Source organism: Lissotriton helveticus, chromosome 11 (assembly GCF_964261635.1).
Source record: "Lissotriton helveticus chromosome 11, aLisHel1.1, whole genome shotgun sequence".
Classification (NCBI taxonomy): Eukaryota; Metazoa; Chordata; class Amphibia; order Caudata; family Salamandridae; genus Lissotriton; species Lissotriton helveticus.
Window position 1 is genome coordinate 527,515,774 of NC_136072.1, and position 144,179 is coordinate 527,659,952.

The 144,179-nt window shown below is 43.1% G+C and overlaps 1 protein-coding gene across 1 annotated transcript; it reads left to right on the forward strand.

Annotated features, from left to right (window-relative positions):
• The first annotated feature begins 53,517 nt into the window (after positions 1 to 53,517).
• Positions 53,518 to 115,535, forward strand: TTI2 (TELO2 interacting protein 2). Its single transcript, XM_078666180.1, has 7 exons — positions 53,518 to 54,578; positions 70,088 to 70,274; positions 89,218 to 89,310; positions 90,530 to 90,717; positions 103,837 to 103,980; positions 113,847 to 114,009; positions 115,392 to 115,535. The coding sequence occupies exons 1-7, from the start codon at positions 53,773 to 53,775 to the stop codon at positions 115,470 to 115,472; spliced, it is 1,662 nt and encodes a 553-aa protein (XP_078522306.1). The 5' UTR covers positions 53,518 to 53,772; the 3' UTR covers positions 115,473 to 115,535.
• The last annotated feature ends 28,644 nt before the right edge of the window (positions 115,536 to 144,179 follow it).

Below are 144,179 nucleotides of genomic sequence, written 5' to 3' on the forward strand. Positions count from 1 at the left end.
AATCGTATCGTACCTGGATGACACCTGCAAAACAAATATGGATTCTAATGGAGACAGGATAGACAGCTGCCTTACAAAAGTGTTCTCCTGGTTCCAGTGCAACCAGCTTAAGTGCAACCCCAGGAAGTCGGAGATTATTTTCTTTGGCCACCACCCCGGTAATATCTGGCGTAGCTGGTGGCCCGCCGACATGTCCCCTCCTTTGACATCCGTAAAATTAGTGAAAAACCTGGGGTGAAGCTGGATGAGGACCTTTTCATGCAGTCTCAGATACAGTCAGTGGTCGGCACTTGCTTCTGCATGCTTAGGATGCTGAAGCAGTTCCTACCTCTTCTGCCTATCCCCCACAGAAAAACGGTAGTCCAAACCTTAATATTTCTAGACTGGACTACGTGAATGCACTTTACCTAGGGCTACCAGAGTATCTACTGCCCAGAATGCAGCTGCCAGGGCAATATTGTTGCTTGGCCCTAGAGTTCGCATGAGGACACAATTGAGTTCCTTGCATTGGCTCCCTGTCCGCAAGGGATTCAATTTAAGTCCTTGGTTCTCACCTTCAAGGCTCTCCATGTCAGTGGCGCTGGGTACATCGCGAAGAGAGTGCAATTCTACCATCCTCCTCGCACTCTCAGGTCTTCAGCACTTCAATTGGCTCGTATTCCTGGACATCTGCAAGGCCGCATCGGGGGACGTTCCTTCCAGGTGCAGGCCACAAAACTGTGGAATGAGATGCCGCTGGAACTAAGGTTGATGCCGGATCTCCTGGCATTCAGGAAATCACTGAAAACTTGGTTGTTTCAGCTCCAACTGCCCGGATCAGCGGCTACTGTGGCTTAGCGACATTAATCATCTTGCTTAGCGCTGGGACACTCAACTGAGTAGCTGTGAGCTTAACAAAACCCATTTAACATAACATCGTCCCCCTGGACCTCCTGGACCATGGGCTTTGTCTTTTCCCAACTTAGTAACCCACTACCTTCTGAATGCTGCCAATTTTACCGTCCTGGGGGATCTGAATCTCCATTTTGACGACCCAGCATGTGTAAAAAAGTGGTGCATTTATTGCCAATCTCGCAGCAATGAATATCCAACTCTGCAACTCAGATCCAACTCACATGGCTGGTCATTAATTAGACCCCATCTTTGTTAACTTGTCCGATATTTGCTGTCCCCCGGTCCTCCCACTGTGCTGGTCGGATCATTTTGCTGTTAACTTTCGGATAAAAGTTGCTTATGGCCCTCCGGTAGCCTCAATGGGAACGAAGCTCAAAACTAGAAAATGGAAAAAGCTTGATATTGGAGCTCTAAATAATCTTCTATCCAACAGCACACCTTTTACTAAACAAATGGCAATTGTGGATTTTGGGACTATTCAAAGTTGGATTCTTAAATCAATTGATATTTGTCTTCCCCTCTCCAACAAGCGGATTATTAATCACTGTCCCCCGGCCCCCTGGATATGGATAATGAAACAGCAAAATGTAAAACCTTAGAAAGACAATGGATGAAGAACTACGTGCTGGACACCAAATTGGCCTAGAAATAGGCCATAAGGAACTATCACTCTCTGTGTTGAGCAGCCCGAGCTGAATATGTTTCCTCTACAATTTCTAAAGCTCAGAACTGCTCTAAGACCCTGTTGAAGGTGGTCAAAGAACTCTCCGGATCAGAAAGTCAGACTACCCCTCTTATCCTCAATGAAACGCAATGTGATGATCTTGCCAACTTTTTTGTGAGCAAAGTTGAAAAAATATATATTCTGCACTGGCCGGTGACAATCTGACTAACATCTTACAGCCAGCCAATACCTCTCCCAATGCAGCCAGCGACATATGCCCAGTGAACTTTAAGAATATTAAATCCACCAATAAATTGGAAACTTGGTCTCTCCTGAACACAAACTCTTTTAATCAGCTTTTAGCCAGCTTTAAATCCGGCTCTCCTTGCGATTTACTCCCCAACTCTGTGCTGAAGCAACTTGAGTTTCCTTCACTTATGCTAATCATGAAGCTCCTCAATGCCTCCTTACAGGAGGGAATAGTCCCGCCTGAATGGAAACATGCTATGGTTCTCCAGCTCTTAAAGAAGGCTAATGCTGATCCTTCGCAGCCTTCTAACTTTCGACCAATCTCACTGCTTCTGGCCTTTTCCAAGAATTTGGAAAAACATATAAACTCCCAACTATCCTCCTTTGTTGAGTCCTAGACCTTCCTACAACCTTCACAATCAGGTTTTAGAGCAGGGTTTTCAACTGGAACAATTTTATTAGGAGTCACCAAAATGCTTCGTCACTGTCTGGACATTGGTGACACGGTCGTCCTTATTTTACTTGACCTGAGTGCTGCATTTGACACGGTGTCACACACCGTGTTGCTGAAAACTTTGCAATCCCTGGGCATTGAGGGCCTTGCACTTCAATGGCTGGACTCTTTCCTTACCAACCGTACGTTTCAGGTTTTCCCCTCCACGGCCAGCTCTAAAACTCACTTATCTCCTTATGCAACTCAGATCCAACTCACATGGCTGGTCATTAATTAGACCCCATCTTTGTTAACTTGTCCGATATTTGCTGTCCCCCGGTCCTCCCACTGTGCTGGTCGGATCATTTTGCTGTTAACTTTCGGATAAAAGTTGCTTATGGCCCTCCGGTAGCCTCAATGGGAACGAAGCTCAAAACTAGAAAATGGAAAAAGCTTGATATTGGAGCTCTAAATAATCTTCTATCCAACAGCACACCTTTTACTATACAAATGGCAATTGTGGATTTTGGGACTATTCAAAGTTGGATTCTTAAATCAATTGATATTTGTCTTCCCCTCTCCAACAAGCGGATTATTAATCACTGTCCCCCGGCCCCCTGGATATGGATAATGAAACAGCAAAATGTAAAACCTTAGAAAGACAATGGATGAAGAACTACGTGCTGGACACCAAATTGGCCTAGAAATAGGCCATAAGGAACTATCACTCTCTGTGTTGAGCAGCCCGAGCTGAATATGTTTCCTCTACAATTTCTAAAGCTCAGTACTGCTCTAAGACCCTGTTGAAGGTGGTCAAAGAACTCTCCGGATCAGAAAGTCAGACTACCCCTCTTATCCTCAATGAAACGCAACGTGATGATCTTGCCAACTTTTTTGTGAGCAAAGTTGAAAAAATATATATTCTGCACTGGCCGGTGACAATCTGACTAACATCTTACAGCCAGCCAATACCTCTCCCAATGCAGCCAGCGACATATGCCCAGTGAACTTTAAGAATATTAAATCCACCAATAAATTGGAAACTTGGTCTCTCCTGAACACAAACTCTTTTAATCAGCTTTTAGCCAGCTTTAAATCCGGCTCTCCTTGCGATTTACTCCCTAACTCTGTGCTGAAGCAACTTGAGTTTCCTTCACTTATGCTAATCATGAAGCTCCTTAATGCCTCCTTACAGGAGGGAATAGTCCCGCCTGAATGGAAACATGCTATGGTTCTCCAGCTCTTAAAGAAGGCTAATGCTGATCCTTCGCAGCCTTCCAACTTTCGACCAATCTCACTGCTTCCGGCCTTTTCCAAGAATTTGGAAAAACATATAAACTCCCAACTATCCTCCTTTGTTGAGTCCTAGAACTTCCTACAACCTCCACAATCAGGTTTTAGAGCAGGGTTTTCAACTGGAACAATTTTATTAGGAGTCACCAAAATGCTTCGTCACTGTCTGGACATTGGTGACACGGTCGTCCTTATTTTACTTGACCTGAGTGCTGCATTTGACACGGTGTCACACACCGTGTTGCTGAAAACTTTGCAATCCCTGGGCATTGAGGGCCTTGCACTTCAATGGCTGGACTCTTTCCTTACCAACCGTACGTTTCAGGTTTTCCCCTCCACGGCCAGCTCTAAAACTCACTTATCTCCTTATGGAATGTCCCAGCGCTCTGTACTGAGCCCTATGTTGTTAAATGTCTATGTTGTCAAAGACGCAGAGCTGTCCCTATTACCCAATCCCTGCAGGTAAGGAATCTGAATCATCAACTCTCAGATCTGGTTTGAGGAGAGTTGCGTCCTGGATGCAAGATATTTTACTCAAACTAAACGGAGAAAAAACAGAAGTTCTGATTTTTGGGAAAAAACTAGTTTTCTGGGGTCCCCAGCACTGGTCCTTGGAAATTAGTGTTTTACTCCAGCCTCCTCATCAAGTTCGTAACCTAGGCTTCATCATTGACCATCAGTTATCAATTAAACATCAAGTTGGGATGGTGGCTTCAATGTGCTTTACCGTTCTTAAAAAGCTAAAGAAGATTCTTTGGATGTTGCCCTTCTCTACTCAGAGAACCGTAGTCCAGGCCCTTGTTACTTCTAGCCTGGACTACAGCAACGTCTTATATCTGAGCTCAGTATTAGAGAATGAGAGGTACCCCTTAATCTTATCAAGGGAAATGGGGTTCAAATACCTAAAAACAAAACGATCCCCTTGATCTAATTTGAAGTGTGACTAAAATTCGAACACTTTTAAAAAACAATTGCTATGTAACCAAATGTAAGTACTTTATACTTTTATTCTGCGATAATGAATTTAAATTCTTGTTGAACACACATCCCATTATCCCTGCGATATACGACCTTCCTAAAATCCACAAAAACGTATCTGATCCACCCATGAGGCCCATCATAAGCAGTATAGGGTCCATGTTAGAACCTCTCAGTCGCTATGTTGACTTCTTTCTAAAACCTATGGTGAAAAAACAAAGATCATATTTAAAAGATACATCTCATGCCATATCCACCTTTGAGGGGCAGAGCTTCAACAGGGTGACCCAAATCTTGGTCACCCTGGACATTGAAGCGCTGTACACCAACATCCCTCAAGATAGCACCATCGATGTGATTTCCCCAATTTTAGAGACAGAAGACTTAGCAGGGGGTAATAAGGACTTCATCATGTCATGTATTCAATTGATTTTGAAAATAAATATTTTCCTTTTCAAAGACGAATTGTACTTACAAACCAAGGGGACCAGTATGAGGGCCACTTGTGCCACCAGTCTGGCTTTCCCCTACGTGGGCAATTTTGAACAACAGCACATTTTTAATGAGGTGGCTCCATTTTTGGAGAACTAGCTGGCACCGTTACATAGACGACATAATATTTATTTGGAGCGGTGCCAGCAGTGAATTAGATACCTTTCTTGAATGGTTGAATTTAGGAGACCCTAATCTCAAGTTCACTGGCCACTATAGTAATGAGAAAGTGGAGTTCTTAGACATTATTATTAAAAATGAGGATGAAGTGTTAAAAGTGGAGCTTTACACAAAGCCCACTGATAAAAATTCCCTGTTACTATATACAAGTAATCACCCACAAGCAAAAAAAAATAATATCCCATTTGGTGAATTTTTAAGGTTGAGGAGATATTGTACAAACTTGAAAGACTTTTACCATCTTGCAGAAAATACTAAAATAAAGCTAAGAGCAAGAGGTTACCCCAATAAATTAATCAAACACTCACTAAAAAGAGTGCAATTCTATGACGGGGATAGTCTTTTGGATCAAAATAAAGAAAAGAATAACAACTCCTTGGATAGAGTAGTTTTTGTCACTCAATATTCACATATAAGCAAACAAATAAAGAACATAGTTAATAGGAATTGGAAGATTTTAAATTACAATACAGAGGCTCAACTTCAGAAACCTCTTTTTTCCTTCAGAAGGAATAAAACTATTAGAAACTCTTTAGTTAAAACGTATAAAACCCCTAGGGAAATACAAACCACCATAGGAGGCATTGCAGCGATAGGGAACCACAAATGTGGGACCTGCTCTATTTGCCCCATTGCATAGAAAGGAAAGATTTGACTTTTGCTGACAAACATCTCATTGCTAGGACCCTCAACAACTGTCGTAGTAAAAACGTGGTCTACCTCCTAATATGTCCATGTGATCTAGGATATGTGGGGGAGGCCAGTAGAGAACTACGCACACGAGTATTGGAACACAAGTCAGCCATTCGAACCAATAAAACTAATGCCCCTCTCACAGAACACTACAGAAGTAAAAACCACGACTGTAATGACCTCAAATGGTTCATTTTAGAAAAAATTAGGGTCAACAGACGAGGAGGAGATTCAGAAACTCTTAGAAAAACTAGAGAACAGTGGTTTATGTGCCATCTTAATACGGTTAATAAGGGACTCAACTCTAGAGAAAATGTATTTAAGCTGCTGCAATGAGAAAGCGTTCCTATGTAAAAACTAATCGTTATGACCGGTAGTGAATGTTACCAGTAACACGCTGTTTTGGAAAGTTAATAGCTGTATTCCAATACAGGGACCCTTACATAACCACCGATTTGTACAAGCATGTGTTTGTTGACCGCATGCAATATATAATTGTTATGACCGATTTTTGACGGTCACAATGGACACTCTGTGTTGATAAGTCAATGGTTGTATTTTACTCCAGGGACTCATTATCAACTGCCTAAAAGTTGTTTTACCACAAGTATTTTTCCTCGTTTAACAGGCTCTATGGAGATTGCCACATGAGTGCAATTTTGTGCTCTCGATTTCCCCATGCATATTGCGGTAACGATAGTTGTCCCAGAGTTTGGATCCAGACCATTGGTCTAGTACCTGGCGAGCCTCGTAACTATTGAGGCAATATAACCAATAATATCTGACAGTGAATTCTCTCTCAATGCTACGTAAGTGACGTAGTAGAATGAGGGCACCGGGTAGCCGGTGCTAATAACATTGCCCGGACCGAAGAGGAAACCAACATTTGGCATTTCCGCTTTCCGGTTTGTAAGCGGCCAATGAGATACCCCTAGCCCTATCATGGGTTTTTGCATGTAAGCTTAATCATCCTGCTTTGCCATTGGTTGGTTAGATTTAACAACGTACCAATGGGATATTAGTTTGCAAGAGTTAAAAGCCAATCGTCCGCCGTATTGCTGTGTGACGGGGAACCCCAAGAGGGGAACCACGCTGAGGCACTATCAAGGTGAGAGATAGAGAACCTCCACACTCTGAAGGACTCTGGGGTTTTTCTGGTAATAAGCAACCGCATACTTAGGATGTCCGATTAATAGCCTGTGTGCTTCTATTTTTCTGCAGTAGCCTTCCCAAATTTTTTCGAGAATACCTGACTGCATTGAATTTCAACCAAGAGATTAGCGGAATCACGGAAATGCTCTTTTAGAGGTATGAGAGGAATCTATAGACATACCCAATAACGTATAGGGACATTAATCTAAAAAGTGTAGAATTACACATTGTGATCAATTTCTTCCCACAGTATCATATAAAGATCGATCCATAAAAGGTACAAAACATATAGTGGGAACCAACCCAGCATTTCGAATTGACCGCTGTGGTCCTAACTAAACCCATCCTCACTCAGGTAACTATATATATATATATACTTAACCCCTAGGCACTCAGATATTAAAAATAAGGGGTATTCTTAAACCTTTTTATTATGACCCTCTAGCACATAAAGCTGGCTTGCCAAAGAGCCTCGATAAACCAACCCTTTATGAAAGTCGAATAAGGTAGATCCTCTGAGGAACAGTCAGAAATAACTCCCAGAGCAACTAGTAGCAACGGTAAGAAGTGTAAATGTTTCTCCGTGAGCTTGAGCTAGCGTTTAAATAAGAATATTAGGATTGCGCACTTTCTTCTAAGATACTGATTTTGTATTACCCGCATAATAGATGGGGAAAGTCTGGAAGCAAGTGATAGCATGGCCTTTAGAAATTTTATAGTATGAATAACTACTCATATATATAGTTACCTCCAACAACTGTTTAATGCACATGAAAATGAGTAGAGCAGGAATGAGCAAGATAGAATAAAGTGATTATGTACTAGAGCGGTGAATAGCCTAAGAGATAATAGAGTGATATTGCTTTCGTGATAGATGAATTATCACAGAGGGTGACTATAGAGACTCATGTTTTTATCTATTGAATCGGTATTGTATTTGCACTAATTTTATCTATATATATTGTAGGGAGAAAATTGCTGACCCCTCACACATGACAGAAAAATATTGAAAAGTATTGATAAAGATGGTGTAACAAGCTGTATCCATCGAAACGCGTTGGCGCAATTTTTTTAGTACAATCTGGGAATCCAACACTGTTGTTGAAATATAGATTGTATCTATGTATAAAACAAAGTGGTAATACAGGAAATCGGATGTACAACTGTATTGAACAAGTCTCATGTCTTACATGTTTCTGTCTATCTTTAATTATGCGGGTCATAATTAGGGTGTAATAGTTTGATTTTACGTATATACTTTTGTATTTTGCAAAAAAAAAAAAAAAATTTATTGTATGATGCATATGATATTGTGTTTTTAATGTACCAGAATACCCAATTCTTGGAATAAAAGTATAATGTACTTACATTTGGTTACATAGCAATTGTTTTTTAAAAGTGTTCGAATTTTAGTCAGACTTCAAATTAGATCAAGGGGATCATTTTGTTTTTAGGTATTTGAACCCCATTTCCCTTGATAAGATTAAGGGGTACCTCTCATTCTCTAATACTTTGTATGTACAACCTGCTGGTTGGAGAGGCGTTTTGTCTCATTTTCTGGATACTGAACTGATCTATTTTCTCAGTACAGGGACGTCAGTCATACCATAATGGACAAATTAAAAACCTTTGGTTTTTCTGATGACCAATATAATAAATTAATGAATTTGAACCCACGTAATGGTGGTTCAAAAGGACTCAATAACACAAGCCATGAACAACTAGTGAAGATTCTCAATTTAAAAAAGAAACAAATACGAACAGAGCTTCACGCGGAATTCCTGATTGACTATTTAAAAGCAGGGGTGATACCGATTGGTCTTCAGGTGCGTAATGAGCCAGGCCTTTTTGTTGAACACCCAAAATGTATTGAAACCTGGACTCTTCTCGCCAACCGCTGCAGTTGTGATTGGCTGATTTTAATAATAGAGACCGCCCAGGAACTAATTGAGATAGAGAAACGAGAAATAGAGAGTTTAGGAACCCTATTAAAACAAAACCCAGCACTGGATGATGCTAAGAAAAAGCTAGAAGAGATGGACGCTGATGTAGACGGCTATAGAGAATATTTAACAAACAAGAAATTGAAAAAATGTAAGAAAGATATAGAAAGATACACTGAGGCAGGAGTCTTCTGAGGTTCTTTGAAATCTGAACCTGTGTTTAAAATATCATTATTCTGCTATGATTTTGATATCAGAGAAACGAAAATGGCAAGTTTTCTATGTGTGTGTATTTTCATCACGATACAATGATGAATGCAGAAGTTATTGACAAATTCATTCTGAGCCCACAGGTCTCCAGGTTGTGAGCAGCGTCCATTTTAGTTGTTGCCCTTTACATAGGCATATACATGAGCCAATGATTCTTAAAGGACACGTATTCCTTAGCTTGAGTTCTTCCTGACTCCCATTTGACCTGAACAGGCTTAATCTGCCTACGTGATGTTGGCCTCACCAAACCAGTCCATGCCCTCTAGTCAATCTATATTAAAGATCTGAGCAACTTGTTGTGTACATTGGCCTGAGCAAGATTAGAAGGCCGAATACAGTAGCCATGCCTGTTTATGACCCACAAGCACCCCTTATCCTACATTTCTATCTTCCACACCTGGCTCTGTTTCTCTGCTTCTGGGCTTTTACAATGGGGAGGTGACTGTTTATATGATGGGGAGGAAACCAGTTCTATTGTGAGCTTCTCCGGCCTGCACAGGAAAATATGTGAAGTTTGACATATGTTCATGATGGAAGATGGGTTGGTCAGTTTGGGCAAGTAGAATGGAATTCATAATTATAGCCTGCTTTGTTATGGTACCATGGGAGCGACCTACAATGATGTGTGTCACAGCAAGAATGTGAGCCTAGGGGCAAACTTTTTGTATAAAAAGCCTGCCTGAGAAAGCTCAGGCAGGCTCCCTCTTTCAATTGTAAAACTACGGTTGGACGACGAAGCCTCATAATTAATTATAATAAAGATGTCTTTTAATTTTACAGATTGGCTGTCAATTCCTTTGCTGCTTTATTATGCAAACTTCTGGATAGATCCCTGGTGGGGAGAGTGAGTCATTTTCTACTTTTCCTCAAATGGCGCATCCAACTGTGGGCCTTATAATGGAGTGGTTATCTTCAGTAGTGTTTTGTCAAAGGATGGAAAAACTGCTGGGGAAGACAAGACAGAATTCTACCAAAAAGAGGTACTCTGGGCACAGGGTTTTCTGGGGGATTATCTGTCTCTGTGGCCCAGTATGTTTTTTTTGATTTTTCTGACTTAAAACTCTCCTGAAGTTGCCACTCCTGACTAAGGAACCCATTCTTTTTTTTTGCTGTAAGTATTTTTTAACAGACTGTTAGTGCAGTGGGGAATTGACAGTTATAATTTGGACAAATATTTGTGTATATGCAAATTGCAATTTGTATAGGCAGTTAATGAAGAGATATTTTCTCCATCTGCTTTAATTGAAGAATAAGTGGGTCGCTCCCACTCCTTTTTGGTTCTGAGTCCTCAGTTATTTATTGGTCGCGGAAATGTGACGCAGTCCTCAGTTATTTATTGGTCGCAGAAATGTGACGCAGTCCTTCGTAAGATTCTCGGTTCAGTTCGGTTTTGTAAGATTATCTGGTTACGATAATCATTCGGTTCAGTTCAGTTCAGTTCGGGTATCGATACATTTGGTTCGTTTGGTAGGCCTTTGGTTGCTGTGGTTCAGATTATCGCAGGTTGCTTTAGTTGGATAATCTTCCTCAGTATTGGTTCCTTAGTATTATTTGAACACTGCAGTATTCAAAAACCGTGGGTCACGTACATTTGCGTGTATATCGTTGGAGATAGCCCCATGAAGTCTGAAACCCGACCAGTGAGCGCAGATGCCTGGTCGCGGTATTTTGTTTTGTATTAGTATTGACTAAGTTGCAACAAAGGATTCCCGGTTGGAGGATTCGCGTCTGATACCTCCGGTTGGAACTCCAATTTATGAGCTCTCTTTAAAGATCTGTAAGGCTGTCCCTTTTGCAGCCTTCTGGAAATCTGTTGAAGAATTTAAAAAAAAAAAAAAACGAAAAAAATAGGAACAAAAACGTTTTTGTTGTAAATATGGTTTACAACTAATATTGGCAGGTTATTTTTGAGCACAGTCTGTAGGCTGTTCCTTGTTTCTGTCCTAAGTGTTGACCTATGGGTTAAAATGTGTGTTTAAATGTCTATGTTGTTTGTGGGTTTTGTTGTAAATTGCGACGGCGCTATTTCCAAGAAATGGTTAGAGCACGCTGTTTTGTGTGGCCTGAGTGTTTGACCCCCCTTCTGTCTTGTGTCTGGAATGAGCTCAATGTATGTATGTGTATGGGTCAGGTCCAATAGATGTAAATAAGGCTCCAAAGAAAAAAAATGAAAAAACGAAATTGCCTGTTCTTTAGATGCACGGAGTTAGATGTTCACAGCCAAGTCTTTTCAGCTGCAGTATATCTAATAAGAATGTTCATTCAGCCAGCACCTCTTTAGTTAAACACGGGTGGTGGAATTTTGCAAACAGTCCTTTTTAAATAAATATGGCGCAGTAATCTCACGCATTCCCAGTTAGGCAGCTGCGCCTAGGTTTGTGTGTTAATATGTATCTAAATAATAGGCTAGGGATATAGTGAGCGTTTTACATGTAGAACAGTCACAAATAGCAATAATTAGGCTTCATTAGGAGGAAAAAATTATTAATTATGAAAAATAATAATTAAAAACAAGTGCTACAAAAATCGTTTTTTAATATTTGTGAAGCTTAACACTCATACTATGACCCCCTAGCATTAAAATGTTTGATTTAAGTTATGTTGTACCACGAAAATGACCAAACACTTCTGTGCGCAATTTCCCTTACCCTAGGCGCAAACAAGCTCATTTCTATAAGGTATAAAAAATTATTTTCAAATGTATGACTCCTAAATTTGATATTAGACATTCTAGTAATACCCATTATGCAAAAAAAATTGTAGGATATTCATTTCTTAGTATCCAGAATGCAAAAGTCGATTTTCAGATAAATAGACTGTTTTGAATGGTTTCAGGGCCCCTTTTTAAAGCGTCACTTCAGTAAAATGCATACATTTAGGTCATAATATATGTTTGCAGGTTGTGCCTTCTTATGATTCAGCGAGTCAATGTGTCATAGAAATTGTTTTAAATATAGTGAAATATTGCAGGTTATGTGGAAGTGGTTAAACCTACTGGCTTTGTCAGCTTCAGTTACCACGAGCAGGGGACTGGCAGAACCTGTATAACGTGTTCCAGCAGTAGCGGCTGAGATGTTATCTTGCAAGGCTGTCTTGTTGACATTTGTGACCTTTTAATTAGGGCCTCGCCTGTGGAATGCAGCATGACATGGTTAAACATGCATTTGATGCTAACTTCAGCTGCCTCTTTGTATTTAAATCACTGCCCCTGCCACGGTCCTGACCTGAGGTCACTTGAATAGCCTAACTTGCTCCGATAAATTTAATTCCTGCTCATGTCCATAATTTAAAAGTGTCTTCTTAAAGCGTTACAAATTTGACATTAGCTGGGATGGGGTTTTTGTTTTTAAACTAAAATGAGCAGAGGATGCAGGGCACATGTACAGCAAATGATCATTGCATTTTAGCCAAAGAATAAATAATAGCTCCAGCATGTTCCCACAAAACGCTGGTTGTTCGGTAAATTATGTCATCAACACATTTATCTCAAATTAGAAATACGGCAGGGCTGACACAGCATTGCATCCCGCTAATAATAATAAAAGGAACACTATTTAATTTGAAAAACTGCAGCCTCATTTGTCAGTACCCTGAAGGATTCTAGAGCCCACACGTGGTTTGCATAGCTCCCAGTTGCTTTCAAAATGCTGCACACAAGCGCTTTATATGAGATGTAGTTGATTGTATATGATTTAAATCTGTAACCTTCATTCATTGCAGGCTGGCTTGTTCTCATTTGCCGCATTCACATTACATCTGCGTTAAAAGCGCACATCTGAGATAATAAACAAATAGGAAAGGTATTCCTCATGCAAAATTGTAGCACCTGCACTTCATGTCTTACAAATTAAGCACTGTGTAAAATGAGGAAACATGATTTAAAAAGGGCAAATGCAAAAGTGATTTCTTTGAAAAAAATATATCAAACATTCTGCTAAATGATCTGTAGAACTGGTATATGTGTGTCTCCATGCTAGGAACTAATTTTTCTTAGTTAAGTTTATTTGACAAAAAGAAAAACGAAGTGTTACATTAAGTTTTAGATAGGCAATAAGTAGAAGCCCTTCCCCAAAATTCTGCAACTTAAAGGCCTTAGGCCTGAGTGAGAATGGGCGTTTTTGCAAGGTACATGGACAAAAAGTTACAGGTAAATAATGAAAAGTTTTTGTATGTCACATTGTGTCATGTTTTATAAAAAGGGTTATAATTGATGTTGTATTATGAGAAATGTGTGTGTTGTGTATCTTTTCTGCTTCTTCCTACAGATAATTCATGGATTAATTCACAAGACACGTGAGTTGGCTGGTTGAAGAGAAATGTTGTTTTTTTTTGCGTAATTTCTTTAAGAAAAAAAATGTGTGTTTATGTTTCATTTATACATTTGGTCCACTGAAACGCGTTATTTGACACAGCGACATTATATTTTTACAGCAGAGTATCAATTACCTGATGCCCTGCTGTCAAAAGTAGGGTATAGGATTTTAGACTTGACAATTGAGATTGGGCTGCAGGTTTATAGTATACAGTACATGTGCCATGGTATTATGCATGACCGTTTATTCATATATGCTGTTTGTTTGTCTGGGCTGTTTTTTTTGTTTGTCTGGGCTGTTTTTTTTTTCCTTGTGCTTGATATACAGCAAGTATATCTTATGGCTTGAGATGGCTTGATATGTGTATTTTTTTCTATCCCCTGTGCTGTGAAGGAACACATATGACGATATGTGTTATTTCACAATAAATTGGATGAATATTGTATTAAGATAAATTTCACAGATATGGACCTCATACTGTGAGCGAGTAAGGCAGCAGTTTTTCTAGTGCATGCCTAAATTTGGCTGTAATGATATTTAAGAAAACTAAAATGATATACTGGATCAAAGTGTGCCATCCGTTGTTAGTCACTTAACTGCCCTTTTTCCTTAAGGACAGGCAGCTCTGCATTTATGTATCCTTGATTGGGCCTAAGGATGGAATTATAGATCCGTGACTAAAGGTGGCCTAATTTCGATATCGCATTTTTTGATCGCATTTTTTTGATTAGCCTATGGATTCATTTTTTTCTTTCCCTGAAGAGACAACTGAACATTAGTTGGAATTACCGTGTAGGGTATAGATTGTCAGCGGTAGAGTTAAATTTCTGTAACATTGGTCTTTCATGTATCCCCGTGCTCTTGGTGCTGCGTCACACGCCTTAGGCCACCCAAGCCCTCTTGTCCTTCCTATAGATTTTTTTTTTGCTTCTTACCTGACCAATGTTGCATCATGTTTAGTTATTGAAGATTTTAGTTGTGTTCTACGTCCATTTTCCCTTCTCCATCTTCCTTTCACCAGTCAGCCCATTTATTATTATGGGTGTATTGTTCATGTTCACACTTCTAGACTACAGTGATGTAATAGGAACCCCCCTTATGCCACATACATTCCCTTTTGCATTCTCAGACTAGTTTTCAAGAATTTTCTTTAGGCCCACTTCAAATGTCTTTTCAGACTGACTGTCAGGATAGTGTTAGCCTGGTTAATTGACCCAATACAAGTTTTCCATCTCAATAGGAGATATCTCAAGTTTACATTCTTTTTAGTACGACATATTTTTAATGTCTATTTTTAATTTTTCAGTTCTCTTCTGTTTCTGCTGTTTCAATTTTTTTAATTAGATGTGTTCTAATCATGCAAATACCAGGACTTTCTAGTGTTTGTTCTTTGTCTTCACATTTGATCATTAGCCTTTGTGTTGCATAGTGCACTTAATGCACATTTTTAAGGGACTTTTCTTCATGTCCTTGATAATCTGAATCATGTTATTTTTCTATTCGAGATGTTCTAGATAAGGAATTTAGGAACACCTAGGCTTAGTCATTGAGGGAACACATGTATTTACCCCATTAGACAATGCCACTGTGTGAGGAAATTCATTTGGATAGAATTCCTGTGTAGCTATAGATGACAGAGAATAATGAAAAGAACATAACTGAAGATTCTAAAGATACTGTTTTGCCCTTTTGCCTTTGCTCTTGTATTTTATGCCAATGGCACATTGTCACTCCCTTGCAGAATTACAGGCCACATGCTTACCAGTCCCCTTGTTAAAACACATGAACTGCTTCTTGTGCTTGATTTGGAGGAAACTAACAATTGTGTTACATTCCCTGCATCACTAGGCTCTGCTAGACCTTCCAGAGTTAAAGGAAGACTGATTCCCTGTAGACCTGTGATCAACACTAAGCTCACTCCCCGTCAGTGACCGCTCTGAGATGAATAGATTTCCTGGCTCTACAATTCGTGCAACAAGAAAGTCGCGAAGCTTAACAGCGATCATCAGCGCGACATCAGTGGTACCTCCAAAGCAAGGCATTTGATTTGCGAAAGGCGTTGCAGAAGAAAGGAGGAGCTGGTTCTTTTATTTGTTGTTTGGGCTCTGTACCTGTTATGTGCTGGAAACCTCTGTCAGTGTACATTCCCTTGAGCCCTTGGCCCGAGTTTTGGCCACATTCACACCTCTTTTGCTTTGCACCAGTGGAACGGCAGTACACCCAAGCATCCACGTTTGGAAAAAGGCACTACATTTTGGTGCCCATGAGAGAGCAGCTTGAGCGTCCTCTGACACTAAATGATGAGTGTTGGAGTCTGAAGATGCTGCTGATCTTGCTAAGTAGTGCTTGGATCTGCACGAGATGCTTTGTGCCCTTGATCAATGAACAGCACATCATTTGTAGCGTCTGCCACAAAGAACAGACACTGGTGCATTGTTTTGAGACATTGAGACTTTCGAGTGAGCTGTGAGTGTTTTGCCCGGAGAGCACTCCAACTAAACAGTATTGTTTTCTCATGAAAAGCCTGACTTGAAGAGGCCCAACGCGAAGAAAACACTGGAAGCGGATTTGATGGATAATAGAAGCCTGCCAGGAGAGCCTTTGACGGACTTTGGGTATTTTCTGTGAGCTTGTATAGACTTGAAGTTTGGAAACTAATTTTTGCTGCTTTTCTGGCATTGTTTTAAAGTACTATTCTGTTTAGTAGAAGCAGAATAAAGTCCACTCTCTGTGGAACAGTATCCCTTTTCATCTGAGAGCATTGATCAGGAACACCGTTGTTTCACTTAAACATATAATGAATTACTGAAATGCATAGGAAGCTATATAAAATGTTATTAGATAATTCTAGGATTTGCTTTCTGTTTAGGATTGTGCAAGTATTTTGCATTTGACTTTTGTTTTTATTTTTCTCTTGCTTTTTCTGAAATTGTATTATGTTTTTTGTTTTTTTTGTTAAATTTTTGATTGGTTACCATTTGCCAGTTGCAGGGTCACGTAGGAGTACAAACGGTTCAGTTTGTGACCTGAGTAGTGGCAGTAGGCCTGCAGGACTTGCAGTGTCCCTATGACCTGCTAATAATCACAGCTGAAGTACTCTACCAAGATTGCGTGAGCGACATTAGAAAATGGAGATTGTATTGAGGAATGACGATAAAAAGCAAGAGATGAAAAACAGACATTATAGAATATTGTTCTCTAAGTGCGGTATAGCTCTATCTATTTTAATACTTTTATGTATTTTATTGGCTACTATATTTTGGTTTGTTTCTTCTACACAATTGACGTCTGCACCCACCTCCCACACCTATGTCTTTCTTCTACTTCTTTGCATCTTTCCAGATGTTACCCGAACACGGATAGTTAGGAGATCAGAGTTTACTGATAATTCCTTTTGTATCGTTTTCATCAACACCAGTTAGTAGTTGGACATCACTTATTGTTGGGTATGTGGCCTTGTACCACATACTACAGATAGAGGCACTCCCTATTTTTGTCCTGCCATATATGGCCTTTGTTCTATCGCGTGTGTAGGGAGACCTGTCCCGAGAGAGAGACGCTAGGTAATAGGATTATGCTTCAGTAACATCTTGAGGATTTTTATAAAATATAGATCTGGACCCAGACTAGCGTGAGTATAGGTTATTGCCTATGTAAGGGCAAAAGGGGCGTCTGAGGTTCTTTGAAATCTGAACCTGTGTTTAAAATATCATTATTCTGCTATGATTTTGATATCAGAGAAACGAAAATGGCAAGTTTTCTATGTGTGTGTATTTTCATCACGATACAATGATGAATGCAGAAGTTATTGACAAATTCATTCTGAGCCCACAGGTCTCCAGGTTGTGAGCAGCGTCCATTTTAGTTGTTGCCCTTTACATAGGCATATACATGAGCCAATGATTCTTAAAGGACACGTATTCCTTAGCTTGAGTTCTTCCTGACTCCCATTTGACCTGAACAGGCTTAATCTGCCTACGTGATGTTGGCCTCACCAAACCAGTCCATGCCCTCTAGTCAATCTATATTAAAGATCTGAGCAACTTGTTGTGTACATTGGCCTGAGCAAGATTAGAAGGCCGAATACAGTAGCCATGCCTGTTTATGACCCACAAGCACCCCTTATCCTACATTTCTATCTTCCACACCTGGCTCTGTTTCTCTGCTTCTGGGCTTTTACAATGGGGAGGTGACTGTTTATATGATGGGGAGGAAACCAGTTCTATTGTGAGCTTCTCCGGCCTGCACAGGAAAATATGTGAAGTTTGACATATGTTCATGATGGAAGATGGGTTGGTCAGTTTGGGCAAGTAGAATGGAATTCATAATTATAGCCTGCTTTGTTATGGTACCATGGGAGCGACCTACAATGATGTGTGTCACAGCAAGAATGTGAGCCTAGGGGCAAACTTTTTGTATAAAAAGCCTGCCTGAGAAAGCTCAGGCAGGCTCCCTCTTTCAATTGTAAAACTACGGTTGGACGACGAAGCCTCATAATTAATTATAATAAAGATGTCTTTTAATTTTACAGATTGGCTGTCAATTCCTTTGCTGCTTTATTATGCAAACTTCTGGATAGATCCCTGGTGGGGAGAGTGAGTCATTTTCTACTTTTCCTCACTACCCGTATACCCAGAAAGATTATTTTGATAATAAGAAGGAACAAAGATGGGAAAAACCCTTATTCCAGAGACCCCTTTACTCTAGAGGTGGTAATAAGTGAATAACCTTCTCTGAAACATCAGGCTCTAGTAGTGAAGAAGAACAGGAAAGACCAAAGGATACTAGAGGTGGACTATCCTATGAACGTGAGCCTTTTTTAGGGAGGCGCCAAAACCGGGGCCAGAGGAGTTTCACGGGATACAATCGACCCGAGACACCCCGAAACATCCACCTCGTGAATGGCTCCCAAGATTATTTGGCGACGAGGAGCAAGCAATACTGGAGATGAGGGAATTCCCCATCATCAATCTTTCACAAAGAACTCTTAGTAAAGAGGAACAGGAAGTTCTCCAAAAAGGTTTTAGCTTTGCCCCCACCAATAAACATAGTTCATTTGATTTAGAAACTGATTTGAGAAATTTCTTTAGGAAAATACGCCTCAACAGATTTTTTGAAGATAAAACGTATACTCCAGCTCCCAATGTGACTTGATTTAAAGCTAAATCAACATTTCTTCCTAATTTACATCAATTAGATAAGAACGTAGAAATATTTGAGAGAGTGGTGGAAGTAGAAATTAAAACCCTTAACACTGATATAAGTAAAAACAGATACAACAACAATCTTTTGAGGGAACAAAGAATAGCCTTGACCACCCTACAAAATTGTGACGAGCTAACCATCAAACCGGCCAACAAGGGGGGGGGGGAGTGGTCGTTTTCGACACCCCCAAATATGAAGAAAAACTAAGAGACCTTCTCAATGTTAAAGAACACTACCAACGTTCACAATTTATAGAAATCAGCAAATTAAAAACAGAAGTTAGTGCCCTCCTGAAACTAGGGAAAGACGAAGGCTGGATCTGCGATAATGAATTTAAATTCTTGTTGATCACACATCCCATTATCCCTGCGATATACGGCCTTCCTAAAATCCACAAAAATGCATCTGATCCACCCATGAGGCCCATCATAAGCAGTATAGGGTCAATGTTAGAACCTCTCAGTCGCTATGTTGACTTCTTTCTAAAACCTATAGTGAAAAAACAAAGATCATATTTAAAAGATACATCTCATGCCATATCCACCTTTGAGGGGCAGAGCTTCAACAGGGTGACCCAACTCTTGGTCACCCTGGACAATGAAGCTCTGTACACCAACATCCCTCAAGATAGCACCATTGATGTGATTTCCCCAATTTTAGAGACAGAAGACTTAGCAGGGGGTAATAAGGACTTCATCATGTCATGTATTCAATTGATTTTGAAAAGAAATCTTTTCCTTTTCAAAGACGAATTGTACTTACAAACCAAGGAGACCAGTATGGGGGCCACTTGTGCCCCCAGTCTGGCTTGCCTCTACGTGGGCAATTTTGAACAACAGCACATTTTTAATGAGGAGGCCCCATTTTTCGAGAACATCACTAGCAGGCACCGTTACATAGACGACATAATATTCATTTGGAGCGGTGCCAGCAGTGAATTAGATACCTTTCTGAAATGGTTGAATTTAGGAGACCCTAATCTCAAGTTCACTGGCCACTATAGTAATGAGAAAGTAGAGTTCTTAGACATTATTATTAAAAATGAGGATGAAGTGTTAAAAGTGGAGCTTTACACAAAGCCCACTGATAAAAATTCCCTGTTACTATATACGAGTAATCACCCACAAACACAAAAAAATTATATCCCATTTGGTGAATTTTTGAGGTTGAGGAGAAATTGTACAAACTTGAAAGACTTTTACCATCATGCAGAAAATACTAAAATAAAGCTAAGAGCAAGAGGTTACCCCAATAAATTAATCAAACACTCACTAAAAAGAACGCGATTCTATGACAGGGATAGTCTATTGGATCAAAATAAAGAAAAGAATAACAACTCCTTGGATAGAGTAGTTTTTGTCACTCAATATTCACATATAAGCAACCAAATAAAGAACATAGTTAATAGGAATTGGAAGATTTTAAATTACAATACAGAGACTCAACTTCAGAAACCTCTTTTTTCCTTCAGAAGGAATAAAACTATTAGAAACTCTTTAGTTAAAACGTATAAAACCCCTAGGGAAATACAAACCACCATAGGAGGCATTGCAGCGATAGGGAACCACAAATGTGGGACCTGCTCTATTTGCCCCATTGCATAGAAAGGAAAGATTTGACTTTTGCTGACAAACATCTCATTGCTAGGACCCTCAACAACTGTCGTAGTAAAAACGTGGTCTACCTCCTAATATGTCCATGTGATCTAGGATATGTGGGGGAGACCAGTAGGGAACTACGCACACGAGTATTGGAACATAAGTCAGCCATTCGAACCAATAAAACTAATGCCCCACTCACAGAACACTACAGAAGTAAAAACCATGACTGTAATGACCTCAAATGGTTCATTTTTAGAAAAAATGAGGGTCAACAGACGAGGAGGAGATATAGATACTCTTAGAAAAACTAGAGAACAGTGGTTTATGTGCCATCTTAATACGGTTAATAAGGGACTCAACGCTAGATTAGACTGGTCAAAATGTATTAAGCTGCTGCAATGAGAAAGCGTTCCTATGTAAAAACTAATCGTTATGACCGGTAGTGAATGTTACCAGTAACACGCTGTTTTGAAAAGTTAATAGCTGTATTTCAATACAGGGACCCTTATATAACCACCGATTAGTACAAGCATGTGTTTGTTGACCGCATGCAATATATAATTGTTATGACCGATTTTTGACGGTCACAATGGACACTCTGTGTTGATAAGTCAATAGTTGTATTTTACTCCAGGGACTGATTAACAACTGCCTAAAAGTTGTTTTACCGCAAGTATTTTTCCTCGTTTAACAGGCTCTATGGAGATTGCCACATGAGTGCAATTTTGTGCTCTCGATTTCCCCACGCATATTGCGGTAACGATAGTTGTCCCAGAGTTTGGAACTAGACCATTGGTCCAGTACCTGGCGAGCCTCGTAACTATTGGAGGCGATATAACCAATAATATCTGACAGTGAATTCTCTCTCAATGCTACGTAGGTGACGTAGTAGAATGAGGGCACCGGGTAGCCGGTGTTAATAACATTGCCCGGACCGAAGAGAAAACCAACATTAGGTATTTCCGCTTTCCGGTTTGTAAGCGGCCAATGAGATACCCCTAGCCCTATCATGGGTTTTTGCATGTAAGCTTAATCATCCTGCTTTGCCATTGGTTGGTTAGATTCAACAACGAACCAATGGGATATTAGTTTGCAAGAGTTAAAAGCCAATCGTCCGACGTATTGCTGTGTGACAGTACGCGGAACCCCACGAGAGGCGCCACGCTGAGGCACTATCAAGGTGAGAGATAGAGAACCTCCGCACTCTGAAGGACTCTGGGTTTTTTCTGGTAATAAGCAACCGCATACTTAGGATGTCAATTAATAGCCTGTGTGCTTCTATTTTTCTGCAGCAGCCTTCCCGAATTTTTTCGAGAATACCTGACTGCATTGAATTTCAACCAAGAGATTAGCGGAATCACCGAAATGCTCTTTTAGAGGTATGAGAGGAATCCATAGACATACCCAATAACGTATAGGGACATTAATCTAAAAAGTGTAGAATTACACATTGTGATCAATTTCTTCCCACAGTATCATATAAAGATCGATCCATAAAAGGTACAAAACATATAGTGGGAACCAACCCAGCATTTCGAATTGACCGCTGTGGTCCCAACTAAACCCATTCTCACTCAGGTAACTATATATATATATATATACTTAACCCCTAGGCACTCAGATATTAAAAATAAGGGGTATTCTTAAACCTTTTTAATATGACCCTCTAGCACATAAAGCTGTCTTGCCAAAGAGCCTCGATAAACCAACCCTTTATGAAAGTCGAATAAGGTAGATCCTCTGAGGAACAGTCAGAAATAACTCCCAGAGCAACTAGTAGCAACGGTAAGAAGTGTAAATGTTTCTCCGTGAGCTTGAGCTAGCGTTTAAATAAGAATATTAGGATTGCGCACTTTCTTCTAAGATACTGATTTTGTATTACCCGCATAATAGATGGGGAAAGTCTGGAAGCAAGTGATAGCATGGCCTTTAGCAAATTTATAATAGGAATAACTACTCATATATAGAGTTACCTCCAACAACTGTTTAATGCACATGACAATGAGTAGAGCAGGAATGAGCAAGATAGAATAAAGTGATTATGTACTAGAGCCGGTGAATAGCCTAAGAGATAATAGAGTGATATTGCTTTCGTGATAGATGAATTATCACAGAGGGTGACTATAGAGACTCATGTTTTTATCTATTGAATCGGTATTGTATTTGCACTAATTTTATGTATATCTATTGTAGGGAGAAAATTGTTGACCCCTCACACATGACAGAAAAATATTGAAAAGTCTTGATAAAGATGGTGTAACAAGCTGAATCCATCAAAACGCGTCGGCGCAATTATTTTAGTACAATCTGGGAATCCAACTCTGTTGTTGAAATATAGATTGTATTTATGTATAAAACAAAGTGGTAATACAGGAAATCGGATGTACAACTGTATTGAACAAGTCTCATGTCTTACATGTTTCTGTCTATCTTTAATTATGCGGGTCATAATTAGGATGTAATAGTTTGATTTTATGTATATACTTTTGTATTTTGTAAAAATAAAAATAAAAATTATTGTATTATGCATATGATATTGTGTTTTTAATGTACCAGAATAACCAATTCTTGGAATAAAAGTATAATGTACTTACATTTGGTTACATAGCAATTGTTTTTTAAAAGTGTTCGAATTTTAGTCAGACTTCAAATTAGATCAAGGGGATCGTTTTGTTTTTAGGTATTTTTACCCCATTTCCCTTGATAAGATTAAGGGGTACCTCTCATTCTCTAATACTTTGTATGTACAACCTGGTGGTTGGAGAGGCGTTTTGTATAATTTTCTGGATACTAAACTGATCTATTTTCTCAGTACAGGGAAGTCAGTCATACCATTGTGGACAAATTAAAAACCTTTGGTTTTTCTGACGACCAATATAATAAATTAATGAATTGGAACCAACGTAATGGTGGTTCAAAAGGGCTCAATAGCACAAGCCATGAACAACTAGTGAAGATTCTCAATTTAAATAAGAAACAAATACGAACAGAGCTTCACGCGGAATTCCTGATTGACTATTTAAAAGCAGGGGTGATACCGATTGGTCTTCAGGTGCGTAATGAGCCAGGCCTTCTTGTTGAACACCTGAAATTATTGAAACCTGGACTCTTATCGCCAACCGCTGCAGTCGTGATTGGCTGATTTTAATAATAGAGACCGCCCAGGAACTAATTGAGATAGAGAAACGAGAAATATAAAGTTTAGAAACCCTATTAAAACAAAACCCAGCACTGGATCATGCTAAGAAAAAGCTAGACGAGATGGACGATGATGTAGACGGCTATAGAGAATATTCAACAAACAAGAAATTGAAAAAATGTAAGAAAGATATAGAAAGATACACTGAGGAAGGAGTCTACCCGTATACCCAGAAAGATTATTTTGATAATAAGAAGGAACAAAGATGGGAAAAACCCTTATTCCAGAGGCCCCTTTACTCTAGAGGTGGTAATAAGCGAATAACCTTCTCTGAAACATCAAGCTCTAGTAGTGAGGAAGAACAGGAAAGACCAAAGGATACTAGAGGTGGACTATCCTATGAATGTGAGCCTTTTTTAGGGAGGCGCCAAAACCAGGGCCAGAGGAGTTTCAGGGGATACAATCGACCCGAGACACCCCAAAACCATCCACCTCGTGAATGGCGCCCAAGATTATTTGGCGACGAGGAGCAAGCAATACTGGAGATGAGGGAATTCCCCATCATCAATCTTTCACAAAGAACTCTTAGTAAAGAGGAACAGGAAGTTCTCCAAAAAGGTTTTAGCCTTACCCCCACCAATAAACATAGTTCATTTGATTTAGAAAGTGATTTGAGAAATATCTTTAGGAAAATACGCCTCAACAGATTTTTTTGAAGATAAAACGTATACTCCAGCTCCCAATGTGACTTGATTTAAAGCTAAATCGACATTTCTTCCTAATTTGCATCAATTAGATAAGAACGTAGAAATATTTGAGAGAGTGGTGGAAGTAGAAATTAAAACCCTTATCACTGATATAAGTAAAAACAGATACAACAACAATCTGTCGAGGGAACAAAGAATTGCCTTGACCACCCAACAAAAGTGTGACGAGCTAACCATAAAACCGGCCAACAAGGGGGGGGGGGGGGGGGGAGTGGTCGTTCTCGACACCCCCAAATATGAAGAAAAACTAAGAGACCTTCTCAATGTTAAAGAACACTACCAACGTTCAAAATTTATAGAAATCAGCAAATTAAAAACAGAAGTTAGTTCCCTCCTGAAACTAGGGAAAGACGAAGGCTGGATCTGTGATAATGAATTTAAATTCTTGTTGAACACACATCCCATTATCCCTGCGATATACGGCCTTCCTAAAATCCACAAAAATGTATCTGATCCACCCATGAGGCCCATCATAAGCAGTATAGGGTCAATGTTAGAACCTCTCAGTCGCTATGTTGACTTCTTTCTAAAACCTATAGTGAAAAAACAAAGATCATATTTAAAAGATACATCTCATGCCATATCCACCTTTGAGGGGCAGAGCTTCAACAGGGTGACCCAACTCTTGGTCACCCTGGACATTGAAGCTCTGTACACCAACATCCCTCAAGATAGCACCATCGATCGTTACATAGCAATTGTTTTTTAAAAGTGTTCAAATTTTAGTCAGACTTCAAACTAGATCAAGGGGATCGTTTCGTTTTTATATCTGAGCTCAAACAAGTAACGATAGTTGTCCCAGAGTTTGGATCTAGACCATTGGTCCAGTACCTGGCGAGCCTCGTAACTATTGGAGGCGATATAACCAATAATATCTGACAGTGAATTCTCTCTCAATGCTACGTAAGTGACGTAGTAGAATGAGGGCACCGGGTAGCCGGTGTTAATAACATTGCCCGGACCGAAGAGAAAACCAACATTAGGCATTTCCGCTTTCCGGTTTGTAAGCGGCCAATGAGATACCCCTAGCCCTATCATGGGTTTTTGCATGTAAGCTTAATCATCCTGCTTTGCCATTGGTTGGTTAGATTCAACAACGAACCAATGGGATATTAGTTTGCAAGAGTTAAAAGCCAATCGTCCGACTTATTGCTGTGTGACAGTACGTGGAACCCCACGAAAGGCGCCACGCTGAGGCACTATCAAGGTGAGAGATAGAGAACCTCCGCACTCTGAAGGACTCTGGGTTTTTTCTGGTAATAAGCAACCGCATACTTAGTATGTCCGATTAATAGCCTGTGTGCTTCTATTATTCTGCAGCAGCCTTCCCGAATTTTTTCGAGAATACCTGACTGCATTGAATTTCAACCAAGAGATTAGCGGAATCACCGAAATGCTCTTTTAGAGGTATGAGAGGAATCTATAGACATACCCAATAACGTATAGGGACATTAATCTAAAAAGTGTAGAATTACACATTGTGATCAATTTCTTCCCACAGTATCATATAAAGATCGATCCATAAAAGGTACAAAACATATAGTGGGAACCAACCCAGCATTTCGAATTGACCGCTGTGGTCCCAACTAAACCCATCCTCACTCAGGTAACTATATATATATACTTAACCCCTAGGCACTCAGATATTAAAAATAAGGGGTATTCTTAAACCTTTTTATTATGACCCTCTAGCACATAAAGCTGTCTTGCCAAAGAGCCTCGATAAACCAACCCTTTATGAAAGTCGAATAAGGTAGATCCTCTGAGGAACAGTCAGAAATAACTCCCAGAGCAACTAGTAGCAACGGTAAGAAGTGTAAATGTTTCTCCGTGAGCTTGAGCTAGCGTTTAAATAAGAATATTAGGATTGCGTACTTTCTTCTAAGATATTGATTTTGTATTACCCGCATAATAGATGGGGAAAGTCTGGAAGCAAGTGATAGCATGGCCTTTAGCAAATTTATAATATGAATACCTACTCATATATATAGTTACCTCCAACAACTGTTTAATGCACATGACAATGAGTAGAGCAGGAATGAGCAAGATAGAATAAAGTGATTATGTACTAGAGCCGGTGAATAGCCTAAGAGATAATAGAGTGATATTGCTTTCGTGATAGATGAATTATCACAGAGGATGACTACAGAGACTCGTGTTTTTATCTATTGAATCGGTATTGTATTTGCACTAATTTTATGTATATCTATTGTAGGTAGAAAATTGTTGACCCCTCACACATGACAGAAAAATATTGAAAAGTCTTGATAAAGATGGTGTAACAAGCTGAATCCATCAAAACGCGTCGGCGCAATTTTTTTAGTACAATCTGGGAATCCAACTCTGTTGTTGAAATATAGATTGTATTTATGTATAAAACAAAGTGGTAATACAGGAAATCGGATGTACAACTGTATTGAACAAGTCTCATGTCTTACATGTTTCTGTCTATCTTTAATTATGCGGGTCATATTTAGGATGTAATAGTTTGATTTTATGTATATACTTTTGTATTTTGTAAAAATAAAAATTATTGTATGATGCATATGATATTGTGTTTTTAATGTACCAGAATAACCAATTCTTGGAATAAAAGTATAATGTACTTACATTTGGTTACATAGCAATTGTTTTTTAAAAGTGTTCGAATTTTAGTCAGACTTCAAATTAGATCAAGGGGATCGTTTTGTTTTTAGGTATTTTTACCCCATTTCCCTTGATAAGATTAAGGGGTACCTCTCATTCTCTAATACTTTGTATGTACAACCTGTTGGTTGGAGAGGCGTTTTGTCTAATTTTCTGGATACTAAACTGATCTATTTTCTCAGTACAGGGAAGTCAGTCATACCATTGTGGACAAATTAAAAACCTTTGGTTTTTCTGACGACCAATATAATAAATAATGAATTGGAACCCACGTAATGGTGGTTCAAAAGGGCTCAATAGCACAAGCCATGAACAACTAGTGAAGATTCTCAATTTAAAAAAGAAACAAATACGAACAGAGCTTCACGCGGAATTCCTGATTGACTATTTAAAAGCAGGGGTGATACCGATTGGTCTTCAGGTGTGTAATGAGCCAGGCCTTTTTGTTGAACACCCGAAATTTATTGAAACCTGGACTCTTATCGCCAACCGCTGCAGTCGTGATTGGCTGATTTTAATAATAGAGACCACCCAGGAACTAATTGAAATAGAGAAACGAGAAATAGAGAGTTTAGAAACCCTATTAAAACAAAACCCAGCACTGGATCATGCTAAGAAAAAGCTAGAAGAGATGGACGCTGATGTAGACGGCTATAGAGAATATTCAACAAACAAGAAATTGAAAAAATGTAAGAACGATATAGAAAGATACACTGAGGAAGGAGTCTACCCGTATACCCAGAAAGATTATTTTGATAATAAGAAGGAACAAAGATGGGAAAACCCCTTATTCCAGAGACCCCTTTACTCTAGAGGTGGTAATAAGCGAATAACCTTCTCTGAAACATCAGGCTCTAGTAGTGAGGAAGAACAGGAAAGACCAAAGGATACTAGAGGTGGACTATCCTATGAATGTGAGCCTTTTTTAGGGAGGCGCCAAAACCAGGGCCAGAGGAGTTTCAGGGGATACAATCGACCCGAGACACCCCAAAACCATCCACCTCGTGAATGGCGCCCAAGATTATTTGGCGACGAGGAGCAAGCAATACTGGAGATGAGGGAATTCCCCATCATCAATCTTTCACAAAGAACTCTTAGTAAAGAGGAACAGGAAGTTCTCCAAAAAGGTTTTAGCTTTGCCCCCACCAATAAACATAGTTCATTTGATTTAGAAAGTGATTTGAGAAATTTCTTTAGGAAAATACGCCTCAACAGATTTTTTGAAGATAAAACGTATACTCCAGCTCCCAATGTGACTTGATTTAAAGCTAAATCGACATTTCTTCCTAATTTGCATCAATTAGATAAGAACGTAGAAATATTTGAGAGAGTGGTGGAAGTAGAAATTAAAACCCTTAACACTGATATAAGTAAAAACAGATACAACAATCTGTCGAGGGAACAAAGAATTGCCTTGACCACCCTACAAAAGTGTGACGAGCTAACCATAAAACCGGCCAACAAGGGGGGGGGGGGGGGAGTGGTCGTTTTCGACACCCCCAAATATGAAGAAAAACTAAGAGACCTTCTCAATGTTAAAGAACACTACCAACGTTCAAAATTTATAGAAATCAGCAAATTAAAAACAGAAGTTAGTGCCCTCCTGAAACTAGGGAAAGACGAAGGCTGGATCTGCGATAATGAATTTAAATTCTTGTTGAACACACATCCCATTATCCCTGCGATATACGGCCTTCCTAAAATCCACAAAAATATATCTGATCCACCCATGAGGCCCATCATAAGCAGTATAGGGTCAATGTTAGAACCTCTCAGTCGCTATGTTGACTTATTTCTAAAACCTATAGTGAAAAAACAAAGATCATATTTAAAAGATACATCTCATGCCATATCCACCTTTGAGGGGCAGAGCTTCAACAGGGTGACCCAACTCTTGGTCACCCTGGACATTGAAGCTCTGTACACTAACATCCCTCAAGATAGCACCATCGATCGTTACATAGCAATTGTTTTTTAAAAGTGTTCGAATTTTAGTCAGACTTCAAATTAGATCAAGGGGATCGTTTCGTTTTTATATCTGAGCTCAAACAAGTAACGATAGTTGTCCCAGAGTTTGGATCTAGACCATTGGTCCAGTACCTGGCGAGCCTCGTAACTATTGGAGGCGATATAACCAATAATATCTGACAGTGAATTCTCTCTCAATGCTACGTAAGTGACGTAGTAGAATGAGGGCACCGGGTAGCCGGTGTTAATAACATTGCCCGGACCGAAGAGAAAACCAACATTAGGAATTTCTGCTTTCCGGTTTGTAAGCGGCCAATGAGATACCCCTAGCCCTATCATGGGTTTTTGCATGTAAGCTTAATCATCCTGCTTTGCCATTGGTTGGTTAGATTCAACAACGAACCAATGGGATATTAGTTTGCAAGAGTTAAAAGCCAATCGTCCGACGTATTGCTGTGTGACAGTACGTGGAACCCCACGAGAGGCGCCACGCTGAGGCACTATCAAGGTGAGAGATAGAGAACCTCCGCACTCTGAAGGACTCTGGGTTTTTTCTGGTAATAAGCAACCGCATACGTAGGATGTCGATTAATAGCCTGTGTGCTTCTATTTTTCTGCAGCAGCCTTCCCGAATTTTTTCGAGAATACCTGACTGCATTGAATTTCAACCAAGAGATTAGCGGAATCACCGAAATGCTCTTTTAGAGGTATGAGAGGAATCTATAGACATACCCAATAACGTATAGGGACATTAATCTAAAAAGTGTAGAATTACACATTGTGATCAATTTCTTCCCACAGTATCATATAAAGATCGATCCATAAAAGGTACAAAACATATAGTGGGAACCAACCCAGCATTTCGAATTGACCGCTGTGGTCCCAACTAAACCCATCCTCACTCAGGTAACTATATATATATATATATATATATATATACTTAACCCCTAGGCACTCAGATATTAAAAATAAGGGGTATTCTTAAACCTTTTTAATATGACCCTCTAGCACATAAAGCTGTCTTGCCAAAGAGCCTCGATAAACCAACCCTTTATGAAAGTCGAATAAGGTAGATCCTCTGAGGAACAGTCAGAAATAACTCCCAGAGCAACTAGTAGCAACGGTAAGAAGTGTAAATGTTTCTCCGTGAGCTTGAGCTAGCGTTTAAATAAGAATATTAAGATTGCGTACTTTCTTCTAAGATACTGATTTTGTATTACCCGCATAATAGATGGGGAAAGTCTGGAAGCAAGTGATAGCATGGCCTTTAGCAAATTTATAATATGAATAACTACTCATATATATAGGTACCTCCAACAACTGTTTAATGCACATGATAATGAGTAGAGCAGGAATGAGCAAGATAGAATAAAGTGATTATGTACTAGAGCCGGTGAATAGCCTAAGAGATAATAGAGTGATATTGCTTTCGTGATAGATGAATTATCACAGAGGGTGACTACAGAGACTCATGTTTTTATCTATTGAATCGGTATTGTATTTGCACTAATTTTATGTATATCTATTCTAGGGAGAAAATTGTTCACCCCTCACACATGACAGAAAAATATTGAAAAGTCTTGATAAAGATGGTGTAACAAGCTGAATCCATCGAAACGCGCCGGCGCAATTTTTTTAGTACAATCTGGGAATCCAACTCTGTTGTTGAAATATAGATTGTATTTATGTATAAAACAAAGTGGTAATACAGGAAATCGGATGTACAACTGTATTGAACAAGTCTCATGTCTTACATGTTTCTGTCTATCTTTAATTATGCGGGTCATAATTACGATGTAATAGTTTGATTGTATGTATATACTTTTGTATTTTGTAAAAATAAAAATAAAAATTATTGTATGATGCATATGATATTGTGTTTTTAATGTACCAGAATAACCAATTCTTGGAATAAAAGTATAATGTACTTACATTTGGTTAGACTTCAAATTAGATCAAGGGTTTCGTTTAGTTTTTATATCTGAGCTCAAACAAAGATGTGATACAAAGATTGCAGGTGGTGCAGAATGCGACCGTCAGACTGCTTTGCCAGATTCGTAAGGCTGCCTCTATTTCAGGCTCACTTTGCAACCTTCTCTGGTTTAACAAGAGAGAAACAAATACTCTTCACAACACACCAGAGAGAAAGACACAACTACTGTATTTTAGAGACAAAATCTTATTTATATTCTTTTATTTTACATTTGTAGATAAAACATATAAATGTTAAAGATATATCAATAGACGGTTGCTCTAAGGAGTGCAAAGGAAAAGTGCTCCTACGCAAGGTGAGTGAAAGGGACATTCAAAGAAAAATGATTAAGGAACATAGTATCATAGTTTTGCACAGTGAACATTGGCTGCAGTAATGCTGGGAAAAGTAAGCCAGTGTGCATGGTCCTGTCATCAAGATAGTTTTATTTTATTCATCCACATCCGTTTCTTAAAAGATGAGGGTCTACTCAGAATGCATCATCCAAATTCAGAGAGGACTAATATAACGTAATATAACGCTGTTACCCTGTATAGCACTCCACTGTACGCTAGTCCACTGTACCCCACTCCACTGTATGCTATGTCACTCTACCCTACGCAACTGTAGGCCAATCCAGTCTAGGACACTTCACTACATACCACTCCACTGTACGCTACCCCACTCTACTATTCCACTGCATGTTACTCCGCTCTACGCTCTTCCACTATATGCCATTCCACTCAACGCCACTTCACCACTATACTGTTCTCCACTCTACGCTACTCCACTTTGCACTATTCCACTGTATGCCACTCAACTCAACGGCCCTATATGCTATTAGACTCTACAACACTCTATGTCACTTCGCTGTATCACACTGAACCACTCTAGTCTACTCTACTTCACTCCACTGTACAACACTCTACGACAGTTGCCCACATACTACGACACAGCATACCACTCCACTGTATGACGTCCACCACAGTCAATAACACTTTACTCCACTCTATGCTAAACCACTACACTGTGCTCTACTCCACGGCACTGTACGATATGAGACGCTGCTCCACTATATGACGCGTTAGACCACTCTACGCTATGCAACTCCACTTGACTCCACTGTACGACAGTTTAGCCCATGCTACGCCACTGTATGGCACGCAAATGTACGCCACTCCACTGTACAACACTCTACTGTACTTTATAAAAGTGCACCATACAATACTCGACTGCACTGTATGCCACCGTACAACACCGTACTACACTCAACTCTATTCCATTGTAAAAGGCTCCACTGTACTCTATGCCACTCTGAGACACTCCACTCCATGACACTGCAGTCTACGATATTCTACTGTACAACATTCAACTGTATTGTACGATACTCCATTCTATGATACTCCACTCTATAACACTTTACTCCACTATATGCAATGCCACTCCACTCCACTCCACTCTATTCCACTCTAACTCACTCAACTCTAGGACTGATTCACAAAGGTTAACTTACACTTTTGTATAGGCTTATGATTATTTACTATTAAATGCATTTTACGAGTAGTATCTTTACGAGTGGAGTTTCTGCACGTAAAAAGACAAAACTGTCCTATTTGTTTATCTTTAAACAGCAAACAATTGTAAACTTACACAAAAGTGTAAATTTACCTTTGTGAACCAGGCCCTATGATATTAGTCTGTATGACGCTGTCCTTCACTATTTTGCACAACACTGTACTTAACAACACTCAGTTAACTGGGGAAACATCCTTTACAACGCAAGTTTTACCACGCAGTGCCTTTACGACTCAACTTTCACAACGCAAACCATTACAACGCATTGCGCTGTGGGGCGCTCTAGGATAGGGAATAAGTTTAATTTACTGTCCAACACCTTCCCTAGTGTCCACGGGGACTGGAGTTGGAATAGTAAATTAAACTATTCACTATCCAGCACCCCAAAGCGCTATGCATTGTAAAGGTTTGCGATGTAAAAACCGCGTTGTAAAGGCATGCGATGTAAAAGCATGCGTTGTAATGTCATACATCCAGTTAACTGACACTCAACACTACGATTTGAAAAACACAATTTTATTAAAAAATAAACATCATTTCAATTTAATGAGAAATCTAAAGTTAAAGCTCATCTATAGTTAGGTTAACTTTATTTATTCTTTCCATTCAAACCTAACTATAGAAACGTGAGAAATTTCAAAGGTTTTGTTATACCTTAAATTTAAAATTTACGCACCACTAGTTAGAACTTCAGTTTTTAATCTACACACCACCTTCAATTTACTACAAATTGCGCACCTCCGTACACAGTCTTGTCACCTCTCTCGCCACACTGAATTAACTATAACTAGCCACTCTTTTATGTACTGAGCTCTCTGAAATTATGTCATTTCGGATGTCATAAGTGTTTTTATAAATACTATAATTCCACATGCTATAAATCATGTAATATAAAAGGGAATAACAAATGCATGGAAAAAGGGCAAATTATAGTTAATGTAGTGTGGCGAGGGAGGTGACAAGAATGTTTATGAAGGTGCCCTACATTGCCTTGCGTGATGCAAGGGCAGCAGAAAAGGCTTAGTAAATCTTCGCCTTTGGTTCTAAATGTATGCCTAACAGTTTCCATGCAGCTCCTTGATGCAGATTCATAAGTCATTAAGCTATATCACAAAGTCTGCAGCTTGTGACCTGCAAGTAACAGAGGGATCTCGGCAACAAAGTAAAAAGGATTTGAACTGTTTGCATCAAGTACAAATCTGTAATACAAAAATATAAAGTTGCATGTTACACAATGTGCTTTGCAGCATGCACTTTAACCCTCTATGCTATTTGATGATGCGTTCGGCCTACTACTAGACTGCCACACATCTCTCCAGCAAGAGCATTAACTACAAATTATCTTAGCATTATGATACACTGAAACTTGCTGTTTACACAAAGATCTGTGCAGGTGTTTTAACCCCATAATGTTTTTTTTGTTTAATAACATAACATACCATAACACAACATGTGTATTTGTAAAGCATGCATTCACCCGGAGATATCTAGGCACTGAATAACATATGTTTATTGTTACCCAACTCAATGGTACTCATTTTATCAACCTCAGATGGATGAAAGGCTGAGTGACATGCCAGGATTTGAACCTGTGACCATGAAGTCGAACACAGGCTCCTGTAGTGGATGCATTGGTACACTGACCCAACTGACGCGGCCCATATGTCCCTATTTAGGTGGGATACATTTACCATCAATTTTGTAATCTTGCAATTTCATTATGAAAGTTTTTTTAAGTGCATAAGTTGACTGTCAGAGCTGACTCCTTGGGACTCTGCCCCTCGTTACTGCTCATTTTTAGATGGCACAACTCATATATTAACAGGAAAGTGAGAGATTTCGGAATAAAAACTGGAGAAGGCATTTTACCCATTGATTTGCATTAAAGCAGATGCATCTACAAACAGGAGACAGTTAAAACAAAGCCAGTTTTAGCTTCCAAAATAGGGAATCTCCTGTCTGAATCGGGTCAATTGGCATTTATGCACAACTTGACCATCACTTTATGGGATTCTGAAGTTTATTGTTTACATGTCCAGCGCTGTTTAAAAGGAAAAACTACGAATACCACTGGGCAAGATGTGTATGACAACACAGCACATGTCGCACCCATTGAGTGCTTAATAGAAGCCATGAGAACATTTCATTAATGAAAAGCCAAATGTTTTGTTTGTTTTCGTCCAGCATACATGCCAAAAGACCCAATTCAGGCGGGAGACTCGTGATTTTAGAATGTAAATATTGATTTTTTGTAGCTGTCTTCCGCCTCTGCTACAATATGAATCGATGCGAAAAATGCATTTTCCCAATTTTGTTTTCAAAATCTTCCACTTTCCTGTTGTAAAATGTTGCCATGCATGCTCTTGACCGTTTTTTCCCATTTTCTTCTTATTCCTACACCATTCCCTCATGGTATTCTCTTCGCTTTTAATATTTTCTTCTAGTCTTCCTTTGTTTGCCTTCCCTTCGGGCTCATGTCTATTTCATAATTCAAAAAAATTATTTGGTTTTAAGGTCTTGTTATATTTTCCTTGTTCCCTGTTTATTGAACATTTTAGTATCTATATTTTTAGGTCTCGCCTAGGCAGCGTTTACGCTGTTTCTTCGAGACATGCTTATTATGGATATGGGCATTAAGCTACGCCTATGCATTATATTGGATCCTTTCAGTGTCTTTTGGGATTGTTTATTTCATTGGTTTATTTGTTTGGTAGTACCTCTTTAGTACCCCCTTCTCTTCACTTGTAACTTCCCATAAGGACAGCCACTCTTACATGTGTCCTTACTCTTCAAGTTTCATTAACTGTTACTGAGCACTATTAATTTATGCTTTATTTGTAGTTGTTGTAGGAGGCAAGACATGCTGTCCTGCTTCGGCAACACGCCCTGGTGTCTCATTGCATTGTGACTTCCCCCTTAGCGCGCTGCTCAGTAGCAGTGCCTGGATTAAAACATTTTATTTTTTGCAGTGCTGCACACCATGCTTATTTTTAACATGGAGGCTGCACCAAACAAGGCTGTCCCTTCTCCTCGATTTTATTTGCTCTATTTATAGAGCCATTAGCATTAGCAGGAATGATGAATATAAAGCTTTACGCCGATGACATTGTTCTTTTTCTGGATTCAAAAATAGACACCCAGGCGGAAGTTATCAGGGTTTTTGCAGACTTCCAAAAGATAGGTGGCTATAAAATCAATAAGACCAAAACGGAAATTATATTATGCAATTGTGGTGTTAATTCTTTATTACCAGAATTTAGACAGATATACAACACTCGCCCAATGAGATATTTAGGGATTTATGTAACGGAGAGAGTAGGAAGACCTTTTTTCCTTAAATTATATTCCATTGCTGAAAAAGATGAAATCTCAGTTAGCACAATGGAACCCGCTCCCGTTATCAATAATAGGACGAGTTGCGTTAATTCGAATATCCACTCTTTCACTATTTAATTTCCTTTTTAGCGCAGCTCCGTGTGCAATACAGACCTCTTTCTTTAAAGAGATAGACAGTATGTTCTCCTCTTTTTTATGGGCAAATAAGGTACCAAGATTGGTACTCAGCACTTTAAATTATCCTGTTGCAGAAGGAGGATTATCCCTTCTGAATATTACAAATTACTATTATGCGACATTTACACATCACAGTTTTAGATATTTCTTTTTACATCCTTAAGAGGCAGATAATTTCTTTATGAAAAAGATCCTACGAGAATATAAAATCATTGATCCTACAAGAGTTACTAAGTACCCTAAGAAAGTGCGTTACAAGACCCTTCAATGGCCACTTGAACAAAAAACCCAGCGTTTAGCATACTACTGAGGTTCCGTGACGATTTGAACCCGTGTTTTCATCATTGTCGCAAATACATAATTTTGGTATCAGTGAACCGCAAATGATCCATTTAGTATATCCTGGTGTTTTCGCTATGCTACGAGCAAGAGCACTCCTGTTATGAACACATTTCTGATCTACCCGTGGCATCCATTTTAGAACACGGAAGCCATTTTGTATTCCTTGCCCTCACATAGTCAATGGACACGCAATGACCTCTTTTCATTTAAGGACACGTAGGCTTTAGCCGGCGATTCACCTTGCGAGTGACACGTGCACCTTAGGCCAGCAACGCTGTGGCAGCATGACTCGGCAAGAGCTGCCTCCCCAGCCTGAGGCCAGCCCTGCTATACTGGTTCTCGTGTCCGTTAGCCTGATCATGATTAGGCGGCCGAAGCTGGTAGCCTTGCCCATTTACGACCCACAAACATCTCTTATCCTGTCTTTCTATCTTCTGCACCTGGCTCTGCTCCTTTCCTTCTGGGCCTTTATTAGGGGGAGGTAACGAAATTTACGATGAGGCGGTCCGGGTCTTGAATGAGAAATTGACATGGGATTATGATGGAATAGTGGGAACCCCTCACTCGTAATGTTTTGACATCAGATACTGTTGACGATTCCTGTGCAACGCCAAATATTTATTGTTTAAGACACGAATGTTTAGAACTGTGGTAACATGTAAAGAATTTGCCCCGAGCAGAATATTTAGTATTTAAGGAGTAACCCTCTTTGTACAAATTGAACAGGCTCCTAGACACTGCCCGTGTGCAGTTTCTGTGACTTCTGTGTCCCTGCAGTAATAAACCTTTGGTCTTTGACGCCACCATCGAGAAGCCCGTGTTTCTGTTTGTTTGTGCACCGAGACAGGTAGAACTCCGGGGTCTTCGGGTGTTATCCCTGACACCTCTGGACAGAACCAAAAAGTCCAGAACTCCAATTGGCGCCCAACGTGGGGCGACGTCATTCGGTACCGGTCCAAAAGCCTGAAGAGTTCGAGGAGCTTCGTGTGAAGATTTCAGAGGGAGGCGCCCCACTTCATCGATCCCGGCATATCGCAAAAGTGGCCCGACGTTCTCTTCCACGAGGGTTCCCGTTCGGATGGCTGCAGTGGTCCGTTGCCTTGACCGTCGCCCTGTCTTGGACCCGAGGTGCAGTCCTTAGTACGGCGAGACGTGACGGGTTTCTCCTTGGTGACGTCTTCAGTGCCTCAGTTAAGTATTCAGTGGTTGCTAGTTGGTTATTTTGTAAGGGTTGCTCCTGTTTGGATAATCCTTTTAGTTCCCAGTTCAGTTCGGTTTTGTCCTTTTAGTTCTCAGTTCAGTTCAGTTCTGTAAGATTATCACTGGTTATTCTGGTTACGATAATCATTCTGTTCAGTTCAGGTATCAGTTCTGGTAGGCCTAAGTTCTTGGTTCGAGTGCACATTTTTTTTTGTTTGTGTTTTGTCTGTTTTGTGTTCCGGATTATAAAATGGTAAGTCGGAAAAATTGTATGTTGTCTTGTTTTAGTTGCAACAGTGATTCCCAGTTGGAGGACTCGTGTTTGGTTCCTCCGATTGGAACTCCTCTTTATGATCTATATTGCAAGTTTGGTGTGGGCCCTATCTCTTATAACGAGGTATGGATCCACTATACAGAGAAAGATGGTGTCCTTAGTTGGCCACTACATGGTAGTTTTGAACCTGAAGTTCTCGATAATCTAGAAAGAAGGTTGTTTAAGAAGAAAGCCCGGCCGGCAATGTTTGATTCTTTCCGTTATTGGCGAAAAGAATCTAAACAGAGAGAAATTAAAAAGTTGAAGAAAGAACAGAAAGAGCAAGAGTTGACTTTAGAACAGTCTGCTAAGCAGCTGCAACTCAACGAGTCTGAGAAGGCAATGGAGGTGGCCAATAGAGAGCGTAATTTAGCGATAGACAAGTGCTATCCTGCTTTGCCATCGAATACAGCTAAGATAGTAGAGGACCCTGAAAAGGATCCCCTGTTGTCTTACCTGTTACGATCACCCCCACCGTATGCACAGGGTGCTACGGCTCCACCTATACCGAATGTTCAAGTACCGGTTGCTGGACAACCTGGTGTCCCTGTTCCCGCTCCCCTGAATCAAGTTCCTGTACCTCCTGTGGTCAATATTCATGTTCCTTTGACAGCCCCTCTTCCAGGGTTGCCGGCTTCTTTACCTATGCCTGTGTCGCTCAAACCTGCTAGTTCACAAGCTATTTTGCCTGCTACTCCTACTGTTCCTGATCTATCTGTTCCAACTGCTACTCTATTTACTGCTTCTGCCAATATTATGACTCCACTTTCTGTTCGTCGGAGAATCACTGATTCTGTCTCTAATATTCTATCTCCCTTCTATAAAACTCTGATTAAGACTCCTACCTCTGACTCTGTGCAGAGACGTAGTCAGCTTCCCAGTACTGAAGAAAGAGGAATACTAGATTCCACTGCTCTTAGATGGGTTTCGAAAGTTGGAAGATATAATGTACAAGATGTATTAGATACGTTTATGCAATGGAACGAACCGACACAACGATATGTGTTCGATGAAATGTGTTTCCTTCTACGTGAGGAATTGGAAGAGGATGACCCTGAATCAAATCTAGGAGAATTAATTAATGTGCAGAAAGAGTTTGCTGCAGGTATGATAGTTGGTCAAAATATAAAAGAAGCGATGGAACTGATTTTAAGTTATAGGAATGACCCATCCCTTCGTTCACCAAGAGAGTTAGAGAAACATAGTACGAAACAAAATCGTCAATACCCAATGAGAGAAGTTCCACCAATTTGGCGTGAAGCTGTGCAAGCTAATGTAAACCTTGGTATTGCAGCCGCTCCGGCCCAATTCCAGAGAGTATGGATACATATTCCATGGAAGCGAGCTGAAGTATTAGCAGTGAAACAGGCCTTGCCAGATCCGCGTAAAAATCCTGCAGGGTACTACAAAGAGTTGGCTCAAACAGTTGACGCTTGTGTATTGAATCTAGCTGACATAGATCTGCTATTTGGTAATGTAGTACCGCAACCAATTTGGGCTAAAATTCGTAAAGAGAATCATCCAGTTGCACTAGGTGGTGACTGGGCAGCTATAATTGCAGCGGATGGTCAACAAATAGGTGGTTCCAAACCTGAGCCCTTAATTGCTAATTTGCCTGGTAGAATAATCGATTTAATGAAAACCTTGATGCCAGCATTGCGCGTTAACTGGGACAAATTGTCCGCGTGCAAACAGAAGAAAGACGAAAGCGTCTCCGACTTTTTCACAAGATTCGAAGAGACTTTCGTGGATCATAGTGGTCAGGATATGAGCACAGAAGGAGGCCAGAGATTATTTGTTGATAAATTTGTGCACAATCTGTTGCCAGAACTTGGTAGTAAATTAAAGAATTCTGAAAGTGCGTGGGCTGTCTCTACGACTGCGCAAATACTTGCGACTGCTCAGTACTATGAAAATAGGGATAAAGAAGAGAAAGAAAAATTAGATAAAAAGACGAAAGATTTAAAAACTAAAGTACTTTTACAGCAAGCTTATCCGCCTCGCACGAATCAGACTAATATACAGCAAGGGTCATATCAAAGAACGGATTATAATTTTCAAAGGCCACAATACCAATGGAATCAGTGTGCTTATTGCAAAATGGAAGGCCATTATAAGACTGAGTGTCCGGTACGGGCACAAAATAATGCTGCGGCAGCTCAGAGAGGTCGTGGTAGTTCTATGCAAAATTCTAGAGGTCGAGGACGAGGTGCTATGCCTCCGCAGACGAGTAATCGCCCCTCTAATTATTTCGACCAGCGAATTGGACAATCTGCCCAACAGAATAGGTCTCCACAGTATCATGTTGAAGACTATTATGAAGCTAGTGAGGAAGTTCAGCAAAGTGAATACTAGGACAGCCATGGACGAAGAGAGGGAGTAGTATCAGTTCCAGTAGATCAGAGTGGGCCTTATGTCGCGGTAGCAACATCAGGTATAGTCGAACCGTTTCTGTTAGATACTGGTGCAGCAAAAAGTTCTATCATACATGCGAAACTCCCTGGGGCACCTTTGTCTGGCTTAACAAACGTTTCAGTAGGTTTTTCGGGCGCCCCTGTTCACAATCCGGTTTCTGGTCCTTTGTCTATTTCTGTTGGACCCTGCCACTTGAAAGCACCCCTGATTTTGACGACAGGTTGTAACGAAAATCTGCTTGGTTTAGACTTATTAAAACGCCTGTACGCGACATTGTACTGTTCTCCAGCAGGAGTACAGCTTACGTTGGGTAAAAGAATCATCTCTCCGATGTACTTGTCGATGGATGCGCTCCCACCAGAGCTGCGTTCACTCCCTGATACTCTGTGGGCGACTGGTCCTAATGATGTAGGTCTATTGGAAATTCCACCCTATGTAGTAACTTTGAAAGCAAATGTCAAACTTCCACGAATTCCACAATACAGAATCTCTAGTGAAGGTGAGCGTGCGCTCCTACTGATAGTACAAGATCTGATCAAGAAAGACGTTATAGAAGAAACTAGAGGTAATGTCTGTAATAGTCCTGTACTGCCTATTTTGAAACGAACTGACCCAACAAAACCTCCAGTATATAGGTTTGTAATTGATCTTAGAGAGGTTAATAAAATTGTGATTCCACAGTTTCCTGTGGTTCCAGACATTACTGCATTGTTAACGTTAATTCCTGCTACAGCAGCATGGTTTTCGGTTATCGACTTGAAGAATGCCTTTTTCAGCATTCCGATAGCCGAGGAAAGCAGAGATATCTTCGGTTTCTCTCTAGGAGGACGAAGCTTCAGGTTTAAACGCGCTCCACAAGGTTATTGTGAAAGCCCATCCATTTACAGTCAAGCATTAAAAAGCCAGTTAGACTCATTTGTACTTCCTCCTGGTTCTGCTTTAGTACAATATGTCGATGATCTTCTAGTGGCTGCTGATGACAAGGAAACTTGCAAAGCAGTTACAACTTCTTTATTGCATCACTTGTCAGATTTGAATCACAAGGTGTCACCTTCAAAAATGCAATACTGCTGCCAAGAAGTGACCTACCTAGGTCATCTCTTGTCAAAGGAGGGAAGGAAGTTGACCCCAGAGAGAATAAAAGCAATTACACAAATGAATGTTCCTAGCACACAGAGAGAAGTACGTGCCTTTTTAGGTATTACCTCATATTGTAGGCAATGGATCCCAAATTTTTCTCTTTTAGCAAAACCATTGGTAGCCTTGACTGGGAAAGGTGTTCCGAGTCCGGTACCATGGTCTGCTGAATGTCAGCGGAGTTTTTCTGAGTTGCGAAATGCACTGTGTTCAGCACCTGTATTGGGTACACCCGATTACAGTAAGCCATTCACGCTCTATGTCCACGAGAGAGAAGGTTGTGCATTGAGTGTTTTGACGCAGAAATTTGGTGATAAACAACGCCCTTGTGCGTATTTTTCATCAACATTAGATCCAGTAGCTAGAGCGTTGCCTAGTTGCTTGAGAGCTACAGCCGCAGCTGCAGCCTCCATTCGACAATCTGCTGGTTTAGTAATGAACAACATGCTAGTGGTTATGGTTCCTCATGCTGTGGATACACTCATGAACCGAACCAAGACGCAGCACCTTACCAGTGCTAGATTATCAGGTTATGAACTGACACTGTTAGCTAGTCATATTCAGATCAAAAGATGCAATGTATTGAATCCAGCAACATTGTTGCCGACTAGTCAAGAGTCGAGTGATTCCGAACCACACGACTGTTGTTTCAAAACTGAGGAAGAAACAAAAGGACGAATTGATCTAAAAGACACTCCGTTGTCAGATCCAGATGGCATGCTGTATGTTGATGGGTCTTGCTTCAAATTGGAGAATGGTGACGTGACTGCTGCCTATGCAGTAACGACTTTGAGTACGATTGTGGAGACTGCAAGAGTGAGTCAGAATTCTGCCCAGGCTGCAGAATTGATCGCGCTAACAAGAGCGTGCGTTTTAGCTAAGGGAAAGAGAGTGAATGTGTTCACAGATAGTCAGTACGCGTTCGGCGTGGCCCATAGTTTTGGCCGTTTGTGGAAAGAGAGAGGTTTCATTACGTCCCATGGGACTAAAATCCAACATGGTCAGCTAGTTAATGACTTGTTGGAATCTCTAACCTTGCCGACTGAAGTTGCGATTGTGAAATGCAGTGCTCATAAAGCAATCACGGATGATGTTGGTCGTGGGAATGCTTTTGCCGATGAAACTGCAAAACAGACAGCTAGAAATATGATGAGTAGAATGTATGTTGCAACGTCTGCAAGATGGATTTCTGAGTCTGGAATGTGTGAAGACACAGTGGAAAGCGTGAAAGAAATTCAGAAAGAGGCGACTGAGGAGGAAAAACTTGCATGGAAAGAGAGCACGGGTAAAATGGACTCGAGTGGGTGTTGGATTGATTTGTCGGAACAACAGCGTTGGATGTTGCCTGATGCGTATGTGCTTGCAGTAGTAACGATGGCACATGGAGCAGCACACATCAGTTCAAAAGGGATTTGTAAGATGTTGGCTCCGGTCTGGAAGAATGATGGGATTAGTAAGTGTGCAGAGAGAGTGGTGAGAAATTGTATGGTATGCTTGATGCATAATCCTGGCAAGGGAATCCCCACACCTGCAGGTCACTTCGCTCCTCCTTCCTGCCCCTTTGAAGTGATCCAGCTAGACGTCATTCACATGGATCGTTGTAATAATCTGAAATACGTCCTAGTGGTAGTTTGTGCTTTCTCCAGATGGATCGAAGCATACCCACTGAAGGACAATACTGCCTTATCCACTGCCAAAATTCTTCTTAAAGAATACTTCCCCAGATACGGAATGCCACGGATTGTATGGTCAGACAACGGAAGTGAGTTCGTAGGGAAAGTTATGCAGAGTGTGTGTACCGGCCTAGGGATTAGACAGAAGTTTCATAGTGCGAATCATCCCCAGTCCGCGGGTTTAGTCGAGGGTTACAATGGCACCCTTAAACTGAAACTTGCTAAGATACAAGCGTCCACGGGTTTGTCCTGGCCAGACGCATTGCCTTTGGCTTTGCTATCAACAAGAGCAAATGTACATTCTAGAGTAGGGCTTAGTCCATATGAAATAGTTTTTGGTCGTCCTGCAAATGTTTGGGGGGTACCTAGACCAAAAGAATTCAAGCAGCTGGAATACCCAATGTTAATTGATTACCTTTTCGACTTGACTGCTAAATTGAGTCTTATTCACCAACAGGTTTTCGATGCATTGCCAAAGCCACCGGAGAGTCCAGGCCATCAGCTGAAACCGGGTGACCAGGTGGTCATTAGAAATTTTGCAAGAACGAAAAATCTTCAGCCCAGATTCATTGGCCCTTTCCAAGTCTTACTAGCAACGAGAACTGCTATTCTTGTGGCCGGAAGGAAGAACTGGATCCATACGACACATGTCAAACGTGTGCCTCTGCCACTTCCTTACGACAACTGGGTAAAGAAAGGAATCGGTACCTCTGAAACGGAACAAGTCCCCAGGTTCATACCTTTCAGCGATGCAGAACTGATCACTGATTCACCAAATTCTGACTCTCCTCCTGAAACTGCTCTTTTGAACCCTGAACATTTGTCATCCGCACCCAACGAACATTTGCCATCTGCACCAAAAGAACATTTGTCATCTGAAAACGTGAACCTTGCAACGTCGGCTGAAAATACACTGTTTCCAGATCAGACAGCTCCTGCAAAACTGAGATACAACTTACGTTCTCGCAATATGGACAAATAAAGCAGGAAACTGCCCATTTTTACATGTTTGATTTTTGGTACCTTGCCTCCAGCCAGGAAGTTTGCTATTATTTTGTTGTTTTAAATTTTGCCTTGCCGTCTGGGTAGCCATAGGGTCGTGGCTGTGTGCCTAGTTGAATCTGCGGGGGTCAGACACAAGGTCGATCTTTCTGTTAGTTCTGGGAACTCCCAGGGCTGATAGAGGCATTTTCATCTACGTACACATCATCAGTGGTCACGAGCGGGTTGTAGAAGATGGAGCTTCCTGAGCTGCAAAGAAAGAATGTAATTTATGTTCGCAGAAATAGACTGTACAGAATACTTCACAGCAAATGCTTTCTAATGCAATGTGCAGTTACATTTATAATTGTTTTGATAACGTTGGTGGGTGGAATCATCTTTGGCATACATTTGATTTTCATGCCAGTAACTACAGTACCTCCCCTTGATCCTACTACTTCTACGGTTTCTTCTATGCATTCTTTTCACTCATTTCCTGAACACGAACAAGCTCGACGCTCAGAATTTATTAACAATACATTTGTACAGCTCTTGCATCAACACCAACTGGTAGTTAATACTACAGATTGCTGGGTGTGTGGCTTGATACCTCACACTATGGATAAAGGCATTCCCTATCTAGTCTTGCCTTTTAGCTATAATGGATCATTTCAGGCCTTTCAGACCATTTTTTCATATGCCCTTGAGACCTATCCTCCGCGTCCACCACGGTCCACTAAATACAACTCAGCCAACAAAGCTTTAGTCCAGGGAATTATTGACATGATTAAAGACGTCAATAATACTCCATCATACCCTAGAGATGAATTACGGGTGTATTTGAGTTGGAACTCTACAGAGTATCGCCTTAGTTTGGGAGAAAGCAAGCGTAAAAGCTTCACTTCAGTTTGGGTCGTGCCTCACCGAGGTCAAGTCTGTTTGCAAGGAAATGGGAGAAATCCGAGAGCTCAGCTAGGGAGGAGTGAGTGCGTTGAGACTTACGTATTTCCGTCTAACTCCTCCCCTGCCTTTCTGACTGCTAGGGGTACCTACTTCATCTGTCAGGACAGAGCATATACATGGCTGCCTGCTGACTTTTCAGGTTCATGTTATATTGCTCGATTGTTACCTCCGACATACACTGCTTCCTCAGATTATCACAAGACCAGAGTAGCAAGAGGTGTCTTCAGCAAGGAAGATACCGCTGGTCAGGAAGCCGGAGACTTCTTCAAAGGTTTCCTTCCGTTTTGGGGGCCTATGGCCAATAGTAGAAATCTACGTCAACTAACACGGGTAGTTGAATCTACTATTACAGAAACTGCAGGTGCCCTTAGTAACTTAACAGCTGAGCTTCAGGCGGATCGTCTCATGACGTTGCAGAACCGAATGGTTCTAGACGTAATACTTGCAGATCGAGGTGGGGTATGCAGAATGATCCAATCGAGCTGCTGTGTTTTTATTCCCAATAATGCTCCAACTGTCTATGAAGCGATCTCTAAGCTACACAAGATTTCCGACTCTATACACGTGGACAAGGGAAACTGGTCCTTTATGGAGTGGTTTTGGACTCTGGTATCAGCGTGGGGATGGAAGGTTCTGATGGTCATTGGTGTCATCCTAGTATTTCTGTTCTCGTGCTGCCTTATTATCCAATGTGGTCCCGCTTTGTGTAGTCTCTGTGCTGCTACCTGTTTCAGAAAACCACCTGCATTTGGAGAAAAGGTACGAGACAGGATGATGGTGCAACAACATGTCACTGACCTAATGAGCATAGAGTTAGACTCTGACATAGACTGAGTAATTGCCTATGTAAGGGCAAAAGGAGGGTCTGAGGTTCCGTGACGATTTGAACCCGTGTTTTCATCATTGTCGCAAATACATAATTTTGGTATCAGTGAACCGCAAATGATCCATTTAGTATATCCTGGTGTTTTCGCTATGCTACGAGCAAGAGCACTCCTGTTATGAACACATTTCTGATCTACCCGTGGCATCCATTTTAGAACACGGAAGCCATTTTGTATTCCTTGCCCTCACATAGTCAATGGACACGCAATGACCTCTTTTCATTTAAGGACACGTAGGCTTTAGCCGGCGATTCACCTTGCGAGTGACACGTGCACCTTAGGCCAGCAACGCTGTGGCAGCATGACTCGGCAAGAGCTGCCTCCCCAGCCTGAGGCCAGCCCTGCTATACTGGTTCTCGTGTCCGTTAGCCTGATCATGATTAGGCGGCCGAAGCTGGTAGCCTTGCCCATTTACGACCCACAAACATCTCTTATCCTGTCTTTCTATCTTCTGCACCTGGCTCTGCTCCTTTCCTTCTGGGCCTTTATTAGGGGGAGGTAACGAAATTTACGATGAGGCGGTCCGGGTCTTGAATGAGAAATTGACATGGGATTATGATGGAATAGTGGGAACCCCTCACTCGTAATGTTTTGACATCAGATACTGTTGACGATTCCTGTGCAACGCCAAATATTTATTGTTTAAGACACGAATGTTTAGAACTGTGGTAACATGTAAAGAATTTGCCCCGAGCAGAATATTTAGTATTTAAGGAGTAACCCTCTTTGTACAAATTGAACAGGCTCCTAGACACTGCCCGTGTGCAGTTTCTGTGACTTCTGTGTCCCTGCAGTAATAAACCTTTGGTCTTTGACGCCACCATCGAGAAGCCCGTGTTTCTGTTTGTTTGTGCACCGAGACAGGTAGAACTCCGGGGTCTTCGGGTGTTATCCCTGACACCTCTGGACAGAACCAAAAAGTCCAGAACTCCACTACGATATTTTAAGAATGAATAATTCAACTAGGCATTCGAATATATATACGGGGGAAAGAGGTATTTTAAAGAACAATATCCTAAGGCTGTGGGAAGAAAACAGGTATGTCCAGATCCAGGATTTCATCAGGGGGAACTGTTGGAAAACTTCGGCGGAAATTGAAAGGGGCTTCAACATTCTAACACAATTTTAAAGTGGTAATTTATTAGATTAAAACCTATGTTAGAAACATTAGATATGGAAAATCTGCTCTACAAAACTAGTATCAGCAAAGCTCTGAACTGCCCAATACAACGGAAGATTAGCAACTGGATTAAGATTTTCGATAAGAACAAATCTCTCTCATTATATGAAAAAGTTAGGGATAGATGGTAGAAAAGGGAAGATCTACAGATTTTAAATCAACCTGGAATAGGATTAAAAAATTTAATGCAGTTATATTCAGAAGGGCGAATTTTAAATGCATGCAATATTGTTCGAAATGGTTGATATATAGAACACCCTCTTTTCTTCATAAGATATACCCGCAAATAGAAGATAAATGTTTCCACTGTGCAGAGAAAGGCACTTGGGCGCATATCATTTGGGAGTGCCCCAAAATTCGGATTTTGTGGTAGGAAATCCAGAAATATCTCAGATTTACAATAGATCCCCTTATTTCAATCGATGAATCCATTGCAGTTTTGGGTTGCTCACCTGCTATCTCTACGCACGAGGAATGCCTGTTTATTGCAACATTAATAGCAAGATCCTTAATCCTACAACTCTGGAGAACAGAGAAGGTACCTACCTTCAATGTATGGAGAGCAAAATTGTGTAAGGTACAATAATTGGAAAAGAAATATGCAATAAGATCAGGAGCAATAAGAAAGTATGAGAAATACTGAAGTGTGTTAGTATGTTGTATTTGGTATACAAGGATAGAACATATGTGTGTTAGTATGTTGTATTTGGTATACAAGGATAGAACATATATGTGCATACTTATCCTTTACTGAAGTTGTAGGGTCCAGCGCTGTGTCTAAGAAAAATGGAGTAGTGATTCTGCTAGCCAAGAAGTCGAATGTGGAGGTGATTTCCTCCTCTGTAGACAACAAGGGGAGATGGGCCTCTGTGAAATTAGTTAAAGATGACACTGAGTTCTACGTTACAACGATATACGCCCCTAATACACACGAGCCTTCCTTTTGGTCAGGACTCACAAAACAGTTAGACACTATCCCAGATTCATCGGTCCATATACTAGCAGGGGACTTCAACCTACCGTTTGACCCAGCCCTGGATAGGGACTCTAGGTGTACCTTCAGACCTGGCAAAGCACATAAGGAATTCACTAGACTATGCAACAAGTTCCACATGATAGACACATGGCGTATTCAACACCCCGATGGTAGAGACTACTCTTTCTACTCCCCACCCCATGACTCGTTTTCAAGAATTGATTACATTTTCATAACCAGGAATGCAGTACCCAGAATAGATGACACAGACATTGCACCACGGCTCGTCTCTGACCACTCTTGCATTTCACTTACTTTGACAAATGTTAAACCAACAATTCGCCAATCAATGTGGCGCCTTAATGATGCCATTTTGAGTAACGAGAAACACAGGGAAACTATAGAGGACGCCCTAAAAGACTACTTAATAAATAATAAAAAAGGTGACACCTCTGACTTAACTAGATGGGAAGCTCTGAAAGCTGCAATAAGAGGGCTGATTATAAAGATATCATCAGCAATGAACAAAGATCATAATGCCGCCCTCTTAACCCTGGAAAAAGATATCTCTGTGTTACAACGCGAATACCTGCACAACAGAGACCCAAAATCACTGTCTGAATTATCCAATCGAAAATATACCTATAACAAACTAGTGAGTGAAAGAGCGGGAGTCTGGCTAGACAAGAGGAAACGCTTTAAAATGTGTGATTCTAATAAGGCGGGGAAAGGTTTAGCTGCCTACCTTAAATTTAAAATCCAAAAGAACGCGATAGACTCACTAATGGATGACCAAGGCAACCCTACTTCGGACCCCAATAAAATTGCAAACTTATTCAAAGACTTCTATGAGAAGCTGTATGCCAAAAACACGAAGGTGCATAAAGAGAAGGTTGTGGACTTCCTCGACAAGTGCGCACTTCCAAAACTTACCTCCGCGGAACAGGAGTCCATAAATGAACCGATATCTGAAGCTGAGGTTGCAAGCGCGATCAAGTCCCTCAAGAGTGGGAAGGCCCCTGGCCCCGATGGGTTTACGGCAAAATTTTATAAATGCTTTTCACACACACTTACAGAACCACTTCTGAACGCATTTAGTGAGATTAGTGAGACTGGTGAGGTAAAAGGAACGATGGCTGAGGCGGTGATAGCCGTGATACCCAAAGAGGGGAAAGATTCCAAACTCGCAAAGAACTACAGACCCATTTCACTAATAAACCTGGATTGTAAGCTTCTTGCATCAATCCTTGCTAAACGCATTCAGAGGGTCTTGCCCTCCCTAATCCATCCATCACAAGCCGGTTTTCTGAAAAATAGGTTGTCCAGTGACAACACCAGAATCCTAAGCCATGTCATAGAAAAGGCTAAGCTCCTTTCCACACCAACTGTTGCGATAACACTCGACGCAGAGAAGGGGTTTGACAAGGTGGACTGGTCATACCTGGAAGCGGTACTGCAGAAATTCGAGTTAGGCCCGCTTTTTACTAAAATGGTAATGTCACTCTATACCTGTCCCACTGCTAGAGTGAGGGCTGGTGGAGCCTTCTCATCACCTTTCAAACTAGAGCAGGGGACCAGACAAGGTTGCCCCCTGTCCCCATCCCTATTCCTCCTGGCAATCGAACCCTTTCTGTATCGTATCCGGGAGAATCATGACATACAGGGAATCCCATTCAATGAATGTGTTGTAAAACTCACGGCATACGCTGATGATGTTTTAGTACTTAGTGAACAGGCTGACAAAGCTGTACCTGCGTTACTTTCTACGATTGAGGAATTCTCCGGTGTCTCCGGGTACTCCCTAAATAAAGACAAGACTGAGGTGAAATTGCTAAATAATGTGGGTAATAGAAACATCTTGGGTGACTCTGGGCTCACTTGGCAGCCGAAAAGCTTCAAATACCTTGGCCTGGAATTTGAAAAGGACCTGATCATGACGCTGAAAATCAATGAAGATATACTCTTCAAAAAACTAAGCAAACTCCTAGAAGGCTGGTCCCCGAAATTCCTCTCGTGGTGGGGTAGAGCGGAAACATTAAAGATGATGATCACCCCCTTGATCAATTATATGGCAAGCATGCTCCCAATGACTTTCACGGAGGACTTCCTACAGAGAGTTAATAAATTAATTAGTAATTTCCTATGGAAAGACAAAAAGCCGAGAATCTCTATGAAAAAACTGCAACTCCCCAAACAAAAAGGTGGACTAGGATTACCCAACTTCAGGAATTACCAAACGGCCTTTTTATGTAAACAAGGAATTTCCTGGTTCCATGAAACACCTGGCTACACGCCGCTATGGGTAAACATAGAGAAAGCTATCATAGGTAAAGCCCCTCTGGCAGCAATATTAACCATGGACCTGTCCCACCTCATGCACTCCAAATACATCATGCTTAATACCAAAAGGGCGCTTCTCAGACTAGACCAAACACATAAACCCGGCCTACAGATAGGGAAGTCGGCTTCCTCATCTCTATGGTGTAACCCACTCATAAAGGTTAATGGCTCGTCCCCTTTTTGGAAACACTGGTGGGACAAAGGACTCAATGTTGTCTCAGATCTCTACGACAAGCATGCACCGCTGCCCTTCTCTTCGATTCAATCTAAACACTCCCTCGAACCGATCAACTTCTACGCTTTCCTACAGCTAAAATCAGCTATGTCTAAGTGCACATTCATACACTCGACACCGTGGTTAGTAAAGATACTCCCTCTTCTACAATCTTCAGGTCATTTTGTATCTAAAGTTTACAAGCTGCTCACACCAACCTTGAGTAAAACACTAAGACGCAACGAAATTAAATGGGAATCAGAACCTAATGGCACCGGCATAATTGTGGATTGGGATAGGATACACGCTTCAGCCCTCACACACAAAGTATCGCCAATCCTCTCACAGACCAAATACATGATCCTCAATAGGGTGTTCTGGACCCCCCAGAAGCTATTTAAGCTAAAGCTAAGAGACACCCCCACCTGTTGGAACTGCTCCCTGGCTGATGGGGATCTACCGCATATGCTATTCCACTGTACCTTGTTGGAGAAATACTGGTCCGACATATTTGACTATATTGAACGCATATTTAACATCACACCAACGAGGGAATTCATTTACATAATTCTGGGGGCCATTGACCCATTGATAGAAAAAGACCACGACCGCCAACTCCTGGACCTGTTCCTCACCTTGGCGTGCAAGGTCGTTCTTTGCCACTGGAAGACAGCTTCCGAGGTCTCTTTCAATGCTTGGAGAGAGTGGTTGGCTTGTATTAGAGGGGTGGACAATCCGGCCCTGGACTCTTCCCCATGGCACACTACAAGCAAGAGACTATGGTCTTCACTGGACGCAGCCTCCCTCTATTTCAAGCCACCATAAGGGGTTCTTCACTTATGGATACACATCATAGTGTACTGGGTAGTTTTGGCACACACATTGTTTGTTAAACCAATTCTGGTTGCACACCTTGATTCGTATACTTTCTAGGCGCATCAGCACGTCAGTTTCATACAACTCGTATAATTTTCAGAACTTTCAGAATTGATTATCAATTTAAGCCCACAATGTTATCATCAGCATGTTGTATTGTGCTATTGTACTGCTGAATGTCAACCATGATTCCCATGATCAACCATTTGACACTTTATTGTATAGATTACCATCTCAAGTATCAATACCGAATGTATGATTATCAATTGTTAATCAGTGATAACGATATGGATCTGGTTTGCTCTTATTTTATTTTATTTCACTTTCTTCTCTTCATATCTTCTTAATTTCTTATTTTCATTGACCACTGTAGTGTACTCACATGACTGTATCGCATTAATGTCTGTACATTTGCTTTCTGTTTTATGAATAAAAACGACTTGAACACAAAAAAAAAATTCTGGAACATGTATTTATATATGATATTACTGTATGTTTGTAATAGCTATGAACTCTCAATAAAAAATAAATAATAAAAAAAATCTTTAACATGGAGGCTGCACTTTTGTTTGCTTATGCATGGCTTGCCCAAATCAAATTTTCTAACATTTTATATTCATTTTTGGCTGCAGGCTATGCCGCGCTTTCACTTTCATAATAGTGGTTATGCCTTGCTTTTGTGCACATTGAGCTTGATATTTAAATTGGTGGGCGCGCTTTTGTTTTCTTCTGCACGGCTCGCCAAAAACAACTTTAAAACATTATTTTATTCATTTTTACCAGCACGCCATGCCACGCTTTCACTTTCATAATAGCAGCCACGCCTTGCTTTTGTGCACACTGCACTTGATATTTAAAATGGCGACCGCACTTTTGTTTTCTTCTGCACGGTTCTCCGAAAACATCTTTTCAAACATAATTTTTTTTATTTTTACAGCGCGCTTTCACCTTTGTTGTGGAGCATGAAGCCAGCACTCCCACTTATTACTGGGACTTCAAGCGCCCATCCCTTCTACTGTAAGTACATTTCAATCTAATGAAAACATATTTTTACTATTTTTAATGTTTCCAGAATCCTGTATCGCACTTGTGTCCCAATGTTTTGTTTTGTCTTAATGAGTGCGTTTTCCTTCGTAGAAGTGTATTTAACATACTCGCACTTTCATGTTACTCAAGTTTCAGAGTTGCTGCCTTGTTCCCTCTTATGCACCCCTTTTGCGGTGCTGCCCCATGTACAATCGTATTAACACCCCTTTTAGGTTGCTACTCCTTGCTTCGTCGTGCTACATATGCTTTCCTATAGGTCTTTTTGCTTAGACCTGCGAGTAAAACAAACACTGTCATTTACAACACCAATAGCTCTAACTTTCACAATGCAAGACCTATTGCATTGCAAATGTATGTATTTATTTATGCATTTTTATACAGCACGTACTTTACCCAAAGGTGTCAGAGCGCTTACAATAGAACCAAGTACGTTACATGAGATTTCCAAACTTACACGTTACAGATACAAAATCAAATGCTTGTTTAAGACCTCTTGGGGTTGCCATTGCACGTGTTCATTGCTAATGGCAAGGTAAACAAATCAGGCATGCTCAGAACTTTCCAGAAACCCTAACTGACGGGCGTTATATACATTTGGCAGGTGAATTTATTTTGTAAACAGTAGCTCTGCTGCTTCTGTCTGCCCATCTGGAGGCATCGCTGAGAACCCTCACTGCTGCTGTGGCTAGAGAAGAGCCGTGGAGCTGGCTAATAGGTTAGAGCTCCGAAGACTGCCCAAGAGCAGGTGATATGCGATCCCGCGGGGATACCAGATATTAAACAGCACCGACAGTCACATCCCGAGCTTGCAGCCCAATCTCTAAAAACACTCGACCGAACCTCAGACGAGCAACGCACACAGTGTTTATTCACGCAGACTTCACAACCAATGCTTCTGTGCAGAGCGCTATGATTGGGCGAGATGCCGTCATATGCACCAATCGTCGGGCACCTTATATACTAGCGTCCCTCTCACTAACACGCCCAGAATAATTTCAGCCATGTGATTGGCTGGCATGTGACCCGGAAGTACTGGTTTTACGAATAGGATCACCTGTGGTCCATGTAAACTAGAGAGCAAGTCACTAGATCTTTAAGCACAGTCAAACCAGCCCAGCGCGGAGAGACCTTCGGGAAGTCAATCAGCGTAGTAAACCACTGGCATATCAGTGAAGCGAGGCATGGATATTAGTGAGGCTCTCCTAGTTCCCAGCAGCAGTTCGGATGTGTGGATCCCGGTGCTTCTGCAAGTTGCCAAACGCTAGGCAAGACTTTAGAATCACTGGTCGCCATGGAGCCTACATATATCTCTAAAGGTGGACCAGGATCGGTTGAATTAACACTGCCATTGGATGACGTCCTTTCTGGTTGTGCCACAGATTCACTGCGAGTTCCTGACACATCGGATGTCTTTGAGCCCATAAGTGTCGTTGAATTTCAGGAGGTTGATGGGTATGGAGAAACTTCACGTGTACAGGAACATTCAGCCGACCCTCTTTCTAGCTGCACCATGCCAACCTTGAGTGGGCGCGAGCCGCCCGTTGTGGTGGATTCAAACAGTCCTTTAACTGCGGATGTCCAGGTTTCTGTGACTTTAGCCAAGTCTTTACTTGAGCTGGGACTCGAGGGTTTCAAAGATCTTAACTCACCGGTCCTGTCTGCAGACCTGGCAATGGCTTTGTGCCGTCACGCTGACCCAAAGGGAAAGTCCCAGGAAGACAAATACTCTGACCCCCCTGTCCCCAAGAAAGCACTAGCCTCTGGGGCAATCATTGTAGATTTGCTTAAGGCTATGCACAAAGGAACGCCTGAGCATGAAAAGACTGGAGCAAACGTTGCATTTTCGGAAGATGAAGGCCAAGCATTGCGTACTTTGCCCGGTTCCCTGGCAGCCCCAATATATCTTTTTGCCGCCACCCACCGTGAGGCTAAGCCATGGACGGACCAGGAATCCAGAGCCAAGGCACAGGAGGTGTTTGCTGGCTTGCTTTGGGCCTCACACACTGGATCTATTGCTGAGCTCCTTCGGGGACGCGGAGAAGCAGAGCAAGGGATTTTCAGGGATGTGATGGGGCTCCTGAAACCAGATCTAAAGAAGTGAGTGATCATGACAGCTTGTGGAACCAGCATCTATTACAACACTTCAAGGGGATATTAATCTCTTTTAGAGCTAAGCAATCTAACCATACTTTCTCATGATGTTGCAAACCATAGTGGAGTCCCACTACCGTGTTTCAACTGGCGAATGAAGGCCATGTGCATTTATAAGGCTTCAGAGCCTGAAGGAGACCGTACTATATAACGATCATGTTTCAGGTTATGGCCACTTTATTGTAATGAATGAAGTAGCCTCACTGCAGTGTGTCTCTCTGGGCCCAGGTCTGCGTGCTGTGTCTTCAGCCAATCTTCACTCAAAATAATACTCTGGACGTTAGATGAAAGTTGAAATATAGTTTAGTTTTACTTTATAGTTCAAATTGTATCCGTTGTTTTCACATCAATTCATTCATTGCATGTAAAACTTAATTTCCCATGATCCTTATTTCTTGCATATAGGTTTAACTTTCTCCCTATGCATTTCGGCATGTGATGCCTTGGTCAGGGGAATGCCTGAAAATAATAATATTTACAACAATGAATAATACGGATACATAACTTCAGTCACAACCACCACCATAAGTGTGACTGTGTGCTATTGGTGTAACAAACATTTGTGTCAATTTTAGCCAAACAAGTGCCCTCGATGTTGATTGTTGGTGACTAACACTGTGGTTGATTATCTACTAGTGAGTTTAGCCAGCATTTCTCGCGCGAGTTCGGTGTTAACCGGCTCGAAAATCCTAATTTTGCCCTGCGGAACAAAACGGCTGCTCTACATGTTTGGCTGCGCGCATGTTTAACAAACGTTTGTCTCCCGAGCTCGGTGTTAACCGGCTCGAAAAGCATCATGTTATCCAACGGAACGGCTACTCTGCATGTGTCGTTGAGCGCGTTATTTATCAATTAAAAGGGTCGTTAATAATAATAATAATAATAATCCACATTTGTAAAGCGCACACACCCGTAAGGGTCTCTAGGCGCTGGGGGCCGTCGGGAAGATTAAGCAAGCTATTGCCCAGAGTTACATGGTGCTGGGCTAACCTGCCGCCAGAGCAGGGGATCGAACCGTGATCCCCAGATTCCAGGGTCAGTCGCCCTGGCCGCGGTGCCACACCTCTTCCAGTCGTTCCTGTTCTTACCGTTAAACGCTGTGATATGCTTTTCAAGGTAGCTTGTTCATCTAAAGACGCGCTGTGAGCTTCTCTCGTGAGTCGCGCTGGTGGGCGTCGCCTAGCGTGTAATGTTATGCTGACGAGGGACCGTCTATAAATTGTAATGCACTTTGGCGTCAGGTTCGTAATAACCTGAAAGGGACTGTCTACAAAGTTTGGTGTGTATCAATACAGTGGTGTATGAGCTGTGTCAATCTCCTCACTGTCAGTGCCCGGTTCCAGTGAGTTCTAAACGTGAAGGTGTCTGGGTGTGTGTCCATACTAATACATCTAATGTGTAATCCATAAAAAATTCAAGGGAATGCTAAAAGAACAATAATCAAAGGATAATAAGTCGAATAATATGAAATATATAATCCCCCTCCTGTGGGTGTATGTATCTGTCTCAGGAACACGATGTGGTGAGTCCACCATTCTCCATATTGTTATTAATGTCTTACAAGTAACATAGAAATTCCGTTCTGTCGTTCATCCCGTTAGATTTGAAACTGTTCAAATGGTAAATCCAATAGTTCTCTCTCCTTAAGAGTGTAGTTTTATTGTCTCTCCCCTCTTTTCTCACCACCACTTCTAGTATGCATGTTCTTAATTGGCTTATATGATGGTGCACTTCCATAAAATGGGTGGCCACTACTGATCTCGTAGATTGTGTCCTAATGTTGCTCTTATGTTCATTCAAACTTATTTTCAGTTTACGTTCTGTCTGACCTGCATATACTTTGCCACAGGGACACTTGAGCATGTATATGATATTGAATGTAACGCATGTCGCATTCACTTTCAGTTTTATTTTGTGGCCTTTCATAGGGTACGTAATGTATCCTCCGCACATAATGTTGCTACAATTGTTGCAGTTCCAACACAGTTTGGTGCCTAGATATTTCTGTATATCTGGTTGTTGTGTTCTTTGTTTGATAAGTTCTCCAAGGTTCTTGGCTCGTGTGTGTGCAAAGATGGGTTCCTGTTGAAATATGTTTCTAAAGTCAGGCTCCATTTTGAGTAACATCCTATGTTTCTTAATAATTCTTTTGTAGTGTTTGCTCATGGTGGAATACTTGCATACACATGTGGTTCGTTCACCTTTTTCCGGTTTGTGCGCCTGAAATAGCCCCATTCTTGTTAGCTCTATTGAATGCTGGTGTTAATACGCTCTCCGGGTATCCTCTGTCTCTAAACCTTTGTGCCATGGTTTCCATTTGTTCAATCCTTTTCGCTGGGTCCGAGACGATCCTTTTAACCCTCAACAGTTGAGAATAAGGGAGGTGTTGTTTCAATGCTTGTGGATAAAAGCTGTCATACTTTAACATATTGTTTCTATCTGTCGGCTTTCTATACATGTCGGTTGTGGATCTGGTTCCACTCTTGGTTATTGAAACGTCCAAAAAAACTGATTGTTTGGTCTTGGATTTCACATTTTAGTTGTATTCTCTCATTTACTGTGTTTAACTTCTGTATTTGATTCTCCAAAGATTTTTTTGTGCCCCTCCATATGATGAAAATATCATCTATGAAACGTAGGTAAAGTGAATTTTTTCACTTTATTGTAATGCTAATGTACTAATACTCACACTATCAGAGGAAATCTGGACTTGTCTCGTAATCCTAACCTACACTCTTCGTTCCTGGCATGCACTAGTTTAGAATTTAGAAATCGTTTAGAACTCATGTTTGTGAGTATGTACTGCAATTATTCTCATCGTGTGCTTTATCAAATCATCAACCGGTAACACGATTCTGTTTCACAATAACATAACAATCCTAGTTTTTCATGCATCACGTTCTTGCCACCAGCTCATTCTCAAACTTTCTGTTTTAGCCTAATGTCCCTATTGGCTTTTTAAATATAAATTGGATATTCAGTTTAGTTTTATAGCACAATGCGAATTTAATTAACACATCCAATACTTTCTATTTGAAAGTGCATCACATTAATGCACTGTTTGGGGTCAAAATATGTGAACATACAACTCTGGCATTATTGGAGAAAATGTGTTTCCTTATGTGAAGTTAGTTTTACTTATTGTTGTTTAATTGATTTTTTTTTTTTAAAGTACTGGCTGAGAGACCGCTTTAGCCTTTTCACCAGCCTTCTGTTTTCCAAAAAATCATAATCAAAATAGATCTATAAATGGCTTTTGTTCAGCCCTCTTCGTCCTGTGGTTTGTTCTGGTGTTATTGAAATTTTCCAAAGCAATGAGAAACGCCCCTCAAACCAAGGGAACAGGTTTCTCCAAACCTAAGAACACAAACTTCTCCCTGGTGACAGGGTAAGCTACCAAACCGATAACTCATTAATTAAAAAGAACAACCTATTCAATCCAATACAATTCCACAGGAGTTTGAAAAAACAATCATGTTTTTAATTTTCTCTTTAAAAAATGATTACATTCAAAATCTATTTTGTATAAAAACTCAAATATACCAACACAAAAGATAAACATTATATGTGCTATGCAAAAAGGGAAGAAGTTCCAAGACGGTTCTATTCGTATTTTACAATAGACACACTCCTACTGCTTGTGTCCCTGGATCTCATTAGGTACTTTCAATGACATATTAACATCATCCATGTACGTCGTGCTTTCACATTTTGTAGACACGTTTTGGTGTTCCAACTTGTGTACCCAATCGATTTCCAGAGATTTTTTTAGTGTCCATGATGAGTGTATTATGTTATGGAAGGTTCATGGTCCCCTACATTGATACTTGCTCAGGGTTAGAGGACTGTGCCTCTGTGAGGGCTCATCACTGCAGTGATTTAGAACACTTAACATCAAGGAAGCATCAACCATCACTGAGCAAAGGGAATGGCTATAGAGAAAATAATAAGGTGGGACAGGTGAGTCCCTAAACAGTTGCGAAGCAGATATCGTTGAGAGGAGGGACAAGTATTAGTCCTGAAGAAGGTGGTATATACACATTGGGGCCACCCAAAAACATTTTGTATTGTATATGTTTTTTGTAACTATTGTGTTGGTGTATTTGTGTTTTTATCTAAATTACAATTATTAAAAACTTGCATGTTTTTTCAAACTTCTGTGATATTGGATTTGATTGAATGCATTTGTATGTTTGATGAGTGACTGTTTGCTAGCTTACTCTGTCACCAGGAAGAAGTTTGTGTTTTTTGATTCACATGTTTCACCCAGCACAGCAAAGGCCAGTTGGTCATCCCACTTCAGGCTCTGGGGGCCATAAGTAAGAAATTCTTATTTTGCATTTCCTATATAGAAATTCCATAGGAATAGCTATTTAGGAAATGCAAATAATATGTACAACAATTGCGATTTCCTAATAGCGATTCCGATAGAGTAGGAATTACTATTAGGAAATCACAAATAGGAAATGCACTTGCATTCCCACCTACAGGCCACATAGGAAATGGTTTGCATTTCCTAAATTGCTATTTCATAATAGGAAATCGCAATTTAGGAAATCGCAATTTAGGAAATCCAAACCCCAGTTTACCTCTGGCCTTAAGACCCACCTGAAGGTACCCTGAAATTCGTAGTGCACATGTAAGTGCGCGTATGCCCTACAGGCATATGTGCACTTTATTTCACATTAAATACGCATTTTTTAATGTTACACATGATTATCATAGACTCTGAGTCAATGGTAATAGCATTTCCTAAATAGCCAATTCAATTTAGGAAATGCTTTGTACATGTGCTTTAGTAATTGCAAATAGGTAATCCCTATTTGCAATTTCAGAAATGGCTGTTGCAATTTGCCATTTCCCTGGGCCACTATTCCACTCCATGCCACTCTACGGGAAACATGACTTACAACAAAACTTTTACAACGCACTACCGTTACAACGCAGCCATTACAACGCAAACTATTACAACGCATTGCTCTGGGGGCGCTATAGGATAGGGAGTAGGTTAATTTACTATCCAATAACCTTCCCTAGTGTCCACGGGGACTGGAGTTGGAATAGTAAATTAAACTATTCACTATCCAGCACCCAGAAGCACTATGCGTTGTAATGGTATGCGATGTAAAAACCGCGTTGTAACAGCATGCGTGGTAAAAGCATGCGTTGTAACGTCATACATCCCACTCTACGGCACTCTATTCCACAACACTTTACTCCAATCTACGCCACTCCAATCTCACCTCTTAACTCTATGCCACTATAAACCCCTCCACTTTGACACTCTGCCACACTCCCTGACACTCTATTTAAGTCTACAACACCTTACATCATTCCACTCTGACACTATGCCTTTCCACTATCAGACACTAACTTCAGCCATGCTGAATAGCAGGCATGCTGGTGTACATCCTAATACACATTGGCAAAGCCAATAGCTCTTGGATAGGCGAGACGTAATGGCTTTGCCAATGCTTGTCTAACGATACTTGAGCATGCTAGACCAGAGAATCTCACAAACCAATGGTGTCCTTTTCTTTTTTATTTCAAATCTTTTTTATTGAAGATTGAAAAACGAAAAGCAAAGACAATACAGTAAATCTTCCAATACAAAGATTAATACAATAGTGGCAATAAATGACGCTTACTGAAAACCAAATGAAGAGAGAAAGAATAGAAAGGAGAGGAAGAATAAGAAAAAGAAATAAGGACAAGTGTATCAATGCATCAATGATAATCAGTCGGCAGAGGCATGAGGCACATTACAGGCGACAGTAAAATATACAATAAAATATACAATAAAATATACAAACGGAGCATATGGATTCATACAGACTCAATGGAGCATATGTGGATAATCAACATTTAGAAGGTTGTATCATGGAGGTTCAAAGTGAGAGGATGACGCATCCAGTGAGGACCACAGTTTACAGTTTGGTGTCCTTTTCTAACAATCCTCACTCAGCTTGTTAAAAAAAGTATGATTCTGCTTCAACCTTCCAATTTGTATTATTAACTAGAAGCGAGGCAAAGCATGCTGTTTTGTGCGGGGACCCAGGGGGGAACTGGGCAAGAGCCGGGCTCCCCCCCAGGGTGACTTTGCATGATGGAACTGGCCACAAATTAGGATAGGTGTAGGTAGGTAGTGTGGGCGGGGCTTTGCAGTAGGTTATATAGGGCAGTTTTTGGACAGGAAGGCATTCGCTGAGGCTGGGGCATTTGGTAAGTTTATGCGACTGATCCCCTTTTTTAGGTCGAGCCTATAGCAGCGCATACGCTGCTAGCTCGACTTTTAGTAGGGGGTTAAAAAAGTGCTACCCCACAAGCTTTTCCTGGCCTAAAGCTTGCGTGCATGTGTGCGTGAATGTGCGCAGCTGCCAACTGCCTTTCTAATCTCATTAAGCCTTCAAGCCGTCATGGCTCATTAAATGCTTTCGCGTGCACACAACTTCCTCCGCCTCTCTCTCCCGCTGCAGCCCCTCCGCGCGGCCTATGCTTGTTGCTTTTGTCGCCAATTCACGCCTCTCTTTTTACCCTCTTATACCCAGCTCTCATCACTCATTTTGCCCTTCACTGTCTCCACCTGTTCCTTCCTCCTCTTTGCCTCTCTTCAGTCTGTCAATTTCTTCTCTGCCCTCTATCCTCGTCCCTTCCTATCGCAGCCTCTCTCCTGGAATCGTTTTGCTTTCTCTCCCAACTCCTTCTCCTCTTTCTCCCCCCACTCTACAACATTCCTTCTCAGTGTGAAGCTGTCATCTAACCCCGAAACCATTCTTCTTTTCTGTTCCTCCTTCTCCCCACTCGCACCACTTTCTTTTCCTGCTCTCCCTTTTCTCACCTTTCTTTGGTTTCCTCTCCTCCCCACCTCTCCTCCCAGTCCCCTCCCCCCAGCCCCTTCCCCCCTCCGTCTGCTGTTGCCCTGTAATCCCCCCTTCTTGTAGGCACGAGGCAGGCTCAATGAGCCCCTTTGGGGATGGGGCCGGACTGCGGAGATACAGCGCAGATTGCAAACAATTGACATTTTCCCATAAACTCGGGCTTGGGCGCCTGATCCCCGGATCACACACACAGCTATTGATTCCGCTTGATTTGTCCTTGTTAGGTTATTTCTCTTTCTGCTGTAGACCGGGGGTAATTCCATAAAGGGATTCCTCTGCCTGCCTCATCTGGCGCCTTTTGTCACACTTCCCTTGCTTTCTCTGACTTCTTTCTCATTTAGCTGGAGAGACAACCCTGTGAGCTGAATGTTCGCCACTGGACAAAAATGGGAAATGGCAGGTCACAGGTTCGAATTCGGGCTAGGCCATCTCGGCCTGCCATTTCTTAAAGATCAGTAAAATGAGATCCATGAATGTGTAATAACACTTAATATCTACAGCGCTCAAAAACTGCAGAAGTTGGGCATGTGGCACTATATATTAACAAGTAATCTCCTTCTGGGTTTAAGGTTAATGATGGTCCAAGTGCGACCACTGGCCAGTTTCAGCACCGCTTCATTCACACCTGGGTCGGAGCCACTACAATGGGGAGTAACCTAGAGGCGGTCACTCTGCTACCGATTACTTCTCGCCACCTGGGAGAGTTCAGGACCTGTGCCACAGATATTCACAGTGCTATGAACTGGGTCTGTGCGGTAGAGTCTCACAGATACTCTCTTGCAGTGAGCTGAATCGCAATCATAAAGCAGATTATTTGCTTGGAGACTGTACCTCAGCCAAAACATCACTCGAGAGCCCCGCTTCTGATAAAGGTCACTTTTGTTTGCCTCGGTTAATGTAGGAGTTGTTTGTCTCATAAAGGGCAGAACCTACTTTATTACAAATCCCCTGTAGAAGTATTACAGGGTCAGCGGCTAGACGACAGGAAGAAGACTGATATAAACCCAGAGGAAACACCGACGGAGCTCTGGACATTTAATGAAAAATGCACACAGTGCCACAAAAGCACAACTCACACACGACATTAAACGAGCTTCTACGACGGAGTGAGATTGCACCTGCGAAGGCTGATCGAGAGAAGTGTTAAATATGCTCTCACGATAGACGCTATGTGATGTTGATCTGATCGCGTGCTGATGGCGGGGATCTCTGGCCCAATGGGATGCTATTATTTTCCGAATGGGGTTAAGTGAAGAAGACCACGGCGGAGATTCGTACATGTTCTGTGCCGTGTAGGGGACCACGTTTGCAAACTAAGCATCAATTGGCATCAATCCCACGACTTGAGATACAAGACGCCAAGATCCATTGGGAATGTCACCAAGAGAAGTCTCCCGACGGATGCCAGCAGAATTAATACCCCTGATTCACAGACACACTGCACACCCAGGTGATATTTAGGGGTACAAAAAGGTGCCCACACATAGGCCTCAGGATATTCAGTCAGTTACACCCGCTGATGGAACTTAATGTGGAAAATCCACAAGTTTACATTTTTCCTAGCTGTAAATTCAGAGTTGCTTTATAGGCAGTGCTTAAAATGAACAATAGGACTGCTGGTACTCTGTATCAGACTACCTGCTTGATTCTGAGAAGTGCTGGTACTCTCCAATTAAAAGTATTACCTCTCTTGAGATGCGCAGGTACTCTCCCTCTCAAAATAAAACAAGCATTGGCATAGCCAATAGGTCTCGCCATTGAGACCTTATAAGTGTTTAGTTATGCAGCACAATATCCTTGGTGCACCAACATCAACTGTTTGCTGATTTTTTCCCCCTCTATTACTGCTTCCTATTTCTGAATTTTCTGCTATCTTCCACTTTTTTTCTGTGACAGTTTTTCCTTTTGTGCAGTTTTATCTCAGTTTTCTACTTTTCTGTTCCTTTTTAAGTCTGATTTGACAGTACGGCTTTCACAGAATGTACTGTGATCAACCTTAAAAAGAGTTTTCAGGAGTGCTCTAGAGAAGGGTTTGGCCCCGCCCTCATGCTGGGAGCCAGGAGTACGTGTTTGACTGAACAGAAGTTGTGTGCTTCCATAGAAAACAAGCCTTGGCATAGCCAATAGGTCTCGCTTTTGGGACCTTGTAAGTGTTGAGCCATGCTACGGTTGGTGTTGTTGCACCATGGATATTGTGCTGCATAACTAAATACTTATAAGGTCCCAAAAGCAAGACCTATTGGCTATGCCGATGCCTGTTGTGTTAGTTAAGAATTTTCTTCTTTTATGTTCAGTTGTGTGTTGAGAATTTTGAGCGAGCCAGTCATTTGTTCAGGCCTGATTATTCATAGGTTGATGAAGAAAGGCAAATTTGCCACTATAAGACAGGTTGTAGCTTTTTAGTCTAGCTAGGCGTTTTTTTAGGGGGTAGACAGTCTGGAGTGGGCTTATCCATCCCTCGGTGGGAGGACAAAACACAGGGGAGGTGAAGAGTAAATGATGTGGCTTTGAATAACACTAGAGCAGATTGCTTGAGGATGCTTGATTGGGGTAGATAGTGAGATTGGGGTATGGAAGGAAAAGGCGGGAATGAAGGAACAATGGGAAAAGGTGGGAGTCCATATTTTTTTATTGAAGCAATGTTGAGCTAATTGGGGAGTTTAAGGGTGGAGGGAACGGTTAGAATTTTCGTGTATTTGTGAGGTTGAGTTGTTTACAATGTTTGTATCCATGAAGTTTATGCTATATACCTGTCATAATAAAGTGAATTTCTTTGCTAATAAAAGGAGCAGTGATATGTGACTTATCACACAAAAGATGTTTTACATGGTATCGGCGTACTGTACTGCTGGATTTTCTGTAGTCCGCCATTAAAAACAACACAACATTCACATACAGGGAAGAAACCCAGGGCCAGATATACAAAGCAATTTAGCATTTCTTAACCGTCCAAATCGGTATTTCGTGCCTTTAAGAAATGCAAAATGGCCTTTTGATATGTACAAAGGCCAAATTGTGGTTGCAATTTCTACTGGGTATGTGCAGTAGTTGCCTTTCAGCTCAGTCCTATTGTACACGTGTGCATTTGGAAACAAGTGCTTTAAGAACAGTTGTAGTGATCAAAACAGTAGTAGCTGGCTCCGATTAGGGCAGCACTCTGGTTTCTAAAGATGAAATCGGGTGACCCTAGCATTCTTTCTTTAATATCTGCGTTCCTAATCATTCAGCGGAATGTGTATCTATTTTGAACTCCTCTGTTTCTAAACCAAGGGAACAAGAGCCATGTCTTAGAAATCCATAAAGCGATTTTATTGGGACTCTAAGCGTGCACTGTTTTTTGATAACTGGCTAATGTTAATTTTTAATGGTAGAGCACAGAAAATTCAGCAGTAGGGGACACCAATACTATGTAAAACATCTTTAAAACGGCATGCTTTGTATCACTTCTAGTTAATACAAGCATTTGCAATGCAATAGGTCTCGCATTAGGAAAGTTTGAGCTATTGGTCTTGTAAATGACAAAGATTTTATTTATGTGTTGTTTTTGAAAATAGCGAAATTAATAGCTTCGTCATTTACAATGCCAATACTTTTAACTTTTGCAAATGTGACACTTATAGCATTTGTAATGCAACATGTTTTGTATTTACGTGACTTAGATGTATTGATATTACAAATAACAATGGCTTTTCATTTTTTTAAATAATTAATACTTAAATAAAAGTTATTGTATTTTATAATGGCAATAGCTTAAACTTTAGTAAATAACTTTTGTGAAGATTATGTTCAGTGTATTTTATTGTGACGAAAATCCAAGAACAGAAGTGAAATATTAACATCTTTTTGTGACATTTGTAATAAAGCTTGAAACATTGAGAGAACCTATTTAAACCAGTTGTTGTTGAATAGTTGCACAGATTGATGCTGTGGTGGCGCTGAGTGAAACAGGTGTTGGTGAATAGTTGCACAGATTGATGCTGTGGTGGCGCTGAGTGATGTTGTGGTGGCGACGAGTGATGCTGTGGCGTTCAGTGATGCTGTAGTAGCGCATAGTGATGTTGTGGTGCCCCTGAGTGATGCTGTGGTGCCCCTGAGTGATGCTGTGGTGCCCCTGAGTGATGCTGTGGTGCCCCTGAGTGATGCTGTGGTGCCCCTGAGTGATGCTGTGGTGGTGCGATAGATAGATAGACTGAGGGCAATAGATAGCTAGAGGGAGGGCGAAAGATAGCTGGAGGGAGGGCGATAGATAGATAGAGGGAGGGGGATAGATAGAGTGAGTGAGGGCGATAGAGTGAGAAAAGGCCTCTCATTAGTTAAATGGTGAGCTATTGGCTTTTCTTTTGCAGTTTAATATAATGCAAACTCGACCTGAAGGTATCCTGGTGCTTAACATGAGCACCAGTAACATTACACAAGGACACATTCATTTTTAGGCACAGGGAGATTAAGTGATTTGCCCAGAATCACAGTATGCTTGAGCCTCCTGCCAGGCTCGAACCTGGACCCCCTGCTTTAAGGTCGACCGCATTAGCGTTGAGCCACAAGAAATACGGCATCCGTCTGGCTTTCTCTTTCTATTCATTTGACTTTTGTAGCAATGGTGGTACCCAGCACTTTAGATTTAGATGTTTAAACTAAAGCGTGGCGTGGCACCATTGCTACAAAAGCCAATAAATAAAAAAAAGGTTCCGTCCGCTGTGGTTTTTTTCTATTCATGTACAATTATAGCCATGGCTAAAGAAATTAAGGCACTCGCATGGAATTCATTTCTCAGATTTCGTACTATTAGAAAAATGTCTCATACTCATTGCGATGTTTACGATAAAAGTAAAGCTTCGACACGCACCGCTATTCTGCTAGTATGCTGGTCCTCATTTCCATAATCTATTTTTACAGCGTTTTTACTGTGGGGGCTCCCACATTTGCATTACATGCAAAACTGTGACTTTCTGGCTAACGTGGTCATGTGCTTGGACACCGAGCGTGCACTAGTGCAGAAAGTAACTAAGTGCAAAAAAGCATGAATCCGTTTTCAATGGCGAGTTAAATGCACAAAAGTGAAAACAAGCAGCAGCATGACCAAGGCAAACAGCATAGTGCTGACCTCATTAGCTCCTGTGGTTCATTATTACCCTGCAGCCTTAATCAGAGCTCTACAATTACCTATTTTCAGCACCACTTCCAAGCCATTGAAAAGATCTGCTCTGCTTTAGACCCTGCACAAGCACACGAGTCCCTGTATTGCTTCAGCTCATTGTACGAAGCCATCTGACACATGATAGCGTGCTGCCAAAGTTCAGCATACCCCGGAGACATGCTTCTGGCACAGAAACCCAACAAACAAGCAACACCGATGGGAGGTGGGGCACTGGGGAGATTAAGTGACAGCAGCAATTACGGGAGGAAGGGATGGCGGGGGTGCGTGCAAGGAGGCAACAGATGGCCGGAGATGGCCAACAAAGCCCTGGTCTTACGGGTCTCATGGTGTTTAGAGGTGTCAGGCTGGGCCTAGGATGGGCGAGTGGAAGCGCAGAGGGGGCGGGGGAGAGCATTCCTTTGAAGTCTGAAGCTCTCTGCATTGCTGTGGCGGGTCTGATGCGAGGCACAGACAAATGGTGGTTTGTGACGTGGCTGGTGTGGCGGGGGAGCGGAAGGGATTCCTTTGAAGTCTGATGCCGAGGCTTGGGGAGCAATTGGCAAGCGCACGCACGGAGCACATGTACTGTGCGTAATCCGCCTGCCAAAGCCCTCTTGGTAAGCTTTCCTGGTGCACCTCTATATGTCGCGACCGCTGGAATGCGCAAACGCATTGGCAGGTCGAGACCTAAAAAATTGGAAGGTTGTATCAGAACCATACCTTTAAAACAAACTGAGTGAGTATTGTTTGAAAAGGACACCATTCGTCTGTGAGGTGGTCTGGCATGTTCAACTATTGTTGAAAAACATTGGCAAAGCCAATATGTCTCACCTAGGCAAGAGCTATTGGCTTTGCCAATGTGTATTCGGTTGTACACCAGCGTGCCTGATATTCAGCATGGCTGAAGTTAGTGTCTGATAGTGGAAAAGCATAGTGTCAGAGTGGAATGATGTAAGGTGTTGTAGACTTAAATAGAGTGTCCGGGAGTGTGGTAGAGTTGAGCAGACTGTCAGAGTGGAGGGGTGTAGAGTGGATTATAGTGGCATAGAGTCAAGAGGCGTAGACTATGGTGGAGAGTCGAACAGCGTGGTGTGGTGTGGCGTGGCATAGGTTAGAGCCAGGTGGCATAAAGTGGAGGGGTGTAGAGTGTCAATGGAATGCAGTAGTGTCATAAGTGGAATGGTGTAGAGTGGAGTATGTATGGTGTTGTAGTGCACTGCCATTCAGACAAAACATTTTCCATTGAAAAAACCCTTACATTTTCACAGACATACAGGTTTACTGATCAAACTATACAGCGCACAAACCATAATCTGTGGGAATCTGCATCGCCTAGTGTACTGATTTGTTCTGATCTTATTCAGATATTTGTTTTCACCACACTCCAGAATTACCAAACAATGTGCTTAATTTGTCCATTCTTAATTCTGATATATTTGTACAGTTCATTTACTGGTATAAAAATGTTGTTGTTTGCTAGAAAAATAATAACATCCTACAGCCTTTCCTCTCGCACCTGCAGTACCCAGCAAGATTCACACAATTCCTACAAGATAGCTAGACATTTGATCTGCCTTTGAATGCACAGCAAATGTGACAAAATAAAAGCAAAATTTAAAGGCCTGTATATTGTTCAATCGCTTCTGAACTCCAGCATGGCTATTTTGGGGGTACTTCAGCACCCCACACTTCCCTACTTTCAGCGACGATGGCACATGCGTGAAATTGAAGAAGAGGGTTGTTTAAGGTATGCTATTGGTAAAAATTACTGGCCAAAATAAACAAGCTTGTACACAGAACATTGTTCACAGGCATCCAAGATTGAGGAACTGGTAGTAACAGAGATAAGTAGAATCAGTCAAGCTGAATGATAGGAGGCAGGAAACATTTTCAGAGGAATACAGCACGTTTACTGCTGTGAACTAGCATACAAGGGAGACAACTGAAATCACGTTTTCTCGTAGGGTGCTGCATGAAAGAAAAAGCTCCCAGAAAGCGAGCACTAATGGCAGAGTACAAGGAGCCAGTCAGAAAGGTAGTAAGCAGAAAATGTTCCCTGAGAGGGACAACGACATGATGGACAGCCTAAACTCATGAAGCCAGCAGATAGAAAGCAAGCAATTTTTATGTTCCAAAACGAAAGCCGGTGGTAAGCAATGGGCGGAATACATTGCAAGGGAAGCTTTCAGCATGTCTCTGCAAGTTTTGCCCTTCAAAGGACAAGATTTGTCTGAGATGCTTTTCTCGCTATTGCCAGTTAACACCCAACTAATTTTTAGCGTATTTGTGTGACTTAAAAACAATCATGATAAATGAAAATGACATAAAATATTGATGTAAATTATAACACAAATGACATCTTTTAATGGTGCTTGCTATATGTGGGATGTAGGTGCCTGGCTTAGTATGAATACAGTAAATGGTGCATATCGGTTATGTAACTTTTTCTTTCTCTTCAAGATGCTCGTCTGTCTCACCTTTGAAACAGGCTCTTATAAACTGTTACAATTTCTTATTCCGTGGGGAAGCCATTTCTGTATGCTTCAAATGTTTTCTGCTCTATTCTGGGTCTCATACCTTGCTTCAAATGTTGTGCCTTCGTTTATTCTAGTTTTGTTATGGTTGGGGTGACCATATTAAATCCACCCTCACAGTGTTTGCAGATTATAAAACATACTTGGAAAGCCATGAATTAAATGGACTCAAGATTTTTCACTGCATTTTATTCAAATCAACTCCATACCTTTTACCAATAGTGCCCTATTCCTCAAAACTATGCAGTGGTGTATGATTCTCGACAGTTCATGGTTAGCAATGTGCTACTTTTTTGATTTGCTCTCATTTAAAGGTGCGTGGTCGAGGCATAGTGGTGGTGCTATCAAAGAAGTAAGAGATAATGGAAACTTGAAATTTGCACTAGTTCTGTGCTTTTATTTTTTTAATTCCCAGCTAGCCAGCTAGTTCCCATGTCTCTAAAACCTCAAAATTGGAAAACATTTACCAGAAAGGACTTGCCCAGTGTGTGGGAAGAATTGGTGTACAGGCAAAAAAGTATGGACTGCTCAGTGCTGAAAACAGCTCTCCAGATTAAAGTTTTGTTTTGGCAGATTTATGGGGGAGAATAGAGAAAGGAAGGAAGAGTCCATTAGCACTTACTCCGGTTGTTCTGTAAATTATTGTACAATTTTGGCTTCTGGCACCCTCTATCAGAACTGCATATTGCATCTAAAATGGATAGCATTCCTTGGCTGTTTTACTGTAGCCTTTTACAGGTATTTTAAGCTTTGTAATTCAAGCCAATTCACCTAATACATTTGCACCGTTATACAGCTGAGATCCTCTCCGAAAGTTATTGTAGCTTTAAGATGTTCTGTCACGGTAAGATTGCACTAAATGATACTGGTCCATTCCTCAATAACTGTTTAATTTTGTATTTTTAGAGACACCTGGGAACTGAACCCTGCCACCAAGTATGTTTTCTCTTGGACATTGCATCAAGTTACCCGTCCCTGGCTGATCGATTACCTGGACATTGTCTTGCCTCCATCCCTGCTATTATCCGATGACTACAGGACAGAGAATAAGATCCTGGGTGTGAGATGCCTGCATCACATCGTCCTGAATGTGGTAAGTCAATTTGACAGGCCCCTGCGGTGCAGTGGGGTCCCCAACCCTCCATTTGAAGATATTTTGAGTATCTTGAGTGTGTGGAAACTGGAGACTGAGACTGCCTTCATTTGGCTGGTCATTTAACATTTAACATTTAACATGGACGAAGATGAGGCTGGCGAGTATGGTCATGTAGGCAGTGAACAGAGAGGGGCTGAGTGAGGATTCTTGTGTAACTTATCAGATGAGGTTGACAACATCCGAGATAATTGTGGCCTAGCTCTGGGCGACTCTGTGCGGCCTTCCAGGAAGGAACAAATCCAGCAAAGTATGGGACCTTGGATGCCGACTTTGTGCAGTAGTTGGATAAGAATGGAATAGGAGACCCTGTCGAAGATCACGGAAAGATCCAGTAGGACGATGGCTATATATATATATATACCCACTTAGGGCTACATTGAATGCTGCGGCCAGACTGATCACGAGCACAAAAAGAAACGCGCACATTTCCCAAGTCTTAAAATCTCTAAATTGGCTGCCTTTTGAAGCAAGAATACAGCTAAAGATTGCCTGTCTGTCCCACAAAGCTCTCCATTTCCAAACCCCCAAGTATCTTGTCCAAAATCTAAAATTATCTGGAGGTGGTAGACCCTCAAGAAGTGCTAACTCCTTCCTCCTGAAACCACAGATATTTTGCAAAAAGAGAACTTGTCAAAGAGCTTTCAACTGCTCTGCCCAGAGGATCTGGAACTCTCTCCCTCCTGAAGTTCGCAGACTCGCCTCCACGGGTTGCTTTATAACTGGAAGTAAAAAGATTCTTTATGAGCAAGTTCTTACCTTTAATTGGTTTGGATCTTCTGCTATTTGATACTGGACGTATACCTTCATGTCTTGTACTGATTCATTATATATTTTTTCTTTTATTTAATCTTTTCTTCCCCTCCCAGATCCGTTATTTTTAGCCACTGTGTTGCTTTTATGCACCCTTGTAACTGTCTTGTTGATTTTTATTTGACGCCTGTACATCCCTGATCAGCTGTAACTTGGCACCCTTTGTAACTGTCTCACTGATTTGTATTTGATGCCTGTAAATCCCTGATCATCTTTATTGTGAAGCTCTCTGATATCCCTTGGGATCTTGTTTGCGCTATATAAAACTTTATAACTAAACTACCTGCTAACACTGAGAGGGCACTCAGAAAGATGCCAAGAGCTATATGTGCTGTGTTTTGTTGTCATTTGTTTCCCCTGGGGATTGGCATTCCAAGTTCCTATCCACCACTGTCTAAACACATTTCTTAAATTGTTTTCCTCCCCATGAGCCAATTAATGTTATGTGATCTGACTTTTTTGTAGGCCCATTGTTATCCATAGTCCATGATTTTGAGCTAGCCATAGTTTATCATTCAAGTTGGGATGCTGGTGCAGAGACTTTTTATCTTCGTTTAAATGGGTTTTTAAAATGGCTTCCTCTACTAGATGCTCATATCGAAAAGGAATAAAGGGGATCACCTGTCTTAGGAGCCATAGGTTAAAGAAGCTTTATTCCTGTAACTTGGACTGTTATAGATACGTCATGCTCTAAGACAGTTCCCCAGATGTTTAACTTTGTCCTTAGAATGAAGTTAGAAAGAGCTCATTTTGCAGATTGATCCACCAGTTGGTCCTGCTTGATCTAACAGCTGCCTTTGATACGGTAAACCACACTGTGCTCAATCATAGGCTGCAGGATTCTTGTGTCAATGGTACAGCACTTTCTCTCCTATCATCCTTTCTGGCATACAGGAAACAAATGATCTACTGGAATGGATTTAGATCTGAGGAATTCACCCTACCGGGAGGAGTCCCGCAGGGATCGGCCTTATCGCCTACATTATTTAATATCTATGTTGCCCCTCTGGCCAGGATGGTAAAGAGCCATGGCTTTAAGTTGGTATTGTATGCTGACGATACGCAGCTTATAGTATCTGTAGCTTAGGCTGCAGATTCGCGAGCCATGGACTTCTGTAATTGCATTTCATCCATGATGAACTGGATGAATGTGAACCTTTTAAAGCTAAATGCAACAAAAACAGAAGTCATGGAATTCGGATCAAAAGACCAAATCTGGAACCAGCTATGGTGGCCTAGTAATGCTGGACCACCCCCGATACCAGTTTTAAAAGCCAGGAATTTGGGAGTAATGGTTGATAAAAACCTGACCTGGGCTCCACAGATCAACCAGGTCACCTCAGCTTGCTTTTCCACTCTAAAAGGACTGAGAAAGATTCTCCCATATATTCCCTTTGCCCTAAGGAAAACGGTAGTTGTTTCCACCATATTGTCTAGAATTGATTATTGCAACGCCGTCTACCTTGGAATGGGTGTTGCTCAACTAGACAAACTCCAGGCTATTCAAAATGCTGCAGCCAGAATGCTGCTGGAGCTGCCCAGACGCCACCCAACCTCAATAGCTATAACAAACCTTCACTGGCTCCCTGTACGTAGACGAATAGAATTTAAGTCACTTTGTCTAGTTCACAAGGCTTTGTTTGGAGAGGGTGCTAAAGATGTGCAAGCTCTTTTCTCACATTATGTCCCTACTCGGACTTTAAGATCTTCTTCCCTTGGCCTTGCACAAATACCAAAGATAAAAAGAACACGCTGTGGAGGAAAGCGTTTTTCATTTCTGGCGTCCAAACTCTGGAATACTCTTTCACTACACATAAGAAGTTTATCCAACAGATTTGCTTTTAGGAAAGAAATTAAAATCTGGCTCTTTCCCCAACACCAGTAGGATGCATATATGTCCGAGTTTTGTACTCTAACATAGCGCCAAGACGCCTCAGCAGTAGTGCACTTTATAAGTACAATCAGTCAGTCGGTCAGGGAGGACGAACATGATCTCTGTTTTGGCCTTTTTAAGCGGAAGACCGCTGGCTCTCACAAAAGGCTTATGATAGGAACTTAAAATGCAAAAAAGACAACCGGGCTGGAGTGCCCCAAGGCTCCTGACTCTCCGGGGCTTTTAAGTATTTACATTTAACCACTGCATCATTTAATGTTATGCCTTGAAGTTGAATTTCAAACCTACGTAGTTAATAAACCGATGGTGAGTGCTTCATTTATCATAAGTTCAGACCAAGGACCACAAGAGAACTGCTGCAGTATTTGCTAAACCCAAAGTTAGATAATAGCTGGGTTAATCTCTAGGAATTTAGGGGGAAATTCGTAATGATTAGAACAGAAAATTGGTTACGAAAGAGTAAATCCACTTTTGCCTCCCGTGACGCAGAGTTAGCAGTCAAAAATTAAGACCTGTGGGACTAATTTTGTGTTACCCTTTGAGGGGTCTCTAAAGTCCACACTCCAAAGTTCATAATACTGGAAATCCTAATCCTACTAACCCTGAGGCTGAAGATTTAAGGGGGATTATTGGTTGAATTCCTTTGCAGGTTCCTCCAGACTACTTGGAATCTCCGGGGGAAATAAGATGAGTGTGCTGTAACATAGTGGACCTCATAAATACTGATGGAGCTACAAAATGATTACTCGCCCAGATAGGATTCACTGGCCTTTCAAAATAAGGGCCACTGAGGGCAAGCTTTGATTTTTCAAATAAATCTCAGTAGCCATGTTAACGACCTAATATCACCGTCCACTTACCATCTGTGGCAGTTGCCTAAGCCCTGTCAATTGTTGGCTGATGCACATATGGCTGCAGTTGCTAGACCCATTGACGCAGCTGTTGTTGACTATGAGAACGCTTTCGGTCTAGCAAATCTATGACAAAACAAAATAAACTGCAGGCCTTACAGGATGCAGCCAGAGGAATCAACATCACATCAAGGACTTTAGGCATACTTCTCCCATTGACGTTCATATTTCAGTGGCCTCATGGGTTCAGTTTAGGAGTTTCCTAATCTTTCACAAGTCTGCCTCCACTAATGGCCCGGAAGATTTGAAGCAATGATTTGTAATTTATCAGCCAGGAAGGATTTTAGATTGTCCAAAAATAAATTGGTTCTTCCACCCAAAGGCACCAGAAAAGAACAGGTGGCAGATTATTCCAAAATGTTGCATGTTTATGATGGGATTCTCTACCCAACTCCGTCTGGCTTTGTAATTGGATCCTTCCATTCAAAATGTGTCTCTGAAAATGCATAATTTTTATGTGATTCCTCGTATAGCTCTCTATTTTAGGGAGTTTTTTCCTGCAGTATTGATTTATCTCAAAAATTTTTTTTAACGCTTAGTAAAACTTGTTGGATGGAGCCATTTGTGATTAGGTAGCAAGATGGCTGCTTAATTGTGTTGCAGCTGTTCCCTGTGGACAAGGTGGTTGTTCCTCGAGGAGGAAAGTTGTATGTGGAGGGTGACATTAAAAATGATATTGCTTCAGTAAACTTTGGAAAGACCTTCTCCTCTACCTCCTATGTAATTTTGACTCAGGATCAAATAGCCTGTTTATTAGAACTATCATCCTTCGGGTGGTCTTACCCTAAACGTTATGCCTGTTTACCTCCTCTTTTTGCGGTATCTTTTTGTTGACCGTAGGACTCTGAGCAAGTTACCACTGTTGGCCAGTGCTAAAGTGCACATGCTTCTCCCCTAAACATGGTGTAATTGGTGTATACACAATTGGCATATTTAATTTCCTTGTAAGGCCCTTGTACAATGGTATACCATATACTCCGGGCCTGTAAATTAAATGCTACTAGTGGGCCTGCAGCCTTGATTGTGCCACCCACACAAGTCACCTTTCAGACCTGTCTGAAGCCTGTCATTACAAGGCCTATGTCTGCAGTTTACTGCCACTTCGACTTGGCATTAAAAACTCTTGGCCAAACCTTAAACTCCCCTTTGAATACACATAAGTCAGCCCTAAGGTAGGTCTTAGGTAGCCCATAGGGCAGGGTGCTGTATAAGTAAAAGTTAGGACATGTAATTTTAAGTTTTGCATGTCATGATAGTGAAAAACCACTACATTTGTTTTTCAATGCAATTGGGCCTACTCCTCTCATAGGTTAGCATTAGGAATTCCTTAGTACACTTTTAAGCTGTAATTCCTGATTAATTCCTGATTAGGAAGTACTAGCAATGTCATGTTTCATATCTTTGGAATGGTAATAATAGATCTTCTTTACTGATAAAGTTGGATTTAACATTTCTCTGCTCTTACTCATCTGTGTGCTTGCAGTCTTTCTCCAATACACATCTGGGGAGGGTGACAGCTTCACTTTGTGCATTCCCTCTAAACAGCCACAAACGTTGGAAGGTTAGGTGTGTCTGAGCACTCATCTGCATTCTGGTGGCTCTTCCTGGGCAGGAAGGGGGGAAGGAGCTGTTACTTGCAACTGAATAGGTAGTGTACTGTCCCCATCCAAAGAGCTGGATACCCCCTACTGATAGTTTAGAGCCAGGACTGGGAAGAAAGGGTCTGTGTGCACATCAAATACCCTTCTTTGAAGTCACCCCCGCTTCAAAGGCATATTTGGGTACAAGTACTGCGTTTCTGAACCCACCAAATCAACACACTTGAAGCTCTGATGACCTGGAAGGCTTGCTTTTTTGCTGCGTTGCCCTGCTGCTCTCTGACCCTGTTGAGGAAAACTGGACTTTGCCTTTCACCCGAAGTGATTTCCAAGGGTTTTTTGGCTTGACTCCTGTTGTTGGGACTCAAGGAAATCAGTCTCTCCCCTTGCTCTTGTGCCTGGTTTGTGGAAAAGTAAATTCTGCCATGTTCTGTGTCCCTACGCGTCCTCCATCATATGTTATGTGTGCATGATTAATATGCATTTGTATTCCCCATGTTCGATTAAAGACGCAATTATAGTTGTGTCCATCTCTAGTATGCCAGTTTCCAGTTCTCGTGAATACTACGAATGATAGGCCTATGTAAAGTTACGTTGCCACGTTTCTCAGTGTGCACGTTATTTCATTGAAAAGTCCCCGTTTCTAGGCCTCAAAAGGGCCTGGACACCCGATTCAGCTCCTGTCTCCTGAGCCTTCGCTGAGGAGCGATACAGCCCCCACCTGTGTTCTTGACCCTTCACTTACTTCCTGCCTCACAGTGCCCGGTTCAGCCTGGCTCTGCCTCTGAGTCTGCCAAGAGTTCTAGTTATCAGTCCAGTCCTCCTTCTCTGCATTCCTAAAGCTACTGAATCGCATCAATAGTTTCCGTCATTGTCTAGCCTTTACGGCTCCATGTAAGAGAAATACTGTATTAATGGTCATTTAATATTCTTCATCACGCACTACATGTAGAATAATGCATGCTCCAGTCTTAGTGTCTGTTAGCCTTTCCCCTCCTGACTTCTTAGTTTATATCAACATGTTCTCTAAACATCAGATACTAGATAGGGTTTAGGTACATGTCGCCCTGACTCTCCAGACTTCAGTCTCCACTCCTAGCACAGAGTTCATAGCCCCCAGCTTCTCCTAGTAACACGTCATTGCCAGTTTTCGCGCACCATCAGGTTAGAGGTCCCGGCTCCTTAGGTAGCCCCCTCCATTGTTTCCGCCCCATTCATGACATATTCTGTTACGTTTGCATCACATGTCTATGTATACGCCCTGTTACACCTACTTTCACCCTTATCTTTCGCGACTGCTACGCGTCACACCCTTTGCTCCACCCACTGCTCCGCCTATCATATGTATTGTAATGCAACTGTTTTACTATATATGTTTGTGTATTGTTATTAAATGTTACGCCAGTTCTTTCCCGAGAGAGAGCTCTGCCCTTCCTGCCCCCGGCAGCGCTGCCATTCTGTTCCCGTGCAGGTTGTCCTGTTCCTGTCCTTTATGCTGATTAAAACCTGCAAAACTCCTACTACCTCGAATCTTGACTCTTATTTATTGAGCTATCTGTTATTACTATATCCAGACAAACCTAGATCCGGTATTATTTATTTATATACCACATAATGGCGCCCGAATAGGGACTTGCCCTTTCCCCACGCGCCGGTGAAGCCACGCCGGCCCCCTGACCCTCTGCAGCCGTGACGGAACCATACCGTGCACGTGCAGATATTTCTGCTTCAAGTATCCCTCAGGCCCACGGAGGAGACGGAGGTGGCGGTCCAGCATCCAGACGAGGCGGTGGAGGAACGCGGCGAGTCCCGACCAGAGCCCAAGCCGAGAGTCCAAGGTCCGAGGTATCCGGAGGCCCACCCGTAACTAAGGTCCGAAGTTCGTCCGTCCGGCGTCGAAGCAGTCCAGTCCAGTCAGAGGCCTTCCGTTCTTGCTGCCCGGTGAGTACCGTTGCTGGGGTAGTATCTAGACAGGGTCAATCTAAATTGTCTCTGGTCCGATGGGTCTGGGTACGCAGATCCGAAACAAAGTGTTCACCTAGGTGGATACGGGTCTTGATGCGTCCCTTTATGGGACCGGTATGTTCCGTACTGTTCCAGCAGTGCATCCAGTAACTCTAGTCTGTTCCGTTCTCGAGAAATTCATGTGTTTCTGTTCTCAGTATTCCAGGTAATATTCTATCTGAACTGTTATGTTATAATGTTGTTCGATGTATTCTCAATGTCGTGGTATGCCTGAATTGTTCTCCCAATTGTTCCTCGTGTATTGTATTGTGTTCCGATTCAAGTTTACAATGTCTCTCTTTTCAAGATTACGTCAGTTAAAAACTAGAAAGGGTCTGCTGGAAGCAGCAGTTCCCGTCCCGCCCAGGGACAGTCCAGGTCACTTTATGTATCAGAAGCATGGCATAAGTGCCATATTATATCTAGATTTATGGGTAGAGTATACCAAAGAGTTAGAGGAAAAGTATAGATGGCCCGTATCAGGTACGTGGGATGCCGAGTGCATCATGAGAGTAGAAGAGGCATTATGGAAAAAGAAAGCCAGACAGTCACAGAAAGATGCCATCGAGTTATGGCGCAAAGAATCCCATAAAAGAACCGAAAAAGAAATCAGAAAGTCAGAATTAAGTAGAGAATCCTTAGAACGAGCCCAAGAAAGGGAATTAATCGAGATAGGTGAACGAGTTAAAGCCGAACAGTCAGACAGACAGAGGAATGCCCTTATTAAGGGTATGTACCCTCTTCTTGCCGAGGGCTTGCCAAAAGCGACCCCAGAGGCCTCCAGTAATTATCCGCCTCCCTTAGTTCCGACCAAGCTACGTCACAAACCGACCGCAGCTGATATTTTCATTTCGTCCTATTTGGACGACACAGTCCCAGAATATGCAAATCCCGCTCCGCCAGTCCCTGTAAATCAGGCAATTCCTGCTCCTCCAGACACCGGGGCACCCCTTGCAGTACCTGCTACGGTACCCCAGGTTCAGCCCGCATTTCAATTGCCCACTCTGCCAGCACGAAGAACATCGGTCGACGATTCCAGTTTAGGGGCCGCGGGGGGAGGTCCTCCAGGAACCCCGCCGCCACACAAGCGTTTAACGACAGTCGAATTGCATGCTCAAGCGTCACAGCGTACGCCCAGATATCAGTCTGTTGCAGAAATAAGGAAAGCCCTTACCGAATGCGGCTATGATCCAGTCCCAGGCGAGGATAATATGGTTTTATATTCATTACGCGTAAGAAAGGTGACCGAGTATCTAGTTACCTTACCGAATATGAAGGAAGATCTAGACAGAATATATCGTTTCATCCGTACAGGGGATGATCCAGAAAGCATTGGCGAAGCCATGTCTCAAAGGAAAGCTGAGATCCAGCTCATGATACTAAAGTTTCTGATTAACTGTCTAATAAGAGAACAAGATTACCCGTCCAAAGATCCGGCCGAAATGAGAATCCTGACAAAGTGGAGTGATAATATAGCCGAGGGTAAGCACAAGACCATCAGTGGTATGGAGAGTATGTACAAGAAAATCCGTAAAGAAATAATAAGGTTACACGAACAACGTAAAGCAGCACAAGTAAGCGAGAAAGAAAGTAACTCTGATACTGAAGAGGTAGACGACGAGAATCCCGCCAGAATAGCGTATGTAGGAAAATCTAGATTTCCAGAGTGCCATTTACGCCTAGAACACAAGTCAGTTCTTCATCATCCAGCACTAGAACAAGGTTCTCTAGAACAAGTATTTCAAGCTACCGATCATATTCTGAAATCACGAATCGGTTACAGTGAGTTAAGTACCATGCATGAACAAGAACTAGCCCGATCAGCAGTCCGATGGATTACTGATTCTACCACTTTTCCAGACGAAATAGTGGCACAAATGTTTCTGAAACTGCCCCCAGCCGAGCAACGACTGGTGGGTATGTATATGATCCAGCACCTCATTACTCTGTATGAGGGTCAGCACTCTGATCCAGGTCCGTTACATGATATCCTGAACGAGTTACTCCAGTATAGATGGAAAGGTCTAGGTACCGATTTAATTAGTGTCATTCTAGAACAGCGCCACAAATATAGAACGTTTCTGAACCCGCATTTTGTTCACGTCTCACCCCCAGAAAGTAAACCCTTTTACATAGACAGACAGAATCCGTTACGAGAAGTCCACCCAGTTAGAGGAACGGGTGGCGAACTAGAACGAGTGTTTGTTTACACCCCGATCACAAAGATGGAACTCTTAGAGATGAAAAAATTAATTCCCTGTCATGATAAAGATCCAGCAGGGTTCCATAGAGAATTAAAAGACATGCTCCGTATGGGAGAATACACGTATCCAGATATAATTAAAATGTTAAAGGTTCTGTTGCCCGCAGGGGTGTATGAAAAGCTCAAGGAAAAAGAATGGGAGGTGGGAGAGAAAAAGATCGATTGGGCAGTTCTAGAAGCTGAAGATAAGGCACGAGTACCAGGTACCGGTCTTGGAGCGAAATGTAAAGAATTACCTGAATTATTGATTCAAGTTTTACCCAGATTACTAACAACTAAAAAGGAAGACTGGGATGCCATCTCAGCCTGTAAACAGAAACAAGATGAAGATATTAGTGATTTTTATTCTAGATTTGAGAAATGTTTCAGCATCAACAGTGGCCTCAAGACCAGTAGTGAGTCATACCCTCATCTTTTTGTTACTAATTTAGTCGAGAATTCAAGCCCACAAGTTAAGAATCTAGTTTTGAAAGTCGAAAGTACCTGGCAAGCTAATACCCCGTCCCAGATGTTACAGATGCTCCAATATCACCAGAATAGAATCAGAGAAGAACAAGAACACGAGAGAAAACGTATGAAAGACACGAAAATGAAAGTACTAGTTGCACAATCTGTTCCTCAAGACAGCCAGAAGAGGGGTCCGAATCAAGCCAGTCATCCTGCAGCTCCCGTTAAAGGGAACTGCAATTATTGTAAACAGCCAGGTCATTATATAAACGAGTGTGCAGTTCTGAAACACAACATAGCTACCGGTAAGACTAAGGAAAGACCACGTCCACCTAGACAAGAACAAGTTTCACAGACTCCTCAGCCACAGAATGCACAACAGACAGTTACCGCACCGCAGCCTATCGCTGCAACACAGCATGTTACACAGCAGATGTACCAGTATGCACAGTCCGAGTATCCAGAGTATCAGCCATATTCATGAAACAGCCTAGAGAGGGAGGTAGGCTTGCCTCTCATCGAGATACCTGTAGATCAAGAAGGTCCCTATGTTCACAGTCAAGTATTAGGGAAAGATAGAAAGTTTTTGATTGATACAGGGGCAAGTAGGACCACAATTAGTCACGCCGAAGTTCCAGGGGCTCCGCTCTCAGGCTCTAGAAATGTTTCCCTTGGATTTTCAGGAAAGCCAATAGTTAATGAAATTTCAAAGCCAGTTACTCTAGAAGTAGGTTCATTGTCCCGCACTACTGATCTGTTACTTACTAAGTCATGTCCAGAAAATCTATTAGGCATTAAAACACTGAAAGAGTTAGGTGCAGTTATTTGCTGTTCCCCCGAGGGAATACGTCTGTTCCTACGTGACTTCAAGGGTCACTATGTATTACGAGATTTTGATCCCAGATTGTCTAATGTTCCGCAGCATTTATGGGCGCAAGGTCCAACTGATGTAGGTTACATGCAAATCACACCCCATCGTGTGACTCTCAAGCCAGGTGTAGTGTTACCACGAATCAGACAGTACAGATTGCCACCTGAGGCTGTAGCAGCCTTATCCAAAATTATTGACGAGCTCATAGCTCAAGGAGTGGTTGTAGAAACTGACTCCAATGTATGCAATTCTCCGATCATTCCAGTCATGAAACGTACTGATCCAAATGCACCCCCAGTATATCGATTAGTGATTGACCTACGAGAACTTAATAAATGTATCATTCCTCAGTACCCAGTTGTCCCTGACATTTCGTCACTATTGACAGCCATTGATTCTGAAGCCACATTTTTTACAGTCATAGACCTCAAGAACGCATTTTTCAGTGTTCCAATTCATCCAGACAGCCAGTTTCTTTTCGGATTCTGTTTAAATGGAAGGAGCTATATGTTCACACGAGCTCCTCAAGGTTTCACAGAAAGTCCTAGTATTTACAGTCAAGCACTTAAGAGACAACTTGATAATGTTCACATGCCAACTGACACTGCCCTGCTCCAATATGTCGATGATCTCCTGATTACAGCCCGTTCTGAACGTGCTTGCGAGCAAGCATCACTTACAGTCTTGTATTTCCTTGCCGAGATGGGGCACAAGGTGTCCCCTTCGAAGCTTCAATTCTGTGTCCAGCAAGTGGTCTACTTAGGACACTTACTGTCCAAGAGGGGTAGGCAGTTGACACCAGACCGTATCCAGTTAATAGCGAGTCTTCCTCAGCCCAAGACCCAGAAGGAGGTACGTGCTTTTATCGGCCTTACTTCTTATTGCAGACAATGGATTCCTCAGTATGCATTTCTAGCTAAACCACTGATACAGTTAACGACCCAGGAGGCAGCCGTCTCGACTGTCCTCCCATGGACATCTGAACATACACTTAGTTTCAATGAGTTAAAGAAAGCTCTATGCCAAGCTCCAGTTCTAGCTACACCGAACTACAGTAAGCCTTTTACACTTTTCGTTACTGAACGTGAAGGTACAGCATTATCTGTTCTCACACAAGATCAAGCAGGACAATACAAGCCTTGTGCTTATTTTTCGAGTACATTAGATCCTGTAGCCCAGGCTCTGCCTGCGTGCCTCAAGTCAGTTGCAGCTACAGCACTAGCTATCAGACAAAGTGATTCCATAGTCTTAGGACACTCCCTGACAGTACAAGTTCCACACTCCGTGGAAGTTCTTTTAAACCGAACACAAACTCAGCACTTGACAATTGCACGTTTAACAGGTTATGAATTGACACTGTTCCAGCCACACATAGAAATCAGACGCTGCAACGTTCTCAATCCTGCTACACTGTTACCATCAGTTACTTCAAATCCTGCCACACATGACTGTGTGGAAGTAGTTAACATTACGACAAAGCCAAGACAAGATCTGACAGATATTCCGTTACCAGACCCTGACCTGACACTTTATGTGGATGGTTCATGCATGAGAACAAGTACAGGAGAACTAGTAGCCGCGTATGCAGTGACTACTGATACTGAAGTTATAGAGACACACCGTATTGACATCCTGTCTGCTCAAGCAGCAGAGCTAGTTGCTCTGACACAAGCCTGCATACGTGCCAAGAACCTGAAAGTTAACATTTACACAGATTCACGCTACGCATTTGGAGTCGTACACGACTTTGGAGTGCTCTGGCAGGAGAGAGGTTTCATGACTTCTCATGGAACCAAGATTCAGCATGGTCTCCTCATTCAAGCTCTGTTAGATGCAATACATTTACCGACATCCATTGCTATCATGAAATGCAAAGCACATACGAAAGTCACTGACATTATTTCTCAAGGTAACGATCTAGCAGATCGCACAGCCAAGCTCACAGCTCAGACTCCAGACATTCCAGTTAACATGACACACACTCCAGATCCGACTACATGTATGACAGTTAAAGACCCTACTCAAGATGTCATAGATATCCAGTTACATGCTACTCCCGATGAAATCAAGAAATGGTCCGAACAAGGAGGGGTCCAGACAGATCAAGGATGGGTGACGAAGGGAAAAGCCACATGGTTTCTCCCCGACTCTATGGTTCAAGTCATCATCAATACCGCACATAGTCCAGCACATTTAGGAGAAAAAGCTATGTTAGACAGTATTCAGAATATTTGGTTCAACAAGCATTTACGAGCTGCAGCCAAGCAGAAAGTCCGTACCTGTATGATATGTTGTCAGTTTAATCCAGGTAAAAGTGTCCCGGTGGAACAAGGTGGATTCCAGCCCCCTGACCACCCTTTTGAAGTCCTCCAGATGGATTACATTCAGATGGAGCGATGTCGAGGTTTCAAGTATGTCCTTGTAGTTGTATGCGCTTTGTCCAGGTGGACAGAAGCATATCCAGTCCCAGATTATACAGCCGCGACCACTGCCAAGCAGCTGGTTCGTGAGTTCTTCCCCCGTTACGGACTCCCTAGGGTCGTATATTCTGATAACGGCCAGCCATTCTCATCAGAGTTAATGAAGCACGTTTCCCTTTTGTTAGGGTACCAGTGGAAGTTCCATTGTGTACGCCATCCTGAAGCAGCCGGTCTCGTAGAGAGACATAACCAGACCCTGAAAATTCGCATCGCCAAAGTTTGTCAAGAGAAAGGTGTGGACTGGCTAGTAGCTCTGCCAGTTGCTTTGTTTTATATGCGCATGGTCGCACATTCCAGATCAGGTCTGTCCCCGTACGAGGTCGTTTTCGGCCGCCCCCCTAACATGTGGGGTACACCTAGACCTCGAAGTATTACCGATGTTTCAAGTAATATGCTGACAGATTACCTAGCTTCCTTGATGTCTGCCCTCAACTCTTGTCGTTCACAGGTTGCCGCCGCATTTCCAGACAATACCGAGGTGGCACCGCATGAAATCGTTCCCGGATCCATGGTCCTAGTGCGAAATTTTGATCGATCAAGTCCGCTGGAGCCTCGCTGGAAGGAGCCCCGACAGGTCCTCCTGGCCACCCGTACAGCCGTGAAGTTGGAGGGACGCAAAGGCTGGGTGCATCTTTCGCATATCAAGAAATTTTATGGATTGAAGCCCGTTTCAAAGAACATTTCCGAGGATTTAAAGGACTGCCAAAGTACTATTCTTAAGGACTGTCCCGCAAAAGACACTGTTACTGAACCCTCCCTGTTAGAGACAACTCCGCAACAGGAGTATAAGAAAAAGTTAAGGTCTAGTAAAATAAGTCAGCCAGTTTGATTGTCTAAGTCCTCCCCTAGGTGAAACGGTTAGACCGGTTTCTGGCATGTATAAAATAGACCCCCATAGTGAGAGAGTTAGTCAAAACTCAATCCGATGTATCGTTTTTCTAAGTTTCATATTATTTCTCAGCATTATGATTTCCTGCACCAGTTATGCATTCTACCTGTATTTTCCAGTTTCTCATGTAAATAAGTCTTCTAATGTTACAGTAGAGCACACGTTTAGTGATCTGCCTCCTCATGAACTCTCTTACCGCCTCGCTATGCGTAATAATTCTTTTATCCGCATGTTACATTATTCACACCAGACCAGCAATGCCACTAATTGTTGGGTATGTGGTCGACTCCCCCCTTTCCAGACACCGAAGGGAGTTCTGCCACTCTTTCCTTATCCATTTTCACATAATGGTTCGTGTGGAGCATGGTCCACGTTAACGTCATCCTCAACAGATATGTCTTTTCTTAACAGTACATGTTTTCCAGACAAGCAAGGTCTTCCCCTCAGAACCGGGTTAGATCTAGAAAATGAAGTGTATAATTTAGGTAATTATTCTTCGAATTTTATGGTCCTGAATGTTCAGTCTGATCCTACTCCAGACTTACCTGCTATTGCAGTACTACCAGTCAAAGGCGAATTATGTGTCCGAAATAATGGTTCCGTACATGTAGGGCATAGTGATTGTACTACTATTGTCAAGTATAGTGACAGTAGGAAATCTATTTTCAAAGCTTCACGTCATTCTTATTTTATTTGTGGTCAAACCGCATATGTTCGTCTGCCCCTCGATTGGGAGGGAACCTGTTACATTGCCTTCCTGCTGCCACCAGTTTTTCTAGCCCCACCTGACTACCATAGGAATTCCCACCTAGTACATACTAGACACAAGAGAGACCTCCCGATTGTCGATTATACTGAAACTGCTTTAGAACAATACATAGATATCAATAAAGGTGTTTTCCCCTACTTAGGTACTGTAGTGAATAGTAAACTGATACGTAGATTAACCAGAACCCTCGAAGCAGTAGTGATTGAGACTACCTCTGCTCTAGGTAACTTGACCGAAGAGCAATCCTTTATGAGAATTGTCGTTTTGCAGAATAGTCTCGTCCTTGACGTCATACTGGCCGATAGGGGCGGGGCCTGTAGAGTCATCGGATCTAGTTGCTGCATTTTCATTCCAAATAACGCGCCGTCTGTTTATTCAGCTATAACCAGACTTCATAAAATTGCCCATCTGTTACACCAAGATCCAGGCACCTGGACATGGTCCGGTTGGTTCTGGAATATAATTTCCGCTTGGGGATGGAAAGTATTGTCCTTTCTAGGTATTGCAGTAGCGATCATATTCAGTTGCTGCCTCTGTATACAATGTGGCCCTGCGATTTGCGGCATTTGTGCTACCTCTTGTATTCCTAGTCCCAAGTCCCGTTCTAAATCCCGTTCCAAGACAATTCGAGACGAGCAAATGATACTGTATGAAATGATAGATGGTATCATGAATATTGATGTTTCCTGATGGAAACGTAGTGACAAGGAGGGAATGTGGAAAAGTAAATTCTGCCATGTTCTGTGTCCCTACGCGTCCTCCATCATATGTTATGTGTGCATGATTAATATGCATTTGTATTCCCCATGTTCGATTAAAGACGCAATTATAGTTGTGTCCATCTCTAGTATGCCAGTTTCCAGTTCTCGTGAATACTACGAATGATAGGCCTATGTACAGTTACGTTGCCACGTTTCTCAGTGTGCACGTTATTTCATTGAAAAGTCCCCGTTTCTAGGCCTCAAAAGGGCCTGGACACCCGATTCAGCTCCTGTCTCCTGAGCCTTCGCTGAGGAGCGATACAGCCCCCACCTGTGTTCTTGACCCTTCACTTACTTCCTGCCTCACAGTGCCCGGTTCAGCCTGGCTCTGCCTCTGAGTCTGCCAAGAGTTCTAGTTATCAGTCCAGTCCTCCTTCTCTGCATTCCTAAAGCTACTGAATCGCATCAATAGTTTCCGTCATTGTCTAGCCTTTACGGCTCCATGTAAGAGAAATACTGTATTAATGGTCATTTAATATTCTTCATCACGCACTACATGTAGAATAATGCATGCTCCAGTCTTAGTGTCTGTTAGCCTTTCCCCTCCTGACTTCTTAGTTTATATCAACATGTTCTCTAAACATCAGATACTAGATAGGGTTTAGGTACATGTCGCCCTGACTCTCCAGACTTCAGTCTCCACTCCTAGCACAGAGTTCATAGCCCCCAGCTTCTCCTAGTAACACGTCATTGCCAGTTTTCGCGCACCATCAGGTTAGAGGTCCCGGCTCCTTAGGTAGCCCCCTCCATTGTTTCCGCCCCATTCATGACATATTCTGTTACGTTTGCATCACATGTCTATGTATACGCCCTGTTACACCTACTTTCACCCTTATCTTTCGCGACTGCTACGCGTCACACCCTTTGCTCCACCCACTGCTCCGCCTATCATATGTATTGTAATGCAACTGTTTTACTATATATGTTTGTGTATTGTTATTAAATGTTACGCCAGTTCTTTCCCGAGAGAGAGCTCTGCCCTTCCTGCCCCCGGCAGCGCTGCCATTCTGTTCCCGTGCAGGTTGTCCTGTTCCTGTCCTTTATGCTGATTAAAACCTGCAAAACTCCTACTACCTCGAATCTTGACTCTTATTTATTGAGCTATCTGTTATTACTATATCCAGACAAACCTAGATCCGGTATTATTTATTTATATACCACAGGTTCACTAGAAGTGGCCCCAGATACTTGCACCAGTAAGATTGACACCTCTCCACCTGCTGGAAGCAGCAGCTAACACATCGACCCTGGTGTGAAAGTAGAATCTGCGCATCGCACTTTGGGGCCCGAGCAGCACCTCTGGAACTGATGCATCAACCAACACATCCCCTGCTCGCTGGAAGCAGCACCTGGGGCATCTGTATCGACTCAGCACTGAGACCACTGCATCGTAGCTGAAGATCGATCAATGCATCCCTTTGACAGTGTGTAGGAACCTGGTGCATTGGCTTCAGAATGAAAGCATTGCAGTTCGATAATCGATTTCAGAATCCAATGCATCGCCATCAACACATGTGAAAAATCAACGCATCCCTCATTTGCTGGATGACCTAGACGCATCTACTGCCGTATCAACCCCGCTTCTCATGCTTATGATCAGGATCACAGTACTCTGTTACCTGGGCCCGCATAGCTCCTGTACCTGGCCACGTTCCATCGTGGTTGGCTTGAACTTTTGACTTTGCTCGGTACAGCGCCACCTCAAGTAACCTCTAAAGTTCTAATTGCTTCAAAGCACTGGAACTCTTTTTATATTCTTTAGAAATTCATAACTTAACTTCTTGTCTGTTTGGAATTATTTATAAAATCATAATACATTTTTCTAAACCTGCGTGAAGTTTCTTTTTGTATTTTTATTTTGTAACTGTGTGTGTTTTACAAATACTTTACACATTTCCTCTTTAGATTAGCCTGACTGCTCTGTGTCAAGTTACCAGAGGGTGAGCACATGTTATCTTTTAGTGTATCTCGCTTACCCTGACTAGAGTGGTGGTTCCTGCTTGGACAAGGTGCATACCTCTACCAAACGGAAACTCAATTTCTAACATTGTTCGAGTGGTCATCATCTGCCTTGGTCTAACATTCAGTAAAACACATTACACATAGTCGTATTTCCTTTCTCTGGAGAGAGACTAAAGAACCATGTTCTTATGAGGCAAGTGAGCCAGACTTTCCCTTGTAAAGCAGTCCATACATCCCTTTATTCAAAAAGAATAAAAAAGAGGTCGAGTTTGATGTGTGGGGTCCACATGCCACCAGGAATGTTAAAAAAAAAGAAAATAACATTATGCCATTAGATCAGTTTCAATAGTTCATAGACTCTTCTCTAGTGTGCAAACAAACCTCACAGAGTTCCCCTTTTGGAAGTTGTCCCTAGCGTGATTTGATGTTGATGTCGCATATTAATAAGCACAACTTATGCGCAGATATAGAATTTATAGTTGTAAAATTTGAGGTGTAGTTGTTGTGAAACAAGGAATTTAGAAGTGAATCTGTACCACAGTGGACCATTAGAGGGCAGCATTAGAAGGCATTATGAAATGTAGCCTTGAGGTAGGTTACTAAAGTCTGCCTATATCCATTGATGTTCGAAATAAAGGGTTTCAAAATATGGTTCTGTGCCAATCCAGGGCATAGATAGTTGCATCACACTGACTTCTCTGACGTAATACTGTTGTAGATTCGCTAATTATGGTATACTCCCCTGAGCCCCAGCTCCTCATGACATTCACATGCTTTTCAATGGCCCTGGAATGTCTGAACAGCAGCACTCACACAGACCTCTGTTATACAGACAAATAAACAAAACGTAATGTTGAGACGTAACTCCTAATCCGTAAACAAATAAATGCTGCAATAAAGGCTGGGCAGACTTAATAACACAGAGACCAACAAGTGTACTAGCAATGACCCTGACTCTCCTGTGCAAGCATTAGAATTGTCATCACAGGCACTACTCAAACGTAAGGAGCAAATGAATAAAAAAGAATGCAGCCTGGCCTTGTTCAGGTATCCTTTTCAGGGCAAGGGACAAAACCCATGATCATTTAACTTCCCATTTAACTCTGCGTCCGGATGGTTATACTGTATTCTGTAAGTAGTTTTTTGATATATCATTTACTGTCTTTGCATTTCCCATGCTCTCTACTAACGCACATTACTTTATTCTTGCTGTTGTTACAGGCAGCTGCAGAGTTGCTGCAGTCTAACCGAGCACAGGTGGTGTACCATGCCCTTTACAATCACCTCTACACCCCAGAAGCAGACCTCATCCAGGTACAAGATCTGGGGCTTTTCTGTGATACAAGTAAAAAGTTATTCCAAATGTGTGAAATTTACATTGACATGAGACTCTTGTATCTTAGATGGATGGGCAGTGCTTAATGTGAGCTGGTGGTTGTAGCTGAGGCCCACTGACACTTGTTTTTTGGGGACCAGCACTTATGTTTAATCATCAGACTTTGACCCAGAATAACAGCAAGAGAGGAAAACAATGACAAAGCAAGAAAATAGGGATGAAAAGGAACATATAGGAGTGAGATATAGGGCAGGGGCAATATATTGAAGAAAGAGGCAAAGGGTGAGCTAAAGACTAAGCAATCTTGTTGTTCGGCGGTCGCCGGAGCGTGTCAGAGAATGGTTTGGCACTTATTCTTTTACAAATTAGTCACTATGGACGGATTAGAATTTGTGTTTTGTTGGGACCTTCGTTGCATAATTATGAATTCTTTGTTCGAGTATGACATGTTTTGAAAAGGGATTTCTCCAACCAGGTAGTAGCAGAGCATGATATTGTGGGCTTCAGTTGACTATCAGGATAGACCTACACCAAAAACCCATGAGTTAAATCACAGGAACAGTCTATCTTTTGTAATAACGGCCAACTGTGAATGGTGTGATAAATGACTGAAATCTGAGGCAAAGCTTGTGTCCAGGCTTGTTGGCATTGAATTGGGAGCCATTCCACTGATCAGGTTTAACTTAATTGGTAATCTTTCTAGAGAATCTAAGAACTGTGACATCTCCGAGAGTTTAGCTACTGGATCCTTTCCCAGTGGTGCACTGACAAGTTAAGGAATAGAAGAGGAAGTTGGAAATATGGACTGTTTCCATTGTGCTTCCATAATTTTTGCACAGAACATGAAAAGTGTTGATAGTAAAGATGTCCTGGGCTGGCCATTTAACAACATATGTCTACTTGCCTTTAAAAAGATTAGTAAGCAAGTTTATATTTTCAGAACTTCGTATGTGTAATGGACTGGTGTTACGAGCTTGTGTGGCTTCTCACCAAAAGTTCATAGGAATTGCCAGATACTGCAGTGGCTAATCTCTTTAAGAGAGGTTTCCAGGGAATAGGAATGCTGTTATTGTGAAAATCATGTTCCGGAGTTAGGAATCCCATTTTGCCAGCTTGGTCAGAGGATCTCTATCAGTGTATCAAAGATGTTGAAGTTACATCCAGTGAGGCCTTCTTTTATTTTTCTCTTGTTTTCAGGTTGTCCTCTCCTGCCTTCTAGACCTTCTGCCGGTCCTGGAGAGATTCTCCCAGGCGACCAGGGACCCTGGCCAGAGGCACCAGCATACCAACGACGTGCTCCAGCTTATCCTGACCCATATGGAAATGGAACACAAGATCCTTCTACGCCGGGTGTACGCAAAACACCTTCCTGCCTTTGTGGAAAGGTAACATGGAGAGCACTTTGATTAGGTTGGTAGGCAGTTCTCAAATTCAATCTAAAATGTTACTTTCAGAGTCACAGTAATGTAGAAGGATCGTGGTGAGGAGCTATCCAAAGCCATTCATGATTCCTCAATCTGACTAGATATGAACGTAGACGAAGGACCATCTCCCTATGCCTTTCAAACTTGATTGGGTACTGATATATATAGTTATACATAGGTGTCCAAATAATTAACAAGCCTCACCTTGCAGGTCTTGTGGTCAAACCAGACGAGCGCATGGTTGCGGGACAGCACCTTGCAGTCGAAGGTGGCATTGCTCTGCGCCGGCCGGCAGCGAGCCACCGAGCGTCCGATCTTGACAGGCTCGTCCAGGTAGATATGGCGCTCCTGGAACAGGTGCAAGTTGGGGCGGCAGGTGAAAATGGCCAAAGCTGAAGGCATGGGTGACAGCTCATTCCGGCCCGGCACCACCGCGGGGACAGAAGGGAAGCCTTTCTGCTCCAGAGCGGGACCAACAGCTGCAGCGCTCACCTGCGCATTATCCACGAACAGGCAGGGCCTGCCAACCGCCCCCCCCGAGCCCCATGGCCAGCGGTTGACACAAGCTGAAAGAGCCTGAGCAGCCTGCCTGCCGAGAGCTCAGTCCATCCCTGGAACGCGGGCTCGGCAACTCCGGGGGCAGGCGGGGGACTCCGGGAGGCACGGGCTCCGGGGAGCGGAAGGCTGTGTGTGGGCGGAGGCTCCGAGGCTTGGCACGGGGTTCAGGCTGTTAGTACCTACTGTTCACATTCACCAACCTCCTCTTTAGACTTGTTCCTATTGTAAAAGACCCGCAGGTCCATCCCCGGCCCTGCACGTGCGCTCCCGATAGGACGGTGGGACAGTCGTGTGGCGAGCACAAATGGAGTGACGCAAGAGAAGGGCGTACACGCAGTAACCTACGAACTGCGACTGAAAGGGTAGGGTAGGGTGACTGGGCGGGGGGCACCAATCGCTGTAGAGGAGCAGGGGGCGTATGAGGGTGCAGTGTACGGGGTACCATGGTGGACGGGGATGACGCCATGAACATAACCATCTTTCTCCGAGGTCATGCAGAAATGGCTCGGAGAAACGCCCCGTCAGTTTCCGACTAGGGGGCGTTCTATTTTTTTTCTCCTCTTCCCATTGGCTGGAATGTAAAATTCCAGACAATGGGAAGAGGAGAGAAAGAACCTAAAAAGCACACCCCCGAATCCAAAAAAGACGGGGCTTAAATGGACAGACGCCCCTCTTCTCCAATGGCTGGCCTCCGTTTAGGAAGCCAGCCAATGGAGAAGAGGGGCGGGTTCAAGCCCCACTCTGGAAAACATAAAATCTCGCCAGCGAGACTGCGCAAGCGCAGCCTATGCAGGCCGAGACCTAAAAAATAAAAATACAGTTTTAAAGCCAAAAAAACACTTGAATTCACCAGCTGTACGAAACTGACTTAAGTATAACTTGCACTGCCATATTTTTCATAGTAGTGTTGTGTAAGGTCATAAGCCAGAGGTCTTCAAACTTTTTTAGGTTGAGCCCCCCCAGCTGAATTTATTTAGATGTCGGGCCCCCCCACCACTTGACAAAAAATTCTGGATCCTGGTATTCTACATAATCGATCGTCATTCGCATTTCCCAGTCCATATCTGGCTAATAATGTTAAACACAGTAAGAGTGTTTACAAAACTGCAGGTTTGCGAGTTGGTGCGGTGAAATGACAGAGGCTTACTACACAGTCCAAAACTACATTTTTCAAGATAAAATGTGTGCAAATTGTTACGGGTTCTCCACTTAATTCTTGCAAAGCCTCCTCAAAGAAACTTCTGTGGTCAATAAAATGAGTACCGTTCAAAGACCGTGCTCTCCACTGAGAAGCACTGTCCAATGGCATTAAGAAAAACCAATTTCAACTCTGGCCATCCTAAGCAGCACTGCCCCATTCTCACCTCCCAGAAAAAAAACTCCCCATTCCTGCTCTGTCCATCCTATCACAGCTTCTCTTTCCATGAAAAAAGCGGTTTACTCCCTTTGCCAGGCATTGAGGTAAGCACTTTATTTGATACACAGGTTGTAGCAGGTGTCTTCCCTGGCAGAGACGTTTTAAGACATAGGCAACGTGGGCTCTGGGCCAGGGCCCCAGCCTTTAAGGGGGACCCCTGATATAGCCAGCTTTGTTCTGGAGAGAGTCTTACCCTGACTATCTTGAACCATTCTTAAACAGATTGTTTTAAATAGCATTTTCCTTTCATTTATTTTTACTGTGGTGATGTGTGAGAGTCTACTAAAGACATTTTGCAGACAAATGTGTTAAAGTTTCATGCAACACCCATAAAAAAAAGTTTATTTTAGAACAAAACAGCACTGCACACACAAGAAATGGGAGGGTGTCACAGAGATTATTTGCAGTAATATTAGTGACCTGCCGCTGTGTTACAATTTTGAATACACACGTCACTATCCCTGAATATGAAATGTCAACACATTTAGAATTTGGACCAGTGTGCCAGTGCACGGTCAGTGACCAGACCGAAGAGGGTATGAAACAGCTGAAACTGGATCATAAATTCAAAGCTGTTCTGAATATGGCCCCCCCCCAAATCCATAAGATGTCCCTGTTCCCTGGACCTGGGAGTGAGGCAGGTGTCTTCTTTGGGACAATGGTAGTGGGCAGGATTTCTGGGATCAGGTGAAGCAGGTCGCTTCTCTGGGGTAGTGATTGGTACAAGGTCATCCATGAGATAGACTTTGAGGCTGAAGGCTTTCTCCTTCACAGCCGATGAAAAGGAACTTCCTACTTCTGTAGTGCTCTAGACCCTGCATTTTTATCATAATGCTAGTGATTTGCTTCTGAAGGGTGCAAGTTTGAAAATATAACAATAGGCCAAAGGATACCCAATGTCTGGGATGTGTGACCTAGGGGGTTAATGTCCCAGCTGCTGTGCCTAAAAATGTCAGGTGTATACCAAATGTAGAAGGGTGCCCTGGGGGGTACAATTTAGTATGTTGCTTTATTTATAAGTGCTCTGGCGCAAGATGCCAAGACTGTCCCAGGAGTGTGAAGATTGGAGAAAGGGGCTGTATTTGGAGGTGCCTCTCTGAAAAGGACAACCCTGCACCATATCTAGGTGAGGGACTAGAATGCTGAGGTTAGAGTAGGGTGCTAACCCTGAAGATGCAAAGCCTCTGCTTATCGTGCAATGGATGTTGTAGGGGGCTCTAATTAGGGTGTTTTATGCCTGACGGTGCCAGGCTTAAATCAAAACTGCCCAGTGAAGTAACCAAACGTTTACTGGCAGGGGGTTATAAAACTCCCAAATAAATAAACCATAGAACTAAAGAAAGAGGCAGACATTAAGTGAGGCAGTCAAAAATAGGATACAGGGAGTATGCGATGTTCACTATGCTGTGAAACTGAAAGTGAACATACTACTTTCAGGCAAGCAAATGCCCTATGAAGAAGGACTGTCTGTTCGCTTTCTCTTCAGATCTGACTTACCTGTTGGTGATTTTAAAATGCTCAGAGGCATAACCCTTCACAGCGAGGCAGCACGCAGGGCAAACAGCAGGAGTGAAGAAGTGCCAGACTACCAAAAGGTAGTAGTATGCAGGAGCTTTGTGCACGCAAATTTCGCTGCACTTCCTGCCATCTATGGTGCTGTCCACTTCATTGGTGGCAGGTCAGTGGTGACATTCCTACGTGCTAATCGGCTGCTGTTCTCTATTCCAAAAGCCCCAATTGAAATGGGTGAAGAACAGGCGCGCAACGCCCATTGGACTTAAAGGGCTTCTCTCCCCTCCCCCTCTTGCGTCTGTGGGTGGCAGCCCGGGATGAGACAGCTTCGCAGGTGCACACACAGCCGCACCCGAGTACTTCACAGGTCTTTTAAAGACCTTGCTTGTTAATGAGGCGTTGATGGTCTTCACCCCTTCTTAGGGCCCCTGCAGCTCCACTATGCCTTTCCGCCGTAGGAAACAATGAAAGGTGAAATGTTATGGTGGAGTGCGCGCCCCCTCCTGAGATCGCGTGCCCCAAAGTTTGAATAACTCTGTCATAAGCAGTGCATTATAGCTGTGCAAGTTATACTTGAGTGAGTTTTGCATTACTGGTAAATGTCTATGTTTTTATTTTTTTTAACAAGAACATCTATGTATAACTTTACTTTAAGATTTGTTTTTTCAAATTTTTGCGTTTGCGGCCAACTCCCTGCCATGCGACTTTAAACATTTGCAAGCCTGTCCAAATTCCCAAGAAGGGCAAAACAAGCATTTGCAATGCAATAGGTCTCGCATTATTAAAGTTTGAGCTATTGGCATTGCTAATAATAATGCAACACCAATAGCTCAAACTTTAATAATGCGAGACCTGTTGCATTGCAAATGCTTGTTCATCCTTGCTTCTCCCTTTGGCAATGTTTTCTTATCTTTTGCTTCATTCTTCTTTCTCCCTTTTCTGCTGTTCAAGGTCAAATGCTGACGATGAAGAATAAGTGCTGCTCCCCAAACTGAGCGCAGGTGTCCATCACCAGTAGCCATCTGCATAAATTATACCTATGCTTTTGAAAGGAAGCTAGTACCCCTATTGTCTATGATTGATGTAGGAGAGATGTTTGCACTGCTGTCCGTGTGTGCTTTACATTTGAAGGAAGGTTCACATAGGTGACAGGAGCTCCCTCACTTTCCATGTCAGGACATCTAGGCACATATCTGCAATTAGAGTACTGAAAGTATAAACTCCAGAATGCATTCTGCCATCGGTTAACTAGCAGGGAAGACTCCACTGGATGACAAAAAGATAAATGTATTTGAGGAACACAACAATGTATACATAGCGTTGCTGATAAATTTCAAATTTTAATAACTGTTGCGCTCATCAGTAGTCAGTGTGCTGATAGAGAGAGCAGGGAGGGTGCAGGATGGAGCTGATATTTTACACGGCTCAACAGGTAACACAAACCGAGAGAGCGAGAGGGGAACAGGCAGTTTCAGGGACACAGGGGCAGAAGACACAGAAATTCACCGAAGCTAGGGACGGGAGACAGTTAAAATAAATCGTAACAGGGGCAGTAGACAAGAGAAGCGGATCGGTCAACAGATAACATAGGGCTGGGAAACTGGGACAGAAGATGTGGGTGCTGACTGGAGGAGAGGGCAGGTGATACAGAGACACTAAAAACAGACTGTGCCAGGGGTACAGAGACAGGAACTGGTTGGGTGGGGGCAGGAGATAAGTAGAACAGGCAGTATCAGGGGAACAGGAACTGGAAACCCGAGGAACGAACTGGACGAGAAGACATGAAAAGGGTAAAACTGACGGTGCAAAGGGTACCGGGGCAAGAGACATGGGGGCTGAGTGGAGGAGGGACATGGGATTAAGAAAAGAAAACAAGCACTGAGGCGAAGAAAAAATACATTTAGGGGTTAAGTCCCACTTACAAACATATGAAATATATTGCTCGGCCTGTGTGGTGTGTTCCTGTGAGCCCACTGTAATCTATTGTGACACACTTCCATGAAAAGTATGGGCAGACTCACCGCGAAGATGGAAGCTCCTGACTGCTTGCCGATGACTGGCTGTTGTGTGATTTTACAGCCCCAGCTGGTGGTTTTCGTTTCATTTTTGCTTTTTTTCAGCTGCTCACAGGGTGCGTGGCTCTTCCTGTATATGTGGTCATGAAAAACAAGCCCCCTCATTGCCGGGGTAACCCTCAGAGCTGGTGCCAATCCCGGAGCGGCTTGGTGGTGATGTCGATGGACTCTGGTCCCGGTGAATTCAATTTAAGTGCTCTTGCATCTCCCGGGCCAGCGGCGGTTGTGTAATCCGCATGTAAAGTGCAAGTCAAACAGGGCCATCAAAGGAAGCAGAGGAGATGGTGGGGGACAGCTGGGCATAGCGACGCGACCCGAGCCCCTTACAATAAAGACCTACCCCAGAGAACACATGGGAGAGGGCTTCGGCAAGGTGAAAAGGTACGGCTGTGAGACACGCTTTGTGTTGGGGGAGGAGCGTTAAAGCACGCGCTCAAGAACAGCGATGCGAGGCATGCACGTGAATGCCTGCGAATTACTGATAATTAGGGAAATATTACCTACTTTCAATTAGACAGTTTAGCGGCAACAACAATTGTGGGTTGAAGTGCAGTATGAAACAAGGGAGAGCGCAAAGGAGAAGCCATGTGGACGTAAAAGTGGCTTCCGGTTCGGTAAGAGCAGAGCAGCGCACTCACAAGAAAGCTGAGGATCGGGAGCAACAGCCCGCTCCAAGAGCTCTACCATCCGAAGGGAGTGTGCATAACTAATGCGCGAGGTACCATCAGACCTCCAAGACATAGGAACAGGTCAATAACCTTTTCTTTCACTTTTTGAACACCTTTTTATATACTCTTTCACGTTATTTCACTAACGGTCCTGATGAATGCCCGTAAGTCCTAGAACCCAGGCAACTGAGGCAGAAACATGTCGACCAACCTTTAACCACCCCCCACTACCCTTGATTTGGATACTCTGAGTGCAACTACTACTCATTATCCAGTTAGCAAGATGCACTACCTTAGAGTTTACCAGACCCAAAACCAGACAAAATAAAATTTCGAGTTCCTGGTTTTTGGTTTTTTAACGAATTCCCTATCTCTGGCTCACTACTGCAACAACCTTGGGTAAGAACCTCCTGGTGGAGGCTGCATAACCTAATAGACCCAATGATTATGCACACACGTGATTCATAAGCGGAGAACCAAGATATACCGCTTCAGACACCACCATACCCATCACGTACCTGAGGGTCTTTTTATTGGGACATCCTCCGTTCATCCTGCGTACCTAAGGTTGAGCAGGACAAGTGATCCTTTCTTCTTTGATTAGAATATACCTATTTGGAAAGTGAATGGATCAACATTCCATCTCCCCTACTTTTGATTAGAAGACGTAAAAGTAAAGTAAAGCAGCGCGGCCGAATGAAATTAAAAAGAAGCCCTCGGCATTGCTGTGGCGGGGGAGAGGGGGGGGCGCGGGAGCGTTAGCCTTTGAAGCAGGTAGCACGGAGAGACGGGGAGCAAATGAGAGCGAGGCATTGCGCAGAGGGGGGCGGGGAGAGCATTCCTTTTGAAGTGTGAAGCTCTCGGCATTGCTGTGGCGGGTCTGATGCGAGGCGGCTTGGGGAGCAAATGGCAAGCGCGTGCACGGGCACATGCACTCTGCGTAATCCGCCTGCCAAAGCCCTCTTGGTCAGCTTTCCTGTTCCACCTCTATATGTCTCGACATCTGCAATGCGCAAGCACATAGGCAGAGGTCGAGACCTAAACATGCAAAAAGATTTGGACATAATGAAGCTGTCAAAGCAGGTAGAGAATGTATAGTGGTCTTTTCAGGTTATTTTATAACAGGTTACGAAAGGAGCCTCTGACCTGAATATTTGATCTACATACACTTATGTAAAATGCTTGCATGTATGCTGCCTAAAATAAACAAAAAAAGACAAGTACTACCAATAGGATACCAATTCAAGCATTATTCCAGAATGGGGCAGCATCACAAAGCATTAAATTCCTCTACATAATAAGGAAATTCCCAATAACAATATAGAAAACATCCATTGATGCGTTCTCCACCTGGCAGCCCAATACTTCACGGCCTTGGGGAGAGGCGGCGGGAGGAAATCCAGTGGAACTAAGGATAGCTGACAGACTAGACCTGTGAGATAGGCAGTCTAAGACTTAGGGGGAACCCGAGGAAACAGTAGAAGAATTGCATATTTAAGGCACAGAAGCAACCTGTAGAAGTGAGAGGGAGGGGGGAATAGAAATGGGGTGTTCAGAACAGATGTTATTGATGCATGTCGCCTGGCACAATGCAATGTTTCTTTGATTGTTGACTAATCAATAAGAGACTCCTGACTAATGTAAGCGTTGTGTGATTATTAAATGCAATAAAATGTGTTTAAAAAAAATATATATCGAAAACATGCTGCTTCATTAGTGTAATTCTGAAGTCATCACAAACTGTAAATAGTAATTCACACATACATACACAATTAATTAGTCCACCAAAAGTGACCCTGCTCCCTCCCCATTCATGTCTTGCACCTCATCGTAACTGAAAGGTAGCCTGACTTTCTTAGGCCAACTGGTTCACTTCCCTTTAAATCAAAGCAGTAAAAGCAAAAACAAAATTACATGGTCAGGTGCATAAAGACACCTTCTGCAAGTCTTCCAGGAAGTTGATGGTTTAAAAAGGCACTCCCTTTTGTAAGTTTGAGAATTGAGGCACAGGCAGATTAAGTGATTTGCTCAGGATCACAAAATCAAGGGTGTAACTGACAGTAATGCCAAGACCTCTCAATATAAGTGAAGCAAATTCACCATATCTCATCCATATATTTACTTTGGTGCAACCAATGTGCAAACAACCGTTTCAAGAACCATTTCTTTCCCCAGTTCTTGTCTGCGTTCTCCAGATCTATGTGAAGCACCCTATTACCACACAGTCAAAGTGAGTTTAAATGAATAGTAGATAAACATTGTGTTTACCCGCTAGATGGCTGAAAAAGGCTGATTGATACCCCAAACTGAGACTCTTAATGACTCCTGGAATTTTAAATTAAATCAAGGGCTTCAAAAATAACATTTAAAGGGGGAAGATTTGAAGGGATGAAAATTAGGTGGCAGTTGCAAAGAACTACCAAAGTGGTGAAAGGAAATATAAACCTCCATGTGAAATGTTTGTAAGCCCCAACAAAGTAGATTGTTGAGGATGAAAATTTTTAAAGTCAGCACCATCTAGGGATCAGGCACCTCTGATCATTGCATACTACATTGCTCAACCATTCTTCTCATCAGCCTAGTGGACTAGCACTTTAAAATATCAATGTTATCTTGATCGCTACAAATTACATGCTATTGTTCTTAAAGAATGGAGAGAATGGCATGCCCCCTTACTTTAGGGATCTCTAGGAGTTTGGCAGGTTGTTCTACATGCTAATTGGTCAAAGACATGTCCATACAGCATAGACCAATCCACACAGTTGGATCCTGGAATATTACCCTCCTGGGGCATCACAAACAAAATATATTTTGATACCTGGCGGTGTGTATATATTGCAGACTTGATTATCTCTCGGCTGATAATTTGGGATCAGCTCATAGTAATTTGAAAGGCAAGATTGATTTTTTGACAGTCTCTGAAGCTAGAATAAACCTGGTCACAAAAGTGGTGTTTCCAAAACTGCTTCTTTGTTTCACCAATTTAGCCATGTGGGTGGCGCTGGGCTTGTTCAGAGACCTGGAGGCTCTCATGAGGGACTTTCTTTCGGCAGAGAATCAGCACGGGTAGCTATAAGGACCTTGCAGCTGCCTCTGGCAGAGGGTGGTTTGTTGCTGCATAACCCTGAACTGTGTTTCTTGGCAGTGTAGATTCAGTGGAAAGACAGATGGCTACCTAGTGGGCTCACACAGGTATTAGGTCCGATGGGAGCAGGGATAGCCAGGGGTGAGGTGGTGGCACCTCTCCTGGATTTTAGGCACATGCATACCAAATGACCAGGTGGTGGTTTCCCTGAGATGTTGGGCAAGATTCACATGAAAAACGGCATCTAGACCACTGTAGGAATCCACTATCCCACTGATAGTGAGTTGTTTCAAAGCTCCGGCCCTGAACCATTGGACAGAAGCTGGACTGCTCACACTAGCCGACCTTTATCAAGACTTATAACTAATCTTTCTGACCAGATTGATAGATGACTTTGGTCTACCAGTCTCTCTGTTCATGACCTACATGGTTATAATCCACAGAGCTAAACATTGATGGGAATCTAACCATGCGGACCTGATCCAGCGGGTTACCAGCAACAGGTAATCTAACACCACATACTCACCTGGGCCCATAAATTCATTCACAGCGCACTGGCAATAACCACTGGGGTCTTGTTTTGTAATTCTATAGATTAGTTATCTCTAAACCCTAACTAATCTTTCACTGATCAAAAGTTCCTTCCTCTGGTCAATGGACCATTAGTTGGAACTAGTTGATGGTGAAATGACCTATATTTTCAATATACTTACACCATGGAAATTATTCCAGAGCCCGGATGTATTTAAATTTTTTATCTCAAATTAAATTCATGTGAACCACTTACACAGTACAGAACAAACTCCATCTCTCACAGGAAGGAAGATTCAAATAATCAATCAAATGCATTAATTTATACTTTGCAATGACACTGCATGAAGGGGAGAGGATAGAGAGAAAAGCGCATACACAGATATAGTTAAAATTACCAAGAATGGTGTGGAAACCAACTCCCAGGCCTAGGAATTGGAAAGGCTCCCCCAGGAAAGGTCTGGTGAACAAAGGCTTCAGGACAGGAATCAGGACAGAACAAACGACCTCTCTATCACCAACGCTTGCGTAGCACCCCTCTCTGACACTCTCTTCCTCCTCGAGATTCTTCAGCGATCTTTTTTTAAATTAATTTGCTTAAGATAATATATTCAGTAATTCGATTCTTCTTCAGCATCACACGTCACTCCGACAGCATCCCGGTCTCAAGTCAAGTGCTCTCGGACAGCATCTGGGACACTAGCTTCAGCATCTCCGTCTGGAACTTCTAACTAACTAAACTACTTCAATTATACCTTTCTGTATGCTGGTACCACCCATTAATGTTTCAAACTTATGAAAATACTAACGCTGATTGAACAGGCAAGGGGAGGTGATCACCACACCATGCTTATTTCCCATTACTTTTTCAGCTCTTTGTTTGAAATCCCACCCCTCAAGTTTTACTACATCAGTCTTTATTCCCACCCATATTCACAATGTAATTGTCACATATTAGAGAAAAAACTGTAGTCCTCATCCATTTCAGTGGACTATCGTTCCAGTTCCCATGAAAGTATCAACTGGAAACCTTGGATGAGGTACAAGTCTTCCAGCTTGGTTGCAGTACGCATGTGCGGTAGAACGAGAGAGAATAGGCTGTGGTTCGTATTTAGAGGCCCATAATAAGCACTATTGAAAAAGTCAAAAAGACAAATGTTAAAATCAAAATTAAATGGTTTCACTGTATACCACCTATCTGCACTCTAATCCCCTTTACTTATTATCATTCTTCCCGCATTAGTAGAATAGCTGGGTTTAGTATTTCAGCCAGCAAGTGGCAAGCATGTGAGTTTCAAGCAGCCATTTTGTTCGCTACTGCACAAGTGCAGAAAGTTCCCTCCTAGCGAAAGATACGTCATTCTACGTTGATGCAGTAGACTCATACGCACTAAAGATTTTCGGTTAACGGTCATTTTGGAATCACAGTCGAGTTACTGGTTAATAAGACACATAGGCAGGCTTTGTTCTTACTAATAAATGTTGTGTAAATGCATGTTTTTTCCACAATACAAGTTTAGTACGAGGTTAGTGGTTACATGAGAAGATTGCATCCAAGCAAGTCTCCTTTCCACGAGTCCTTGCTTCATCAGACCTAGTCATCCACAAAGTCTTACAACTAATTCACTGCAGGGAATAATCTAAACTGGTAACTTGGCTTATCAGGTCCTTTTTGAAAATGACAAAATCTGAGCGGTCATAGTGCAAAACTACCACGGAAAACAATGTTGGCAGGCCATTCAGTGTATCTCATTGATAGTTTGATTACGGTTAGTGTCTTTATATACACAATCTGCAACTGTTTGATTGCCCTCTCTCATAGCCAAAAACCATGCATACCTTTACTAAGGACTTCGATAAGCACAAATTTGTTACGGATTTGATTTATTAAGTAATTTGTCTGTAAGAGAACACTGTATGTGCAAACACTTTGTGTAACTATAGTACCCTAAAAAATTGAAAACCAATATACACTTTTAAAAAACAGTGAGCTGTAATGACTGAGTAATTATTAATAGTAATGATTCAGGATTATTGAATATCTAAACTACCAGTTTCGCTAATCAACCTTGGCCTGCACGGGTCAAAAACAACTTCCTTTTGGATGCCTACACATTTTAACAGTCTGCAAGAAAGACACTCCTCCAACTCCGTGAGAAAAAAACATGGGAGATTGATTTATCTGTCTCCAGTAGCCAAGTTGGAAGATAATGCCTATGAAGACACTGAGTCCCTAATAAATAATGTAATCTGCTGGATTAGGGTAAAACGTTGAGTGCAAGCTGATATCAAGTCTGCCAAGAGATGTAATAAGGTCTAGTTACGACTATATCAGTGTCCCTAAAAAGTGAACTACTGGTAGATGGCCTAATCAATCTTGAGCTCCGAGCGTGTCCTCGTCATGGAACCATTGACTCTGCAATTAAGTTACGTCGGTCTCCCCCGTCCATGTAAACTGGCACTAATACTAACGAACTCCCTCAGAAGCAGGCTGGTCATCAATTCACCCGACACCTGACATTTGTGGCTCTGCGACATGCAACATTGACTCCGGTTTTCTTAATCTGTTTTGAAACAAATTAAACCCACTTTTTAACAAATTGTCATTACGTTCTCCATAGAAAAACAATTGAAGTGGTGAACTGTAACAAAGCACAAAAAGATTGCCTTATCTTTGAAGAGCAGACACTAAATTAACAAAAGAGATGATGATGTATTATTGGGGCTAATTATCGTTGAATCTAGTATGTCTTATTTTAACACATTTTCTAATTTTCTACTTGAATGTTTTGTTTATGTAGGAATCTGCATGCAAATCAGTAAAAATTAGTGGTTATTTTGTTTCGTATACATGAAGCCATTCATTCTTCTTTTTGAAAGGGCTACAAGAACTGGCTCAATGTGAGAATAGGTTCATGTTGAATCTCTTTGAGACAAGGTTTTGTGTACTGGGTTCCTGTTAGAAAAAACTCTTTTTTTTAATTATTTTTTTATCAAATATCTAATTTAAAATGACTACTGGAGTGATCACTGCACAAACGGTGACTTAAAGGGGGGTAATTCGTCAAAATAAAGTATATTGAAAAGAGAGAGTTAGTCTTGATCATTCCACTAATTTTCCCATCAATCCCCTGTTTCTAATTCATGTGATACTTTACCAGTTTTTACAGAGCTTTTTAGGAATTGGTCAATTATTGCATTGAACTAAACTTCTTTCGTTTTCTTGGTTGGCAGGCTGGGCATCGGTGTGGCACGTCACCTGAAGAGGCTGGAACGTGTTGTCTTGGGCTATCTCGAGGTATATGATGGACCAGAGGAAACAGCCAGACTGTCATCCCTCTCAACATTAAAGTGCATCATAAAGCATGCATGGCCAAGGTATGATCTGTAGCCAAGGGTGCACTGGGAGGTTGTTGTTTATTTCACTTTATGAATGTTTGCAGGGACTGAAACTATAAACAATTTCTAAAGCGAGATGCGTGTTACTAATTGAGGGAACTTCTGTAGTGGTCTGTTAATGTTAAGGGCTCAGGTGTGGGTGTCGACCTCTCATAATGTGATTAAAAAGTGGCTTTTTCCAAGCATTGATGTTCAGAATAAGAAATATCACAATAACTTTGTGTTTATAAGGAGCATAAACAATTGTAATGCTAAAAGCATGCGCTGCCTGTTGGTGTCAAACCAAAATTTTACTTTCAAAGGACAATTTGAGCGGCATCAAGTAGCAGTGTCCTGGGTGGAAATTTTAAAACCATTTCGAAAGAGACATCAAGGCAGAAATTCCATGCATTTAAACAGAGGATTTCTTTTGCATACCGGACAATGGAAAACTCCAATTATAACTGCACATAATCCAAGCTATGTAGTGCAACCCCCAAGCTATTCTCCATGCAGTGCCAGAGCTGCAAACAATTGCAAAGGCTACTGTTTTCCTTTGACCTTCAGCTTCAGCTATTTCCAAAGAAATATGTTATTTGGCATTTGCAAAGCATACAACTGCCACTATATAACATTGTTGCAGGGGCGGCTCCTCCACAATGGCAGAGGAGCATTGTCCCACTGGCTCAGAGCCAGCAGCTGAATAATAAAACGATATTTTAACATTGTTTTATTTTTCAGCTGCAGGCTCTGATGCAGTGCTGTAGGGAGGGGATGGGCCGGGCCATGGGAGGAGGGGTTGGTGCACTTATAATGCGCATGTGTGTTTGGCCGACCGCCTAAACAGATATGAGCACTTGGGTTTCTCAAACCCGGCTGCATAGCACAGCTGGGTTGGAGAAACAGCACAGACTCCTGTATCTGAGCAAAGCGTCAAACTAGCCTGCTCAGGCCAATCCCCGTGTTGCTCTCATAAGATGAGAGCAGCGAGGGGACTTCACAGGGAGTCTGTGATGCAGTCCCAGGGGCTGCTGGGACCAGGAAGACCAAGTTGCGACACTGAGGCATTGGCAGCTTCATGCAAGTGTCTTTAAAAAAAATTATTATTATTAAATCTCTCCCCCTCTTGTGCTTGGTCATATCAGTGAGACACTGGTAAGTCCTACCTGCATATATGTGATATCAAACATCGAGCAAGACAAGAGACACCTTATTATGCATAATTCGGGAAGTTGCCAGGAGCCTTTTTTTTGTGAGAACATCTTGCAGCAGTAGCTGGCAGTCAGTTCCAGCATTCCTGCTGCTGTCTTGGCACCACCCATGATACTCGGACCCTTTGTGCTTTGGTGAGTTCTCTCACTGCGACAAGGAAGGAGCAGCAGCACTGGGAAACTCTCAGTCATAGCAGCAATTCTTAAAAGTGAAATGGGTCTTGTAGTTGCAAAGCATTTAGATCAATTTTTCCACACAGCACTGCAGAAAATCTGTAAGAAAAATATAAGTGAGGGTTTTGATGCACAAACAAACCGAAATTGTCATAAAAATGTTGATGATTCTTTCTTTTCCGTCAATCATCTGCGATGGTGGAGTCTGGCTCTAGCTGCTTCCTAAAAACTTTCATAGCAAGATTACGCAGAAGAATCACATGAATACAAATACATTGTTGAATATTCATCTGAAAAACAAAATCGTGGAATGAAATATGTTGATAAAAACTCCGTGGGGGACATGACATAAACAAAGATGTAAGCACATAAGTTGATTAGAAACACTGCAAAATTGTTCAGAACTGGTTTGATGTGGATGGTGGTCTTCCTAACCTCCTCCTACCTTGTTTATGGAGAGAGACATTTGTGACAGGACAAGTTATGAGAATTTTGACCCTTTTTCCTGTGAGGGGGCACTGTGTGGAAACAACGATGGAAAGCACTTTTGGGCAAGGAATCGTAAATATTGCATATGAAAAGTAAAGTCGGAAGTGATTATTAGCCTACTGTTAGAAATTGGGTTTCTGGTTGACTGGGGTTTGAGCCCTGGCCAAGCAGTAACCACTATCCTAGTCTGTGTAAGGCACAAGCAGAACCTCAAACCTGTGCTCACCCTCTGGTAGCTTTGCACAGAGCAGTCCGGCTTAACTTGAAGGCAATGTGTAAAGTATTTGTGCAACAACTTCCAACAGTGAAACCACCACACAAAAAGACCCCACACCAGGTTTAGAAAAAATGGTGTATATTTTAATTTAAAAAACAGACCAAACCGAAAAACTCCAATCAGGGAAACAGGAGATATCAAATTTCCAAATTTTAACATAAAATAGCACCAGCAAGCACAAAGCACCAACAAGGGATATCTGAGCGTGCCGACCCGGGACATAGTTACAAGTGCAGGCTGACGGAGATGGAGTGCGGGCTGGGTACAGGGACCAGGTTAGGCCTGCTGAATAAAATACCTTAAACCCTGGTTGCGGAGCGTTACGTGGATCTGAGGTAAGAAGTTTCACGCAATTAAAGCAACGTGTGGGTTCCGAGATGCAGTGAGGCTGCGATATGAACTCCTGTGTGTCAACGACAAGGATCCCTTCTGGGCTTGTGATGTGAAGTCCAGGTGTCGAGGATGCGGCCCACAGCTGAGGCGACGCATCTGTTCCGTGGAAGTGCGTGGCTGCAATGCAGAGGCCGGTGTCATAGTTGAGCTGCGGTCAACGAGGGATGTGAGAACATAGGTCAGAGATGTGCCGTGCCTTCAGCCGTGTCTGTTCCGAAGATGTGAGGTTGATGCAGACCTTCCATGCCCGGCCCAATCCCTGCAGCAGCAGAGATGTCAGTTCTGTTTGAGAAAGTGCCGCTCAGCAGAGAATCTGCATCAGTTCTGCTGGTAAGCACCTTAGGCCCACTTCCAAGAGGCGAGGACTGAGGTGTCACCACTTTGCATGGGAGACTCACCGAGAAGAGTCCAGGTGCAGTTGCAAAGTTGTTGGAAGCCTGTTGTATGCCTGAGGCTTCAGGCAGTAGTACGTATCCAGCTTCTCTCAACTACGCCCCATGTCAAAGCCTGTGAGCGAATTGGGCGGGCTACTGCCTGAAGTGGGAGGAGTGATGCAGATGCCTGTGCATGAAATTGCTGCCTGCCTGTCTGTCTGTCTCATTGGACGGCCTGAATGGCTGAGTGTAGAGAGGGTTCTTCCATTCACTTTGCTTTTATGTATATGTCACAAACTCGCGACTTCGGGTACAGCTCAATCTAAGCACTCAGTCGGGGGCGAGCCACCTGCCAGTACCGCATAGTGTATAATATCTTTATTTTACTGTTAAACCGACGCACATCCCACTAAACTTGTCAGTCAACTGCTTCCCTTACCACAAAGCTCTGCCTAGGTAGCTGCTGTCCCTAACCTCTGATGACCTCTGGTCAGAATTTGAGGCCCTCTGCCTCTCTGCTGTGCTGCTGCTCTGCCCTCTTGTCTCTGTGCTTCTGCTTATCTGATCTTTTTTCCCCCTCCTTTTCGCTTTTTTCACTGTTTTTCTCTTCCTCTCTGTATTTTGGTCTTTTCATTTTTCACTTTTTTCTTTCACCTCCCTCCGTTGTCCCAGCCACTGCTCGTCCCCGCAGCCTGCCCTCCTCCAGCGCCGCTTTCCATCAATCCAGCCCTCCCCCTCATGATACCTAATGGCGTCCGCTGGCACACCAAAGACCAGCCCGTCTGCGCCCTTCCATGCCTGGACCGTGCCCAGCGACCGTTCAGGACAGCGAGCTGGCTCTCTCCCGCCCTTCATGAGTCAAGAATCACCTGCAGACGAAGAGATAGAGGAACAGCAAAACCCCGGAAGACTACTCAGCCTTCAAACTGCACTCACCGAACACCACCGCCTCATTAGAACAACAATGAAACTAGCCCTACAAGAAAGGATCAACGGCCACACACTTAATAGCAGAAAACTCGTTGCCGTGGTCAAAGAATTCATCAAACCCAGCACAGAAACAGCAGACCTCCCACCCTCCCAAGACCTCTGTAACAACCTCTGAACCTTCTTCCACCACGAGATCAAGCAGATTTACGACGGCTTCAACAGCATCGATACCCAAGACCCTCCCACCCTCAACCACCGCACCCAACAACTCTAGAACTCAGCGGACCATGCTCAGTTGGACTCCCCTCATCACTGAGAACACCCTCAAGATCATTAAGAGAAACCACTTTGGAGAACCCTCTGACCCCTGCCCACACCACATCTTCAACAGAGCTGACACCTCCACTGCCCCGAACTCTACAGCACCATCAACTCCGCCACCTTCCCGAAAGACTGGAAACCTACAGAGATCAACCCCTTGCTGAAGAAAACCTCTGCAAACCCGACAACCTCAAGAACTTCAAACCCATCTTGCTGCTCTCTTCCCAACTAAGGTAATCAAGAAAGCCATCAACGCCCAACTCTCCGACTTCATTGAACCAAACCACATCCTGGACATCTCGGCCGCCTTCAATACAGTCTCCCACTGCACCCTATGCACAAAAATCCACAACGCTGGCATCCGCAACAAAGCCCTGGAATGGATTTGCTCCTTCCTCACGGGTTAAACACTGTTCCACTCTGAACCCACAGAGATCAGCTGTGGAGTGCCTCAGGGCTCCTCCGTGAGCCCCACCCTCTTCAACATTTACATGGCTTGCTCGCAGTCATTGTCGGGAACCACGGGCTCAACATAGTCTCCTGCGCTGACAACACTCGGCTGATTCTCTCACACATTAACGAACCCACAGTCGCCAAGAACAACTTCCAAGACGGAATTAAGGCTGTCGCCACCTGGATCAAGAAGAGCTCCCTCAAGCTCAACCCTGAGAAGACTAAAGTGCTCATCCTGGGCTCCACCCCTCTGTCTGGGACGATTCCTGGTGGCCTGCAGCACTTGGAACACCCCCCACACCCGAAATCTCATGAACCGCCAGATCAACGCCGTCTCATCATGCTTCCAAAAGCTATCCCTGCTCCGAAAGATCTTCAAATGGGACCCCACAGAGTCCAGAAAGACTATCACCCATGCACTCATCAGCAGCAGACTTGACTATGGCAACACGCTCTGTCTGCATCACCCAGAAACTCTTCATGCAATCACAGCATTTTCAGAATGCTGCCGCTAGGTTCGTCCTCCTGCGCCACAGCACTGGCCACCTGAGAGACCTCCATGGACTACCAGTCAACAAAAAAATCCCCTTCAAGCTCCTCACCCACGCATGCAAAGCCCTACACAACGCAGGACCTGCCTAATTCAACCACCGCCTCTCATTCCACGCCCCCACCAGAGACCTCCTCTCCAGCCGACTGGCCCTGGCCACCTTCCCAAGCATCTGCCAGACCACAGACGGAGGAAGATCTGTTTTCTACCTTACAGCAAAGACCTGGCCTCTCCACCTCGGGCAATCACCGTAGCTGCCTCAGTTCAGGAAGGATCTCAAGACCTTGCCCTTCGACAGAACCTCAGCACCAATGGATCAGCCCCCCACCCCCACTGCCTTGAGACCCATACGGGTGAGTAGTTGCGCTTTACAAGACCCCTGATTGATTAAGATCTGGAGGGCAGCTGTAGGAAGCTGACTCTTTATTTGATATACTACTAAGTGGTTATAACATCCAGTCTCTAGGAGTTAATGTAAGCACGGGGAGGGGGCACAAGGCAGCACCAAACTTACACCCTCAGCAGTACAGGGGTGGATAGGTGCAGAGTGTCAACGCAGCGTTGGGTGCCCAATTCAATTCAATTCAGTGAGGGTGATCGCATATGAAAAGAGGCTGCAGGCGCTGTCCAGAAACAGCTGGCCAGTTAAGTAGTGATGCTAGGGGCTGTAGAGACACCGTTAGTCAAGTTCCCCAAGCCACAGAGCCTTCGGTTGCAGGGGTGTCCTTCGGCGTCTGGAACTCTTACAGGGAGCAGGTCGGTGGAGTCTTCGGATTGAGGATGCAGGCGTCGGGATAGAGTCCGACAGGGGTCCGCCAATTTTGGACTCTGGCTCAAAATCTCTGAGGAACCTTTGCAGGATCGATGGGCCCCATGGGCATCATGTGCAGTGGTAGTTCCAGAGGCGGTTTCGTGGTTATCGCTCTTTTAAAGTTGGTTTCTTCTTTAGCAGGTCCACTGTTCTCTGGAGATCTACAGCTTTGTCAAAGGCAGGCAGTCCTCCCAAGGTTTTGGCGGTTACTGAGCTACAGGACGGGTTCTCTTTTGGCGCAGGATCATCGGGGTCTGTATATAGGCCAGTAGGGCTAGGGCCAAGTCAAGTTAGTTTCTGCAGTCCTCTCTGCAGTTGCAACGCTGTAGTGTCTGGCTCTATGTAGGTCGTCAGGAATCTGATTTCAGAGTCTGGGAGAGCCACCCAAATACTAGAATTAGGGGCGGTAAAGGGGAGTAACAGTTAGAGACCAATGAGTCCTTTACCTGAAGTATCTATTATGCTACCCTCCTGTGGGAGGGCGCGTAGTCCTATCCTTGATTAGATACATCTTACCATCTTCAAAATGGTGGGCACTAAAAAATGTGCTTAACTTCGCCTTCAGCACCTGAGGGGTGGAGTTGGTAAAGGGGACACACCTCTTTTCACAAGTTTTCCTGTGGTTTTCTTGTCAGAAGTGGTGGATTGAAATGGGGCTGCCATTTGCTGCTAGCAGCAGAGGCTGGGGTCACATTACAAAGGCGGCAAGGCCTTTGTAGGTTCCCTCTCAAGCACTGTCTTCATCCTGGGGTGGGAGGGGGTGTGACACATCCACCCAGGATGGGCTTTGTTTCTGGCCTCAGAGAGCAGGGGCTCTTGGCCCAGGGGTCCAGAAACATGTCTGGTGGTGGCAGGCTGCCTAAAGTCAGTCCGAGACCACACAGGGGTGGTACTTTTTCTGGGGGCACCTCTGAGTGCATATTTTAATAAATCCCACACTGGGATCAGTGTGGGTTTATTAAGAGGAGTTGTTTGGTACCAAACACTCCTCGGTTCAGTGAAGTCATCATGGTGCTGCAGAACTTGAGTTTCCAGCCCATGCACTTTCTGCGGCTTCACTGGCACTTGCAATATTACGAATAGACTTATTTATTTATTTTAAAAGTGTTGTATAGTGCGAACAAGACCCTGGAGGGTATCCGAGTGCTTCACAGTAATGGGATGGGGGACAAAGTAAGGTAACATTGACATAAGAGGGCTGTAGGGGCATATCTGCCCATGCAGATATGCCAACACCACCTTCAGTAAAGTGCACGCTGCCTTATGGCATGTAAGGCTTGCTAGAGGGGTGACTTACATATACCTTACGCAGTGCTGCTGGACCAAGATATGCAAGCTGTAGTGGCATGGCCTTGGTGAGGGGACCCTCTTCAGCCCCCATGCCCTAGGTACCAATGGTACCATTTACTAGGAATTTACAGGGGGTCTGAAGTTGTGCCAATCTTTGTACAGTATTTGGGAGGAGCACTGGCACAGAGGTCCTGGTTGACATGGACCCTGTGCATTTACAATCGAAACCACATCATTTTCCAGGCAAAACGTGGAGGGGCTAACCATGTCAAAAAGGGGCAGGTTAATTGTGTTGTGATATGAACCCAATGGAATGTTGCGCAAGTTGAGGGGATATTGTTCCTATAGTTTTTGTAAGTTTCCTTTGTTTTCTTTCTCTGAAAGGCTCTAGTGCTCCAGCTCCCTAGTGCCCTTGAATGTATCCCCGTAGGCGATGCGCCCTCCGGTACTCGTTAAGGGCTGCAGCAGTGGTTTCTGGGTTACAGAGCACTGCATCCCCAGAGTGCTATTGTTCAGGAGCCCTATGCAATGGACGTGTACATTAATAAAGATCATATATGATGGGCAATGCTCGATAGCAGTAGAGCTGACCGGGGGGGGGGGATACCTAACTATGCTATAGATGATGAAAGGGAGCCACGGACTTCACCAATGCATGATACTGTACATTGTAAAGGTTATAGAGCCGTGGGGGGTGGGGCGGGGGGGAAGAGGTTGAGTTGATTATGTATTCTAAATATTTTCAGTGCCATGGTAATGATATTCTTATGCACCAAAGACTCGGCATTCGCAGAACGAACAATGCGCACGTATGGCTTGGGCGCCCCAAAGGCTATAATGGGGGGGTCATGTTATGGCTGGATTATATACATGAGTGGGGGCGTGTGTCGCCAGGTTATGCAATGTATGGTGCAACGTATTATGATGTAATGTGTCATTTTCTTTCTTCAATAAAATGTGTTGTAAAAAAAAATAAAAGGGGCAGGTTCTCACACCAGCAAACTAGCACTTGGAGGCTCTGGGTTGTAGAGACGTAGGTCCAGTGCTTCTCACGCAGGCTAGGGGGCAACAAGTCAGCAGAGTAGAAGTCCAGCAGAGTTGCAGTCCTTTCAGCAGCACAGCTGGAAGAGTATCCACATTTCCAGACTTGTACTGAAGAAGTGATATCTGAGGTCTAGTACTTATACCCAGTGGAGACTTCAAAGAGATGCCTTTAGAGTGCAAAGATGTCCTCCCTTCCTGCCCTCGTCTCAGACTCACTATAGGGGGTATGCAGCCCTTTGTGTGTGGATAGGACACAGCTTGTTCAAATGTAAGTACGACTGTCCAGCTCTTCCCTTCCATCCTGTCAGGATGGCCCATCACGTTACACCTAAGCTCCCATTGGTTGTGGCTGTCTAGGAGGAATACACAAAGCCCAACTGTCAACTACACCCAGATATGTGATCAGACAGGCTGTAGGCAAAACATGGTTAAGGCAAGAAAATGGCTACTTTCTAAAAGTGCAATTTCAGATTTACAATTTTAAATCCAACTTCACCATAAATTAGGCTTTTAAATTAGGATTCCAGAGACACCAAACAGTTATATATTCCCTTTTGGAAATTACACTTCTAAAATATAAGGTAATCCCAATGTTATCCTATGGGAGCTTTAGGCCTTGCAGTGGTGGAAAATAAATTTAGGAATTTTGCACCACCAGGACATGTAACACTTAAAGTACATGTCCAACTTCTTAAATGCATGGCACCCTGCCCTCTGGGCTGACCAAGGCCAACTCTAGGAGAGACATTTATGCATGAAAATGGAAGGGTTGGGTCTGGCAAGAGATTTATCTTGCCAAGTCGACCTTTAAAATTTAAAGCTGCACACAAAAGGCTCTGCAATGGCAGGCCCAAGACCTGTTTATAGGCTATTTAAACGGGTGGCACAATCATTGCTGCAGGCCCACTAATAGTGTTTCACTTACATGCCCTGGGCACAGGTAGTGCACATTAATAAGGACTTATAAATAAATTAACTATGCCAATTGTGGATAAACCAATGTTGCCACGTTTTAGGGAAAGAGCACAAGCAATTTAGCACGGCCTAGCAGTGGTAAAGTGCACAATCCTTAAGGCAACAAAACAAATTCAGCAAAAAGTGAAGGGAAAAATGCAAACAGACTGGAGGTGACCCTGGAGAAAGGGCCATTACCAACAACTATTAATGGATTTATTTCTTCTATAACTTAAATTAATGCCAGCATAGTTTTTGCAAAGTGTTACAATTTTTAAATCAATACAAGGAGACAATATTGTACATGTTTTTAAACTAGATAAAAATGACCGCTTTTAAATTGAATGGAGAATGCACTCATACATTTAATTGCATGTGAAAAATATATGCAGAGAAATAGGATTTTGTTTAAATAAATGGTAAATAAATTGCAAAGAGGATATTTAATATTCCTCGGCTTCTGTAATTTAGTTGCAAAGATATTTCACAAGTTAAAATAAACAGCCAAAGCTGGTTGACTGTATAATTATTCTTCGTATTTCATTTGTGCTTCTGATTTGATGCTAATTCTTCTACTCTTGTCTTACAAACTTAGAATGCCCTGGAGGCTCGGTGCATTACTGAAGTCACTCCTCAGGCTTGTATATGATGTGGCCACTGACTGCAGTCTCACCCCAGGAGAGGTGAAATTGAATCTACTTGAAGAGGCTACGGACTGTCTTATCCTCCTTGACCGATGCTCACAGCGACAAGTAAAGGTAAGTGGAGAGTAGTGAAAAAGAATGAATGTTCATAAACCCAAAGAGGCCACTTTAACCAATGAACAAGCAGGCACGGATTGTAATTTTAGGGCCATATGTACAAGATTTAGGGATTGCGAGTTCCTAATTCTGATTCGTTCCGAATTGCAATTAGGAAAGCACAATTCCTGATGTATGAAAAAGTGCAAGGCTTAAAAGTGATTCCCAGTGGGTCACAAATTGACCCACTTCATGAATATTAATGAGGTAGTTCGCCGTTTGTGACCCATTAGGAATTACAACCATGCCAGGGATGGTGACCTTCTGGAATCGGCAGACAACCAGGTCTACAATTGCTTTTAAATAAAGCAATATCCTTTTTTTTGTTCTTTTTAAATGTAGCCTGTTTTCCTTAAATTAAAACCTGGTGCGTTTAAAAAGAAAATGACATTTTCAGGGTTTTTTAGGTGAAAACTGAATGTTTCCGAAATTTGGTCACAAAATATTCAGACATACCACTTTCATTCGGTATTTGAAAGGGAAGCCCTAAACATGCCCCTTGCAAATACTGAAGCGCTAAATCAAATTGTGATTCGGCAACAAGTTACTGAATCGCAGTATATGTACATTTGAAAAAAAAGTTTGCTTCGCAAATAGGCCGATTCAGACTGCAAAAAAGTGTTGTGCATATGCCCCTTGCTTTCTTAATGGTTGAGAATGTTTAATCTCTTGGGAACATTTGATCTTCCTGTGCCTCAAATGCATTATTTAGTAATGTTGTGAGCAGTTACAAACAAGCTGACTCCAGTATTAAGTGATATATATATATATATATATATATATATATATATATATATATTATTTTTTTTTTTTTAAGTCTAAATAAAACTATAAAGAGCCACGCACTTTACACCATTACTTTTCATAGCCTGTGAATTATACATCAATGAAGACCTTTCTGAGGGACCAGGCATGCTACAGATTTGTTTTATTGCAAATTCTCTGGGACACCAACAAACTTTTATTATCCGTTGCACTTTCACTTTCATGTTTTCTAATGATTGAAGTTAGAATAAGATTGAAAGTAGTTTGATCTGGAATAAAACAAAATATTCACACACAAATGAGACTAGGGGATCATTACCATAGCAAAACACCAGGTAACAATACAACTCAAACTTTCATCCAAGTAGACCTCTACACAGAAATAGTGACAATACCATAAACAAGGGAGGTCTCACTGGCCAACATAGTTTTCTCTGCTATGTTTCTGTATTTTGTCTTGCTGTTATTTATACTAATTTAGAAGTGTAAAGCAGTGACAAATCGCACTTGTGTGTCATCTGAGTATAGTTGTGAAATTTTACATAGTAATAATCTTTTGTTTTTCTGGTCTTCAGGTTCTGCTGGAAGGAATTTCGAACACCTGTACAGACCAACAAGTATTAAAATGTTTGGCAAAAGTGCAACAAGATGTATGATTTGAAGTATCGCCTGGAAATCCAATTTGATCCACACTAGTAAATGTTATTTTTGTACCTAAATCTAAGTTGTCCTGGAGTTTTTTTGTAAGTGAAATAACTGAATAAGAGTAACACATTTATGTGAATTTAAGGAGGACATTAACCCGTTGAAAGATTTTCCTCCTGCTCCACGTCTGACAAGCTCGCTCAACCCAATCTATCCTCATTATTTTCATACGTGCAAGGAAGAGATTTGAGTTTCATATTTTCCAGGTTAATGGTAGGATTCTATATTCCCCAAGTGAAGTGCCATTGTCACAAATGACCTGATAAAATGTTTCAAAGCTGCCCCTGCCTCAGGCAGGCTTCTCCTAGCACGGCAAATAGACTGTCCAGTCTTGTTCACTTTCAATGTTTTTAATAAAGTTCTTTCAAAGCGTTTTTTCAAAATCTTAATTTGTGGTTCAACACATTATTTTCATGGTTGCCAAAGCTGTATGCTGTATCGTAACCAAAGTCTGTTCAACATGAGTTGTAAATCACGTCATAATAACAAATCCCAATGCATTTCAGGCTATGGGGGAGCCCTTCGTCAGGGGGTTACTCTACAAGAAGGAAAGAGATGAATAATCACTACAAGGTCGATGTATAATGTATAACACGTGACGGTGACTGAGTGAGACTAAAATGCCGTGGTAGAGATTTGTGACTATGGTGCTGGTGTTGTGATTTAAAGGGGTAGAGCTGGATCATGTATAGTGCTCCGCATATGAATGTGTGGTAAGTGAAAAGTAAAAACCGAAGTAAAAAACCGGGTCCCTACAGTGATCGTTACAAACGTGGGGTGATTCCGAGTGCTCAAATTATTAAAACCTAAGTGCAGATAAACGCAGGCTTTCCCACTTGTGAAAAGACAAACCGATGCGTGGATGACTCACGGTTAACAGTCGCTGTGTTGTCCGGTTACCTGTGGATACACAGGGAACCCAAATTTAAAATCAAAAACGGGTGGGCAAAACTGCAATGGGTTCTGACCCTAACAACGGTTAAGTAACTTACTTAAATTGGCCTCCGTGGAGTTTTGTGTCTGTTAGTCCCTGCGTATGGCATTGCGAGTGCTTCAAGGCAGTGTGCCGAGTGATAACTGCGCGTCTGGCAGTGTAAAAATAAAAGACGGGCTAAAACCCAAGGTAATGGGCGCCATCTTAGAGTGCTGGAGAATAGTCCGTGTGCAGTGTGCATATGTGCAGAGAACATCATACGAGTTGTGACTCATGTTCTAAACTGGTGTAAATACAATAAACTATACACAATCCTGTCTGATAATCAATGGATGTAAATGATGAATTGGTGTGAACATAACATACAGAATTTTACATCATATCATTAAAAGTAGTGCATAGCAAAAATGTTCACTATTTATAATATAGTCAAAGATAACATAGGAATTCCATCCTATCGTTTAACCCGTTCGGCTGCATCGTGGCCATATAGCGGATCCAGTGATTTTCTCGTTTAAGGAGAGTGTTCTTGTTATGTCTGGTGGGTTTAATTTGTTCCAGGATCAGGTATTTCAACTGGGCTACAGAATGATTTTTTTCAACGTAATGCGCTGCCACGGTGGATTTAACGTTTTTAGTGCGGATGTTGCTTTTATGTTCCAATATGCGAACGCAAATCTTTCTTTCACTGTGGCCTATGTAACATAGGCCACATGGACATTTGTGCATATAGATTACGTTGCCAGAATTGCATGTGGGATTAACTTTTAATTTCACTCTGTGTCCTTTCATCGGATGGTTGGTATAGTTACCTGGTATGGCACTGTTGCAATTGCTGCAATTATAGCATGGTGAAAGACCCTTGTATGTTTGAGTCTCCGCTGTGTCATGAGGTCTAGTTAGAATTTCTTTAAGGTTGCGTCCTCTGGTATAGGCAAAAATCGGATTTTGGGCAAAGATGTTTTGAAAATCTGGTTCAGTACTTAGTAACGGCCAGTGTTTTAAAATCATTTTTCGAAACTGGTTGCTGGTAACCGTATATTTAGACACTACCACCAAGCGAGTATTCTCCTGTTTGGGTTTGATGCGTAGCAGATCTTCACGATTGATATTGTTACATCGTGCTGCCGCTTTGTCTAAGGTTTCTTGTGGGTACCCACCTGCTTTGAATCTTGCTAGCGTTTGTTTCTGTTGTTTGTCACTTTCCTGAGGAGAAGACACTATGCGCTTGACTCTCAATAGTTGTGAGTATGGCAGATTGTGTTTGAGTCCTGGTCGGTGAAAACTGTTGAAATGCAGTATAGAGTTGCGATCAGTAGTTTTACGAAAAATTGTCGTTGACATCTTGCCATCCTGTCTGTTGACTAATACATCTAAAAAATGAATGTTTGTTGTGTCATAGTTCCACGTGAACTGTATGCGTTCATTGATTAGGTTCCAACTCTCTAAGAAATTTAATAGGTTGGTGCTTGGACAATAACTAGCGAGTTGGACCACAAGAAGATTAACCATCACGCCCCTCTTTAAAACAATTTTGGTATGTAGCTATCCTTTATTATCACTCTTTGCCCACGATTGAAGAAAGGCACTCACTATGAATTTGCCTGTTAAAGTAAAACAATGTCTTTGCATCTTTTCAGATACAAAGAATAAACAGCCCTGATGATAGACCAGTGACTTTGTGCCTGGTTCTTGAAACGCGTCGGCAGTCTTTCTTGGGTGGAATAAATTGTCAACATCACGACACTAGGACCGGCTGGTCCAGTATTTAAGCGTTTACAAGCTATTAAGTTGCTTATACCCCCTTGGAAACCATTTTTCTTCATGTTTTTTATTGTAATATTTGTTGGTTGTGATGTAATTATAATATTTTGTAATGTTTGATGCAGATACGTTTTTTAGTGTGTAAATAATGTTTGTTTTTTGATGTATGTACAAAGTGTATTTAGTCTTGTAAATATTCCAATACGTAGTCCTTTATTCTGTTATAATTTTTTGAAAATTTGAAAAAAAGCATAAAATGATAGACACTGAGTAATGCTGTCTAAGGGTGGTTACAATAAACTGGTTTCTTACCCTTCTTGAATATTGAATGAGTAATTGTGGTGTGGGCACTGTGTGTTTTTGCAATTTAAATATAAGGTCTAGCCCCCACTACGTGTTTATGGACCTATCCCCTTTTGGTTCTCTCAACATTTTTATGAAGACATTTGAGGAAACATACATTTTGGATAACACAGCATGGAAAACCTACGGCAAATTATATCTCAGATTTATTGATGACACATTCATCCTTTGGGCAGGTCCAAGCACCAACCTATTAAATTTCTTAGAGAGTTGGAACCTAATCAATGAACGCATACAGTTCACGTGGAACTATGACACAACAAACATTCATTTTTTAGATGTATTAGTCAACAGACAGGATGGCAAGATGTCAACGACAATTTTTCGTAAACCTACTGATCGCAACTCTATACTGCATTTCAACAGTTTTCACTGACCAGGACTCAAACACAATCTGCCATACTCACAACTATTGAGAGTCAAGCGCATAGTGTCTTCTCCTCAGGAAAGTGCCTCACAACAGAAACAAATGCTAGCAAGATTCAAAGCACGTGGGTACCCACAAGAAACCTTAGACAAAGCGGCAGCACAATGTAACAACATCAATCGTGAAGATCTGCTACGCATCAAACCCAAACAGGAGAATTCTCGCTTGGTGGTAGTGTCTAAATATACGGTTACCAGCAACCAGTTTCGAAAAATGATTTTAAAACACTGGCCGTTACTAAGTACTGAACCAGATTTTCAAAACATCTTTGCCCAAAATCCGATTTTTGCCTATACCAGAGGACGCAACCTTAAAGAAATTCTAACTAGACCTCATGACACAGCGGAGACTCAAACATACAAGGGTCTTTCACCATGCTATAATTGCAACAATGCCATACCAGGTAACTATACCAACCATCCGATGAAAGGACACAGAGTGAAATTAAAAGTTAATGCCACATGCAATTCTGCCAATGTAATCTATATGCTCAAATGTCCATGTGGCCTATGTTACATAGGCCACACTGAAAGAAAGATTTGCGTTCGCATATTGGAACATAAAAGCAACATCCGCACTAAAAACGTTAAATCCACCGTGGCAGCGCATTACGTTGAAAAAAATCATTCTGTAGCCCAGTTGAAATACCTGATCCTGGAAAAAATTAAACCCACCAGACATAACAAGAACACTCTCCTTAAATGAGAAAATCACTGGATCCGCTATATGGCCACAATGCAGCCGAACGGGTTAAACGATAGGATGGATTTCCTATGTTATCTTTGACTATATTATAAATAGTGAACATTTTTGCTATGCACTACTTTTAATGATATGATGTAAAATTCTGTATGTTATGTTCACACCAATTCATCATTTACATCCATTGATTATCAGACAGGATTGTGTATAGTTTATTGTATTTACACCAGTTTAGAACATGATTCACAACTCGTATGATGTTATCTGCACATATGCACACTGCACACGGACTATTCTCCACCACTCTAAGATGGCGCCCATTGCCTTGGGTTTTAGCCCGTCTTTTATTTTTACACTGCCAGACGCGCAGTTATCACTCGGCACACTGCCTTGAAGCACTCGCAATGCCGTACGCAGGGACTAACAGACACAAAACTCCACGGAGGCCAATTTAAGTAAGTTACCTAACCGTTGTTAGGGTCAGAACCCATTGCAGTTTTGCCCACCCGTTTTTGATTTTAAATTTGGGTTCCCTGTGTATCCACAGGTAACCGGACAACACAGCGACTGTTAACCGTGAGTCATCCACGCATCGGTTTGTCTTTTCACAAGTGGGAAAGCCTGCGTTTATCTGCACTTATGTTTTAATAATTTGAGCACTCAGAATCACCCCATGTTTTAATAATTCGAGCACTTGGAATCACCCCACGTTTGTACCGATCACTGTAGGGACCCGGTTTTTTACTTCGGTTTTTACTTTTCACTTATCACACGTTCATATGAAGAGCACTATACATGATCCAGCTCTACCCCTTTAAATCACAACACCAGCACCATAGTCACAAATCTCTACCACGGCATTTTAGTCTCACTCAGTCACCGTCACGTGTTATACATTATACATCGACCTTGTAGTGATTATTAATCTCTTTCCTTCTTGTAGAGTAACCCCCTGACGAAGGGCTCCCCATAGCCTGAAATGCATTGGGATTTGTTATTATGACGTGATTTACAACTCTTGTTGAACAGACTTTCGTTACGATACAGCATACAGCTTTGGCAACCATGAAAATAATGTGTTGAACCACAAATTAAGATTTTGAAAAAACTCTTTGAAAGAACTTTATTAAAAACATTGAAAGTGAACAAGACTGGACAGTCTATTTGCAGTGCTAGGTGAAGCCTGCCCCGAGGCAGGGTCAGCTTTGAAATAGTTTGAGTATCATTCACGCTGCATGGACCAGACAGCGATTTCTCCCCAGCACGCTACAAATCATTAACACAGGAGAATTACTCTATTAAACCAGCTGTGCAAGCCCCACTCACTCTCTCTGATAAAATGTTTCACATACTGTTCGTACTGCCGCACTATTATAAGCGAGACCAGCATAACTTGATTTTTTTTCATATTAAAACGCCATGTAAAAAAGAAGATGCTGAATTCACAGTGAAATCTGAGGTGTGCCATTTACTGTTAATTGCTAACCTTGCAAGAAGCATGAGCAGGAAGCAATAGGCCAACTGCATACAACAATTCAAGCTTGAAGAAATGCAAACTCTGTTTTATTCGTCTGTGGGAAGAGAATTCCAATGGAATGTGTTTGATAGAGACACTTGATCTAAAAGGGATTTTTTCAGCGTGAATCTTTCTGGATTCACTATGCTGTGCATATTCCGCAATCTGGTGGTTGGGTCCGGAATCGTAGTCATTTTTCTATTTTTTTTTTGTGTTTTTGTCGTAGCCCAGGTGGGCGTCGACGTCCCACCATTTGGTGTACCTTCAGTGACGTCGGCGTGCTTCCGGCGGAAGCTACCACCCTTGGGCGCCATCTTCAGATTCTTTTTTCCGCCGTTGGGCCTGGATCGTCGCATGAAGCACCAGAAGTTTTGGAGGAGGAAAGGAGAAAATACAGCAAATCTTCAACGGTGAAGACCTGAGAAGATCGAGAGAAGAGGACCTTTAGAGAAGAGACGACGAAGAAAGGAGAGAACTTCGAAATCTTCGACGTCCTTGGAGGAATGCACACACAGGGGGCCCCCTGAGCGCAGCGATGTACAAGACGCCCTTTAAATTCTGCAAGAACTGCCACCACAAGTCCGCTCAGAAAGACCAGCACCCAGCCTGCAAGCTCTGCCTGCCAATCGACCACGAGAGCAGAGACTGCAACGCCTGCTCAGTCTTCAAGCCGAAGACACTCCGAGTTTGAGAAAGACAGAGGACGGCTCACCACACGATGCAGGGCAAGGGCCAAGCCCCGACGCTTTATGAACTTGGCCTCTCCGCCGACGACGAGGACAACATCGCCGAAGGCCCAGATGACTTCACGGTCGCTGAGACCGATAAGAAAACGCCTGATAAGGTAGGAGAGTCTACGACCCCGAAAACTCCCACAGGGCCTCGAAAACCAGAGGCAGACTCTCGAAAGTCTGAGCCCAGAGCCTCGAAAGGAGCACCGGCGCCGAACAAATCGACGACCGAAGCTGCATCCTCCGAAAAAGAGCCCAGCGGATCCTCCGAGAAGGACTCCCGGAGGCCGAAGACCAGCGAAAAGCAAAGGTCATCGAAGCAAGCCCCCGAAAAAGGGCCTTCGACTTCGACGTCGAAAGAAAAGGAGCTGAAGAAAGCTTCGACGTCGACGCCGCCGAAAAGAGCGGCCGAAACGCTCGACGACGAACAGGCCGCAGAGAAAGAGAAGAAGGCTCGAGGCCGAAATGGAGAACATTGTTCAGAGAAAGAAGGACTTCGATGAAAAAATGAGAAGTTACAAGATCCCCTCGAAGCCGGCACCGACCGTCGCTGAGGTACAGGAGCTCGAGGAGTTCGACGTCGAAGAGCCGCCGAAAACTCCGGAACCTTCGGAGCACGAAGAGGAGGAAGACCTCTACTACACAGAAGGGGATTACGGGGAACAGCAGTCAAGCTACGGCTCAGGTTCCTCGACGGCCCAAGACCAGGAATGGCAGGACATCGAGGCCAAAAACCCAGAGGAGGCGGTGGAAACATACCCCTCGAGGCCTTCGCCACCGGATGACATTGGGGCATACCATGAAGTGGTCAGAAAGGCGGCAGCAGCTTATGGAGTTAAGCTGGAAGAGGAGAAGCCAAAAGCAGACTTCCTGCTCGAGACATTGCTCCCCATACAGACAAGAAGCCAGTTCCTGCCCATGCTCAAGAGTATCACAGACCAGGGGAAGGAAGCCTTCAAGGACCCGGCTACATGCAGATCAGTAATGCCGAGGACGGAGAAGAAATACAAATTCTCCTCCCAAGACCCAGCTTACATCAAGGGATCCGTCACAGCAGATTCTATAATCGCTGCAACAGCCAGGAAAAGGGCAAACGTCCCAACAACGTCTGGACCTCCACCTGACAAAGAAAGCAGGAGGATGGATCTAACTGGCAGGAAAATTGAGAGGAACGCCGCAACGCACTGGCGGATGGCGAACTCCAACGCCCTCCTGAATAGGCATCAATACCAGTACTGGGATGAGATGGGACAGTTGCTCAAGCACCTCCCGGAACAATACCGTGAGAGGGCATCACACCTTGTGGAAGAGGGGAAGAGCGTCGCCAATTCGTGCCTGAAGACAGCCTTGGATGGGGCAGAAACATCCAGCAGACTGATGGCTATAGGCATCACTGAGAGAAGGCAAGCCTGGCTCAGGATCTCAGGCTTCAAGGCTGAGGTTCAGAACAACATCCTGAACACACCCTTCAACGGCGAAACACTATTCGGAGCCCCAGTTGATGAGAAGCTCACCCAACTGAAGAAGGACAAGGATGTGGAAAAGTAAATTTTGCCATGTTATATGTGCCTACGTGTTCCCCATCTTATGTTATATGTGCATGATCGATATGCATATATTCCCCTCTGATCGATTAAAGACGCAATTACAGTTGTGTCCATCTCTAGTATGTCAGTTTCCAGCCCTTGCCACATTTTACAGTGTGCACGTTAATTCATTGAATTGTCCCCGTTTCTAGGCCTCAAAAAGGGCCCGGACTCAGATTCAGCTCCTGTCTCCTGAACTCTCTCCGAGGAGCGATACAGCCCCCACCTGTATCCCTGACCCTTCGCTTACTTCATGCCTCGCAGTGCCCGGCCCGGCCTGGCTCTGCCTCCCAGTCTGCCAAGAGTATGTTATGCTTCTAGTTATCAGTCCAGCCCTCCTTCTCTGCATTCCTAAGCTACTGCCTCGCATCAATAGTTTCCGTCATGGTCTAGCCTTTATGTCTCCATGTAAGAGAAATACTGTATTAATATTCATAGAATATTCCTTGCACACGCAACACATGTAGAATTATGCACGCATCAGTCTTAGCGTCTATTAGCCTTTGCCCTGATAACTTTTGGACTCTATCAATATGTACTCCAAACACTAGATACTAGATATGCCTTAGGTACATGTCGCTCTGACACTCCAGACTTTAGTCTCCTCTTCTAGCGCAGAAGTCATAGCCCCCAGTTCTCCCTGGTAACACGTCATTGCCCGTTTGCGCGCACCACTAGGTTAGAGGTCCCAGCTGCTCAGGTAGCCCCCTCCATGTCTCCGCCCCGTTTATGACATTTCTGTTACGTTTACATCACATGTCTATGTATACGCCCTGTACACGCCTTCTTGTTACCTCATTTTGCCCTTATCTTTCGCGACTGCTACGAGTCACGCCTACTGCTACGCCTACTGTATTGAATGTAATGCAATTGTTTTGATATATATACTGTGCACCCATGTTGAAAGTTACCCCCTTTTGTCCGTTCCCAGATCCTGCCCCCGGCAGCTGCCATCCGACTATTCCCATGCAGGCTGTCCTGTTCCTGTCCTTTATGCCTTATTAAAGCCTGTAGACTCAAGATACCTCGAATCCTGACTCTTATTTATTGAGCTATCTGTTTATATGAGTATCCTGAAAAATAGAACCGGTAATTAATTATTTATTTACCACATAATGGCGCCCGAATAGGGACTTGCCCTTTCCCCACGCGCCGGAGAAGCCACGCAGGCCCCCTGATCCTCTGCAGCCGTGACGGAACCATACCGTGCACGTGCAGATATTTCTGCTTCAAGTATCCCTCAGGCCGACGGAGGTTGCGGTCCAGCATCCAGACGAGGCGGTGAGGAACGCGGCGAGTCCCGACCAGAGCCCAAGCCGAGAGTCCGAGGTATCCGGAGGCCCACCTGTAACTGAAGTCCGAAGTTCGTAGTCCGTCGTCGTAGCAGTCCAGTCCAGTCCGAGGCCTTCCGTTCTTGCTGCCCGGTGAGTACCGTTGCTGGGGTAGTATCTAGACAGGGTCAATTAATTTGTCTCTGGTCCGTGGGTTTGGGTACGCAAATCCAACACGAAGTGTTCACCTAGGTGGACGCGGGTCCTGACGTGTCTCTTTATGGGACCGGTATGTTTCGTACTGTTTTAGCAGTGCATCTAGTAATTCTAGTAAGTTCCGTTCTCGAGAAATACATGTGTTCTGTTCTCAGTGTTCCAGGTAATATTCTGTCCGAACTGTTATTTTAAATGTTATTTCAATATGTTTTCCATGTCGTGGTATGAGTGATTTGTTTTTCCAGTCATTATTGTGTTTATCGTGTATTGTATTGTGTCCAGATTTCAGCCTAGACAATGCCTCTATTGTCTAAATTACGTCAGTTAAAAACCAGAAAAGGTTTGCTCGAGGAAGCAGTTCCTGTCCCGCCTAGGGACAGTCCAGGTCATTTTATGTATCATAAACATGGCTTAAGTGCCATATTATATCCCCTGGTCGGACATGACCAATCTGAGGCCAATCTCCCTTCTGCCGTTCGTCGGCAAACTGACGGAGAAAGCATGTTAATCACCATCTCTCCAGTTTCATTGAGCAGACCGGCAGTCTAGATCACTCTCAGTCCGGGTTCAGGCCTAGGCATAGTACCGAGACGGCTCTTCTCTCCGTCACGGATGCCATACGCCTGTCCCTGGACAGAGGGCTGTCAGTGGTGTTGGTGCTGTTGGACTTATCCGCAGCATTCGACACCATATCCCACGCCATTCTCCTCACCAGATTAAAGGAGATTGGCATTGACAGATCTGCCTTGGCGTGGTTCACCAGCTTTCTCTCAGAGCGTACTCAGAAGGTGAATATGGGCTCTTTTAGCTCCACTTCTGCCAGTATCATCAGAGGAGTCCCGCAGGGCTCCTGTCTCAGCCCTACGTTGTTTAACGTATATGTCTCCTCTTTGGCCAACATGACGAGGTCCTTCGGGTTTATGCCCATCTCTTACGCTGACGATACGCAGCTGCTGTTCACTTTTAAGACCTTTACCCCGGAGATAAGACAAGCTTTCTCCAACGGCATGACGGCGATCGCCAGCTGGATGGCCAAGAACTTTCTCCAGTGTAACGTGGGAAAGTCTGAGGTCATGCTATTCGGAGAGGCAAAAATCCTGTGGACCCCCGACTGGTGGCCCTCCAGCCTGGGTCAGGCCCCTCTCCCGAAACAGGTAGTAAAAAACCTGGGGGTCCGTTTAGACCATGACCTTACCCTCTTCCATCATGCCAGCACCACGGCAGGGTCCTGCTTCCACATTATTAGCCTCCTTCGGAAAGTGTTCCCCCTTCTACCAGACAATACACGGAAGACCTTGGTCCAGGCCCTCGTTCTGAGCCGCCTGGACTATTGTAATGGCCCATTCTTAGCAGCCAATGAAGGAGTGCTCAATAAACTGCAGGTGGTTCAGAACACCGCGGCACGGCTGGTAACTAATACCCCCCCAGAACGCCGTCCCTGCCCCTCCTCAAGGCCCTCCACTGGCTTCCCATCCGGAAACGGGTGGAATTCAAGATCTGCTGTGTGGTACACAAGAGTCTCCACAACCTGGGACCTCACTATCTGGCAGAGAAATTTGTGTACCACCGCCCTTCCCGCAATCTCAGGTCCAGTAACCAACTGTTACTTCAGGTTCCCAGACATTACAAGACCAGACAGGGAGGCCGCGCCCTCTCCATCATGGGCCCACGTCTATGGAACAATCTTCCCCTCTCCCTCAGAGAATGCTCCAGTCACTCAGCTTTCAGGAAATGCCTAAAGACAGTACTATTCTAGGAGGAGCGCTGCTCGACCTGTTTACCTCACAGCTCCGCGCGGAGATACACCTTCGGGTGTGATGCCGGCGCGTTATAAGCCTATAAATAAATAAATAAATAAATATCTAGACTTATGGTCTGATTATACCAGATATCTCTAAGAGAAATATAGATGGCCCATGTCAGGCACATGGGATGCCGAGTGCATCATGCGAGTAGAAGAAGTATTATGGAAAAAGAAATCCAGACAATCCCAGAAAGATGCCATCGAGTTATGGCGCAAAGAATCTCATAGAAGAACCGAAAAGGAAATCAGAAAAACAGAATTAAGTAGGGAATCCTTAGAAAGAGCCCAAGAAAGGGAATTGATCGAAGTAGGTGAACGAGTTAAAGCCGAACAGTCAGACAGACAGAGAAATGCCCTTATCAAGGGTATGTATCCTCTTCTTGCCGAGGGCTTGCCAAAAGCAAACCCGGAAGCACCATGTAATTTTCCGCCGCCATTAGTTCCGATTAAGCTACGTCACAAACCGACCGCAGCTGATATTTTTCGCTCGTCCTATTTGGACGACACAGTCCCAGAATATGCCAATCCTGTTCCGCCAGCTCCCGTAAATAATGTAATTCCTGTTCCTCCCGCCACCGGGGCACCCGTTGCAGCACCTGTTACGGTACCCCCAGTCCAGCCTACAGTACATGTACCCGCTACATCAGTCACTCTCCCAGCCCGTACAATACCCGTCGACGATTCTAGTCTAGGGGCCACGGGGGGAAGTCCTCCTGGAACCCCGCCTCAACACAGACGTCTAACGTTACTCGAGCTACATGAACGAGCGTTACAGCGTTCGCCAAAAATCCAGTCAGTTGCCGATATCAAGCGAGCCCTTACCGAATGCCGTTATGATCCAGTCCCGGGTGATGATGATATGGTCCTGTATTCATTGCGTGTAAGACGGGTGACCGAATATTTGGACACCCTGCCGAATATGAAAGGTTATCTAGACAGAATATATCGTTTCATCCGTACAGGAGTAGATCCAGAAAGTATTGGCGACGCCATGGTTCAAAGAAAAGTCGAGATTCAGCTCATGCTTTTAAAGTTTCTAATTAATTGTCTAATACGGGAACAAGATTATCCGGATAAAGATCCGGAAGAAATGAAGGTCCTGACTAGGTGGAGTGACCATATAGCCGAGGGAAGACACAGAACTGTATAGAGAGTATGTACAAGAAAATCCGTAGGGAAATAATAAAGTTACACGAGAAACGAAAAGCAGCACAAGTTACCGAGAAAGAAGATGACTCTTCTACTGAAGAGGTAAACGACGAGAATGCCTCAAGAATAGCGTATGTAGGTAGAACTAGACTTCCCGACCGACATTCACGCCTAGATCACAGGAAAGTTTTCCTCTCTCCAGCACCAGAACAAGGTTCTCTTGAGCAAGTATTTCAAGGTACCGATCACATTCTGAAATCACGAATCGGTTATAGTGAACTTAGTACCATGCATGAACAAGAACTAGCCCGATCAGCAGTCCGATGGACTACTGACTCTACCACTTTTCCAGACGAAATAGTGGCACAAATGTTTCTGAAACTGCCCCCAGCCGAGCAGCGACTGGTGGGTAAGTATATGATCCAGCACCTCATCACACAATATGAGGGACAGCATTCTGATCCAGGTCCGTTACATGATGTTCTGAACGAGTTACTCCAGTATAGATGGAGAGGTCTAGGTACTGATTTAATTAGTATCATTCTAGAACAGCGCCACAAATATAGAACATTTCTGAATCCGCATTTTGTTCATGTCTCACCTCCAGAAAGTAAATCATTGTACATAGATAGACAGCATCCGTTACGAGAAGTACACCCAGTTAGGACAACGGGTGGTGATCTAGAACGAGTATTTGTTTACACCCCTATTACAAAGATGGAACTCTTAGAGATGAAGAAGTTAATTCCCTGTCACGACAAAGATCCAGCAGGGTTCCATCGAGAATTAAAAGACATGCTCCGTATGGGAGAATACACGTATCCTGATATCATTAAAATGTTAAAGGTCCTGTTGCCCGCAGGGGTATATGAAAAACTCAAGGAAAAAGAATGGGAGGTGGGAGAGAAAAAGATTGATTGGACAGCTCTAGAAGCTGAAGTTAATTCACGAGTACCAGGTACCGGTCTAGGGGGTAAAGTTAAAGAATTGCCCGAGTTATTGATACAGGTTTTGCCAAGATTACTAGCCACGAAAAAGGAAGATTGGGATGCCATCTCAGCTTGTAAACAGAAACTAGACGAAGACACTAGTGATTTTTCTTCTAGATTTGAAAAATGTTTTATTATTAACAGTGGTCTGAAAACAAGTAGCGAATCGTACCCTCATCTTTTTGTTACCAAACTAGTCGAGAATTCAAGTCCACAAGTTAAAAATCGAGTTTTGAAAGTCGAAAGTAGTTGGCAAGCTAATACTCCGTCACAAATGTTACAAATGCTCCAGTACCACCAGAACAGAATCAGGGAAGAACACGAAAGGAGACGTATGAAAGACACGAAAATGAAAGTATTAGTTGCACAATCTGTTCCACAAGACAGTCAGAAGAGGAGTCCGAATCAAGCCAGTCATCCTGCAGCTCCCGTTAAAGGGACTTGCAATTACTGTAAACAGCCAGGTCATTTTATAAACGAGTGTGCAGTTCTGAAACACAACATAGCTACTGGTAAAACTAAAGAAAGACCACGTCCGCCTAGACAAGAACAAGTTTCACAGACTTCTCAGCCACCACAGAATGCACAACAGACAGTTCCAGCACCGCAGCCTATCACTGCAACACAGCATGTTACACAGCAGATGTACCAGTATGCCCAGTCAGAGTATCCAGATTATCAGCCATATTCATGAAACAGCCTAGAGAGGGAGGTAGGCTTGCCTCTCATCGAGATACCAGTAGATCAAGAGGGTCCCTATGTACACAGTCAAGTATTAGGGAAAGACAGAAAGTTTTTGATTGATACAGGGGCAAGTCGGACTACTATCAGTCATGACGAGGTTCCAGGGGCTCCGCTCTCAGGCTCTAGAAATGTTTCCCTTGGATTTTCAGGAAAGCCGATTGTTAATGAAATTTCGAAACCAGTTACTCTAGAAGTTGGTCCATTGTCCCGAACTACTGATTTGTTACTCACGAAATCGTGTCCAGAGAATTTGTTAGGCATTAAAACGTTAAAAGAATTAGGTGCAGTAATTTGCTGTTCCCCAGAAGGAGTCCGATTGTTTTTACGTGACTTTAAAGGTCATTATGTATTACGTGATTTTGATCCAAGATTATTGAATGTACCACAGCATCTATGGGCGCAAGGTCCAACTGATGTTGGTTGTATGCACATCACACCCCATCGTGTGACTCTCAAGCAAGGTATAGTTTTGCCACGAATCAGACAGTACAGATTGCCACCTGAGGCTGTAGCAGCCTTATCCAAAATTATTGACGAACTTATTGCTCAAGGAGTGGTTCTAGAAACTGACTCCAATGTATGTAATTCTCCTATCATTCCAGTCCTGAAACGTACTGATCCAAATGCACCTCCAGTATATCGATTAGTGATTGACCTTCGAGAGCTTAATAAATGTATCATTACCCAGTAGTCCCAGATATTTCTTCCCTATTGATAGCCATTGATTCCGAAGCTACGTTCTTCACAGTTATCGATCTCAAGAACGCATTTTTTAGTGTCCCCATTCATCCAGACAGCCAGTACCTTTTCGGTTTCTGTTTAAATGGAAGAAGCTATAAATTCACACGAGCACCTCAAGGTTTTACAGAAAGTCCTAGCATTTATAGTCAAGCACTTAAGAGACAACTAGACAATATTCACATGCCAACTGACACTGCCCTGCTCCAGTATGTCGATGATCTACTGATCACAGCCCGTTCTGAACGTGACTGCGAGCGAGCGTCACTTACAGTCCTGTATTTTCTGGCCGAACAGGGGCACAAGGTGTCCCCTTCCAAATTACAATTCTGTGTCCAGCAAGTGGTATACTTAGGACACTTGCTGTCCAAGTGGGGTAGGCAGTTGACACCAGACCGTATCCAGTTAATAGCGAGTCTTCCACAGCCCAAGACACAGAAGGAGGTACGAGCCTTTATTGGCCTCACTTCTTACTGCAGACAATGGATTCCTCAGTATGCATTTCTAGCCAAGCCACTGATACAGTTAACGACACAGGAGGCAGCCGTATCGACTGTCCTCCCTTGGACCCAGGAACATACACTTGTTTTTAATGAGTTAAAGAAAGCCTTATGCCAAGCACCTGTTCTAGCAACACCGAACTACAGTAAGTCTTTTACACTTTTTGTCACAGAACGCGATGGTACTGCATTATCTGTTCTTACACAAGATCAAGCAGGACAGTACAAGCCCTGTGCTTATTTTTCGAGCACATTAGATCCAGTAGCCCAGGCTCTGCCTGCGTGCCTCAAGTCAGTTGCAGCCACAGCTCTAGCGATTAGACAAAGTGATTCCATAGTATTAGGACACTCCCTGACAGTACAAGTTCCACATTCCGTGGAAGTTCTTTTAAACCGAACACAGACTCAGCACTTGACAATTGCACGTTTAACAGGTTATGAACTGACACTGTTTCAGCCACACATAGAAATCAGACGCTGCAACATTCTAAATCCTGCTACACTGTTACCTTCAGTTACTTCAAATCCTGCCACACATGACTGTGTGGAAGTTGTTAACACTATGACAAAGCCAAGACAAGACCTGACCGATATTGCATTACCTAATCCCGACCTGACACTTTATGTGGATGGTTCATGTATGAGAACAAGTACAGGAGAACTAGTAGCCGCGTATGCAGTGACTACTGAAACCGAAGTTATAGAAACACATCGTATTGACACCCTGTCTGCTCAAGCAGCAGAGCTAGTCGCTCTGACCCAAGCCTGCATACGTGCCAAGAACCTGAAAGTAAACATATATACAGATTCACGTTACGCATTCGGAGTCGTACACGACTTTGGAGTGCTCTGGCAGGAAAGAGGTTTCATGACTTCTCATGGAACCAAGATTCAGCATGGTCTTCTCATTCAAGCTCTGTTAGATGCAATACATTTACCGACAGCTATCGCTATCATGAAGTGCAAGGCACATACGAAAGTCACTGACATCATTTCCCAAGGTAACGATCTAGCAGATCGAACAGCCAAGCTTACAGCTCAGACCCCAGACATTCCAGTTAACACGACACAGACACTCACTCCAGATCAGACTACTTGTATGACAGTTAAGGACCCTACACAAGATGTCATAGACATACAGTTACATGCTACTCCCGAAGAAATTAAGAAATGGTCCGAACAAGGAGGGGTCCAGACAGATCAAGGATGGTTGACGAAGGGAAAAGCCACATGGTTTCTCCCCGACTCTATGGTTCAAGTCATTATCAATACCGCACATAGTCCAGCACATCTAGGAGAAAAAGCTATGTTAGACAGTATTCAGAACCTTTGGTTCAACAAGCATTTACGAGCTGCAGCCAAGCAGAAAGTCCGTACCTGTATGATATGTTGTCAGTTCAATCCAGGTAAAAGTGTCCCGGTGGAACAAGGTGGATTCCAACCTCCTGACCACCCTTTTGAAGTCCTCCAGATGGATTATATTCAGATGGAGCGATGTCGAAGTTTCAAGTATGTCCTCGTAGTAGTATGCGCTTTGTCCAGGTGGACAGAAGCATATCCAGTTCCAGATTACACAGCCGCGACCACTGCCAGGCAGTTGGTTCGTGAATTCTTTCCCCGCTATGGACTCCCTAGGGTCGTGTATTCAGATAACGGCCAGCCATTCTCATCTGAACTCATGAAACATGTTTCCCTTCTGTTAGGATACCAGTGGAAGTTCCATTGTGTGCGCCATCCTGAAGCAGCCGGTCTCGTAGAGAGACATAATCAGACTCTGAAAATACGCATTGCAAAAGTTTGTAGAGAAAAAGGTGTAGACTGGCTAGTAGCCCTGCCAGTTGCTTTATTTTATATGAGGATGGTTGCACATTCCAGATCAGGTCTGTCCCCGTATGAGGTCGTATTCGGCCGCCCCCCAAACATGTGGGGTACACCTAGACCCCGCAGTATTACAGACGTTTCCAGTAATATGCTGACAGATTACCTAGCTTCCTTGATGTCTGCCCTACACTCTTGTCGTTCACAGGTTGCCGCCGCATTTCCAGATAACACCGAGGTGAAACCGCATGAAGTCATTCCAGGCGATCTGGTATTTGTCCGGAATTTTGATCGTTCAAGTCCGCTGGAAGGAGCCCCGCCTGGTGTTGCTTACAACAAGGACCGCAGTAAAGCTCGAGGGCAGGAAGGGCTGGGTCCACCTGACCCATATAAAGAAGTTCCATGGACTACCAGAAATGACATTTGCTAAGGACTACCTTATTCCTAAAGACTGCCTAAAAACAGACTCTGAACTCAAAGTTCCCCTGTTAGAGAAAACTCCGCAACAGGAGTATAAAATGAAACTTCGGTCTAGTAAAATAAGTCAGCCAGTTTAATTGTCTAAGTCCCTCTCGGGTGAAACGGTTAGACAGGTTCCTGACATGTATGAGATAGACCCCCATAGTGAGAGAGTTAGTCAAAACTCTAAAAGATGTATCATTGTTCTATGTTTTTTGTTATTTTTGAGTCTTATGGTTACCTGCACAAGTTATGCTTTACATTTATGTTTTCCAGTTCCACATGTACATATGTTTTCTAATGCTACAGTAGAGCACACATTTAGTAATCTGCCTCCTCACGAGCTATCCTATCGTCTTGCTATGCGAAATAATACATTCATCAGGATGTTACACTATTCACACCAGACCAGCAATGCCACTAATTGTTGGGTGTGTGGTCGACTCCCCCCTTTCCAGACACCGAAGGGAGTTCTGCCACTCTTTCCTTATCCGTTTTCACATAATGGTTCGTGTGGAGCATGGTCCACTTTAACGTCATCCTCCAATGATATGTCCCTTCTGAATAGAACATGTTTTCCAGACAAGCAAGGTCTCTCCCATAGAACAGGGTTAGATCTAGAAAATGAAGTATATGATTTAGGTAATTATTCTTCGAATTTCATGGTCCTGAATGTTCAGTCTGATACTACTCCAGATTTGCCTGCTATTTCAGTACTACCAGTCAAAGGCGAATTATGTGTCAGAAAGAATGGTTCCGCACATGTAGGACATAGTGATTGTACTACTACTGTCGAGTATAGTGACAGTGGGAAATCTATTTTCAAAGCCTCACGTCATTCTTATTTTGTGTGTGGTCAGACCGCATATGTTCGTCTGCCCCTCGATTGGGATGGAACATGTTACATTGCCTTCCTACTGCCACCAGTTTTTCTAGCCCCATCTGACTATCACAGAAATACACATCTAGTACACGTCAGACATAAAAGGGAGATCGAGTCCCCAATTGTCGATCAAACTGAAACTACTCTAGAACAGTATCAAGACTTCAATAAAGGTTTCTTCTTCTTTATAGGACCTATCCAGAATAGTAAGCTAATCCGTAGGTTAACGAGAACCCTTGAAGCAGTAGTGAATGAGACTACTTCTGCTCTAGGTAACTTAACCGAAGAGCAATCTGCTATGAGATTTGTCGTGCTCCAAAATCGTCTCGTTCTTGACGTCATACTGGCCGATAGAGGAGGAGCATGTAGAGTCATCGGATCTAGTTGCTGTATTTTCATTCCTAATAACGCGCCGTCTGTTTATTCAGCTATAACCAGACTTCATAAAATTGCCCATCAGTTACACCAGAATCCAGGCACCTGGACATGGTCCGGTTGGCTCTGGAATATTATATCTGCCTGGGGATGGAAAGTATTGTCATTCCTAGGTATTGCAGTAATGATCATATTCAGTTGCTGCCTCTGTATACAATGTGGCCCTGCGATTTGCGGCATGTGTGCTACCTCTTGTATTCCTAGTCCTAAATCCCGTTCCAAGACAATTCGAGACGAGCAAATGATGCTATATGAAATGATAGATGGTATCATGAATATAGATGTTTCCTGATGGAAACGTAGGGCACAAGGAGGGAATGTGGAAAAGTAAATTTTGCCATGTTATATGTGCCTACGTGTTCCCCATCTTATGTTATATGTGCATGATCGATATGCATATATTCCCCTCTGATCGATTAAAGACGCAATTACAGTTGTGTCCATCTCTAGTATGTCAGTTTCCAGCCCTTGCCACATTTTACAGTGTGCACGTTAATTCATTGAATTGTCCCCGTTTCTAGGCCTCAAAAAGGGCCCGGACTCAGATTCAGCTCCTGTCTCCTGAACTCTCTCCGAGGAGCGATACAGCCCCCACCTGTATCCCTGACCCTTCGCTTACTTCATGCCTCGCAGTGCCCGGCCCGGCCTGGCTCTGCCTCCCAGTCTGCCAAGAGTATGTTATGCTTCTAGTTATCAGTCCAGCCCTCCTTCTCTGCATTCCTAAGCTACTGCCTCGCATCAATAGTTTCCGTCATGGTCTAGCCTTTATGTCTCCATGTAAGAGAAATACTGTATTAATATTCATAGAATATTCCTTGCACACGCAACACATGTAGAATTATGCACGCATCAGTCTTAGCGTCTATTAGCCTTTGCCCTGATAACTTTTGGACTCTATCAATATGTACTCCAAACACTAGATACTAGATATGCCTTAGGTACATGTCGCTCTGACACTCCAGACTTTAGTCTCCTCTTCTAGCGCAGAAGTCATAGCCCCCAGTTCTCCCTGGTAACACGTCATTGCCCGTTTGCGCGCACCACTAGGTTAGAGGTCCCAGCTGCTCAGGTAGCCCCCTCCATGTCTCCGCCCCGTTTATGACATTTCTGTTACGTTTACATCACATGTCTATGTATACGCCCTGTACACGCCTTCTTGTTACCTCATTTTGCCCTTATCTTTCGCGACTGCTACGAGTCACGCCTACTGCTACGCCTACTGTATTGAATGTAATGCAATTGTTTTGATATATATACTGTGCACCCATGTTGAAAGTTACCCCCTTTTGTCCGTTCCCAGATCCTGCCCCCGGCAGCTGCCATCCGACTATTCCCATGCAGGCTGTCCTGTTCCTGTCCTTTGTGCCTTATTAAAGCCTGTAGACTCAAGATACCTCGAATCCTGACTCTTATTTATTGAGCTATCTGTTTATATGAGTATCCTGAAAAGTAGAACCGGTAATTAATGATTTATTTACCACAAGGAGACGGCAAGGTCCATGGGGGACCTGCAGTTCAGGGGGATGAGAAGGGGCACTCCTACACGGAGGCCGAACGGCAGAGGTGGAAGTCAGCGAGGAGATTCTCACCAGAGTTTCCACCAGGGGCAACAGAGTGACAACCAAGGCCACCAAGGCCAGCAGAGGCAAAGCTGGAACTACCAAAGCAGAGGCCAGTCCTTTCGGTCAAGAGGAAATGGACGGGGCCAGAGAAGGAGAGGCGGTGAACAACCCCCCTCTAAGTGACTTCACACGGGAGAAGGTGCTCCACCACCCAAACCCTCCGGGGGAGGAGCACGGAAAAACAAAGAGGAGAGGCCTACACGGACAAGACACAAAGGAACATGTAACGCCAGTAGGAGGAAGATTGAGATTTTTTTCTACAGGAGTGGAGAAAAATAATAACAGACAAGTGGATACTCAATATTATGCAGTTCGGATACTGCGTAGAGTTGGAAAAAAGGCCACCAAACAGAAAACCAAAGACAAGACAGCACTCGGGAAGAGAGCTGCAACTACTGCAAGAGGAAGCCCAAGAACTCCTCCTCAAAGCGGCCATCGAACGAGTTCCTTTCAAAGAACGGAACAAGGGAGTGTACTCAAACTACTTCCTAGTGCCAAAAGTGAACGAAAGTCTAAGACCCATCCTGGACCTACGGTTCCTAAACAAATACGTCAAAACTCAAAAATTCAAGATGACGTCCCTACAAGAGGTCATCCCACAGATAAAGGCCGGGGACTTCTTGTCCACCATAGACCTCAAAGATGCGTACCTGCACATCCCCATGAACAGGCAGCACAAGCACATGCTAAGGTTCACAGTAAACAAGGATCACTGCCAATTCACAACCCTGGCTTTCGGCCTAAAGTCCGCACCAAGAGTGTTCACCAAATGCCTCGCGGCAGTGGCCGCACACCTAAGAAGAAAGGGGATACACGTGTACCCCTACCTCGACGACTGGCTGGTAAAGGCAAGCTCTTACAGGACATGCAAAGAGCATGCAGAACAGGTGACAAGAACACTAACAAGCCTGGGTTTCTCCATACACTGGGGCAAATGCTCGATGGAACCAGAGCAAGTGAAGATCTTCCTGGGAGCCCAGATCGACACCGTCCAATGCACAGTCTTACCGAGCGAAAAGAGTACGCTCAGCCTACTGAGGAAGAAACGTCACTACCAGAAGGGGCGAGCTCTGACAGTGAGGACTGTGAGCAAGATCTTGGGGATGATGGCATCATGCATACACTTGGTCCCCAATGTACACCTACAAATGAGACCACTCCAAGAGTGGCTGCAACAGCAATGGTCACAAGCTACAGGAAGTTGGGAGGATCTAGTGGTTGTAACGCACAGGGTGCAGGAAGAGATAAGGTGGTGGACCAAGAAGAGAATAACAGAAGGGAAACCTCTAACACCACCGGAACCAACAGTGACCATCACCACAGACGCATCCCAGAAGGGGTGGGGCGCACACATGAACAGGCTCAGAGTGAGGGGTCTGTGGAGCCCTACAGATGCTGTCAGGCACATCAACTACCTGGAACTGAGAACTGTGTTGCTAGCCCTTTTCAGAAACACCTGTACAACCAGAAGGTGCTAATACAAACAGACAACACCACAACGATGTTTTAAATAAGCAAACAGGGGGGGAACTCAATCGTTCCCTCTGTCAAACTTGGCACAGGAGATCTGGAAATGGGCTATACCACTAAAAATAGACCTGCTAGCCATACACCTGCCAGGGAAGGACAATGTAGAAGCGGATTGGCTCAGCAGGCAGACTTCAGCGTCCCACGAGTGGGAACTCAATATTCAGGAAACAGAGAGACTATTCAGGAAATGGGGCACGCCAACAATAGAACTATTTGCAACACACCGGAATGCAAAAGGCCAGTACTTTGCATCCAGGCAACCAGAGGCACTGTCCCAGGGGAATGCCCTATGGATAAGCTGGTCGAAAACATTTGCCTACGCTTTTCCCCCGATACCACTGATCCCCAGGGTTCTCAACAAATGCATGAAGAGCAACATGACGCTCATCCTTGTGGCACCACAATGGGCCAGACAGACCTGGTATTCTCAGATAATGGAGATGACGCAGGGGCCACCCCACGAGTTCTCAAAAAGAAGAGACCTACTCTCCATGGAAAACGGAGAAATTCTACACCCAGAGCCAGAGAGCCTCAACCTCTCAGCCTGGCTCCTGAGGACTTAGAACTCGCACACCTAAAACTACCAGAGAGCACCCTGCGGGTGCTGCGAGAGGCAAGAAGGCCCAGCACACGCAAGTGCTATGGGGAAAAATGGAAAAGATTCACTCAATGGTGTTGCAACAAACAGCTCCAAAGGAAACTGACCAAGGAATCCACGGTGCTAAGGTACCTCACGCAGCTAATTAAGGCTAAGCTAAGCTCATCCTCGCTGAGGGTGCACCTGGCAGCGATTGTGGCATACACAAGAGGAGAAACAGGGAGAAGCTTCTTTACATCCCAAGTTGTAAAAAGATTCCTGGAAGGAGCTAAAAGAATAGCGCCGCCAAAGAGAATGCCGCCACCGCCCTGGAACCTAAATGTGGTACTGACGGAGCTCATGAAAGCACCTTTCGAACCCATCCACAAAGCATCACTGCAAATGTTAACAATGAAGACGGCCTTTCTGGTAGCAATCACCTCGCTACGAAGGGTGAGCGAACTGCAGGCACTCACACTGCAGGAACCCTACATCCAGATACACAGTGACAGGGTCGTGATGAGAACAGACCCACACTTCATGCCAAAGGTGGTGTCAAGGTTCCACATGAATCAGAGTATTCAGATCCCTAGCTTCTTCCAAAACCCCACTACAAGCGCTGAGAGGTCACTCCACACCCTAGACGCAAGAAGGGCTGTGATGCACTACATTGAGAGAACGAAGGAACACAGGAAAACAAAACAGTTCTTCGTATCCTTCGCAAACAGTTACATGGGCAAACCAGTGACTAAAAACACCATAGCCCGATGGATCGCACAGACAATACAATTCTGCCACAAAAAAGCTGGCCAGGAGCTAACAGGAGGGGCACAGGCCCACTCCACCAGGAAGAAAGGAGCAACAACTGCCTTTCTGGCCAACACACCAATTCAGGACATATGCCTGGCGGCAACATGGGCTTCAGTGCACACTTTTACTAAGCACTATTGCGTGGATGTACAGATGAACAAAGAAGCACAAGTAGGACAAAAAGTGCTCCAACATATATTCAACAACCAACGCTCATCTTCCACCCAACCGCCACAAAAGTAACGAAAACCGCTACAAAATCTATGCACAGCATAGTGAATCCAGAAAGATTCAAGCTGCAAAACGAATAGTTTCTTACCTGTCGGTGTAGTTTTGCAGCTTGAAGATCTTTCTGGATTCACTAGCGAACCCACCCGCCTCCGCCAGAAAGATGAGGCTGGAGAAGAGGGTGGAAACACATAGGAAAGAAAGCAAGTTGAAGCTTACAAGATAAGTGAAAAGACACGTGGAAATAACTACGTTGAAAAAACAATTACAAGATACGTGAAAAGAATTACGTTGATAAAACGATTAACAAACAGAGCCATGGATTCACTACAAAGACAAACAAGAAAAAAAGAGACAGAAAAAAGAATCCGAAGATAGCGCCCAAGGGTGGTAGCTTCCGCCGGAAGCACGCCGACATCACCGAAGGTACACCAAATGGTGGGACGTCGACGCCCACCTGGGCTACGACGGAAAAAAAAAAAGAGAAAAAAGACTACGATTCCGGACCCAACCACCAGATTGCGGAATATGCACAGCATAGTGAATCCAGAAAGATCTTCAAGCTGCAAAACTACACCGACAGGTAAGAAACTATTCGTTCCCTTATAGACTCGTGCTTAACCTCTAGTGGCAAGAGCCCCAGGTCTCACCAGCATAACCCCAAACCCTTCTTCAAACCTAACTGTAAACATGGAGCTATCTTTGATGCCTGATTGCCATCAATCAATCAGGGCTGGAAAAGCGCAACTACTCGTCGTGAGGGTCTCAAGGCGCAGAGGGGGGCGGCTCTGTTGAGTGCTGGGGTCATCCTAAGAGCCAGGTCTTGAGGTCCTTCCTGAAATGGGGCAATGTGGGAGTATGCTGGAGGTGGTGGGGGAGATTATTCCATGCTTTGGCTATGAGGTAGGTGAAGGACTTTCCTTCCGCTGTGGTCTTGTAGATATGTGGGACGGTGGCCAGAGAGGGTTCGGCTCATAGGTGTCTTTTGGGTGCATGGAAGGAGAGACGTTTGTTCAGGCATGTGGTTCCGGTGTTGTAAAGGGCCTTGTATGTGTGGGTGAGGAGTTTGAAGGTTATTCTTCTTTCAAATGGGAGCCAGTGGAGATTGCGGAGGTGTTGTGTGATGTGACTGCTACAGGGGATGTCTAGGATCAGTCTGGCAGCGGCATTCTGGACAGTCTTGTGTTTGCTAAGTAGCTTCTTGTTGATTCCTGCATGGAGAGCGTTGCCCTAGTCCAGTCTTCTGCAGAGGAGTGAGTGACTGACAGTTTTTCTGGATTTGGATGGGATCCATCTGAACAGGTTGAGGACAAGCGGTTGATCTGGCGGTTCATTGTGAGCAATTAGTCTAGTGTGATGCAGAGGTTTCGTGCGTGGTTTGTTGGAGTGGGGGGGGATGTCCGAGGGTGGGGTGCCACCAGGAGTCATCCCATGCAGAGGGGGTGGAGCCAAGAATGAGGACTTCTGTTTTCTGAGTTGAGTTTCAGGCAGCTGTTCTTCATCCAGGTGGCAACGGCTTTCATCCCTTCTTGGAAGTTGTTTTTGGTGATGGTGGATTCGTTGGTGGTGAGGGAGAGGATCAGCTGGGTGTCATCGGCGTAGGAGACGATGTTGAGCCCGTGGTTCCTGGCGATTGTTTCGAGGGAGACCCTGAAGAGGATGGGGCTAAGTGAGGAGCCCTGGGGCTCTTCACAGTTGCTCTCTGTTGGTTCCAAGATGTAGGGAAGGAGTCTGACCCACTGAGTTCTGCCGGTGAGGTGTTCTTTTGAGTTGACATGCACGTGGCAAACATTGCAGATAAAAACCAGACCCACTTGAAGTACAAGAATGCTGAAACTGGAGGTTTTAATTGTGTAAAGGTAGTAGATGGCAGACCAGGTACATTAAAATTGAAAAAGTGAGGCTTGATTAAGGGAAGTCTGGTTGGAAAATTTGATATGTTTGAAGAAGGCAGTCTGGATATGTAGACCACAGTGCATTGTATTGTGTATTTTCCCTACCGATCCTCCTTAGGTTGAAGTGATCTTGCTGGAAGAGACTCTTCAATATATTTATATCTGTACATACATACCCCTTCACTGTTTTCTCACTTCTCATTGAGATCATCGTTGTCTATGAACACACCTTCCGTGGAGCTAACTCTCCACTTTGACCTATTTATGAGAGTACCTTGTATATCCTTGTCGCAGTTCTGTGCTTTGAAAGCTTGATTTAATTCTTTCTTTAGGGCGGCTGCTTGAGCCCGAAGATTGCTTATATATGTCATAGACGTGCGCAGTCTAAGGCCATCTCTAGTTGCCTGGTGCCAACTGCCTTCATAATTCTCCCTTATGAAGAAGGCTAAATACACCCATAGATTTGGATTAAGGTTGTCATCAGTGGTTCAAAAAACAGAGAACCTCTCCTAAACATACAATTTTAGAGCGGGTACTACCTCAACTTTCAAAAATATATTGCTCCACAAGACATTAATTCATATAAAAAGTTTTTATTCTTATTTTTTTAATTATCAAAATAATTTAAATAAGAATAAAAACTTTTTATATGAATTGATGTCTTGTGGAACAATATATTTTTGAAAGTTGAGGTAGTACCCGCTCTAAAATTGTATGTTTAGGAGAGGTTCTTTTTTTTTATATTTGTACCTTGCCTTTCTCTCCTTATACTTAATGACTCGGGACCCTCTGTTGTTTTACATTGTCATCAGTGGTTCTTCATGATATTTCAATGACTCCGGGACCCTCTGTTGTTTTACATTGTCATCAGTGGTTCTTGATATTTCTTGTAAAAACTGATCCACTCAAACTCCCTGCCCTGATTGGGCATCCATATTCCATTTCGTTATTTTTAGCCTCTCTTGCTTTCCAGTGTGGGTTACTTTCGATCAGCAGGTCGTTGGGGCCTTGACTTAACAATTCAATATTGCATGGTCACTAGCCAGAGTTAGTATAACTTGTAGATTGCGCATACTGGAAGCGGGCTAAAGATACCCAAATGTATTTCAAGGTGGCCAACCTTTAACACAAACAGTGGGTGTAGGCGGCATGCATGTCTGAAACTAACCTGCCATTTAAGATACATGGACATAGCTGATTTGAAATGCTGCTTAATACTTTGGCCCGTTTATCCGGCCTTTGATCCGGTTTCTGAATCTGCGGTATAGCCCATTTTCATCTTCAAGAGCTTGTCATTCGACCCTGTACACATTCAATTGGCATTGAAATCTCCCATAATGATTCACATCTCGTCAGGCTGGGATTGCTTTGCCTTCTCATTGTTGGGAGAAGTGATTTTAGTGTTGACTCCCTTTTGTTCATAGAAGGATGGCGATAGATGATTTCAATATTGTAAAAGCTGTGGTGATCTGACTTGAGTTATTTAATTGAGCTGCCAGAAGGATAAACTCTCCCTTTCTCTTACTGTCATTTTTATTATTAGCTTGTTTTTCACGTAGATTGCGACAACTCTTGATGCATGCACCCTGCCTGAGATTTGATTGCTGGGGCTTCGTATACAGTGTAATCGTGCCTGGGGTATAAGTGAGGGGCCATTTTTCTTGGATCAAGATAATGTCAGCATCTCTCAATTGTGCTATTGCCTCTTTTTAGGTCTCGCCTAGCAACGCAGCGCATGCGTTGCTCGCTTTTGTGAGATCTATTGTTGTTGATTTAGCTTTGGAAGGGGGACAGGAGATGTGCATGCTCCCGGACTGGCGATGTGCACGTGTCTCTTCCGAAGGGGGACAGGAGATGTGCATGTCTCTTTCACGGCGACAGCTTTTTTTTATTTTATTTAAGTGAAAGTGTGATGACGACAGCTTGTTTAAGTTTCTCAGAAGGAAAGTAATTTGTTCCGAACGGGAAGGCGGCAATTAGCAGCTTCGGTGGGCAGCAGTGTTAAAAGTAGTATCGCCCGAGAGCCGGCCGGCTCAAGGCTGCAGTGGGAGCGGCAGGTAATTGAAATGTCTGTGTGCACGGACTGCTGGCACCAAAGCAGGGCGCAGCCATGAGGGGAGCGCTGCGCACCCCCTCCCTTCCCTGACAGCCACAGACTCTCACAGAGTGCTATTTAAGGAAGCTGCTTTTCCCTATTCATCGGTCTCTTCCACATCGGACATCTTGTGTGCCAGGCAGGAGGCTAACATCCAGCCAGAGATGCCACAGCATGGACGGTACCCCCGGGCATCCACTCCCACCATTTTATGTCATTCATAATCCGAGTCGGTGGTGCCTTGCTGTGCCTCGGGCAAAGTCCAGAGTTTAATTCGGTACCTTGTTCAACTCAAGCTAGAGGCCAGTGCTCTAACCTGCGCCAATCTTCCTCATCCTCTCCCACGATCCCAACGTGATCACTGCTGATCCCAGCACTTCCTCCGCCGGAAGCATCGGTGATCCGAAACCTCTGCTGCAGACCCCAGCAGGGCCCTCCCACGCCAGGCACTGCAGACAGGTCCAAGCAGTGCTTTCATTGCAAGCACTGAAAACATCCCACTGGTGCCTGCACTGCAATCACTGCAGATGCCATTACTACCTTAACTGTAAGGACTGCCATTCCAAACAGTGCCTTTACTGAAAGCAATGCAGGTCCCAGCAGTGCATCCACTGCAAGCGCTGCAGATAGATTGCAGCGCTGCGACCAGCGTTAACCACACAGAAAACAACAGAGTTGTTTTAGAACAGCAGACATCCTTTGCAAGGGGACACCGGAAACATTAATATCGAGCCTCGAATCTGGAGTCTTGTGTCCAGATTATTTCTGGCAGCAGCGCCAGGGTCGCTATTTCACTATGTCAATTCTCGAAGTGTTACCATAAATGCTGCGCCCCGTTTTTTGGCCCTCATGTAGAGCAGGGGCGCAACTAG

Coding starts and splice junctions, on each gene's coding strand:
- TTI2 (XM_078666180.1), top strand. CDS start 53,773: ATGGAGCCTACATATATCTCTAAAGGTGGACCAGGATCGGTTGAATTA. Junction 103,981..113,846: donor ATAAAGCATGCATGGCCAAG/GTATGATCTGTA, acceptor TTACAAACTTAG/AATGCCCTGGAGGCTCGGTG. Junction 114,010..115,391: donor GCTCACAGCGACAAGTAAAG/GTAAGTGGAGAG, acceptor TCTGGTCTTCAG/GTTCTGCTGGAAGGAATTTC.